This window comes from Pan paniscus, chromosome 6 (genome assembly GCF_029289425.2).
Source record: "Pan paniscus chromosome 6, NHGRI_mPanPan1-v2.0_pri, whole genome shotgun sequence".
NCBI lineage: Eukaryota > Metazoa > Chordata > Mammalia > Primates > Hominidae > Pan > Pan paniscus.
In genome coordinates, this window is record NC_073255.2 from 60,618,194 (window position 1) to 60,762,372 (window position 144,179).

The 144,179-nt window shown below is 43.0% G+C and overlaps 2 protein-coding genes, 1 non-coding gene and 1 pseudogene across 5 annotated transcripts in view; 2 read left to right on the plus strand and 2 right to left on the minus strand.

Annotated features, from left to right (window-relative positions):
• The first annotated feature begins 12,741 nt into the window (after positions 1–12,741).
• On the plus strand, positions 12,742–12,848 carry LOC112440523 (U6 spliceosomal RNA). Its single transcript, XR_003028564.1, has one exon. It is a non-coding gene; the product is annotated as a U6 spliceosomal RNA (small nuclear RNA).
• Positions 12,849–16,921: 4,073 nt separating this feature from the next.
• SEPTIN14 (septin 14) lies at positions 16,922–89,655 on the minus strand. 3 transcript variants are annotated; one of them, XM_055115970.1, is made up of 11 exons: positions 88,711–88,885; positions 87,967–88,035; positions 72,886–73,006; positions 70,893–71,088; positions 69,312–69,498; positions 60,783–60,944; positions 48,608–48,676; positions 42,346–42,442; positions 30,466–30,634; positions 28,638–28,770; positions 16,922–19,480 (listed from the first exon to the last, which is right to left on the minus strand). In XM_055115970.1, exons 2-11 carry the CDS (start codon positions 88,018–88,020, stop codon positions 19,301–19,303), a joined length of 1,368 nt encoding a protein of 455 aa, XP_054971945.1. In that variant the 5' UTR covers positions 88,021–88,035; positions 88,711–88,885; the 3' UTR covers positions 16,922–19,300. The 3 variants fall into 3 exon arrangements, with proteins under 3 accessions (XP_054971945.1, XP_034820037.2, XP_054971946.1); XM_034964146.2 differs by lacking the exon at positions 48,608–48,676 and having other exon boundaries at positions 88,711–89,655; XM_055115971.1 differs by lacking the exon at positions 48,608–48,676 and having other exon boundaries at positions 16,926–19,480; positions 88,616–88,790.
• On the minus strand, positions 32,524–38,345 carry LOC129398423 (borealin-like; annotated as a pseudogene).
• A 22,895-nt stretch (positions 89,656–112,550) lies between the features above and the next one.
• The window catches only part of LOC129398425 (uncharacterized), a 33,218-nt gene continuing 1,589 nt past the window's right edge, over positions 112,551–144,179 (plus strand). Inside the window, exons 1-5 of the mRNA XM_063606239.1 lie at positions 112,551–113,004; positions 133,156–133,282; positions 140,906–140,960; positions 141,378–141,648; positions 142,770–144,179. The exon at positions 142,770–144,179 is cut by the window's right edge and continues 1,589 nt beyond it. Coding sequence (XP_063462309.1) covers positions 112,551–113,004; positions 133,156–133,282; positions 140,906–140,960; positions 141,378–141,648; positions 142,770–143,317 — 1,455 coding nt within the window. The 3' untranslated portion in view covers positions 143,318–144,179. The remainder of the gene's footprint in view (positions 113,005–133,155; positions 133,283–140,905; positions 140,961–141,377; positions 141,649–142,769) is intronic.

Here is a 144,179-nt window from a genome sequence, read left to right on the forward strand (position 1 = left end):
GTAGCTAGGATTACAGGCGCACGCCACCACGCCCGGCTATTTCTTTTTCTTTTTTTTTTTTTTTTTGTATTTTTAGTAGAGATGGGGTTTCACCATGTTAGGCTGGTCTCAAACTCCTGACCTTGTGATCCTCCCGCCTCAGCCTCCCAAAGTGCTGGGATTACAGGTGCCCGCTGCCACGCCTGGCTAATTTTTGTATTTTTTGTAGAGACTGGGTTTCACTATGTTGCCCAGGCTGGTCTCGAACTCCTGACCTCAGGTGATCCTCCTGCCTCGTCCTCCCAAAGTGCTGAGATTACAGGTGTGAGCCACAGTGCGTGGCCAGCTCACTCACTCTTGACACTGTTTCCAGTTCTATTCCCCGACCCCCCAGTTCCTCAGTGTGGTGGATCCAGAAGTCTGCTTTACACAACTGCTCCCTGTGGCCACCTTCCCATGGGACAGTTCTATGCAGCCTGTTCAGCTGGCCCTACTGACCCTCGCACCCCACACAGACTACGCAGATATGCTGCAGTGCATTCAGTCACTGCAAGACCTCCTGCAACTCGTGACTGCTTGCTTTATATTTTGTTTGTTTTTTTGAGACAGGGTCTCACTCTGTTGCCCAGGCTGGGGTGCAGTGGTGCGATCTCAGCATACTACAACCTCGATCTCCCAGGCTCAAGCGATTCTCCTGCCTCAGCCTCCTAAGTAGCTGGGACTACAGGTGCCCACCACCACGCCCAGCTAATTTTTGTATTTTTAGTGGAGACGGGTTTCACCATGCTGGCCAGGCTGGTTTCAAGCTCCTGACCTCAGGTGATCCACCCACCTCAGCCTCCCAAAGTGCTGGAATTTCGGGCATGAGCCACAACGGGCATGTGTCACAACAGGCTGGCTAATTTTTGTATTTTTAGTAGACACAAGGTTTTGCCATATTATCAAGCTGGTCTCGAACTCCCGACCTCAGTTGATCCACCCACGTTGGCCTCCTAAAGTGCTGGGATTTCAGGTGTTAGCCACCTGTAAAAAGTTGATTTTTTTTTTTTTTTTTTTTTTTTTGAGAGGGAGTCTCACTCTGTCACCCAGGCTGGAGTGCAGTGCAGTGGCGCAATCTTGGCTCACTGCAACCTCCACTCCCGGGATTCAAGCGATTCTCCTGCCTCAGCCTCCCAAGTAGCTGGGATTACAGGCACCTGCCACCGCACCCGGCCAGTTTAACTTTTTAATAAATAAAACTGAAAAAATGTTTGATCTATTTAGGGGGTACAGGTACAGGATTTCTATGTGCACATGTTGTGGAGTGCTGAGGTCTTGGCTTTGAGTGTAGCCATGATTCAAATAGTGAACATTGTACTCAATAGGAAAATTTTCACCCCTCACCCTCTTCCCATCCTCCCATCTTTTGGAGTCTCCAATATCTGTTGTTCCCCATGTCTACCTATTGTTTAACTCCTATGCATGAGAACATTCAGTATTTGACTTTGTTTCTGAATTATTTCACTGAGGATAATGGCCTCCAGTTCTATCCACAGTGCTGCAAAAGATATGATTTCATTCTATTTGTGGCTGAGTCATGTTCCATGGTGTACATGTACCACATTTTCTTTATCCAGTCATCTGCTGATGGACACTTAGGTTGATTCCATATCTTTGCTACCATGAATAGTGCTGTGATACACATATGAGTACAGGTACTTTTTTTTTTTTTTAACTTTTTGAGATGGAGTTTCGCTCTTGTTGCCCAGGCCAGAGATCTGTTGTACAACATAGTGACCATGTTAATAACAATATTTTATATATTTTTTTTTTGAAAAGGAGTCTCGCTCTGTTGCCCAGCTGGAGTGCAATGGCGCAATCTCAGCTCACTGCAACCTCCACCTCCCAGGTTCAAGTGGTTCTCCTGTCTCAGCCTCCCAAGTAGCTGGGACTACAGGTGCACGCCTCCACACCCGGCTAATTTTTGTAATTTCTGTAGAGATGGGGTTTCATCATATTGGTCAGGCGAGTTTCATCATATTGGTCAGGCTGGTCTTGAACTCCTGACCTCAGGTGATCTGCCTGCCTCAGCCCCACAAAGTGCTGGGATTACAGGTAAGTACAGGTACTTTTTGATATATAGATTTCTTTCCCTTTGGGTAGGTACCTAGTAGTGAGATTGCTGGTTGAACAGCAGTTCTATTTTTAGTTCTTTGATAAATCTCCATACTGTTTTCTGTAAGGGTTGTAATAATTTACATTCCCACCAACAGTGTATAAGCATTCCCTTTTCTCTGCATCATCACCAATATCTGTTGTTTTCTGACTTTTAATTTTATACTTATTTTTATAGAGATGGGGTCTCATGTTGTCCAGGCTGGTCTCAAACTCCTGACCTCAAGTGATCTGCCCACCTCGGTCTCCCAAAGTGTGGGATTACAGGCACAAACCACCACACCTGACTGTTTTCTGACTTTTTACTAAATAGCATGTGCTGGGTGCAGTGGCTCATGCCTGTAATCCCAGCACTTTGGGAGGCCAAGGCGGGAGGATAACTTGAGATCAGGAGTTTGAGACCAGCCTGGCCAACATGGTGAAACCCCACCTCCACTAAAAGTACAAAAATTAGCTGGGCGTGGTGGCAGGTGCCTGTAATCCCAGCTACTCGGGAGGCTGAGGCAGGAGAATCTCTTGAATCTGGGAGGTGGAAGTTGCAGTGAGTCGAGATTGAATTACTGCTCTCCAGCCTGGGTGACAGAGCAAGACTCCCTCATAATAACAATAGTAGTAGTAATAATAATAATAATGGCATGTGTCCTTCTTCAGCATGACCTTAACATTGCTCCCATGGTGAGGTCGGGTCTGTGCTCCTCCCCCTTGAATTCAAGAAGGTCTGTGACTGGCAGAAGTGATTCAAGCTAGGTCATAAAAGGTGACACCATTTCTCCGTGGTCTTCCCAGGATGCTTGCTCTTTGAACTCAGCCACCATGCTGTGAGGAAGCCCAGATCACAAGGAGAGGCCACATTTTGATGTTCCAGTCAACAGTCCCAGCACAGGTTTCAGATGACAGCCAACATCAGTTGCCGGACATGAGACTGAAGAAGGCTTTGTGAAGACTCCAGCCCCAGCCACTGCAACAGCATGAGAGACCCCAAGTGAAAATCACCTGCCTGAACCCATCAACTCCCAGAACCATGAAAATAAAAAAATTTTTTTTTCCAGATGGAGTTTCACTCTTGTTGCCCAGGCTGGAGTGCAATGGCATAATCTCAGCTCACTGCAACCTCCACCTCCCAGGTTCAAGCGATTCTCCCGCCTCAGCCCCCCGAATAGCTGCGATTACAGGTGTGTGCCACCACACCCGGCTAATTTTGTATTTTTAATAGAGACGGGGTTTCTCCATGTTGGTCAGGCTGGTCTCGAACTCCTAACCTCAGGTGATCTGCCCGCCGTGGCCTCCCAAATTGCTGGGATTACAGGTGTGAGCCACTGTGCCCCACAAGATTGTTATTTTAAGCACCTAAAGTTTTGGGGTTATATATTACACAGTAAGAGTAAGTTAAATATCCTCCTTTCCTTCTAGCTTTTCAAATCTCTTACTCACCCAAACCTAGTCTCTCTCTGAACACCTGCTCTGCTTTAATCAATGTTTTCCCCATAGACCCAGCAAGAGGTAGGTTGTGTTATCTTCCTACTCTTCATGGCTGCTGAGAGACCATTTCTTCTTCTTCTTTTCTTCTTTCTTCTTCTTCTTTCCTTCTTTCTGCCTCCTCCTCCTTCTTCTCCTTCTTTTTCTACCTCTTCTTCTTCCTCCTCCTTCTTCTTCCTCTTCCTCCTCCTCCTCTTCCTCCTCAACAGGGTCTCACCTCCTGAGGCTCAAGTGATTCTCCCATCTCAGCCTCCTGAGTAGCTGAGACCACAGGCACATGTCACCGTACCCGATTGGTTTCTTTTCATTTTTTGTAGAGATGGGGTCTCACTATGTCACTCAGGCCAGCCTCAACCTCCTGGGCTCAAGTGATCCTCCTGCCTTGGCCTCCCAAAGTGTTGGGATTACAGGTATGAAGAACTGTGCCCAGCCTCATTTTTCATCTTCTTTAGCTAACCTAACTGTCTCTGTGTTCTCCAGCATTCTATTCCCTTGAATACTCAATCTCCTGTGTGGCTGCTGCAAGTCCTGGGATCTTTTTAGGATTCCCTCTCTAAGGGCCATTTATTTATTTATTTATTTATTTATTTATCTATTTATTTATTTATTTATTTGAGACAGAGTCTCGCTCTGTCGCCCAGGCTAGAGTGCAGTGGCGTGATCTCGGCTCATTGCAAGCTCTGCCTCCCGGGTTCATGCCATTCTGCCTCAGCCTCCCGAGTAGCTGGGAATACAGGCGCCCACCACCACGCCCGGCTAATTTTTTGTATTTTTAGTAGAGACAGGGTTTCACTGTGTTAGCCAGGATGGTCTCAATCTCCTGACCTCTCCCACCCGCCTCGGCCCCCCAAAGTGCTGGGATTACAAGCAGAAGCCACCGCGCCCGGCCGGGCCATTCATAAAGTGGTGCGTTAATTTGCCCACAGTCCGCAGTCCACATTGCAGCCTTGCCTGGATCTCCCTACATACCACATTCATCCTTATCTCGCATATATTTCCTTCACTATGCTAGGACAAGAACACTTTTGACCTAATCAATGCACATGTTCTCAGTTCAAAGTAAAACACATAATAAATAACCCCCTCCATGATGCTCACCTCCTGGTGAGTCTCTGTGTTAAAAGCAATTGTCTTCAAATCTAACTCCTGTGAATGTTTATACTTCTGTTTATTCTCAAACTCCTTAATTAGAGACTTCCCAGTATCTTGCAATTCCTCAACAAGTCGTAGGGAGCCCAGGAATAAATTATTCAAAAATAATTAGCAATAGGCTTTACCTTGTTTTATCATTTAGTTGGTGATCTTTTCCAATTTAATTAGTCTTGCTGATATAGAAAACATTTTTAGAAGAGGCCTGTTTGGGTTAAGAACAAGGCTCTTTCTAGCTGTTCTACAGAAGGAGGAGGAGGAGGAGGAGGAAGGAGAAGGAGAAGAAAGAAAAAGAAAAAGAAACAAGGCCCATTTTAGGAAACTTTTAGCCATGAGTAGAACACAGCCAAGGAAAACTCTGTTTTACATAAGAAATATATTTTGACTAGGCGCGGTGGCTCCTGCCTGTAATCCTAGCACTTTGGGAGGACAAGGCAGGCAGATCACCTGAGGTCAGGAGTTTGAGACCAGCCTGGCCAACATGGTAAAACCCTGTCTCTACTAAAAATACAAAAAAAATTAGTTGGGCGTGGTGGCGGACGCCTGCCGTCCCAGCTACTTGGGAGGCTGAGGCAGGAGGCAGGAGAGTGGCGTGAACCCGGGAGGCGGAGCTTGCAGTGAGCTGAGATCGCGCCACTGCACTACAGCCTGGGCGACAGAGCGAGACTCCGTCTCAAAAAAAAAAAAAAAAGAAAAAAGAAAAAAAGAAAAATGCAATACTGGATCAGATTAAATTCTTCCAGAAGCTGGCCGGGTGTGGTGGCTCACACCTCTAATCCCAGAACTTTGGGAGGCCAAGGGGGGGTGGATCACCTGAGTTCAGGAGTTCAAGACCGGCCTGGCCAGCATGGTGAAACCCTGTCTCTACTATAAATACAAAAATTAACTGGGCATGTTGGCGGGCACCTGTAATCTCAGCTACTCAGGAGGCTGAGGCCAGTAAATTGCTTGAACCAGGGAGGCGCATGTTGCAGTAAGCTGAGATCACGCCACTGCATTCCAGCCTGGGCGACAGAGAGAGACCCTATCTCAAGAAAAGCAAAACATATACAAAAATTTTTTAAATACAGATTTTTGGGCTTTGTTTCATAGGTGATTCCCACCAGCAGAGAGACCTAAGAATGTGTATTTTTATCAAGCCCTCTAGTGACCTTTATGATCAGGCAAACTCAGGTAATAACATTGATTGAAGGGTTGGTGAGTGCTTATTTTCCAGGTTAAAATGATACTGGACATAGAGCAGCAGTTCTCAAATTTTAATGTGCTTAAGAATCACCAGGAAAGTTGTTAAAAATTAGATATCCAGAGATTTAGACATCCAGAGATTTAGATTCAGAGCTCTGGGAGACACTCAAAAATTTGCATTTTTAACCAGTTTCTTCTCTCTAGGGTAAGTCATTCAGAGGCACTTGTCTTCATCCATTCTGTGCTGCTATAACAGGTAATTTATAATGAACAGAAATTTATTTGGTTCAGGGTTCTGGAGGTTGATGAAGTCCAAGTAGAGGGGCTACATCTGCTGAGGGCCTTCTTGCTGTGGCGGACAATGGCAGAAAGTATATCATGAGAGAGAGCAGAAAGGGGACCGAGCTCATCCTTCATAAGGAACCCACTCACATCATAATGAACCCCACTCCCACAATAATGGCATTCATCCATTCCTGAAGGCAGAGTCTTCATGACCCAATCACCTCTTAAAGGTCCTACCTGTCAACATTGTTGCATTGGGGATTAGGTTTCCAACACGTGAACTTTGGGGGATACATTCAAGCAATAGCATTCTGCCCCTGACCACACAAATTCATGTACTGCTCACATGCAAAATACATTCATTCTATCCCAATAGCTCCAAAAGTCTTAACTTGTTTCAGGAGGACCACCTCAAAAGTTTAAAGTTCAGAGTCTCATCTAAATCAGATATGGGTGAGAACCAGGGCACAGTTCATCCTGAGGCAAATTTTCCTCCAGCTGTGAGCATGTGAAATTAAAAAAAAAAAAAAAGTGATGTGCTTCCAAAATACAATGGTAGGACAGATATAAGGTAGACGTTTTCTTTTCTTTTCTTTTCTTTGTTTTTTTGAGATGGAGTTTGCTCTTGTTGCCCAGGCTGGAGTGCAATGGCGCGATCTTGGCTCACTGCAACCTCCACCTCCCAGGTTCAAGTGATTCTCCTGCCTCAACCTCCTGAGTAGCTGGGATTACAGGCATGAGCCACCGTGCCCAGCAGACATTTTCATTTCAAAAAGGAGAAATAGGCCCAAAGAAGTAACAGGCCCAAAGTAAGTCCAAACCCAACACGGCAGACAAATTAAATCTTAAGACTCCAGAATAATCTTTTATTTCCTGCACTGCTACCTGGATACATCGGGAGGGTTGAGTCCCCAAAGCCTAGAGCAGCCCTGCCCCTCTAGAGCTAGCACTATAGGGCTACTATACTGCTGTGGCCACTGGGCTCAGTTCACGCAGCAGCTCTCATGGGTTGAAGTATCATGCCTTCAGCTCTCCCAGGCTGGAGTTGCACATTATTCACTCTGTAGGTCAGCCAGGTGCAGTGGCTCACACCTGTAATCCCAGCACTTTGGGAGGCCGAGGCAGACAGATCACCTGAGGTCAGGAGTTTGAGACCAGCCTGGCCAACATGGTGAAACCCCATCTCTACTAAAAATACAAAAATTAGCTGGGCATGGTGGCGCACACCTGTAATCCCAGCTACTCGGGAGGCTGAGGCAGGAGAATTGCTTGAACCCAGGAGGTGGAGGTTGCAGTGAGCCAAGATTGTGCCACTTCATTCCAGCCTGGATGACAGAGCAAGACTCTATCTCAAAAAACAAGCAAACAAACAAAAAACTCTACAGTTCTTGGATCTCAGAGGTGGCCCCACTCTCACAGCTCCATTAGGCGTTGCCCTGGTCGGGGCTCTCTGCAGTAGCTCCACCTCTGTGACAAACTTCTGCCTGGGGCTCCCGACTGCTCAATACATGTTTTGAAATCTAGGTGGAGGCCACCATAGCCCCACAGCTTATACTCTGCACATATGCTGAGTTAGCACCATGTGGATGCCACCATGGTTTATAATCCTTTATCTTCTGGAGTGGTGGCTGGACCCACTTAGGCCATTGAAGTTCGTTGTATTCGTCCATTCTCACACTGCTAATAAAGACATACCTGAGACTAGGTAATCTATAAAGGAAAGAGGTTTAATAGACACTTTGTTCAGCATGGCTGGGGAGGCCTCACAGTCGTGACGGAAGGCAAAGGAAGGCTGAAGGCACATCTTACATGGCAGCAGGCAAGAAAGCGTGTACAGAGGAACTGACCTTTTATAAAACCATCAGATGTCATGAGACTTATTCACTACAGCATGGGAAACACCTGCTCCCATGATTCAATTACCTCCTACTGGGTCCCTGCCACAACACCTGGGGATTATGGGAGCTAAAATTCAAAATGAGATTTGGGTGGGGACACAGCCAAACCGTATCACTGATCTTTCCCCAGGTTCCCCCATATAAGTCAGTGGATGCAGATGGATACTTGTGACAAAGGGCACCATTGAAGTCCAGACACTAAATATGCTGAAGTCCCAGCTCCTGCCCTGCCAGGATACCCTGTCCCACCTGCCAGGACCTCCCCTCAACCACCTCCCTGTTCAGGTCAGGAGATGCCCATATATTCAAGAGAGAGTTTTCATAATTTTCTTTTCTTTTCTTTTCTTTTTTTAGACAGAGTCTTGCTCTGTTGCCCAGCCTGGAGTGTAGTTGCATGATCTCAGCTCACTGCAACCTCCATCTCACGGGTTCAAGCGATTCTCATGCCTGAGCCTCCTCAGTAGCTGGGATTACAGGCACACACCACCATGCCCAGTTCATTTTTTGTATTTTTAGTAAAGGCAGGGTTTTGCCATGTTCTCCAGGCTGGTCTCGAACTCCTGACCTCGAGTGATCTGCCCCCCTTGGCCTCCCAAAGTGCTGGGATTACAGGCATGAGCAGCCCAGCCAGTTTTCATAATTTTCTTTACTTCCACTGTGGTGGGAGAACTGGCTTCAGAGAAAGCCATCCTGGACAGGTGAGGTGGCCCCACCAGGAACAGGTTTCAATCAGGTGTTTTGGAGGCAGTGATGCCTGTGCACCCTGGTGAGAAGGAGCGTGGCATGAACATCAGGAACCAGACTTCACCCTGGAGAAGGAGAGGCCACAGGTGGGGCTGAAGGAGCAGTTCTCACAAGCAATCCTGTGGGCACTGGGGCCACACCACGCACCTTTGTGCACAAGTGTCAATGTGGCTCAGAGTGGGGTGGAGGACTCAGGGTATTAAAAGCATCAAGGAATCCAGGGGAGAGCCACCGCACCCAACTTTACTTTCACCCGCAGGCTGATGCAGCCTGAGGAAATGTTACTCCACAACGACCTCAATTCTACACACAGAACCTGTTCGCCAGGCCCTTGCCACAGGCTGTCATCTCAAAATGGGGGCCGTCAAGGCTTGTTAGAATACCTGGGACTGAGAGGAAAATTATATATATATATATTTTGTTTGTTTGTTTGTTTTAGATGGAGTCTTGCTCTGTAGCCCAGGCTGGAGTGCAGTGGCGTGATCTCGGCTCACTGCAAGCTCTGCCTTCCGGGTTCACGCCATTCTCCTGTCTCAGCCTCCCGAGTAGCTACAGGTGCCCGCCACTATGCTCGGCTAATTTTTTTATATTTTTAGTAGAGACGGGGTTTCACCGTGTTAGCCAGGATGGTCTTGCTCTCCTGACCTTGTGATCTGCCCGTCTCGGCCTCCCAAAGTGCTGGGATTACAGGTATGTGCCACCAGGCCTGGCTAATTTTTGTATTTTTAGTAGAGACAGGGTTTCACCATGTTGGCTAGGCTGGTCTCGAACTCCTGATCTCAGGTAATCCTCCCGCCTCGGCCTCCCAAAGTGCTAAGATTACAGGCGTGAGCCACTGCGCCCAGCCTAATTTGAACATTTTAAAATCTTGTTTTAATTTTGAAATAAAATCTCAAGTTGGTTTTTAAAAAGCTCTGTCTGAGTTGTGATGACTCACATTTGTAATTTCAGTACTTTGGGAGGCTGATGTGGGAGGAACCCCCAGGAGTTCAAGACCAGCCTGGGCAACATAGGGATACCCAGTATCTCTATAATAATAATAATAATAATAATAATAATAATAATACAAAAATTAACCAGGTCTGGTGGTGGGCATCTGTGATCCCAGCTACTTGGGAGGCTGAGGCAGAAGGATCACTTGAGCCTGGGAGGTCAGGGTTGCAGTGAGCTGAGACTGCACAACTGCACTCCAGCCTGGGCAACAGAGTGAGACCCTGACTCAAAAAAAAAAAAAAATAGTGCTTAGTGCCACATGCCAGGAACCACGATGACAACAAGTCAGAAGGGTGTTAAGTCAGGGCCCACCAAGAGCTGGCGGGGAGTCTGACTGCGGGGACCCTGCCCTTTTCCAGAAGGTGAAGGTGCAGAGAAGCTCGAAAGGATCACGACTTCTCACCCTGGCCCTGGACCCACTCACATCAGCAGCTCTCAGCATAGCCAACTGGACAGCTCGCACCAATAAATTAAACCTTATTTCTTGCCGTCACAGTGGCTCATGCCTGCAATCCCAGCACTTTGGGAGGACGAAGTGAGAAGATCACTTGAGTCCAGAAGTTCAAGACCAGCCTAGGCAACATAGTGAGACCCTGCCTCTAAAGAAAATTAAGTGGGAGCTGTGGCATGTGCCTGTGATCCCAGTTACTCGGGAGGCTGAGGCAGGAGGATCTCTTGAGCTCAGGCGGTTGAGGCTGCAGTGAACTACCGCACAGCGGCACTCCAGCCTGGAGAACAAAGCAAGACCTTGTCTCATAACAAAATAAAGAAGCAAGCCAGCAGGTCTAATCCAGACTTAAGAGGAGGGTATCAGCCAGGCAGATATCCTCCCAAGCTACTTGGGAGACTGACACATGAGAATCACTTGAACCTGGGAGGTGGAGGTGGCAGTGAGCTGAGATCACGTCACTGCACTCCAGCCTGGGCGACAGAGCAAGACTCCGCCTCAAAAAAAAAAGAAAGAAAGAAAGAAAAGAAAAGGCCCTTCAAACTGAGTCATCTGCACGATGCCTGAATTCCTGCTATAGCCCCGGCTGATTGGCTTTTCGTTCTACGTCTGCATAGTAACATGGTTAGAAAAGATATCCTAGTTATGTTGCAATGAAAAATGTCTACCTGTAACACTCACTATTTCTTGCAGGCACCTATAACCTGTGGAAAGGGTGAAAAGCTCAGAGGATTCTATTGTCTATTTTATTTTATTTATTTTTGAGGCAGGGTCTTGCTCTGTCATCCCAGTTGGAGTGCAGTGGCACGATCATAGCTCACTGCAGCCTCAAACTCTTGGGCTCAAACAGTTCTGCCTTAGCCTCCCAAGTAGCTAGGACTACAGATTTGCACCACCACACCCGGCTATTTGTTTGTTTGTTTGGTAGATATGGGGGTCTCACTATGTTAGCCAGTCTGGTCTCAAACTCTTGGACTAGAGTGATCCTCCCACCTTGGCCTCCCAAACAGATGATGGGATTACAGGCCTGAGCCACCATGCCTGGCCATCTACTCTAAATGTTAGTTAACTGCTTTGATGGGCTGGGCGCGGTGGTTCATGCCTGTAATCCCAGCACTTTGGGAGGCTTGAGTCGAGCGGATCACGAGGTCAGGAGTTTGAGACCAGCCTGGTTACCATAGTGACACCCCATCTCCACTAAAAATACAAAAAACTAGCTGGGTATGGTGGTGGGTGCCTGTAATTCCAGCTACTTGGGAGGCTGAGGCAGGAGAATCGCTCAAACCCGGAGGTTGCAGTAAGCCGGGATCGCACCACTGCACTCCAACCCGGGCAACAGTGAGAGACTCCGTCTCAAAAAAAAAAAAAAAAAAAAAAAACCCCAAAAACTGCTCTGATGAAAGCTAAAGAGTAAACTGTAAATAAAAATTAGGCCTAATTTTTTGTTTGTTTTTTGTTTTTGTTTTTGAGACCAAGTCTCACTCTGTCGCCCAGGCCGGAGTGCAGTGGCGTGATCTCGGCTCATTGCAGCCTCTGCCTTTCAGGTTTAAGTGATTCTCATACCTCAGCCTCCCAAGTAGCTGGGATTACAGATGCCTGCCACCATGCCCGGCTAATTTTTGTATTTTTAGTAGAGACAGGCTTTCACCATGTTGGCCAGGCTGGTCTCGAGCTCCCGACCTCAAACAATCCACCCACCTCGGCCTCCTAAAGTGCTGGGATTATAGGTGTGAGCCACCATGCCCAGCCAAGATTAGGTCTAATTTTTAAAGTCACCTGGAGCATAGAAAATGTTTCTGCAATTATTAATCTACTTTTTTTTTTTTTTTTGAGACAGGGTCTCACTCTGTCACCCAAGCTGGAGTGCAGTGGTATGATCATGGGTCACTAAAGCCTCACCCTCTTGGGCTCAAGCAAGATCTTCCTGCCTCAGCCTTCCAAGAGCTGGGATTACATGTATGCACCACCACGCCCAGCTAATTTTTAGTTCTTGTAGAGACAGGGGTCTCACTATGTTGCCCAGACTGGTTCTGAACTCTTGGGCTTGAGAGATCCTCCCACCTTGGCTTCCCCAAATGCTGGGATTACAGGCATGAGCCACCACACCTGGCCTCACATATTTTGACGTCTAAAACAGCAAAGATATTTTTAAGGAGCTGAACAAACCAGTAATTTTTAAAGAAAAAAGTAGTGGGAGCGTCTAGTACAACCAAAACCAGGCATCAAAGTCAGCAGTTAAACATTCCAGGCTGGGCACAGTGGCTCATGCCTGTAATCTCAACACTTTGGGAGGCCCAGGTGGGAGGATTGCTTGAGCCCTGGAAAGCGGAGGTTGCAGTAAGCCATGATCAAGCCTCTGTATTCCAGCCTGGAAGACACAGTGAAGCCCTGTCTCAAAAATAAATGAACCAATAAATAAATCCAGAACCAGTGCTCACTTCGGCAGCACATATACTAAAATTGGCATGACATAGAGAAGATGAGCATGGTACCTGGGAAAGTATGACACACAAATTCATTAAGCATTTCATATTTTTAAAAAACATTTCGGAACCAAGAAAATAAATGAATCAAAAGAAAGGGAAGACCCTGGTGATCCCTTTGATATTAGAAAAAATCAGCCAGGCGTGGTGGCTCATGCCTGTAATCCCAGCAATTTGGGAGGCCGAAGCGGACGGATCACTTTAGGTCAGGAGTTCAAGACCAGCCTGGCCAACATGGTGAAACTCCGTATCTACTAAAAGTACAAAAATTAGGCTGGGTGTGGTGGCTCACACCTGTAATCCCAGCACTTTGGGAGGCCAAGGAGGGTGGATCACCTGAGGTGAGGAGTCCAAGACCAGCCTGGCCAACATGGCACCACTGCACTCCAGCCTGGGCAACAGAGTGAGACTCTGCCTTGAAAATAATAATAATAATAAAAATAATCAATTGCAGATAGACCATAGACCTAAATGTGAGAAGGTAAAAACAATAATCTTTTAGAATTGCTCTGTTCATGTATGGCTATTGAGCACTTGAGATGTGCTATTAAGTGTAAAATTTGCACTGGATTTTAAGCACTTAGTAGGAAAAAAAACTAAAAATATCTCAATTTTAACATTAAAATTTTGAAATAATAATTTGGATATACTGAATTAAACACTACTAAAATTAGTTTTATCTGATTATTTTTGTTCTTTTAATGTGGATACTAGATCATTTTAAATTGCATATGTGGCTTACTTCCTATTTCTATTGGACAGCACTAACGTAGAAGGTAATAAGAGATATATACCTTCAGGACGTCAAATTAGGAAAAGGTGTGTTAAATTGTATTTCAAAAGCATGAATCAGGCCAGGCGTGGTGGCTCACACCTATAATCCCAGCACTTTGAGAGGCTGAGGCAGGCAGATCACCTGAGGTTGGGAGTTCGAGATCACCCTGACCAACATAGTGAAACCCTGTCTATACTAAAAATACAAAATTATTTGGGCATGGTGGCGCATGCCTGTAATCCCAGCTATTCAGAAGGCCGAGGCAGGAGAATCGCTTGAACCCAGGAGACAGAGGTTGCGGTGAGCTGAGATCCCAGCCTGGGCAACAAGAGTGAAACTCCATCTCAAAAAAAAAAAAAAAAATCCATGAATCATAAAGGAAAAGACTAATATATTAATATTTGACCACACTGAAATTTTGCTGTCAAAAAGACGTAATTGAAAGACTAAAAAGCCACAGACAGGAAAATACATTTGTAGCGCCTACAAGTCTCAAAGCACTTATGCCAATAATATATAAACTCCAGCCAACTGATAAAGAAAAGACAACCCAATAGAAACATAGGAAAACATCCGGAAAAGATGCTTCACAAAAGAGAATCATTAAATGACCAGTAAACATAAAAAAGTGTTCAGCCTCATTAATAAATCAGAAAATGCACATTAAAACCATAATGAGATACCACTACAAACCCACCAGAATTACTATAATTAAAAGAGCCGACAAGCCTGTGGAGCAACAAAGATATATATTTATTCTTGTTTTTAGATGTCTCTCTCTATATATAAATGTGCACCCAGAGACATCTAAAAACAATGGTCATGACAGTATTATTTGTAACAGCCCAGGTTGAAACAACCCAGTGTCCATTAGCAGTTGAAGGACTAAATAAATGGTGGTATATCACAGAAGGGCACAGTACATAGTAATGAAAAAAAAGAAACCACAGCTATATATAATAGCATAAATGAATTTCACGAGCATAATGTTGAGCAAAAGAAGCCAAACACAAAAGCATGCAAACTGCATAATTCCATTTATATAAGGTAAAAACAAAAACAAACCCAGCTAAGGTGATCTACAGTTTTAGAAGTCAGGATGGGGGTTCCCTTGAGGAGGAAAGAGAAGACAATGTTGGCCGGGCACAGTGGCTCACACCTGTAATCCCAGCACTTTGGGAGGCCGAGGCGGGTGGATTACAAGGTCAGGAGATCGAGACCAGCCTGGCTAACACAGTGAAACCCTGTCTCTACTAAAAATGCAAAAAATTAGCTGGGAGTGGTGGCGGGCACCTGTAGTCCCAGCTACTCAGGAGGCTGAGGCAGGAGAATGGCATGAACCCAGGAGGCACAGCTTGCAGTGAGCCGAGATCGCCACTGCTCTCCAGCCTGGGTGACAGAGCAAGAATCCATCTCAAAAAAAAAAAAAAAAAAAAAGAGAAGACAATGTTTGGGAAGGGGTATGGGGGGATTCTGGGGTGCTGTTAATGTTGTATTTCATGACTTGTGTGTTAAAAATGTGTATTTTGGGCTGGGCGCGGTGGCTCACACCTGTAACCCCAGCACTTTGGGAGGCCAAGGCAGGTAGATCACCTGAGGTTAGGAGTTCAAAACCAGCCTGGCCAACATGGTGAAACCCTGTCTCTACTAAAAATACAAAAAATTAGCTGGGCATGGTGGCAGTGCCTGTAATCCCAGCTACTTGGGAGGCTGAGGCAGGAAAATCGCTTGAACCCAAGGGTGGGAGGTTGCAGTGAACCGAGATCACACCACTGCACTCTAACCTGGGCAACAAGAGCGAAACTCTGTCTCAAAAAAAGTGTATTTTGTGATGAATTTGTATGATCTATATATTTTTGAGGAAAGCGCCTTCCTGTGATGCACAATAAAAAGGTTTTGTTTTTATTTTGTATTATTTCAAAATATTTTTAAAATTTAATATCTAAATATACTATTTTAGATATTCAAAATTTCTGATGATGGCTTCACTTTTGCATCATAACATCTTTGCAATTAAATCAATTAATGTGATTAAATCAATCCATTTTTGTAGTTGGGTCGGTTCTGTGATAGCGTCATTGTGTGCCCCGACAGTCTTTAAGAGTGCCAATAAGTATATATATGTGTAATTTTTAAAAACAATTTTATAATTTCAACTTTTATTTTAGATTCAGAGAGTACATGTGCAGGTTTGTTACGTGAGTATTTCGCATGATGCTGAGGTTGGGGGTATGAACGATCCCATCACCCAGATAGTGAGCATGGTACCCAATAGGTGGCTTTTCTGCCCTTGCCTTCCCCCTCTCTTCCCTCTACCCCCTCTAGTAGCACCCTGTGTCTGCTGCCCCATCTTTATGTCCATATGTACCCAAAGTATGTCCATATGTCCCACTTGTAAGTAAGAACATGCAGCATTTGGTTTTCTGTTTCTATGTTAATTCTCTTAGGATCAGGGCCTCTGGTTGCATCCATGTTGCTGCAAAAGACATGATCTCATTCTTTTTTATGGCTGTGTAGTATTTTACAGTGTATATGTACCACATTTTCTTTATCCAGTCCACCACTGATGGGCATATAAGTTGACTTCATGTCTTTACCATTGTGAATAGTGCTGCGATAAACATACAAGTGCATGTGCCTTTTTGGTAGAATGATTTATTTTCTTTTGGGTCTATACCAAGTAATGAGATTGCTGGGTAAATGGTAGTCCTGGGCAGACTGTTTGAGGCCAGGAGTTTGTGACCAGCCTGGGCAACATGGCAAAACCCCATCTCTACGAAAAATACAAAGAAATTAGCTGGGCATAGTGGCACATGCCTGTAGCCCCAGCTACTTGGGAGGCTGAGATGGGAGAATCACTTGAACCCAAGAGACGGAGGTTTCAGTGAGCTGAGATCACACCACTGCACTCCAGCCTGGGTGACAGAGCAGGACTCTGTCTCAAAAAACAAAAAAAAGACAATGTGAGAATCTTAAAAGCTCAGAGAGAAGAGTAACTCTCACAGACAAGGGATCCGGTTAACATTAGCAGCTGATTTCTCAGCAGAAAACTTGGAAGGCCAGTAGATAGTGGATTATATATTTAAAATAATGAAGAAACATGTCAATTGAGAAGTCTATAGCTGGAAAACCTGTCCTTCAAAAATGAGGGAGAAATTAAGACATTTCCAGCTTTTTTTTAAAAGCTGAGAAATCCATTTATCTCTAAATTTGCCATACAAGAAGTGTTAAAGTCCTTCAGGTTGAAATAAATGAACTCTAGGCAGTAATTATATAAGTAAATAAGCAAGTTATATGAATATATAAAGCCCTCTGGTAAAGGTAAATACATAAACAAACATAAAAACAGTATTATTGTAATTTTGGTTTGTAACTCTGCTTTTTATTTTCTACAGGATTTAAAAGACAAATGCATAAAATGTAATTATAAATCTGTTAGGTGGTGTACAATGAATAAAGATACAATTTGTTACATCAATAACCTAAAAAGAGTAGACCTATATAGCAGTAGAATTTTGGTATGTGATTGAAGTTAAGTTGAAATAAATTCAAATCAGAATGTTATAACTCCAGGATGTATATGTAATTTTCATAGTAACCAAAAACGAAATCTACATAGAATATACACAAAAGGAAATGAGAATAGAAACAAAACTTGTCACTACAAAAAAAAATCAACTAAAATAAAAGAAGTAAATAATTGAGAAAATGACTGGCAAAAATCAGTAACTCTGATGTATTAAAACTTTCCATGCTACATAAATCTGGAAACTCTATTTCACATGAAACTGGAGCTGAAAGAGACAAATATTTACTTATAAAGTTAAAAGTTATATGGAAAACCAACACTAATTTTTTTTAGAAAAAATTATGGAAAATAAAAATATGCCTTATAGTATCATATAATATCATGTTTTATAAGCTCTTGGAAAATAGAAAATAAAATGCTCTGTTAGCATGAATCCTTCTGTGCCCTCAAAAACCCTATGGATTATACCATTATTACCTAAAAAGTCTATTCTCAAATGCAGCACAATGATAATTTTTATAAGGTAGATGTTATTTTTAAATATGGAATAATATTGGTGATTTCAGTTTCAATTTTAATAACATTGGATTAAGATGAAAGAATGAGAAGATAAAGGTCCCTCAGCAATATAACTCACAAACATGTTCAGAAGCAGTAAGAAGTTACATTAATTATCTTTTGAAAGTCAATAATCTACATTTTTAATGTATGCATATGGCATAGCTAATGTTCTATCGCTGGGTCCATTTATTCAATGAATAATTGCTGCTATGCGTCAGACATTTTTCTAGGCCTAGGAATGGATACATAAGTGAACAAAGCAAAGATTCTGGTTCTTGTAGAGTTTCCATTAAAAGATCATTTAGTAAAATTTTCCTTCCCCCAAATTATAAAATCTGTAAGATGATTTAACAATATGTATAAAAGACATTGTGGGCCGGGCACAGTGGCTTATACCAGGTGTGGTGACTCAGCGCTCTGTCACCCAGGCTGGAGTGCAGTGGCGCAATCTCTGCTCACTACAACCTCTGCCTCCTGGGTACAAGCGATTCTCCTGCCTCAGCTTTCCGAGTAGCAGGGACTACAGGTGCACAACACCACACCCGGCTAAATTTTGTATTATTAGTAGAGATGGGGTTTCGTCATGTTGGCCGGGCTGTTCTCAAACTCCTGACCGCAAGTGATCCGCCCACCTCGGCCTCCCAAAGTGCTGGGATTACAGGTGTGAGCCACCACACCTGGCCTTATTTTCTACAACTTTGATAACTTTGGCATATACCCCAAATCTGTAACACATAATATTATCATTCAAATGCAACTCTTTCTCTAGCTTTTGAATTCTTTATTCTAATATCAGTTTTAAGTCTGACACAAAAGCATGGGAGTTCTTATCAAATTCCAACCTTTTATCATAAAAACTGTCAAGAAATTATCAGTAGTAGAATTTAAAAAGGAAAATAGGCCTATTAATTAGATTTGTATAACTTAACATTTTATGCCTATGAGTCCCCAACAAAGCCTCCAGCTTCTATTTGGATATAAAAGTTAAAAGTCACTACTGGATCCAAAAGCAGGACTATGGTAAATAAATTTCTCCACCTAACCAGCTCCTTTTACATGATGCTATGTGTTTCTTTTGTTTTTTCATTTTGGCAAATATTGATTGAAAGTCATCTTTGTGTTAGTGTACGTCCTAAGTGCCAAGATACAGAATCTGAAAAGATGGACACAGGATCTGCCTTCTGGGAGTTCATACCTTTTTTTTTTTTTTTTTGAGGCGGAGTTTTGCTCTTGTCACCCAGGCTGGAGTACAATGGTGAGATCTTGGCTCACTGCAACCTCCACCTCCGGGGTTCAAGTGATTCTCCTGCCTCAGCCTCCCAAGTGGCTGGGATTACAGGTACCGGCCACCAAACCCAGCTAATTTTTGTATTTTTAGTAGAGGCAGGGTTTCATCATTTTGGTCAGGCTGGTTTTGAACTCCTGACCTCAGGTGGTCCACCCGCCTCAGCCTCCCAAAGTGCTGTGATTACAGGCATGAGCCACCACACCCCGCTAGGAGTTCACACTTTAGTTGGGGAAAATATACAATAAGCAAGCCAATTTTTAAAATGAGAACTTCAGAGTTAAATGCTACAAAGACAATCTCACAGGAAGTTGCGATGTAGAATGATAGGGCTCTCAGAATAGTAAGAGAAACTATTATTTCTTACGATGTTTGTCTTTCTTTGTATCGGTGCTCAGCTGAGTCTGCAGTGCTTCGGAGGCAGCTTTCATTTTATAAAAATCTATGATTTCTCCTTCCAGTTGTTTCTTCTCTTCCTCGAGCTTCCTTATCTCCTCTTGTTGAATCATTTTAAGATGCTCGAACTTGTCCTGCAGCTGTGAAACCAATGTGCAGTTGTGACACCAAAGCACAGTGTGGCTGAACACCAAAAGAATATGCTTTTTTCTAAATATCAAACAAACCCAAATCATCACAGTAGAGCATGATCTTAATAACAACCTCAAAAACTCAGGAGTAAACACTGAGATATGGAATTTTTCTTTTCTTTCTTTTCTCCTTTTTTGAGATGGAGTCTCACTCTGCTGCCCAGGCTGGAGTGCAGTGGCGCGATCTCAGCTCACTGCAACCTCCATCTCCTGGTTCGAGTGATTCTCCTGCCTTAGCCTCCCAAGAAGCTGGGACTACAGGCATGCACCACCATGCCCAGCTAATTTTTGTATTTTTAGTAGAGACGGGGTTTCACCATGTTGGCCAGGCTGGTCTTGAACTCCTAACCTCAGGTGATCCTCCCGCTTTGGCCTCCCAAAGACTTTTTTTTTTTTAATATAGAAGCAAGGTCTCACTATGTTGCCCAGGCTGGTCTCAAACTCCTGAGCTCAAGTGATCCTCCCACCTCAGCTTCCCAAAGTGCTGGGACTGACTGGATGCAGTGGCTTATGCTTGTAAACTCAGCACTCTGGGAGGCCAAGGCGGAAGGATCGCTTGAGTCCAGGAGTTCAAGACCAGCCTGGGCAATGTAACACAATAGTAAACTTCAACAGGAGAGAGCATCTGTAAAATTGAATACAGATCATCTGAAATTATCCAGTGAGAGGACAAAGAAAAAAAGAATAAAAAAGAGAAAAGAAGGCCGGGCGTGGTGGCTCACACCTGTAATCCCAGCACTTTGGTAGGCCGAGGCAGGCAGATCACAAGGTCAGGAGTTCAAGACCAGCCTGGCCAACATAGTGAAACCCCGTCTCTACTAAAAATACAAAAAGTAGCTGGGTGTGGTGGCACATGCCTGTAGTCCAAGCTATTTGGGAGGCTGAGGCAGGAGAATCACTTGAACCCAGGAGGCGGAGGTTGCAGTGAGCCGAGACCATGCCATTGCACTCTAGCCTGGGCAACAGAGAGACTCCATCTCAAAAAAAGAAAAAAAAAGAGAGAGAGAAAAGAAAGCCAATGAGACACCATTAGGCAAACCACTGTCAGGTTATGGGAGTCTGAGAAGGAAAGTAGAGAAAGGAGAAGAAAGCTTATATAAAGAAAGAATGGCTGAAAACTCTCTAAATCATGGGAAAGATTTAGACATCCAAATCCATGAAGCTTAAAGATTCCTAAAGAGGTTCAAACCAAATAGATACTCGCCAAGTCACAATATAATCAAATAGTCAAAAGTCAAAGATTTTTTAAAATGTTGAAGAGGCAAGAGAAAAGTGGCATGACATAGACAAGAGAATCTTCATTAGACTATCAGCAGATTTCTCAGAAGGAACTTTGCAAGTCAGGAGAGAATCAAATAATACATTCAAAGTGCTGAAAGAAAAAACTGCCAGCAACTAATACTATGTCTGACAAAGCTAACCTTCAGAAAGAAAGGAGAAATAACATGTTTCCTCGACAAAACAAAGCTGAGGGAATTCAGGACCACTAGGTGTACCTTAAAAGAAATGCTTAAGGGAGTTTTTCAAGTAAAAATGAAAGAATGCAGCTGGGCATGGTGGCTCATGCCTGTAATCCCAGCATTTTGGGAGGCCGAGGTGGGTGGATCACCTGAGGTCAGGAGGTCAAGACCAGCCTGGCCAACATGGCGAAACCCTATCTCTACTAAAAATACAAAAAATTAGCCAGGTGTGGTGGCAGCTGCTGAGATTGCACCACTGCACTCCAGCCTGGGTGACAAGAGCCAAACTGCATCTCAAACAACAACAACAAAAAAAAACTTGAGGCCTGGCCTCCTACTCCCCTCCCAACCCCTTCTCCAGGCCCAAGCCACCTTGGCTGAGGAGGGGGCTGAAGAAGTGTGAGCCCCTGCCAGGAACCCCTGCCCAGACCATGTACTCGGCCCACAGGCCCCTGATGCTTGCATCCAGCAAGGCCTCCCGTGGCCTCGGCATGTTCAGGTAGAGGAACGTGGAACCTCGCTCTTTGGCTGTGTTCCCCTGGTACTCTGTCTCCTTCCTGACCCCTCCCTGCAGCCACGCAAGGCCCAGCAACCTGCCAGACACTCAGTGGCCTCCAACTAGACAAAAGAACCTGCTGAGTTGGCAGCTGTTGCTCATGAGCGTCCACCAGGTGGGACAGGGAGTGCTGACCCTGGGCGGCCCCCTGAAGCCACCTGCCCTGAAAGCCCAGGGCCCAGAACCCCACACACTTTGGGGGTGGTGGAACCTGGTAAGGGCCCACCTTCCACCATGGAGGAGGAGCCCTGGGCCCCTCAGGGGAGCCCCTGCTGGACAGTGAGACAGAGAATGACCACGATGATGCTTTCCTCTCCGTCATGTCTCCTGACACCCAGTTGCGTCTACCACCCAAATGATGTCAGGCCCAGTCTCTCAGTGCCCTGCCCAAGGAACAGAACTCATCTTCTGAGAAGGATGGACGCAGCCCCAACAAATGGGACAAGGACCACATCCGGCGGCCCGTGAGTGGCAGTCATGATCTTCAGCAAGCGGCACCAGGCTCTGGCAGGGCCCACCAGTGTCACCCCAACCAGGACAACTGGACCATCAGCCAGATCCTGGGCGAGTGGTGGTACACTCTGGGGCCCAATGAGAGGCAGAAGTACCATGACCTGACCTCCCAGGTGAAGGTGGCCCACTTGCAACAAGGACCGAAAGAAGTCCAGGCCCGGAGACTCACACCTGTAATCCCAGCACTTTGGGAGACTGGGGCGGGCGGATCACCTGAGGTCAGAAGTTGGCCTGGCCACATGGTGAAATCCCGTCTCTACTAAAAATACAAAAATTAGCCGGGAGTGGTGTTGGGCGACAAATCACAAAGGAAGACAGAAAGAGAGGAACAAAGAAACTACAAAACAGTCAGAAAACAATTAATAAAATGATAATAGTAAGTCCTTACCTATAAAAATTACTTTAAAAGTAAATAGATTAAGCCCACTAATCACAAGACACAAAGTAGCAGAATGAATAAAGAAACAATTCTCAATAATATGTGGCTTACAAGAGACTCACTTTTGCTTTAAGGACACACTTAGACTAAAAGTGAAGGAATAGAAAAACATGGCTGGGCGCGGTGGCTCATGCCTGTAATCCCAGCACTTTGGGAGGCCAAGGCAAACGGATCACTTGAGGTCAGGAGTTCAAGACCAGTCTGGCCAACATGGTGAAACCCCATCTCTACTAAAAATAGAAAAAAAAAAAAATTAGCCACGCCTGGTAGTGGGCACCTGTAGTCCCAGCTACTCAGGAGGCTGAGGCAGGAGAATCTCTTGAGTCCAGGAGGTAGAGGTTGCAGTGAGCCGAGATCGTGCCACTGTACTCCAGCCTAGGTGACAGAGCAAGACTCTTGTCTCAAAAAAAAAAAAAAAAAAAGGAAAAAGAAAAAGATATTCCACGCAAATTATAGGCAAAAGAGGACAGGGCTGGTATACTTATTGCAGACAATTAGACTTTTGGTCAACTGTTGTCATAAGAGACAAGATCACTATATAATAATAAAGAAATCAATTTATAAAGAGGTTATAACAATCATCAAATATATGACAACATTGGAGCACCTAATATATAAAGCAAATATTAACACAAATGAAGGAAGAAACTTACAGCAATATGAGAACAGTAGGGGACTACTGTATCCCACTTTCAGCACCAGATAGTCCATCCAAACAGAAAGTAAGTAGGGAAAGAGTAGATGTGAATAACTATAGACCCAATAGACCAAATAGGCATAGATAGATTATTTCACTGAACAGTAGAAGAATACATTCTTCTCAAGGGCACAGGAACATTCTCCAACATAGATCATATATTGGGCCACAAAATGACTCTTAACAAATTTTAAAAGTTTGAAATCATATTATGTATCTTTTTATCATAATAGTATAATATTAGAAATCAATAACAGAAAGATTTTATTATTGAAGCACTATTCATAATAGCCAAAATTTGGAAGCAACCTAACTGTCCACAACAGATGAGTGGATGAAAAAAAATGTCACATATACACAGTGGACTACTATTCAGCCATAAAAAAGAATGAGATCCTGTCACTTGCAACAACATGGATGGAACTGGAGGACCTCACGTTAAGTGAAATAAGCCAGGCACAGAATGATAAACTTCACACGTTCTCACTTACTTGTGGGAGCTAAAAATTAAAATAATTGAACTCAGTCGGGCGCAGTAGCTCACACCTGTAATCCCAGCACTTCAGGAGGCTGAGGCAGGTGGATCACCTGAGGTCAGGAGTTTGAGACCAGCCTGGCCAACATGGTAAAACTCCATCTCTACTAAAAATACAAAAATTAGCTGGGTGTGGTGGCGCATGCCTGTAATCCCAACCACTTGGGAGGCTGAGGCAGGAGAATCGCTTGAACCCAGGAGGCAGAGGTTGCAGTGAGCTGAGATCCCACAGCCGCACACCAGCCTGGGTGACAGAGCGAGACTTTGTCTCAAAAAAAAAAAAAAATTAAACTCATGGAGATAGAGAATGAAATGATGATTACCAGAGGCTGGGAAGGGTGGTAGGGGTGGGGGGAAGTGAGGACATTTATTGGTACAAAAATATAGTTAGAAAGAATAAATAAGACGCAGTATTTGATAGCACAACAGGGTCACTATACACAATAATAATTTAATTGTACCTTTTAAAATAACTGAGTATCACTGGATTTCTTGTAACACAAAGGACAAATGCTTGAAGGGATAGATATCCCATTTACCTTGATGTGATTATTACACATTGTGTGCCTATATCAAAATATCTATCGTACCCCATAAATATGTATACCTACTAGGTACCCATAGAAATTAAAAATTAAAAAATATACATCTCTTGACACAAATGAAGATAAAAAACAACATATCAATAGTTATGGGATACAGCAAAAGCAGTTTAAGAGTGAAGTTTATTGCAATAAATGCCCATATTAAGAAAAAATAGATCAAATAATGTAATTTCACACCTCAAAAGAAAAAGAAAAACAAACCAAGCGCAAAGTCAGTAAAAGCAAGAAAATAGTAAAAATCACAGCAGAAATAAATAAGATATAGACTAGAGAAACAATAGAAGAAAATCAATGAACTAAGTCTGTTTTTTAAAAAGATAAATAAATGAACAACCCTTAGAAAAACTAAAAAAAAGAGAGAAAACTCAAACAAATAAAATCAGAAATGAAAGGTGACACATAACCACTGACACCAAAGAAATACAAATGATCATGAGACTACTATGAAAAATTATAAGCCAACAAAATTTGATAACCTAAAAAAGAAATTGGATATCCTTGGTTAATAAATTCTTATAACCACACGATCTACGAAGATTGGATCATGAAGAAACTGAAAATCTGAAAAGACTACTAATACGTAAGGAGATTTAATCAGTAACAAAAAATGCTACCAAAGAAAAGGCCATACTAGGTGACTTTACTGGGGAAGGCTACAAAACATTTAAAATGGAAATAATAGGCCAGGTGCAGTGGCTCATGCCTGCAATCCCAGCAGTTTAGGAGGCTGAGGTGGGCAGATCACTTGAACTCAGGAGTTCGAGACCAGCCTGGGCAGCATAGTGAGACCCCATCTCTACTAAAAGTACAAAAAAATAGCCAGGCATGGTGGTACATGCCTGCGGTCCCAGCTACTCGAGAAGCTGAGGTGGGAGGATCACTTGAGCCTGGGAGGTGGAAGTTGCAATGAGCTGAGATTGCGCCACTTCACTCCAGCCTGGGTGACACAGCGAGATCTTGTCTTAAATAGATAAATAAAATGGAAAAATACAAAAATACTTCCCAAAGTCTTCCAAAGAATGGAAGAGGAGAGTATGCTTTCTTTTTTTTTTTTTTTCTATGAGACGGAGTCTCACTCTGTCTCCAAGGCTGGAGTGCAGTGCAGTGGTGCGATCTCAGCTCACTGCAACCTTCACCTCCTGGGTTCAAGCGATTCTCCTGACTCAGCCTCCTGAGTAGCCAGGATTACAGCTGCACACCACCACGCCCAGCTAATTTTTGTATTTTTAGTAGAGATGGGGTTTCGCCAAGTTGGCCAGGCTGGTCTTGAACTCCTGACCTGAGGTGATCTGCCTGCCTCGGCCTCCCAAAGTGCTGGGATTACAGGCATGAGCCACCTCGCCTGGCCAGGAGAATACACTTCTAAATGCATTCGAAGAAGACATTATTACTCTGATACTACAGTCAGAAGAGGACACTATGAGAAAAAAAATTATAGGCCAACATTTGTGATGAGCCGACTAGGAAATCCTCAACAAAATACTAGCAAACTGAATTAGATCGCACATTAAATATCAGATGGCCAAGTGGAATTTATTCTTGGAATGCAAGGATGATTCAAATACACAAATCAATAAATGTGACCACATGCAGAAAAACAAAATTAGATCTTTATCTCAAAACATATGTAAATCTCAACTCAAAATGGATGAAAGACTTAACCGCTATAAGATCTAAAGCTGTACAACTACTTTAAAAAATTAGGGATAAGTTCCTTAACTTGGGTCTGAACAATGATTTTTTGGATACAAACTCCAAAGCATAGACAACATAGGCAAAAATGGACAAATAAAATTATATCAAACTAAAAAGCTCCTGCACAGCCAAAAAAAAAATCAACAGACTAAATAAACAAACTATGAAATGTGAGAAAATATTTGCAAACTGTATATCTGATAAGGGGTTAATGCCCCAAATATACAAGAACTCAAATAATTCAATAGTATGAAAACAACCTCATTCCGAAAATGGGCAATGAAACTGAACTTTTTTTTTTTTTTTGAGATGGAGTCTCACTCTGCTGCCCAGGCTAGAGTGCAGTGGTGCAATCTGGGCTCACTGTAACCTCTACCTCCCGGGTCCAAGTGATTCTCCTACCTCAGCCTCCCGATTAGCTGGGACTACAGGCGTGTGTCACCACATCTGGCTAATTTTTGAATTTTTAATAGAGACGAGGTTTCACCATGTTGGTCAGGCTGGTCTTTTAACTCCTCACCTCAAATGATCCGCCCACCTCCACCTCCCAAAATGCTGGGATTATAGGCGAGAGCCACTGCACCCGGCTGAACCTGAACATTTTTTAAAAGAAGACATAAAAGGCAAATAGGGATATGAAAAAAATATTCAACCTCATTAATCATCAGAGAAATGCCAATTTAAACCACAATTAGATGGCACCTCATATCTGTTAGAAAAACAGAAAGATAAGTGTTTACAAGAATGATTTTATAGAAAGATAAGTATTTACAAAAAAAAGATAAGTGTTTATAAGAATAATTTTATAAGACAATGATAAAAAAGTAAATCAGTACAGCTATTATGAAAAATATGGGTATTCATTAAGCAACTGAAAACAGAATAACCATATGGTTCAGCAACCCCACTAATAGTTACATGTTCAAAGGAAATAAAATCAGTATGTCAAAGAGATATCTACACTTTCATGTTTATTGCAGCATTAATTGACAATAATCAAGACATGTAATCAACCCTAAGAGAACACATAGTTGAGATATGGAAAAGAAACTAATCTCCAGAGAGAAAGAAAAAAGAAGCAGACGTACAGGAATAAGGTTCATAACTAAGGGAAGTGAGGTGGGAGAGAAAGAGAAAATTTAAATGGTTGCTTCGGTTTCTGGTCACTTCCTAGTTTTGGTTTAAGTCTTCATGAGGCCAGGCGCAGTGGCTCACGTCTGTAATCCCAGCACTTTGGGAGGCCTAGGCAGGCGGATCACGAGGTCAGGAGATCGAGATCATCCTGGCTAACACGGTGAAACCCCATCTCTACTAAAAATACAAAAAAAAAAAAAAATTAGCTGGGCACGGTGGTGAGCGCCTGTAGACTCAGCTACTCGGGAGGCTGGGGCAGGAGAATGGCGTGAATCCGGGAGGCAGAGCTTGCGGTGAGCCCAGATCCCGCCACTGCACTCCAGCCTGGGTAACAGAGCGAGACTCTGTCTTAAAAAAAAAAAAAAAAAAAAAGTCTTCATGAGATCCAGCTATGTCTCTTGTCCTTAGATGTCATGACGTACTCTTGTATACATCCAAACTTTTTCCTTTATACCTAAGCTAATGGTTTTGTTTTTTTTTTTTTTTTGAGACGGAGTCTCACTCTCGCCCAGGCTGGAGTGCAGTGGCACCATCTCGGCTCACTGCAACCTCCGCCTACTGGGTTCAAGCGATTCTCCTACCTCAGCCTCCCGAGTAGCTGGAATTATAGGCATGCAGCACCATGCCCAGCTAATTTTTATATTTTTAGTTGAGACAGGGTTTCACCACGTTGGCCAGGCTGGTCTTGAACTCCTGACCTTAGGGGATCCGCCCGCCTCCATCTCCCAAAGTGCTGGGATTATAGGTGTGAGCCACCGCACCTGGCCAGAATTTTTATTACTTATAATTCAACTGTCTTTGAATGAGACATCTGGCCTATAGCACCTAATTACTATTTTGTTCTTATGAAAAAGGAAGTTTATGTTCCAATTTACCTAATTAAACTAAATGTTCTTAAACTAAAGCCACCTACACTTGAGAGAAAGAAATTATGGTTTCAAAAATATGTCTTCACCAAAAACGTATTTGTGGCAAATAATTAAAACGATATTAATAGCTTTTTTTCCATTTTATTAGAAATGGCATGGAATAACATAATTTACATAATTTACCAACTTAAAATTTTCTCATTAATCAAGGCCAGCATTAGTCAACATTTGCTTATTTATAAAAGTGAAGACAATTTTCTAGTGCATTAATAGCATTAGACTACAAGACTCTTCTCAGAGTAAATAGCTTGGGTTTGTCACAAATTAAACTTTATGCATGAAAATTTAAATTATAAATAAAACAAATAATTTTTATAAAATTATCTTAAGGGTTATTTAAATAGGAAAATTAAGTTCTCTAGAAAAAACACTACAGACTATAATTTTGTAAAGGCTACATTCAAGTCTACATGGTAAAAAGCTACTTTTTGAAAAATAGCAAGTATCCTCCAAAAACATCAAGTAAACTCTTGAGATTAAAACCCCCAAATTAATATGGCACCTAAAAATTAATACAAATTATATCAAACTGTCAGTACTAACCTCTTTTTCAGCTTCTTTAAATGTTGCTTCTTTCTCCTTGACTCGCTGCATAAATCTCTGTTTCAACTCTTCTTCTTCCCTCTGACATTGATCATAGAACTCTTGTCTTTTGGCTTCAAAGATTTCTTGAAAACTAAAGAGAAATGTTTTCTTAGTCTTATATTAAAATGAGGTAGGAGAATCGCTTGAACCCAGGAGGCGGAGGTTGCAGAGAATCAAAATTGTGCCACTGCACGTCAGCCTGGGAGACAGAGTAAGACTCCATCATAAAAAAATAAAATAAAATGAAAAATTTAAAAATGCTAGTATAAACATGTAAAAAATATATATTGTATGTTACATCCTATATAAGGAAATTTACCAACATTCTCTCATGTTTAGCAGCACAAAATGGAAATTTCCATATCATAAGATGTAAAAACCAAGGCACAATACTTAAGATCAGAGTATATAGACAGTATATGTAAAGAATACTAGAATTTTCCAACACTTATATGAGTGAATTCTTATCCCCACCACTTTCCAGGATATCATACATTTTCATATTTTTTGACAATAACATTCAGGGAAACCTCTAATGTATGAAACGATTTTCAAAAATCATCTAAAATAAAGCAAAAAGTCTTTCAAAATATCATCATTCATTTAAGATAGTTAAATTTTGGGTGTCTACAAAGAACAATGAATGATATAACTAGATTATATACACGACAGTGCCGTGTTTTTGCAACACAAGTCCTATTCTTCTTTTTTTTTTGAGACAGAGTCTCTCTTCGTCGCCCAGACTGGAGTGCAGTGGCACGATCTCAGCTCACTGCAACCTCTGCTGCCCAGGTTCAAGCGATTCTCCTGCCTCAGCCTCCCGAGTAACTGGGATTACGGGCACCCGCCACCACGCCCGGCTAATTTTTTTTGTATTTTTAGTAGGGATGGAGCTTTACCATGTTGGCCAGGCTGATCTTAAACTCCTGACCTCAGGTAATCTGCCTGTCTCGGTTTCCCAAAGTGCTGGGATTACAGGCAGGAGCCACTGCACCCACTCTATTCTTCTTCAAGTTGGAGCAAACACCTGCTCTCAAACTTTTCTCATTTAACTTCCAGGATGCTGCACTACTGCTTTACAGCTGGTTCCTCCATCAAACTCTTCTTAATGTCTTTTGTCAAACTTTGCTAATATTTTTCCATCTTTTTCTTTATCCTTTCTTTTTTTTTTTTTTTTAAGATGGAGTCTTGCTCAGTCCGCCACGCTGGAAGTGCAGTGAGGTGATCTCGGCTCACTGCAACCTCCGCCTCCAGGGTTCAAGCGATTCTCCTGCCTCAGCCTCCCAAGGTGCTGGGATACAGGCATGTGCCACCATGCCCGGCTACTTTTTGTATTTTTAGTAGACACAGGGTTTTACCACGTTGGCCAGGCTGCTCTCAAATACCTGACCTCAGATGATCCGCCTGCCTCAGCCTCCCAAAGTGCTGGGATTACAGGCATGAGCCACAGCGCCCGGCCTATCCTTTCTTTCATATAATACAGATACATTTCATATAAATACAAGAAATGGAACAAAATACTGGGTTTTTTCTTCAATATACATTTCAGCATATATACATATTGAATACACATATTTCAGCATAAAAATGAGATCTCGCATTATATTGTTCCTACTATCTCTACCTTCATCAAAAGATCATAAAAACACCTAACATTCAGGTGTTTTCTTTATGATGGCTCAAGATGGGAGAAGTATAATTATTCTCATATCCAAATTATCATACCTTGTGTTTGTAGGGACTCCTAAATTATCCATTTGGTTGTGCTAGCAATATTTTTACTCACCTAACTGGCTGGTTGTTTGGGCCCACATCTGTAAAGCCCATTTTCTGCAGTTTTTGGTACCTATAACATTCATAGTGCTGAGTGTGGGTTTTTTCTTTTAGATTTTCCATATTGGTACAAAGAAGCATATCTCGGAGCTTAACGAAGTCACAGTGATTTTCATTTTCCACTAGTAAAAAAATAATAATGAATCAACAACATTCAATATCAATCCCTGACAATCAGTAAGTGTTCATGAATGAATACATGAATAAAAAACACATTTAAAATAACACACAACTGAACAATTTGATTAATAGCTATAATTCTTTTAAGCATGTAAGTGTGGTTGTACTATACATACCAACCATAGGCAGAGATTATTTATAGGTTAGCAAATTTATACCTGAAGAATAAGCAGGAAATAGTGAAATAATATTTTATGTGCATATATGCCATAGGTTTTTATTAACAATTGTGTAGTATGTTATAAACTACCTCTGGGTATTTTGGAGTGCTAACAGAATATGTAATATAACATCACTAGTGTAAATAATTTTATCAGAGTAAATTCTGCTAGCAAAAAGGCCTTACAATTGAAAATACTTTAGTTACATAATTCCATTTATATATCATATTTAGGAGACACCGTTAGTCAATATTCAAAATCAATCAACAAATTCACATAGCTGTTTTAATGATACATACAGACTGACAGTGAAGACACGGAAAGATATTTCATGCAATTAGAAACTAAAAGAGAAGGCACGGAAAGCTATACTCCTATCACAGAAGATAGACTTTAAGTCAAAAACTGTAAAATGATATAAAGAAGGTCATCATATCATGATGAAGAGGTCAGTTCATTAAAAAAATAACAATTGTAAATATATATGCACCCAATATCACAACTTCTAAATATATAAGGCAAATATTAGTAGACCTGAGGGGGAGATAGACTGTATTACAATAATAGTAAGGGACTTAGATACCCTACTTTCAGCAATGGATAGATTATCCAGACAGAATATCAGTAAGAAAATATCAGATTTAAACTATACTTTAGACCAAATAGACCTAATGGACATATGTGGAATATTTCATCCAACAGCAAAGTAATACACATTTTTCTCAAACAAACACAAGACATTCTTCAGGACAGATCATATGTTAGGCCACAAAATAAGTCTTAACATATTTTAAAAGACTGAAATAAAAATGTGAGTGCACATGTCTTTTGACAGATCAATTTCATCCCACTAGGGTACATACCCAGTAGTGGTACTGCTGGATCATACAGTAATACTATTTTTAGTTTTTGAGGAACCTTCATATTATTTCCCAAAATGGCTGTACCAACTTAAATTCCCACCAATGATGTTTAAGAATTCCCTTTTTTCTTGGGAATATATATACACTGCTGGTGGGAATATAAATTAGTTCAGCCATTGTGAAAAGTAGTTTGATAATTTCTTTTTTTCTTTTTTTGAGACAGTTTCGCTTTTGTCACCCAGGCTGGAGTGCAGCAGTGCGATCTCAGCTCACTGCAACCTCCGCCTCCTGGGTTCAAGTGATTCTCCAACCTCAGCCTCTCAAGTAGCTGGGATTACAGAAGTCCACCACCAGGCCCAGCTAATTTTTGTATTTTTAGTAAAGATGGAGTTTCACCATGTTGACCAAGATGGTTTCGAACTCCTGACCTCAGGTGATCCACTCTCCTCAGCCTCCCAAAGTGCTGGGATTACAGGCATGAGCCACCACGCTCGGCCTGACAATTTCTTAAAGAAGTTAAAACAGAACTACCATTTGACCCAGTAATCCCATTACCAGGTTTATATCCAAAGGAATATATATTGTTCTATCATAAAGACACAGGCACGTGTATGTTCATTGCAGCACTATTCACAATAACAAAGACATAGAATCAATCTAAATGCCCATCAATGGTAGACTGGATAGAGAAAATGAACATATACACTATGGAATACTACACAGCCATAAAAAAAAGAACAAGATCGTGTCCTCTGCAGCAACATGAATGGAGCTGAAGCCATTATCCTAAGTGATGTAATGCAGGAACAGAAAACCAAATACCACATACTCTCATTTATAAGTAGGAGATAAATATTGAGAACACATGGACACAAAGGGGAGAACAACAGACACTGGGGCCTCCTTGAGGGTGGAGGGTGGGAGGAGAGTGAGGACAGAAAAGCTACTATGCTTACTTTTTTTTTTTGGTTAGTATATGTGCTGCTAAAGTGAGCAATTTTTTTTTTGAGATGGAATCTCGCTCTGTTGCTGAGGCTGGAATGCAATGGCACGATCTCGGCTCACTGCAACCTGCGCCTCCTGGGTTCAAGTGATTCTCCTGCTTCAGCCTCTTAAGTAGCTGGGATTACAGGAGCGCGCCACCACACCTGGCTAATTTTTGTACTTTTTAGTAGAGACGGGGTTTCGCCATGTTGGTCAGGCTAGTCTTGAACTCCTGAACTCAGGTGATCCACGCGCCTCAGCCTGCCAAAGTGCTGGGATTACAGACTCAAGCCACTGCTCCAGCCAGTACTATGCTTATTATCTCTGTGATGAAATAATCTTTTACACCAAACCCCCATGACATGCAATTTATCTATATAACAAATTTGCACATGTACCCTTGAACCTAAAATAAAAATTAAAAAAAAAAAAAAAAGAATTCTCTCTTCTCCATATGCTTGCCAGCACTTGTAATGGTTTGTCTTTTTTTTTTTTTTTTTTGAGACAGAGTCTCACTCTGTTGCCCAGGCTGGAGTGCAGTGGCGCAATCTCGGCTCACTGCAAGCTCTGCCTCCTGGGTTCACGCCATTCTCCTGCCCCAGCCTCCCAAGTAGCTGGGACTACAGGCGCCCGTCACTACGCCAGGCTAATTTTGTGTATTTTTAGTAGAGACAGGGTTTCACCGCGTTAGCCAGGATGGTCTCCATCTCCTGACCTCGTGATCCACCTGCCTCAGCCTCCCAAAGTGCTGGGATTACAGGTGTGAGCCACCGCGCCCGGCCTGTCTTTTTGATAATAGTCATTCTAAAAGACATGAAGTGATACTTCATCATGTGTTTAATTCGCATTTTCCTGATGTTTAGAGATGCTATTTTTTTCATATTTCTTTGGCCATTTGTATTTCTTCTTTTGAGAAATGCCTGTTCAGATCATTTGCCCATTTTTCCTTGTGTTATTTGTTTTCTTGCTATTGAGTTGTCAGAGTAATATCAAAAATATTATATATTTTGGACATTTGCCCCTTATCAGATGTATAAGTTGCAAATATTTTTTCCAATCTCTAGGTTGTATCTTTATGCTATTAAATTGTTTCTTTTGGTTTTGTTGCTGGTGTTTTTGAAGTTCTTTTTTTTTTTTTTTTTTTTTTGAGGCAGAGTCTCGCTCTGTCACCCAGGCTGGAGTTCAATGGCACGATCTTGGCTCACTGCAACCTCTGCCTCCCGGGTTTAAGCAATTCTCCTGCCTCAGCCTCCCTCCCGAGTAGCTGGGATTACTGGCACCCACCAACATGCCCAGCTAATTTTTGTATTTTTAGTAGAGACAGGGTTTCACCATGTTGGTCAGGCTGGTCTGAAACTCCTGACCTCAGGTGATCCACCCGCCTCAGCCTCCCAAAGTGCTGGGATTACAGGTGTGAGTCACTGCACCCTGCCAGCTTTTGTTATAAATCCGCTCTCCTGTGGCAGGAGTGCACAGGCCAGGGATCATGAAGACCCTCGAGTCAAACCTGGGTGTCAGGCCTGGAGTTGGCTTCACTATGGACACATCCAATAAGCCCAAAACTAGGGTAACAGTGATAGCACAGCTTGACCTTTCCCTTCTGCCTTTTCCTTGTACAGACTGAGTTCTGTTCTTGGATGCAGGACATCTTTTGACTGTTGCAATTTGAAGATTCTTATGTTTATTTTCTTATTCCTCTTCCACTATCATTTCATCTGCTTGTATCACCTTTCGTGTTTCAGCAGATGTCAGGGGTGTTTGAATAGCTCCCGCGGTGATATCCAGGTCAGCTGTTGCTGCCTCTTCCAAGCCCTGTTTGTTTCCTCCAAGGGAGAAGTAGTTGAGCCATTCATCTTTGCGCAGTGCCTTGGGGAGCCGCAGGATCTGGATGTTGTAGAGTTTATCCACCTCCTTGAAGAGGTTCTGCCTGTCAGACTCAATTGGCTTGATTCGTATTTCCACTTTGCAGTCGAAGTCTTTAAGAAAGGAGGCGAGCTTCCACCTCCCTAAGGAGTTGGTCTTGGCCACCCAACTACTGCCCTTTCTAGGAGCCATGGTGTTGAGTGGAGGCTGTAGGGAGCGATGGAGATGGGGAAGGAAGGCAAACTCTTCTCCAATTTTAAATCAAGTTTTACAGTTCTTTTTTTTTGAGATGGAGTCTTGCTCTGTTGCCCAGGCTGGAGTGTAGTGGTGTGATTTCAGCTCACTGCAACCTCCGCCTCCCAGGTTCAAGTGATTCTCCTGCCTCAGCCTCCCAGGTAGCTGAGACTATAGGCATGCACCACCACGCCTGGCTTTTCTGTTTTTTTAGTAGAGAAGGGGTTTCACCATGTTGGCCAGGCTGGTCTTGAACTCCTGACTTCAGGTGATCTGCCCGCCTCAGCCTCCTAAAGCGCTGGGATTACAGGTGTGAGCCACCGCACCCAGCATTTTTTTTTTTTTTTTTTTGAGACAGAGTCTCGCTCTGTCACTCAGGCTGGAGTGCAGTGGTGCAATCTCGGCTCACTGCCACCTCCGCCTCCCAGGTTCGATTCTCCTGCCTCAGCCTCCTGAGAAGCTGGGATTACAGGCGCCCGCCACCACACATGGCTAAGTTTTTGCATTTTTAGTAGAAATGGGGTTTTGCCATGTGGGCCACGCTGGTCTCAAGCTCCTGGCCTCAAGTGATCCACCCGCCTCAGCCTCCCAAAGTGCTGGGATTACAGGCATGAGCCACCATGTCTGGCCAAGTTTTACAGTTCTTAGTGTGCAGGTATTTTACTTCCTTGTTTAGATTTATTCCTAAGCATTTTATTTTTCAGCATTATTCACAATAGCTAAGATATGGAAGCAATCTAATCTAAATGCCCATGAACAAGATACACAATAAAATACTATAGAGCTTTTAAAAAGAATGAAATCCTGTCATGTGTAAAACCTGAATGAAACTGTAGGACATTATGCTAAGAGAAATAAACCAGGCACAGAAGGACAAATACTGCATAATCTCACTTATATGTGGTAACTAAAAATGTCAATCTCACAGAAATAGAGAGTAGACAGGTGGTGACTGGAGGAAAGTGGGGAGACTGAGGGATGAGGAAATGGAAAATATTGATCAAATGGTACAAAGTTTTAGTTAGACTGGAGGAATAAGCTTCAGTGATCTATGGCACTGTATGGTGACTACAGTTAATAATAAGCTACTGTATATTTCAAAATTGCTAAAATGGGGAGTGGGGTGGAGCAAGGTAGCTGAATAGAACCCCTCATCAGTCATCTCCCTATATAAACACCAAATTGAACAACTATCCATGCAAGAAAACACCTTCATAAGGATTAAAAATCAGGTGAGCAATCATAGTACCTGATTTTAATATTATATCAAGAAAAGAGGCACTGACGATTATAGTAAAGAGAGTCTTGCATAGCCTATGCCATCTGACATTCATCCCCCAGCAGCACCATACTAAACAGAGAGAGAATCTGTGTGTTTTGGGGAGGGAGAGTGAAGTGATTGTGGGACTTTGCATTGGAACTCAGTGACTGCCCTGTCACAGTGCTACACAACATAGGGCAGAATTCTGCTAGTGCCCAAGACGGGAGCCTTTTTTTTTTTTTTTTTAGATGGAGTCTCGCTCTTTCACGCAGGCTGGAGTGCAGTGGCACAATCTCGGCTCACTGCAACCTCCACTTCGCAGGCTCAAGTGATTCTCCGGCCTCAGCCTCCCAAGTAGCTGGGACTACAGCTGCACACCACTATGCCCAGCTAATTTTTGTATTTTTAGTAGAGACAGGGTTTCACCATATTGGTCAGGCTGGTCTTGAACTCCTGACCTCAGGTGATCCACCCGCCTTGGCCTCCTAAAGTGCTGGGACTACAGGTGTGAGCCACCACTCCTGGCCAAAGGGAGCATTTAACCTAGCTCCCACTAAAGAGGAATACCCCATGCCAGAGATAGATAGGAACTTAAGTTCCAGCTACCTCCACCACTAGTTAATTAAAGTGCCCTGGGGTCCTGAATAAATTTGAAAGGCAATCAGGCCACAAGGTCTGCAGTCCTTGGGCAAGTCCAGTTACTGAGCTTGCTCAGAGCCAGTGGAATAGGAATGCGTGTGACCCAGCAAGACACCAGTTTTGGTGGCCAAGGAGTGCTTGTATCACACCTCCCCCAACTCCAGGCAGTGCAGCCCGAAAAGAGACTCCTTCCACTTGTGGGAAAGAAAAGGAAGATTAGAAGAGAACTTTAACTTACAACTTGAGTAGCAGCTCAGCCACAGTAAAACACACCACTAAGCTCATTCCTGAAGCCCCCAATTCCAGGCCCTACTTCCTGGACATTTCTAGACCCACTCTGGGACAGAAGGGAACTTGCTGCACTGAAGAGATGGACCCAGCCCAGCAGGACTCACCACCTGCTGACTAAAGAGCCCTTGGGCCTTAAACATCAGTAGTAGCAAGGCAGTAGTTGCCATGGGCCTTGGGCAGGACCCAGTAATTTGCTGGTTTCATATGTGACCCAGCACAGTACCAGCTGTGATGGCCACAGGAGTGACGATGTCACCCTTCCCTCAACTCCAAGCAACCTAGCACAGACAGAGAGACTCCTCCTGTTTGAGAAAGTGAGAAAAGAGTTTGAGAGATTCTGCCTCATAATCCAGGGAATTCTCCCAGATATTATCCAAGACCACTGAGGCAGTACGAGTCTGCTGGCGTCACAGTGTTACTGGGCTTGGGGTACCACCTAATACATTCCCTTTGAATACTTAGAAAACCTTCTCAAGAAGAATAGGCACAATTGAGCCCAGACTACAAAGATTACAATAAATATCTAACTCTTCAATGCCCAGACATAGATGAACATTGACAAGCATCAAGACCATCCCAGAAAACATGACCTCACCAAATGAACCAAATGAGGCACTAATGACAAATCCCAATCACATATCTCAGGACAGATATATGTAACCTTTCAGAGATCTCAAAATAGCTGTTTTAAAAGAGCTCAATGAAATTCAAGATAACACAGAGAAGAAATTCAGAATTCTATTAGCATTATTATATGCCAACAGTGAACAATCTGAAAAAGAAAAACTAATCCAATTTATGACAGCTATAAAATAAAATACCTAGAAATAAACATAACCAAAGAAATGAAAAATCTCTACAATGAAAACTATAAAATACTGATGAAAGAAATTGAAAAGAATGCAAAACAATGGAAACACAGTTCATGTTCATGGATTGGAAGAATCAATAATATTGTTAAAATGTTCATACTACTCAAAGCAATCTAAAGATTCAATGCGATCCCTATCAAAATACCAATGACATTCTTCATAGAAAAAGAAAAAGCAAATCTAAGATGTATATGGAACCATAAAAATACTTAAAGCAATTCTGGGCAAAAATAACACTGGAGGAATTGCATTACCTGACTTCGAATTATACTACAAAGCTATAGTAAGTGAAACAGCATGGTACCGGCATAAAAACAGACACAAAGACCAATGGAACAGAATAGCGAACCCAGAAATAAATCCACACAGCCACAGAGAACTCATTTTCAACAAAGGTGCCAAGCACATACATTGGGGAAAGGATAAGCGCTTCAATAAACGGTGTTGGGAAAACTGGATATCCATTTGCAGAAGAAAGAAACTAGACTTTTATCTCTCAACACATATAAAAATCAAATCAAAATGGATTAAAGACTTAAATCTAAGACCTCAAATTATGAAACGACTACAAAAAACATTGGGGAAGCTCTTTAGGACATTTAGTGAGTAATACCCCACAAGCACAGGCAACCAAAGCAAAAATAGACAAATGGGATCACCTCAAGTTAAAAAGCTTCTGCAAAACAAATGAAACAACAAAGTGAAGAAACAATATACACAATGAGAAAATATTTGCAAACTATTTATCTGACAAAAGATTAATAGCCAGAATATATTTAAGAAGCTCAAACAACTCAATAGGAAAAAATCTAATAATTTAATTTAAAGTGGGCGAAAGATCCGAATAGACATTTCTCCAAAGAAGACATACAAATGTCTTCTTTTGTCTTATTGATAATAACTGTTTTAACATGTGTGAAGTAACTGCTCATTGTGGGTTTTTTTAAATGCCAAACAAGCAAATGAAAAGGTGCTCAATATCACTGATTACCAGAGAAAGGCAAATAAAAACTACAATGAGATATAATCTCACCCCAGTTAAAAAAGCTTTTATCCAAAAGACAGGCAATAACAAATGCTGGTGAGGATGTGGAGAAAAAGGAATCCTTGTACACTGTTGATAGGAATGTCAATCAGTACAGTATCTATGGAAAACAGTATGGAGTTTCCTCAAAAAACTAAAAATAGAACTACCATATGATCCAGCAATCCCACTAGTAGGTGTATACCCAGAAGAAAGGAAAGTAGTATATCAAAGAGATAGCTCCACTCCCATGTTTGTTACAGCACTATTCACAATAGTCAAGATTTGGAAGCAACCTAAGTATCCATCATCAGAGGAATGAATAAAGTAAATGTGGTACATATACATGATGGAGTACTATTCAGCCATAAAAAATAATGAGATCCTGTCATTTGCAACAACATGGATGGAACTGAGGACATTCTGTTAAGTGAAATAAGCAAGACACAGGAAGACAAACTTCATATATTCTCACTCATTTGTGGAGCTAAAAATTAAAACAATTGAACCCATGGGGATAAAGAGTGGAATGTTGATTACCAGAAGCTAGGAAAGGATTGGGGAGGGAGAGAAGTGGGGATGGTTGATGGGTACGAATATATAGTTACATAGAATGAATAAGATCTAGTATTTGATAGCACAAAAGGGTGACTACAGTCAACAATAATTTATTGTACATTTTAGAATAACTAAAAGAGTATAGTTGGATTGTTTGTGACACAAAGAAAGGATAAATGCTTGAGTTGATGGGTACTCTATCCTGATGTGATTACTACACACTGAATGCCAGTATCAAATATCTCATGTGCCCTATAAATATACACACCTAGGTATCCACAAAAATTAAAAATTAAAAAACACAGGCCCAGTGTGGTGGCTCATGCCTGTAATCCTAGCATTTTGGGAGGATGAGGCAGGCAGATCACCTGAGGTCAGGAGTTTGAGACTAGCCTGACCAACAAGCCAAAACCCTGTCTCTACTAAAAATACAAAAAAAAAAAAATTACCCAGGCATGGTGGCGCGTGCCTGTAATCCCAGCTACTGAGGAAGGAGAATTGCTTGAACCCAGGAGGCAAAGGTTGCAGTGAGCCAAGATCACACCATTGCACTCCAGCCTGGGCAACAAGAGCTAAACTCCATCTCAAAAAAAAAATTAAAAACACAATAAGCTGTAACTTCACCCATGCTAAAATGGCTATTATCAATAAGACAAACAAGTGCTGGTAAGGATGTGGAAAAAAGGGAACCCTTGTACACTGTTGGTGGCAATGTAAATTAGGATAACCATTATGAAAAACGGTATGGAGTTTCTTCAAAAAATTAAAAATAAAACAACTACCATATGATCCAGCCATCTCACTACTGGATACATTACCTCCCAAAAATGAAGTCAGTATGTCAGAGAGATACTTACACTACCATTATTCACAAGAACCAAGATATGGAAGCAACCTAAGTGTCCATGAATAGATGCATGAAGAAAAAAAGTGTGGCATATATACGCAATGGAATTCAGCCTTAAAAATCAGGAAATTCTATCATTTGCAGCAACATGGATGGAACTGGATGACTTTACACTAAGTGAATACGCCAAACACAGAAAGACAAATGGTAAATGATCTCACTAATAGATCAAATTTTTAAAAGTTAAACTTGTAGAAACAGAGAGTAGAATGGTGGTTACGTGAGTTAGGTAGAGGGTATGTAAGAGAGATGTTGGTCAAAGGATACAAAATTTTAGTTAGATAAGAACAAGTTAAAGAGATCTATTGTACAACATAGTGACCATGTTAATAACAATATTTTATATTCTTTTTTTTTTTTAAAGGAGTCTCGCTCTGTTGCCCAGCTGGAGTGCAGTGGCGTGATCTCAGCTCACTGCAAGCTCCACCTCCCGGGTTCACATCATTCTCCTGCCTCAGCCTCCCAAGTAGCTGGGACTACAGGTGCCCACCACCATGCCTGGCTAATTCTTTTGTATTTTTAGTAGAGATTGGGTTTCACTGTGTTAGCCAGGCTGGTCTCAATCTCCTGACCTCATGATCCGCCCGGTTCAGCCTCCCAAAGTGCTGGGATTACAGGCGTGAGCCACTGCGCCCGGCCAATATTTTATATTCTTGAAAATTGCTAAGATAGATGTTAAGTTTTCATCACAAAAATAATTGAGATAACACATATGTTAATTATATCAATTTAGCCATCCCACAATGTATATGTATTTCAAAACATCATGTTGTACATAAGTATATACAATTTTATTTGTCAATTAAGATTAATTAATGAAAAATAATTTGTATGGCTTTCTCCTGTGTTTATCATGTCCAGAAGATTGACCACAATATATGGTTTATTGTGATTAATACTGTGACCAAATTTTATATATCAACATGTAGTATAGATATATATTTTATAACATATACTAATATGTAATACAACATAATAAATATTAAAACATTAAGTTTTAAGTATGCTTAACAAATTTTAAAATTTCTAATATGTCAATTTTTTAACAACATCATTTGAGGCTGGGCACGGTGGCTCATGCCTGTAATCCCAGCACTTTGGGAGGCCGAGGCAGGTGGATCACCTGAGGTCAGGAGTTCAAGATCAGCCTCACTAATATGGTGAAACCCCATCTCTACTAAAAATACAAAAATTAGCCGGGTGTGGTGGCGAGCGCATGTAATCCCAGCTACTCGGAAGGCTTAGGCAGGAGAATAGCTGGAACCTGGGAGGCAGAGGTTGCAGTGAGCCAAGATCATGCCACTGCACTCCAGCCTGGGCAACACGAGTGAAACTCTGTCTCAAAAAAAAAAAAAAAAATCAAAAATCATTTGGAAACCAGTACAAGTAGAAATCTTCCATTCCCCAATAATTATATGAACCACAAGTACATAAACCAGACAATAAATTACTGCTTACTACACTATTCTAACTCGTTATGATGCTAAATAATAATATAAATGTCAAAGGTATAATCTCTAGCCAAAGGTAAATTGTACTTTCTTGTTTTAAAAAGTTTATAACTCTTTTTTCTAGTGACCAGTTTAAAATGGTTTCTACATTAGGTAGTAATGAGTTTATGTAACATGTCTACACACCAGTATTTTTGCTTCCATTTTGTTGAAAGTGCTTTCCAGCACTCTCAGTGTCATGATTTATACAGAGATAATATGTACATGGCACATTGGGAGCGTTGGGATAGACAAAGAGGTTCTTCCCAGCCTCTGTAGATTTTGGCTTAAAGCAGCGTTCAGCAAACTTCTATGAGAATGAATCATAGTCAAAGTAAGCATTAGTTTAAATAAAACAGAGTTTGTGTTCCCCATTAGTAACTGTTAACTTACAGATTAGCAAGAGTTACCAATATTAGTTCAAGTTAAAATGTTATTTTGAGACTATGAGTGATACACATATATTTAACTTAATCATTCCAAAGCCTGCCCTCTGTCATTTTTACCTTGCAAAACTCCCCAAGGGTAGTGACGGCCTCTGACCATCCTTTTTCCAACTTTCACTTCATCTGTACTCCCTACCACAGCAAAGGGTAACAGCCCCTAGAAAACAAGAATGACATGAATTGAAATCTCTAGCACCATTAGAGCTTACTCTATTACTCTCATTCCTGTTATAAAAATGACAGGCCAGCGCGGTGGCTCACGCCTGTAATCCCAGCACTTTGGGAGGCCGAGGTGGGCGGATCATGAGGTCAGGAGATCGAGACCATCCTGGCTATCATGGCGGAACCCCATCTCTACTAAATATACAAAAAATTAGCCGGGCATGGTGGCAGGCGCCTGTAGTCCCAGCTACTCGGGAGGCTGAGGCAGGAGAATGGCGTGAACCCGGGAGGTGGAGCTTGCAGTGAGCCGAGATCATACCACTGCACCCCAGCCTGGGCAACAGAGCAAGACTCTGCCACACACACACAAAAATAACAGAGATGATGATACTGTAATAAATTTAATTAGACAGGGATCTACCCCGCATCTCATTTTAAGACTTGACAGTATGCACTAATTGGTTTCTGTCAGCATAAGTCTCAGGCTGTGCACACAATTGGAAACTGTCTACTGAGCAGAGCCTAAAGCAAGGTATTCTGCTGTGGGAAACACATAGAAAAAAGATTTTCAGTAGGCATCATTTTTCTCACACTATGTTTACCCTGAACCATCTTTACCCTGAATGTTGAAGAAATAACATGCAAATAACTTTTAACTCTGGTATAAAAGTTAAAAGACGGCCGGGCGCGGTGGCTCACGCCTGTAATCCCAGCACTTTGGGAGGCCGAGGCGGGCGGATCACGAGGTCAGGAGATCGAGACCATCCTGGCTAACACGGTGAGACCCCGTCTCTACTAACAATACAAAAAATTAGCCGGGCGTGGTAGCGGGCGCCTGTAGTCCCAGCTACTCGGGAGGCTGAGGCAGGAGAATGGCGTGAACCCGGGAGGCGGAGCTTGCAGTGAGCCGAGATCGCGCCACTGCACTCCAGCCTGGGCGACAGAGCGAGACTCCGTCTCAAAAAAAAAAAAAAAAAAAAAAGTTAAAAGACAAAAATATTAAAAACTACTACAACTATTATAATAATTAATGGATACACAATATAAAATACATTAATAAGCAATACTGTATATGTCTCAATAAATTATGTTTGTTTTTTTGAGACAGAGCCTGGCTCTGTCACCCAGGCTGTAGTGCAGTGGCATGATTTTGGCTCACTGCAACCTCCACCTTCCAGGTTCAAGCAATTCTCCTGCCTCAGCTCCCGAGTAGCTGGGATTACAGGCGCCTGCCACCATGCCTGGCTAATTTTTGTATTGTTTAGTAGAGACGGAGTTTCACCATGTTGGCCAGGCTGGTCTTGAACTCCTGACCTCAGGTGTTCCGTCCACCTCAGCCTCCCAAAGTGCTGCGATTACAGGCGTGAGCCACCACGCCCATCCCAAATAATTTTTTACATTTTACATTACTTAGCATTTCAATTCAGAAATCTATTAGTGTTTGAGGTATCTTAAAATAAAGGAGGTGTAAATTATAAGAAAAGAGAAATGGAAGACGTGGAATTAACAGTTATCAGTTACAGTTACCTGTTACATTCTAGACTCTGTGTTTCAGATCCTTCACAAAGATTTTGGTACTTACACCTCAGAAAAAAAGCCTTAATAGAAGTGTCATTGATCTCATAGCATAGATAACAGTCTCAGGGAAGATGAGTGAATTGTGCAGGATCTTTTGGCTTTTAAGTAGAGAAGCTAGGATGGAAATCTAAATCTATATACTTTCAAAATGTATCATCTTTCGGCTGGGCATGGTGGCTCATGCCTATAATCCCAGCACTTTGGGAGGCCGAGGTGGGCGGATCACCTGAGGTCAGGAGTTCGAGACCAGCCTTGCCAACATGGTAAAACCCCGTCTCTACTAAAAATACAGAAATTAGCAGGGCATGGTGGCAGGCACATGTAATCCCAGCTACTTGGGAGGCTGAGGCAGGAGAATTGCTTGAATCCAGGAGGTGGAGGTTGCAGTGAGCTGAGATCGCGCCATTACATCTCAGTCTGAGAAACAAGAGTGAGACTCCGTCTCAAAAGAAAAAAAGAAAAGAAAATTATCATCTTTCAAATTTAAGCTAATATTTTAGGTATTTACTAGCCTAAAATATTTACACAGATAAAGAGTTTCATCATCTTTATTACTGCCCTGATTCCAGAACCAGAGACAACACAGCATTTACATCCAACCCCCATCTACCTGTTTTTGAGGCTAAGTCCTTGGCAAGTCTATTTGAGAGTTGGAGGCTCCCTTTTACCACTCAAGACCTACTTGTGAAATAGGGGCCCTGCCTTGGATGCAGCAAACAGAGAAGATGGGGGCCCTGACCATCCTTGCCTGGTTCATGAGGCAGTGGCTCATTGTGTGGGGAAGTAATCCAAAGAACCTCAGACTGCTGCTCCTCCTCACTGAGCTCTCAGTTACCAGTGGGTGCCTGAAGCTTCAGGGCAGGGTGGGTAACCTGCCATTGTTTCCACCCACAATTCCAGAACCCTGCCTCAGAGATTTTGCCTTGGAGGAGAAACAGGCCATGAAATGGAGAAAACCCATTCAAAAAATTATATGTAATCCCAAGGGACCTGAATAGCCAAAAAAATATTGAAAAGAAAGACCAAAGTTAGAGGTCTCACACTTCTAGAATTCAAAACATATTACAAAGCTACAGTAATCAAAACAGTTTGGAAGTAGCATAAAGACAGACATGTAGACCAATGGAATCAAATACAGAGTCCAGAGTTAATCCCTCCTTACCTATTCTTCTGTTGATGGATATTTGGGTTGCTTCCATCTCTCAGCTACTGTGGATAATAATGCAATTTATATGGCTTTACAAATATCTAAGTAAGACCCTGCTTTCAATTCTTTCAGAGAAAGAGGATTGTTAGATCATATGGTAATTTTATTTTCAACTTTGGAGAAACCACCTGTATTAGTCTGTTTTAACGCTACTGATAAAAGATATACCCAAGACTGGGAAGAAAAAGAGGCTTAATTGGACTTAAAGTTCCACATGGCAGGGGAGGCCTTAGAAGCATGGTGGGAAGTGAAAGCCACTTCCTACATGGCAGCGGCAAGAGAAAATTAGGAAGAAGCAAAAGCAGAAACCCCTGATAAACCTATCAGATCTCGTGAGACTTATTCACTATCACAAGAATAGCACAGGAAAGACCAGCCCCCATAATTCAATTACCTTCCCCTGGGTCCCTCCCGAAACATGTGGGAATTCTGGGAGATATGATTCAAGTTGAGATTTGGGTGGAGACACAGCCAAACCATATAACCACCATACTGTTTTTCATAGTGGTTCTAGATGAGAAAAAGATAAAACTCTATTGAAAAAATCAGGAACTATCTAAATAAATGGAGAGACATTCTATGTACATGGATAGAAAGACTCAATATTGTCAAGATGTCAATGTTCCATAACTTAACCTATGTATTCACCACAACCCCAATCAAAATTTCACCAAATTATTTTGTGAATAATAACAAATTAACTCCAAAATTTATATGAAAAGGCAAAAGAACTAGAATAGCCAATGCAATATTGAAGAAGAACAAAGTTGGAAGACATACTATTCAACCTCAGGATTCACTGCAAAGCCATAGTAATCAAAACAGCATGGCATGGGCAAAATAATAGACAAACATCAATAGAGCAGAGCAGAGAGCCCAGAAATATGCCTACACAAATAAAGTTAACTAATATTTGACAAAGAAGCAATGGGAATTCAATGGAGACAAGATATTCTTTTCAATAAACGGTGCTGGAACTGAATACTCACATGTAAAAATAAGAATCTACAAACAGACCTTACATATTTCACAAAATTAACTCAAATTGGATCATAGGCCTAAACGTAAAGCATAAAACAATAAAATTCCTAGAAGATAATGTAGAGTCCTAATTAGAGAAAGGGAGTCAGGCTGGTGGGAGCAGGGGAAAGCAAAAAAAAAAAAAAAGGCAGATAAGCTACAAGTCTGCCTTTCTTCACCATCCAGAACACACGGCCCTCCTGCACAAATAACTCACAATCTTCCTGTGCCTAGCTATCAGCAGACCCTCAGCTGATACAAAAAATTGCAAGTTAGCTCACTGCCACTGATAGTGGCAGGAGGCGGACAAATGCCTAGGCAGATAGGGGCAAGTCCCCAGGGAAACCCCACTTCCAACCCAAGGATAGTTTAAAGCCTGAAAGCCAAGCTACAAGTCAAATCCATGGACTGGATTGAGAACCTGTCTTCCTGCTTGGTGCACTTTCCTCTGGATGCTCTCCACCCTTCACCTGTTTTACATATACCTACACTTCCTAATTGTTTTTTTCACATTGTTGTGCCCACCTTTGGGTGGTGCCTTTGTTTTAACCTTTTTGCGTACTCACAAACCAATCAGCATGCACTCGCCTATTCTGAGCCCATAAAAGCCCTGGGCTTAGCCACACAAGGAGAGAAACAGCCCCCAGGTCCCCTCTCCACTGAGAGCTATTCCATCACTCAATAAAATTCTTCTCTGTCTTCCTCATCCTTCAATTGTCAGGGTATCCTCATTCTTCTTGGTTGTGGGACAAGAGCTCATGAACTGCTGATCTCAGGTAGAAGCTTTAACACGGGCAGGCTGGGGCATGCTGGCCCAGCTGCAGGCTGAGCCACTGTGCAAGCCAGAATGGGCCAAATGGATGGGGAGCCTCCTGTGTGGCAGGTAGCGTGCCCAAGCAAGGCCCAGATGGGGGTGTCACTGGCTGGAGGTCCCTGGCTGGCAAAATGACTGAGAGGAATCCTGCATCACAACCTTGGCATTATCAGCACTACACAAAGCCCTCTTCAGCATACAGCCTAAGAACTAGCCTATAAAATCTGCAGCAATCCTTTGTTTGTTTGCAGTCAGCTTCTTTCTTGCAAGCTGCCCGTTGCTTCCCTAGCAATGTATTTTCCTACTTTCTGTAATAAATCTACCTTCCTTACCTACAGCAAGGCAAATTGTTTTTTTTTGTTTTTTTTTTTTTTTGAGAGAGAGAGAGTCTCACTCTGTCACCCAGGCTGGAGTGCAGTGGTGCAATCCTGGCTCACTGCAACCTCTGCCTCAACAAGGTAAATTCTTTTATGCCTGCACCACCAGGCCAGATAGTCATCACTCCCTTGCAACAGATAACATAAAAGGAAATGCAGGTGACTTTGGATTTAGCAATGACTTCATCGATATAACACTGAAAACATCATCGATGAATGGAAAGAATCAATGAGTTGAACTTCATTAAAACTAAAACTTCTGCTAGCAAAAGACACTGTTAAAGATAACAAGATAAGCCACGGACTGAGAGAAAATCTTTGCAAAACACACACTTGATAAAGGACTGATGTCCAAAATATACAAAGAACTCTTAAAACCCAACAAGAAAATGAACAATTCAATTAAAAATGGGCACAAGATCCAAATAGCCACCTCAACAAAAAGATATTCAGATAACAAATTAGCATGTAAAAAAGATGATCAACATCATACATCCTCAAGGAATTGCAAATTAAAAGAAAAATACATGGTACTACACATTTATTAAATTTCCACCCACTGAATCTAAAATAAAACTCAGTAATTTTTTTTAGGCCAAGCACAGTGGCTCACATCTGTAATCCCAGCACTTCGGAAGGCTGAGGTGGGCGGATCACCTGAGGTCAGGAGTTCAAGACCAGCCTGGCCAACATGGTGAAACCCCATCTCTACTAAAAATACAAAAAAAAAAAAAAATAGCCAGGCGTGGTGGTGCATGCCTGTAATCCCAGATACTTGGGAGGCTGAGGCAGGAGAATTGCTTGAACCCAGGAGGTGGAGGTTGCAGTGAGCCAAGATCATGCCACTGCACTCCAGCCTGGGTGACAAGAATGAGACTCCATCTCAAAAAAACAAACAAACAATTTTTTTTTTAATTTCCAAAATCCCAAACACTGACAACACCAAATCCTGGCAAAGATACAGAGCAGCAGGAACTATCACTCATTGCCAGTGGGAATGCAAAATGGCAGTAACCACATTGTAAGACTGGTAGTTTCTTTCGAAACTAAACGTACTTTTACCATATGATCAAGAAGTGCACTCATCAGTATTTATCCAAATAAGTTGAAAACTTGCGTCCATACAAAAGCCTGCACACAAATGTTTATAGCAACTTTACTCACAATTGCTAAAACTTGAAAGCATCCAAGATGTCCTTTAATCAGTGAGTGGATAAACAAACTGTGGCGTACCTAAACATGAAATATTATTCAATAATGAGAAATCAGCTATCAAGCCACAAAAAAAGACACAGAGAAACCTTAAATACATATTTCTAAGTGGATGAAGCCAATCCAAAAGTTCTACATGAACTATAATTCCAACTATGTGATATTCCCAAAATAAAAAATTACAGAGAGTAAAAAGATCAATAGTTGCCAAGGGTAAAGGAAAAGAGGGAGACAGAAATGAACAGGTCAAGTACAGGTGATATTTAGGGCAGTGAAACTATGGTGAATGTTACTGCAGTATGGGATAGAGGTCATTAGACATTTGTTGAAACCCATACAATGTTCAACACAAACAATGAAGACTGTTGTCAGATACGAACTTTAGTTTATAACTTACCAATATTGCCTCATCAAGTGTAACAAATGCACCACACTTAATGCAGGATGTTAATAATAGAAGAAAATCAAGGGAGGGCATTAAGATCTCTCTGTTCTTTCCGCTCAATTTTTCTACAACCATAAAACTACTAAAAAAACATAAAAGTATTTTACATTTAAAAAGAAGGACGGGGCTGGGCGTGGTGACTCACACCTGTAATCCCAGCACTTTGGGAGGCCAAGGCGGTTGGATCATTTGAGGTCAGGGGTTTGAGACCAGCTTGGCCACCGTAGTGAGACCCCCACCTCTACTAAAAATACAAAAATTGGCCGGGCATGGTGGCTCACTCCTGTAATCCCAGCACTTTGGGAGGCCGAGGCGGGTGGATCACGAGATCAGGAGATCGAGACCATCCTGGCTAACACAGTGAAGCCCCATCTCTACTCAAAATACAAAAAGTTAGCTGGGCGTGGTGGCGGGCGCCTGTAGTCCCAGCTACTCAGGAGGCTGAGGCAGGAGAATGGCGTGAACCTGGGAGGCGGAGCTTGCAGTGAGCCGAGATCGAGCCACTGCACTCCAGCCTGGGCGACAGAGCAAGACTCCGTCTCAAAAAAGAAAAAAAAATTAGCCAGGTGTGGTGGTGGGGGCCTGTAATCCCAGCTACTCAGGAAGCTGAGGCAGGAGAATCGCTGGAACCCTGGAGGCAGAGGTTGCAGTGAGCCGAGATCATGCCACTGCACTCCAGCCTGGGCAACAGAGTGAGACTCCATCTCTAAAAAAAAAAAAAAAAGAAGAAGGATGGAGGTTGGGGTGAAATAAAATTATAAGGAGATTCCAATAAAGGCTAAATTGTAGTCCAACTAGTTTGCAAGAGAGAAACAAATAATAAGAAAGCTGGGAGGAGGCATCCTGGGGTTGCAACAAATGTCAAACACTGTCCTCAGAAATCATTCCCTAAAAGGAGACATATTTGATAGAATTCATTTATAGAACAATATATTTAACAGGGCAGTGCTGCAAACAATTGAGCAATCAGCTAGCAATTAGTGGAGCTTATCAGCTGGGTATGATCATGTGAAAAGAGAGAGTGCAACCAAAACCACTGTCATTCAGTGCAGCTATGGGCCTGCCTAAAACTTCACCTTAATGAAGAGCAACATCAGAGGCTTAACATTGTAGGAGGAGAAATAGACTTTACTCAAACAATTCTGCCAGTTACTGAACAAATAAATAACAATAACAAGCTCTAGGGGAGGAGATAGAACTCCTATCCCAAGTTGTTACAATGTATTATCTAAAATACCCCATTTGTAACAAAATATTACATGGAATGTATAAAATAAAATATACCCCTAAAAAAGAAATAAAGTGGTCGACAGAAACTGGCTGTGAGACTGTTCAGATGTTGGATTTATCAAAAAAAAAAAAAATGTATTTCCAATAGCCATTATAATTATGTCCATAGATCTAAGAGAAACCAAGATTAAATAATTAAAGGAGAGTGACATCAGCAAGATAAGAGAATAGGAGATCCCAGTTCTTATCCCCTGAGAAAATGCTAATTTGGCAAGCATCTATGGACAAAAGTGCCATTGTGGGAGCTTTGGGGTCCAGATAGGAGATTATGATATTCTAGTACATCTGAAGACCAAGGAAAGCCACTTTAAGAAGGCAGGCTCACACCTTAATAGCAAATAGACTAAACGCAGACTCAGCTGCAGACCTATAAGCACCCATATTTCTCTGTGGACTTGGCTCCAACCCCACAAGACCGAAGCACTGAAGCTCCCTGCCCAAAGTCCTTCCATGAGCTTCACCCACATACAGACTGACTGCAGAACCCACAGAAGACCAGGACCCGATCCATCCCACATGACCATGGTCCCTAAAGTAGTTACGCCAGTTGGGAGCCTAACATGAGAATGTCTTTACCTAATAAAACGAGTCTGTAAAGACGAGAAGACAAGACTGCTCCTTTAAATAAGCAAAGACCAGTGCAAGACTATGAAGATTATGAAGAATCAGTCAAACATAACCCCACAAAAAAAAAAAGAAAAAAGAAATCCCTAATATAGAGCCATTAAGTGGCCCTAAAATAATGAAGATCCATGTGCTACTTGAAAAAAATTCAAAATAATTGTGTTTGTTTGTCTGTTTTGACAGTCTCGCTCTCTCGCCCAGGCTGGAATACAGTGGTGTGATCTCAGTTCACTGCAACCTCCACTTCCCAGGTTCAAGTGATTCTCCTGCCTCAGCCTTCAAAGTAGCTGGGATTACAGGCATGCACCACCACACCCAGCTAGTTTTTGTATTTTTAGTAGAGACAGGGCTTCACCATGTTGGCCAGGCTAGCCTCAAACTCCTGACCTCAGGTGATCCACCCACTTCAGCCTCCCAAAGTGCTGGGATTACAGGCGTGAGCCACTGCACCCAGCAAAAATTCAAAATAATTGTCTAAAAAAAAAGCTAAATAAGCTTCAAGGAAACACAGATAAACGACAAAATGAAATTGGGAAAACAATACATGAACAAAATTAGAAGTTCAATAAAGAAATAAAAAACACAAAAATTCTGGCTCTAAAAAGTAAAATAATTGCACTGAGAATTTTCGTGTACAGCTTCAATGCAAGACTCAGTCAAGCAGAAGAAAGAATGAGTGAACTCTAAGACAAATTATTTGAAATTATCATTAGATGAACAAAATCAAAAAGGATGGAAAAAGTGAAGAGAGCCTGTGGAACTTATGGAAAATCGTCAAGCAAACCAATGTATGCATTATAGAAATCTCAGAAGAAGAAAAGAGAGAAAGAGATAGAAATAGTATTTAGAGAAACAATGGCTGAAAACTTTTCACATCTAGGTAGAGAAATTAACATCCACATTCATGAAGCCCAAATATTCAAAACCCAAATAGGTAAACACCAAGACAAATTATAATTAAATTGTCAAATGTCAAAGACAGAATTTGGGGATTCAGAGGTTTTTTTTAATGATTGTCTCTCCTTTAAGTATTCATATCCCTCTGTGAATGAGTAATAAATATGCATTTGAGAAATAAAATTGTATATATTTCAGGTGTACAGCTTGATGTTTTGATATGTATACACATTGTGAAAAATTGCCACAATTAAGTTATTTATCATATTTATTAAAATGTCACAATTGGCGGGGTGCAGTGGCTCACACCTGTAATCCCAGCACTTTGGGAGGCCAAGGCAGGCAGATCACAAGGTCAGGAGATCGAGACCATCCTGGCTAACATGGTGAAACCCCGTCTGTACTAAAAATACAAAAAATTAGCTGGGCATGGTGGCGGGCACCTGTAGTGCCAGCTACTCGGGAGACTGAGGCAGGAGAATGGCGTGAACCCAGGAGGCGGAGGTTGCAGTGAGCTGAGATCGTGCCACTGCACTCCAGCCTGGCGACAGAGTGAGACTCCGTCTCAAAAACAAAAAATGTCACAATTATTTATGATATTTATTACCTCAAATAATTATTATTTTCTTTGCTTTTTGGGGGGTGAGAACATGTAGATCTACTCTTTTACCAAATTTCAAGTATACAATGTTGTATATTGTTAACTATATTCACATTGCCATACATTAGATTTTCAGAACTTACTGATTTTGCAAACTGAATCTTTGCATACCCTGACCTATATCACAAAGAGAATTTTGAAAGCAGCAAGAGAAAAAGATCTTGTCCCATATATGGGAGGCTGCGTAAGACTATCAATGGATTTCTCAACAGAATCTTGCAGATCAAGAAACAGAGGGATGATTCAATGTACTGGAAGAAAGAGAAAGACCAAAAGGAATACTTTACCCCAGAAAAGCTGTCCTTTAAGAATAAAGGATGGGCTGGGCCAGGTGGCTCACACCTGTAATCCCAGCACTTTGGGAGGCTGAGGCAGGCAGATCACCTGAGGTCAGGAGTTCAAGACCAGCCTGGCCAACATGGCAAAACCCCGTCTCTACTAAAAATACAAAAATTAGCCAATGTGATATAGGGTGCCTGTAATCCCAGCTACTCAGCAGGCTGAGGCAGGAGAATTGCTTGAACCCAGGAGGTAGAGGTTGCAGTGAGCCGAGGCCATGCCATTGTACTCCAGCCTGGGCAACAAGAGCAAAACACTGTCCTGGAAAAAAAAAAAAAAAGAATAAAGAACAATGCTGCCCTCTGATCTTTTCAGCTGTGGCCTGGCACCCTTCTGAGAGCCCGGCTCCCAGATACTTGCAATCTGCCCTGGCACTGCTGTCATTTTAGCATTCTGCAGTTGCCTGAGCACTCTTCCTGCCCCTGCCTAAGTTTTCTGCCAGCTGTGTGGGGGCCAGCCTGCCCCTCTCTATCACAGCCAGCACCTGAACCCTGGGTACCTGAGGACACATATGGCAGCCTGTTTCTGATCCAGTCCCTCCAGTACTTATGCATGCCATCCAGAGCACCATATAGGGATCTGAGAATCAAGAAAATGGCTAGCCCAGTACACCATTGGCACCTGGTCGCTCTCTCTGGAGACTAAGGCTGTGCTGACCCAGCTAGCCAACACTGCAACAGCTGAAATCCACCCTCATGTGCTGAAAGGTGAAGCTGCTTCCCCTTTGTACACAAAGGAGCAGCATTCCTGCATGAGAGAACAGGCAAGCCACAGGGCTGTCTGTATTGGGCTGAGGGAAGAGGTCCTACCCTGAGGTTGCTCCTATGAAGAGCCACAAGACAGGCATTTTCAATGGCTCTTGGCTATGTTATGACCTAGAGATAGATGACTGGGTCTGTATGAACTGAGAGTCATGAACTCTGGGACAGGGGTAGGATAGGGAAACAGATCATGTTCCTACCTACACAGGAGGTAGAGCTGGTACAGCTCTTCCCTCCCTACAGAGACCTGTGAGCATTTCACCAGGAGCTGCACCAGCCACCCTCTAAAGGCTACTGTTCACATTCATCATTGAGATGTTGGTGTGTAAGCTTTGTGGTCCAGCTCTGCCCAGCTGTGTCTTCCCCTCTGGGCTGAACAGGCAACTCAGAGTCTAGGCATTACATAGACCAGTCTATCACCTGAAACAACAGACAGGAAATCACAGTAAACAAAGATCAAACACACACCATCTGCTTCTGCCATAGCTGGCTCTTACTCATAAGTGCCACTTACTGGCATGGAGGTTAAACTACACAAATCAATAAAAAGTCTACTGACAGAAGGGCACAGGGCTAAAGAAACAAAGCCAAAGCCCCCTACCCAATATATGCTGTAGTTACACCCACAAGGAGGAAAAACCCCATCTAAATTAAAGTAAATTCAAAAATAAGAAGTGACAACTTTCCCAGATGAGAAGAAACCATCATAAGAAGTTTGGCATCATGAAGAAAAAAAAAAAGCAGAATGTTTTGACACTACCAAAGGACACACTAGCTCTCTCGCAATGGATCCTAACCAAAATGAAAATTCTGAAATGAAAGATAATGAATTCAAAATATGGATTATAAGGAAGTTCAATGAGCTCCAAGACAAAGCTGAAAATCAACACAAAGATACCAGAACAATGCAGAATGTGAATGAAGTACAGATATCTTAAAATAAAAACAATGGAATTTCTGGAAATGAAAAACACACTGAAGGGTTGGGTTACAGATGAAAGCTTTTTTTTTTTTTTTTTTTTTTTCTTTTTGAGACAGAGTCTCGCTCTGTCGCCCAGGCTGCAGTGCAGTGGCGCGATCTCGGCTCACTGCAAGCTCCGCCTCCCGGGTTCACGCCATTCTCCTGCCTCAGCCTCCTGAGTAGCTGGGACTACAGGCACCCACTACTACACCCGGCTAATTTTTTGTATTTTTAGTAGAGGTGGGGTTTCACCGTGTTAGCCAGGATGGTCTCGATCTCCTGACCTCGTGATCTGCCCATCTCGGCCTCCCAAAGTGCTGGGATTACAGGCATGAGCCACCGCACCCGGCCAGATGAAAGCTTTAACAATAGGCTAGACTAAGCAGAAGACAGACAGAAAATAGGATCCCAGTGCCTTTTGGCTTGTAAACTTTCTTCTGAGAAGTCGGCTGTTAGTCTAATGTGATTTCCTTTATAGGTGATTTGAAAATTGTCTCTTGCTTCTTTCAGAGTATTTTCCTTCAAGTTGCCTTTGGATAGTCTGGTGAAGTTCATCTTGCAAAGTATTTTCAGGTATTTTCCAAGCTTCTCGTATCTGGATGTGCACCTCTCTAGCAAGGCCAAGACAATTTTTCTGATTATTCCCTCAAATATGTTTCCAATCTTTTTACCTTTTCCTCTTCTCTCTCAGAAATGCCTACAACTCATAAGTTTGGTTGCTTTACATAATTTCCGATTTATTGAACTCTTATTTATTTAAATTTACTTTTTTTTTTTGTCTGTGTTAGTTCAAAAAACCTGTTTTGTTTTTTGAAAAGATAGGAAAATTGATATGGTGCTAGGCCGGACACGGTGGCTCACGCCTATAATCCTAGCACTTTGGGAGGCCAAGACAGGTGGATCGCCTGAGCTCAGGAGTTCCAGATCAGCCTGGGCAAGATGGTGAAACCCCGTATCTACTAAAATACAAAAAATTAGCTGTGCATGGTGGCAGGTGCTTGTAATCTCAGTTACTCAGGAGGCTGAGGCATGAGAATTGCTTGAACCTGGGAGGCAGAGGTTGCAGTGAGCCAAGATCGTGCCACTGAACCCCAGCCTGAACAACAAAGCAAAACTCTGTCTCAAAAAAAAAAAAAGAAAGAAAGAAAATTGATATGGTGATAGCTAGATTAACCAAGAAAAAAGAGAAAAGATTCAAGTAAGCACAAGCACAATCAGAAGTGATAAAAGTGACATTACAACTGATACCACAGAAAACAAAAGATCATCAGAGACTAATATGAATATCTCTATGCATACAAACTAGAAAACCTAGATAAAATGGTTAAATTCATCCCTCCCTGCTCGGATGTGGCTGGAGCTGGAGGCGCAGAGGGCCAGAGATGCTGCAGACCTTCGACCCAGAGCAGCTTGGAGGCAGTGAATAACAGCTCTTCAAGTCTGCAACAAAAAATGGCCTCTTCCAGAGAATTGTTTGAACCTGGGAGGCAGAGGTTGCAGTGAGCCGAGATAGCGCCACTGCGCTCCAGCCTGGGCGACAGAACGAGACTCCATCTCAAAAAAAAAAAAAAAAAAAAAAAAGCCTCTTCATAGCTTAAATTACAAAAGTAAACTAAAAGACTTACATGCTTTTGGCCAGGCGCGGTGGCTCACGCCTGTAATCCCAGCACTTTGGGAGGCCGAGGCGGGCGAATCACGAGGTCAGGAGATCGAGACTATCCTGGCTAACACGGTGAAACCCCGTCTCTACTGAAAATACAAAAAATTAGCCGGGCGTGGTGGCGGGCGCCTGTAGTCCCAGCTACTCAGGAGGCTGAGGCAGGAGAATGGCGTGAACCCGGGAGGCGGAGCTTGCAGTGAGCAGAGATCGCGCCACTGCACTCCAGCCTGGGCGACAGAGCGAGACTCTGTCTCAAAAAAAAAAAAAAAAAAAAGGACTTACATGTTTTTTTCTTTACTCCAACTCATTCCTTACATGTAGGCTCAATCTTTTCAGTATTTGCTTTACCGGTTCAGCAAAAGCCAGGAAATACAACTTTGTGGTAATCAGAATGTTATCCAACTGTATATTGTTTGTTTTTTGTTTTTTTTTTTGAGACGGAGTCTCGCTCTGTGGACCAGGCTGGAGTGCAGTGGCGCGATCTCGGCTCACTGCAAGCTCCGCCTCCTGGGTTCACGCTATTCTCCTGCCTCAACCTCCCGAGTTGCTGGGACTGGAGGCGCCTGCCACCACACCTGGCTAATTTTTTGTATTTTTAGTACAGAAGGGGTTTCATGGTGTTGGCCAGGATAGTCTCGATTTCCTGACCTCATGATCTGCCTGCCTTGGCCTCCCAAAGTGTTGAGATTACAGGGGTGAGCCACTACGCCCAGCCCCAACTGTATATTGTTTACCTTATTGTAAATATTGGTGAACAGTGGTCAATAATAGTTTTATATTCCTTTAAAAAAAAAAAAAGAAAATGGGTAAATACCTGGAAACATACAACCTCCTAAGACTAAACCAGGAAAAAATAGATATCCTAAATAGACCAATAACAAGTAATGAAATTGACTCACTAATAAAATAATTTCAAACAAATAAAAACAAGAACAGATAGGTTTACAGCCAAATTTTGCCAGAAGTATAATGAAGAGCTGGTACCAATCTTACTGAAACTATTCCAAAAATTTATGGAATTTTTGGATTGGAAGAATCAACATCATTACAAAGACCACACTAACTAAAGCAATGTACAAATTAAACGCAATTCCTATCAAATTACCAATATCATTTTTTCACAGAATTAGAAAAAACGATCCTAAATACCATATGGAACCAAAAAAGCATTCAAATAGCCAAAGTACTTCTAAGCAAAAAGAACTAAGTCAGAGGCATCATGTGTCTGACTTCAAATTATACTATAATGCTATACTAAAAAAAACAGTATGGCATTGGTACAAAAACAGACAGATTAATGGAATGGAATAGAGAGTCCATTGCTAGGAAGGATACAGCTTAAAAAGGGAGAAAAAAATTGTGAAAGAAAAGAGAATAAAGAACCAATAATAAAATCACATGCCTACAACCAAGTGATGTTTGACAAAGTTGGCAAAAATAAACAGTGGGGAAAGGGCATTCTATTCAATAAATGGTGCTGGGAAAATTGGCTACCCATAGGCAAAAGAATGAAACTGAATTCCCATTTCTCATCATATACAAACTTTAACTCAAGATGTATTAATGACTTAAATGAAAGACCAGAAGCTATAAAAATCCTAGCAGAAAATTTAGGAAAAACTCTTCTAGATATTGGCCTAGGAAAATAATTCATAACTTAGACCTGAAAAGCAAATGCAACAAAACCAAATATACACAAATGGGACTTAAACTAAAGAGCACAGCAAAAGAAATAATCAACAGAGTAAACAGACAACCTACACAATAAGAACAAAATACTTGCAAACTTTGCATCTGACAAAGAACTAATATCCAGAATCTAAAAAGAACACAAACAACTCAACAACAACAAAGAATAAACAACCTCATTAAAAAAGACCGCAAAGGATATGAACAGACATTTCTCAAAAGAAGACATACAAGTGGCCACCAAACATATGAAAAATTGCTCAACATCACCAATCATCAGAGAAATGCAAATTAAAACCACAATAAAGGCAGGGCGCAGTGGCTCACACCTGTAATCCCAGCACTTTGGGAGGCCAAGGCAGGTGGATCACCTGAGGTCAGGAGTTCAAGACCAGCCTGACCAATATGGTTAAACCCCATCTCTACCAAAAATACAAAAATTAGCTGGGCATGGTGGCAGGCACCTGTAATCCCAGCTACTCGGAGGCTGAGGCAGGGGAATCTCTTGAACCCAGGAGGCAGAGGTTGCAGTGAGATGAGATCATACCACTGAACTCCAGCCTGAGTGACAGGGCGAGACTCTGTCTCAAACACACACACACACACACATACACACACACACAAAGATATAAACACAACAGATGTTGGTGTGGATGCAGAGAATAATGAATGCTTATTCGCTGTTGGTGGGTCCATAACAACCTCTATGAAAAACAGCATAGAGATTTCTCGAAACACTAAAAATAGAGCTACCATTCGACCCAGTGATTATACTACTAGGCATCTGAAAGAAAAGAAATAATTATATAAAAAAGTCACTTTCACTCACGTGTATTACATTCCTACTCATAATAGTAAAGTCATGGAATTAACCTAAATGTCCATTAATAGTGGACTGGATTTATTTTAATATGGTATATATACACCATGGAATACTATGCAGCCATAAAAATGAAATCATGCTCTGTGCAGTAACATGGATGGAGCTGGGGGCCATTATCCTAAGTGAAATAACTCAGAAACAGAAAATCAAATACCACATGTTCTCATAAGCAGGAGCTAAACAATGAGTACACAAGGACATAAAGATGGAAACAATAGATAGTGAGACTCCAAAAGGGAGAGATTGGGAGGAGGCCAATGGTCAAAAAATTATCTATTGGTAGTGAGATGTGATCACGCCACCGCACACCAGCCAGGGCAACAGAGCGAGATCATGTCTCAAAAAAAAATGATCTGTTGGGTACAATATTTACTATTTCAGGATAGTTACACTAGAAGCCAAACCTCACCATTATGCAATATATCTATTTGACAAATATGCACTTATACCCTCTGAATCTAAAATAAAAAAAGAAGGAAGTTTATAGTAGTAAACACCTACATCTTTTTTTAAAAAAAGATCTCGCCTGTGTGGTGGCTCACAACTGTAATCCCAGCACTTTGTGAGGCCGAGGCAGGCAGATTGCCCAAGGTCAGGAGTTCGAGAAAGCCTGGCTAACATGGTGAAACCCCATCCCACTAAAAATACAAAAAAATTAGCCGGATGTGGTGGCGCGCGCCTGTAGTCCCAGCTACTTGGGAGGCTGACGGAGAAGAATCACTTGAACCTGGGAGGCAGAGGTTGCAGTGAGCTGAGATTGCGCCACTGCACTCCAGCCTGGGCAACAGATGGAGACTCCGTCTCAAAAAAAAAAGATCTCAAATAAACAACCTAACTTTACACACACACAAACACACACACACACAAATAGCAGAAGGAAAGAAATAACAAAGATTAGAGCATAAATAAATGAAATAGAGAATAAAAAAAGTTTTAATCGGCCAGGCACAGTGGCTCACACCTGTAATCCCAGCAGATCTCTTGAGGCCAGGAGTTTGAGACCAGCCTGGCCAACATGGTGAAACCCTGTCTGTACGAAAAACACAAAAATTAGCCAAGTGTGGTGGCATGCTCCTCTAATCCCAGCTACTTGGGAGGCTGAGGCAGGAGAATCGCTTGAAGCCGGGAGATAGAGCTTACAGTGAGCCGAGATTGTGCCACTGCACTCCAGCTTGGGCAACAGAGTGAGACTCTGTCTCAAAAAAGAAAACAAAACAAAAAATTAATCAATGAAGGTAAGAGTTGATTTGGGGAAAAAAAACTCAAAATCAAAGCCCTTACTTAGACTAAGAACAAAAAGAGAGAATATGTTAATAAAATAAGAAATGAAAGAGAAGACATTACAACTTATTACAGAAGTTTATTTCTTACAGAAATAAACAGAATTATAAGGGACTATTATGAACAATTATACACCAACCAATTTGACAACTTAGAAGAAATGGTAAAATTACTAGAAACATATAAACTACCAAGATGGAATGAAGAATAAATAGAGAGCTTAAAGAGACCAATAACAAATAGAGAAACTAAAGAAGTAATTTTTCAAAACTCCAAAATATAGCCTAGGACCAGATTACTTCATGGGTAAATTCTACCAAACTTTCAAAGAAAATTTAATATAAAACATCCTCAAATTCTTTGAAAAAATAGAAAAAAGAGGTAACACCTTCAGAGTCATTTTATGAGGCAGCATCCCCTTGATATCAAAGCAAGAAAACACACTTTCAAGAAGAAAATTATAGGCCAATATCCTTGAGGAACATGGTGTATGAATTAAATCTAAATAAATCTGTTTACAAAGAATCGATTCTCAGCAGAAGCTTTTCAAAACTAAAAAAATTAAAAATTCTCACACTGGATTCTGGATAAACACTCATTTCTAGCCTCTTTGTCAGATATGTTACTGAAACTTACACTAACTGAGGAGTTCGCTTGAGCAGCAGTTTCTTCATCTGTTGGGAGCTGATATATCTGGATGCCATTGCTAATCAATTCACTCATTATCTTACTCTTAAACGTCTGTAAATCATTTTTAGAAATTGTGTCTGCTTTGGCAATCAGTGGTATAATATTCACCTATTAAGAAAGAAGACAAACAAAATCTCATCATTGTTCACCCACAGTTTTTTTGTTTTTTGTTTTTTGTTTTGAGACGGAGTCTCGCTTTGTCGCTCAGGCTGGAGTGCAGTGGCGCGATCTCGGCTCACTGCAAGCTCCGCCTCCCGGCTTCACGCCACTCTCCTGCCTCAGCCTCCCGAGTAGCTGGGACCACAGGCACCCGCCACCACGCCCGGCTAATTTCTTTTTGTGTTTTTAGTAAAGACGGGGTTTCACCGTGTTAGCCAGGATGGTCTCAATCTCCTGACCTCGTGATCCGCCTGCCCCGGCCTCCCAAAGTGCTGGGATTACAGGCGTGAGCCACTGCGCCCGGCCATCCTGTAGTTTTTATAGTAAAGCCTTCACAATCTCTGACAACAAATTGCATAACTAGGTAATCACTGGCTGTCATGCTTTTCTTAAAAATTATTTTCCAAAATTATCAATACTTTTGAAGATTCATCTTTTATCCAAATTCAGGTTTAGAAGTCTCAACCTTGTTTCTCTTCTAAAAATCCCTTATACCTCTACACATATGGAGTTAGTAAAATGTAAATAGTAGGACAATGTAAATTATTTTATTTATTTATTTATTTATTTTTGAGACGGAGTCTCGCTCTGTTGCCCAGGCTCTGGAGTGCAGTAGCACGATCTCGGCTCACTGCAAGCTCCGCCTCCCAGGTTCACGCCATTCTCCTGCCTCAGCCTCCCGAGTAGCTGGGACTACAGGCGCCCGCCACCACGCCCGGCTACTTTCTGGTATTTTTAGTAGAGACGGGGTTTCACCATGTTAGCCAGGATATTCTCGATCTCCTGACCTCGTGATCCGCTCGCCTCAGCCTCCCAAAGTGCTGGGATTACAGGCCTGAGCCACCGTGCCTGGTCTATTTAATTTATTTTCAATTTTATTTCTTATTAAGCTGAGTGATAAAAGACAAATTGAAAGAACTTTCCTCAAAATTGTGGAAGGGATTTTGTCTTTCTACTTTTTACATCACTTCTTCCATCAATCAATCTTAATTAATGTCCCATTTTCACTCTCTTGCCCCACCTAGATGTGTTTGCAGATAGATTTGCTATTGTTTTTCAAAGACCACCTAAAAAGAATATAGATATTTTTGATTACCATATTCTTTCTTTTTTTGAGGCGGAATCTTGCTCTGTCGCCCAGGCTGGAGTGCAATGGCACAATCTAGGCTCACGGCAACGTCTGCCTCCCGGGTTCAAGCAAGTCTCCTGCTTCAGCCTCCTGAGTAGCTGGGATTACAGGCGCCCGCCACCATACCCGGCTGATTTATGCATTTTTAGTAGAGACAGGGTTTCACCATGTTGGCCAGGCTAGTCTCGAACTCCTGACCTCAGGATACAACCACCTCAGCTTCCCAAAGTGTTGGGATTACAGGCATGAGCCCCCACACCTGGCCCGGTTACCATATTCTAAAGGCCGTGTGTGTATGTATGTGTGTGCGTGTGTGTGTGTGTGTGTGTATAAGAACACCTTGCAAACAAATATGTTCATTTTTCTTTTGTAAAAAGACATAATTTCCACATTGAAAGTTAAACATTTGCATATTTGAGGTTGAATTTTTACCCACAAAGTTTTTTCCTAGTGCTTCAATATGAGCACTCCTGCCTTTTGCATTTGCACTTAAATAACTAAACTTTTTAGGAAATAACAATATACAAAATTATATAATATTTTATTACTGTTAAAATATCTTATTAAATTATAACTCCACAAAATCAATATCTGTAATATAGTAGAAATACATAAATATAAATTTTAGGCAGACTGCTTTTGTTTTAGATTGCTCAAAACACATTTTTAAAAAAATCCATGGACAGGCCGGGCGCAGTGGCTCACGCCTGTAATCCCAGCACTTTGGGAGGCCAAGACTGGCAGATCACCTGGGGCCAGGAGTTCAAGACCAGCCTGCCCAACATGGACAAACCCCGTCTCTACTAAAAATGCAAAATTAGCCAGGCGTGGTGGCTCATGCCTGTAATCCCAGCTACTTAGGAGGCTGAGGCAGGAGAATCGCTTGAACCCAGGAGGCAGAGGTTGCAGTGAGCCGAGATTGCGCCATTGCACTCCAGCCTGGGCAACAAGAGCGAAACTCCGTCTCAACAACAACAACAACAACAAAAAGAGTGTATATTCCTGACTATTGAATGTACTACTAATTAAGAACTTGAAGCAGCTCTTAATTTAACTAGAAATCTAATTTATTTCAACTACTTAATGACATCTGAGATTAAGTACAAAGTCTCTTTTCAGTTTGAACAATATATAGTAAAAGTTGAGACTCCTTGGATAAAAGGAACCCAACTTAGAACTTTTTCTCTCTTCAACTAAATAAAGATGTCTTCAACTAATTTAAGTTGAAGACAGGATGTTTTGTTAGGGCTGAGTGCAGAAAAGAATCTGATAATATGACAATTTCCTTTATATGTATATTGCCCTTCTATATTTAAAAAAGAAAATATACTTTTAACCTTTTTTTTTTTTGAGAGAGAGAGAGAGAGGGTCTTGATCTGTGGCCCTGTCTGCAGTGCGGTGGCATGATCACAGCTCACTGCAGCCTCAACCTCCCGGGCTGAAGCAATCCTCCCACCTCAGCCTCCTGAGTAGCTGGAACTACAGGCACATGCTGCCATGCCTGGCTATTTTTTTGTATTTTTTGTAGAGACAGGGTCTCACTATGTTGTTCTAGCTGGTCTCAAACTTCCAGGCTCAGGCAATCCTCCCTCCTCAGCCTCCCAAAGTGCTGGGATTACAGGCGTGAGCCACCATATCTGGCCCTTCTAAATTTTTTATGAAAAATAATTTTAGACTTATGGAAGAGTTGCATGAATATTACAGAGAAAGAAATTGAGGCATCATAATTTTCCCAAAGCCACACAGTGAGCAAGTAACAGGGTCAGGTTTGTGAAAGCAGGCAGCTTGAACCCACTACCCATGCTTTTTTATTTATTTATTTATTTGGAGACAGAGTTTCACTCTTGTTGCCCAGGCTGGAGTGCAATGGCGTGATCTCGGCTCACCGCAACCTCTGCCTGCGGGTTCAAGCAATTATCCTGCCTCAGCCTCCCGAGTAGCTGGGATTACAGGCATGTGCCACCATGCCCAGCTAATTTTGTATTTTTTAGTAGAGACAGGGTTTCACCATGTTGGTCAGGCTGTTCTCAAACTCCTGACCTCAGGTGATCCACCTGTCTCGGCCTCCCAAAGTGCTGGGATTACAGGGTGAGCCCTGGCTCCCAGCCCTCCCCATGCTTTTAATCACAGAAAGCGCTAGACATTTTTCCCAAGGTCACAGACACCTAGCAAGTGATAAAGCAAATATTCAAAAGCTGCTTCCACTGACATGTCCTGTGACCTTTACGTATTCAAAAATTAAAATTCCTTCTGTATGGATAAATCTACAACATTGCATGTTCTGAGCTTCATAAACATTCAACGGACTGATTTTCTGTACAATAAAACCGAACTACAAAAAACTGCTGAATAATTAGAAAAATTAATCAAATGAACAGAGTCTCATATCGATTTTGAGATTTTACTGAAGCCATGGGGCTTAAGCAGCCTATTGAAAGGAAGTCCTCATGTGTCCCAGGTTTTTGCTGGAAAGAATTATGCTTTTCTTAGCTGTTTCTATATAACAAGCAGTAGCTGCCTGCAGGCTCTTGTATTCTGAATCCTGTCTGATATGATCTGTAACCAGGATCACAAAAGCTTTCTGTTTCACACCATCAGTGGTACTAGTCAAACATCAGTGGGATTATTTCACAGTATCATATAGTAAATTTTATTTTAAAAATACAGGCATCCCCCATTTTCCACAGTTTCTCTTTGTTCCTTTTCTTTCCTTCTTTTTTACTTCCTTCCCTCCTTCTTTCTTTTCTTCCTTCCCTCCCTCCCTCCCTCCCCCCTCCCTTCCTCCCTCCCTTCCTTCCTTTCTTTCTCTCTTTCTCTCTTTCGCTCTCTTTTCTTTCAACGGGGACTTGCTCTGTTGCCCAGGCTGGAATTGCAGTGACATGATCTTGGCTCACAGCAGCCTGGAACTCCTGGGCTCAAGCAATCCCACAGGTGCACACCACCATGCCTGGCTAATTTTTCTATTTTTTTGTAGAGATGGGGTCTCACTACATTGCCCAGGCTGGTCTTGAGCTCCTGAGCTCAAGCGATGCTCCTGCGTTAGCCTCCCAAAGTGCTGAGATTACAGGCATGAGCCACAGAGCCCAGCCCAGTTTCACTTTCCACAATTTCCCATAATCAACAGCAGTCCAAGTATATTAAATGAAAAATTCTAGAAATACGCAATATACAAGTTTTAAATTGCATGCAATTCTAAATACTGTGATGAAATGTCATGTTGACCCACTCCTTCTCACCCTGGATATGAATTATCTCACTATTCACCTCATTTTATCTCAACACATAGGCATTGTATTATCTCGCATCATCATAAGAAGAGTGAGTACAGTATAATAAGATATTATGAGGCCAGGCGTGGTGGCTCACACTTGTAATCCCAGCACTTTGGGAGGCTGAGGCAGGCAGATCATCTGAGGTTAGGAGTTTGAGAACAGCCTGGCCAACATGGGGAAACCCCATCTGTACTAAAAGTACAAAAAATTAGCCGGGCGTGGTAGCGGGCACCTGTGATCCCAGCTACTCGGGAGGCTGAGGCAGGAGAATCACTTGAATCCGAGAGGCAGAGGTTGCAGTGAGCCGAGATTGTGCCACTGCACTCCAGCCTGGGCAACAAGAGCAAAACTCTGTCTCAGACAAAAAAAAAAAAAAAGATATTTTGAGAGACACAGGTAACTTTCACATAACTTTTAGTACAGTGTATTGTTATAATTGTTCTATTTTATTATTAGTTACTATTGTTAGCTTCAGTCTGCATCTAAGAAACTAACAATAATAACTAATAATAAAAGAGAACTGCATCTCATTTATAAATAAAACTTTATGATAGGTATGTATGCATAGAAAAAAACAGTATATATCAGGCTCTGTACCATGCATGCTTTCAGGCATCCACTGGGGATCTTGTAACTTACTCCCAAGGGTGCTACTCTATAGGCAAATGGCCATGATCTGGGAGGTAAGTCAAGGTTGAAATCTATCAAATGTGAATTGTCTCCCCCAGCAACCAAAAAATTTGTATGTTGAAGCCTCAACCCCCCAGTACCTCAGAATGTGACCTCAACTGAGATAAAGCCTTCAAAGAAGTGATTAAAAAGTGAGACTGGGTCAGGTGCGATGGCTCACGCCTGAAATCCCAGCACTTTGGGAGGCCAAGGTGGGCAGATCACCTGAGATTAGGAGTTTGAGACCAGCCTGGCCAACATGGTGAAACCTCGTCTCTACTAAAAATACAAAAATTAGCTGGGTGTAGTGGTGCATGCCTGTAATCCCAGCTACCCAGGAGGCTGAGGCAGGAGAATCCCTTGAACCTGGGAGACGGAGGTTGCAGTGAGCCAAGATCACACCACGGCACTCCAGCCTGGGCATTAAAAAAAAAAAAGTGAGACTGTTACAGTGGGGCCCAACCTAAACTGACTGGCACCCTTATAAGAAGATAAAATGTGAGGTCGGGCACAGTGACTCACGCCTGTAATCCCAACACTTTGGGAGGCCGAGGTGGGTGGATCACCTGAGGTCAGGAGTTCAAGACCAGCCTGGCCAACATGGTGAAACTCATCTCTACTAAAAATACAAAAAATTAGCCGGGTGTGGTGGTGGGCGCCTGTAATCCCAGCTACTCAGGAGGCTAAGATAGGAGAACTGCTTGAACCCAGGAGGCAGAGGCTACAGTGAGCTGAGATTGCACCACTGTACTCCAGCCTGGGCAACAAAAGCGAAACTCCGTCTTGGAAAAAAAAGACAAAATGTGGACACCCAGGAGACACCAGGAAAAACACCATGTGAGAACACAGAGATAAGGTGGTCATCTGCCAGACAAGGACAGAGATTTCAGAAGAAAGCACATCTTCTGACACCTTGATCTTGGACTTCTGTCCTCTAAGACTGTAGGAAAATACATTTTCATTGTTTAAACCACCCAGTCTATGGCATTTTGCTATCCCAGCCCTAACACACTGATGCAAATGCCTTAAATATTAACAGAAAAAGATAATTAGGATATATACATATATTACAAAATGACAGGTACAGTCGTTCACCACATAATGGCATTTCAGTAAATGATGGGCCACACATATGATGTTGTTCCCATAATATTATAATACTGTACCTTTGCTTTTTGTGGTTGTTATTATTTATTTATTATTTATTTATTTATTTACTGACTCTTGCTCTGTCGCCCAGGCTGGAGTGCAGTGGCGCAATCTCGGCTCACTGCAACCTCCGCCTCCCTGGTTCAAGCGATTCTCCTGCCTCAGTCTCATGAGTAGCTGGGATTACAGGCACCTGCTACAACGCCCAGCTAATTTTCTGTATTTTTAGTAGAGACAGGGTTTCATGATGTTGGCCAGGCTGGTCTCGAACTCCTGACCTCAGGTGATCCGCCCACCTCAGCCTCCCAAAGTGCTGGGATTACAGGCGTGAGCCTCCGCGCCTGGCTAGAGATCTATTTATTTAATTTCTGGATTCAGGGGATATATGTGCAGGTTTGTTACTTACATATATTGAATATTAGTGAGGTTTTGGTCTCTCGTGTGCCCATCACCCAAATAGTGAGCATTGTACCCAATAGGTAATTTTTCAAATCTCAACCTCCTCCCACCCTTCCCCTTTATAAAGGGCCCAGCGTCTATTATTTGTCTAATACTGAAACTTTTTTTATGTTTAGATACACAGACAAGGCTGGGCGCAGTGGTTCGCGCTTTGGGAGGCTGAGGCGGGCAGATCACTTGAGGTCAGGAGTTCAAGACCAGCCTGGCCAACATGGCAAGACTCCATCTCTATTAAAAATACAAAAATTAGGCCGAGCACAGTGGCTCACGCCTGTAATCTCAGCATTTTGAGAGGCTGAGGTGGGTGGATCACCCGAGGTTGGGAGTTCGAGACCAGCTTGACCAACATGGGGAAACCCCGTCTCTACTAAAAATACAAAATTAGCCAGGCATGGTGGCACATGCCTGTAATCTCATCTACTCAGAAGGCTGAGGCAGGAGAATCGCTTGAACCCAGGAGGTGGAGGTTGCAGTGAGCCCAGATCACGCCATTGTACTCTGGCCTGGGCAACAAGAATGAAACTCAGCCAAAAAAAAAAAAATTAGCCGGGCATGGTGGCACAGGCCTGTCAGGCCTATAGTCCCAGCTACTTGGGAGGCTGAGGCCAGAGAATCACTTGAACCTGGGAGGCGGAGGTTGCAGTGAGCCGAGATTGTGCCACTGCACTCCAGCCTGGGAGACAGTAAGACTCCATCTCAAAATAAAATAAAATAAAATAAAATAAAATAAAATAAAATAAAATAAAATAGATACACAGATACTTACCATTGTGTTATAATTCTACAGTATTCCGTACAGTACCATGCTGTCCAGGTTTGTAGCCTAGGAGCAATAGGCCATACCATAAAAGGCTATAGCCTAGATGTGTAGTAGGCTATATCACGTAGGTATGTGTAGATACACTCTAAGATGTTTGCATAATGATGAAATCACCTAAAGATATGTAACTACACTTGCATGCAAGTGCCTTCAAGATGTATTATTATCTCAAAATTAATATTACATCATGAAAGGTTGAGACCAGGAACAATGGCTCACGCCTGTAATCCCAACAACTCTGGGAGGGCAAGGTGGGTGGATCACTTGAGCCAGAAGTTCAAGTTCAGCCTGGGCAACATAGTGACACCCTGTCTCTACAAAAAATACAAAAATTAGGCAATCTTGGTAGCACACTCCTGTCCCAGTTGCTCGGATGGCTAAGGTGGGAAGATTGCTTGAGCCCAGGAGGTTGAGGCTGCAGTGAGCTATGATGACGCCACTGCACTCTAGCCTGGGTGACAGAGCAAGACCCTGCCTCAAATACAAAAAAAAAAAAAAGAAAAAGAAGGCTGGGCACGGTGGCTCACACCTGTAATCCCAGCACTCTGGGAGGCCAAGGCGGGAGGATCACGAGGTCAGGAGATCGAGACCATCCTGGCTAACATGGTGAAACCCCATCTCTACTAAAAATACAAAAAAATTAGCCGGGCGTGGTGGCAGGTGCCTGTAGTCCCAGCTACTCCGGAGGCTGAAGCTGGAGAATGGCGTGAACTTGGGAGGCGGAGCTTGCGGTGAGATCGCACCACTGCACTCCAGCCTGGGTGACAGAAGGAGACTCCGTCTCAAAAAAAAAAAGATGGTAGATTTACCAAACATACCTTACTGTCAAGATTCTTCATTGTTAATAGATCAAGAGACTTCAGGGAATGTCCTGTAGGTGAAATGAAGTAAAGACACACGTGGACGCGAGAATCATGGTACTCAAACAAGGAACGTTTAATCTTCAGTTCTTCTTGAAGATAGGCCTCAAATTGGGCATCTATGTAGTCAACTATTGGTTGGTAGCTAAAAAAAAATTTATACATTTAGCATAACAGATTAATAAAATCTAAAGCCTGCTTTTTGACCACTTAATGAGTAGTTAACATGTATGTAAGCAGTTTGCTATAGTGATGAAGAAAAAGTTCATAACATGTCCATACAAAGATATTAATTCTAAACCAATAATAAGGCTCATGCTTTACTCTATGGTTATGTAAAATGTAAACATAGAGGAAAGCTGGGTGCATCTGACAGGGGACTAGTATCCAGAATATACAAAGAATGCAAGCAACTAAACAACAACAAGAAGAAGAACAAATAATCCCATTAAAAAGTGGGCAAAGGACATGAATAGACATTTTTCAGAACACCAAAACACAAAGCAAAACCACAATGAGATATCATCTTATCTCAGTCGGAATGGCTATTGTTAAAAAGATAAAAAATGGCCGGGCGCGGTGGCTCACGCCTGTAATCACAGCACTTTGGGAGGCCAAGGTGGGTGGATCACGAGGTCAGGAGTTCAAGACCATCCTGGCTAACACGGTGAAACCCTGTCTCTGCTAAAAATACAAAAATTATCTGGGTGTGGTGGCAGGCGCCTGTAGTCCCAGGTACTCAGGAGGCTGAGGTAGGAGAATAGCATGAACCCAGGAGACAAAGCTTACAGTGAGCCGAGATCGTGCCACTGCGCTCTAGCCTGGGCAACAGAGCAAGACTCCGTCTCAAAAAAAAGACAAAAAATAACAGGCCAAGTAGAGTGGCTCATGTCTATAATCCCAGCACTTTGGAAGGCCAAGGTAGAAGGATCACTTGAGGCCAGGAGTTTGACACCAGCCTGGGCAACATAGCAAGACCCCATCTATACAAACAATTTTTAAAATTAGCCAGGCATGGTGGCATGTCCTGTAGTCCCAGTTACTCAAGAGGCTGAGGTGGAAGGATTCACTTGAGCCTGGGAGGTCGAAGCTGCAGTGAGCCAAGCTTGTGCCACTGCACTCCAGCCTGGGTGATGGAATGAAAAACTGTCTCAAAAAATAATAATAAAAATAATTAAATAACATAATTTGGCAAGGGTACACAGAAATGGGAACCCTTAGACACTGTTGGTGGGAATGTAAATTAGTACAACATCTACGGAAAATTTGTACAAATAAAGTTAAATAAAGAAATAAGGAAATAAGCTAAAACTAATAGAAGCTATATTTAAAATTTTTTGCTATAACTGGTTAAATAAAAATCTTGTAAGAAAGTCAATTATATACAAAAGTATTAATCTTATAAGAAAAGAACATTACTTAGGAAAATATTAAAATCTGGAAGAAAAGGTATTACTTACACAAATTAGTCTATGGCAAAGGAAGTCAAATTCCTTGAAATAAGAAAACCTTTTTTAATTTAAATAAGAAAACACTCACCTGGCTTCTTTGTCTATTTGATCACCATACCCTACTGTCTCCACAACAGTCAATTTCAACTGAACATTGCTTTCCTGAAGTTCATATGTCTGAATTTGAAGTCCAACATTTGAGTAAAAATGTGAGGATTTGTTATCTTTCAAGTTAGTATTAAACAATGTGTCTATCAGTGTCGATTTTCCAATTCCAGTTTCCCCTGTAATAGACATAGAGTCAATGTCATAGGGGCATAAAGGGGCTAAGAAAAAGCAACACTTTGAATTCCTACAGTGGTTTTTAAAATCTTAGAAAGTTGAACTCATAGAAGTAGAGAGTAGAATTCTGGCTACCAGAGGCTATGGGGGAGCAGGAGAAAGGAAAGGTGGAGTAGTTGGTCAAAGGGTACAAAGTTTCTTTTTTTTTTTTTTTACTTTTATTTTAGGTTCGGAGTACACGTGCAGGTTTGTTATATCAGTAAACTCATGACATGAGGGATTGTTGTACAGATTATTTCATCACCCAGGTACTAAGCATGGTAACCAATAGTTATTTTATCTGATCCTCTCCCTCCTCCAAACCTCCACCCTCAAGTAGACACCAGTGTCTGTTATCCCCCTTTTTGTGTCCATGTGTTCTCATCATTTAGCTCCCACTTACAAGTGAGAACATGGCACATGTTCTCAGCCATAAAAAAGAAGGAGATCATGTCCTTTGCAGGAACATGGATGGAGCTGGAGGCCATCATCCTTAGCAAACCATCAGAGCTCATTGTAGCACTATTCACAGTAGCAAAGACATGGAATCAACCTAAATGTTCATCAATGGTATACTGGATAAAGAAAATATGGTACATATACACCATGGAATACTACACAGCCATGAAAAAGAATGAGATCATGTCCTTTGCAGGAACATGGATGGAGCTAGAGGCCATCATCCTTAGCAAACAGTTTCAAACAGGAGTAGAAATAAGTTTTGAGATCTATTGCACAGCAGAGTGACTATAGTCAATGTATTGTATATTTCAAAATAATCAAGAGAGTTAATTTCAAATGTCTTATCATAAAAAAATGATAAGTAAACCGGGCAATAGATACATTAATTCACTTGATTGAATCATTCCAAATTGTAAACATATAGCAAAACCTCACATTGTATCCATACATGTAAATAACTATGATTTTTCAATTAAAAATAATATTAATTTTAAAAATAAATAAAGGGTCTCAAATACTTCAAAGCCTGGGATGGCCTTGAAAGTATACATGCTAGGCCGGGCGCAGTGGCTCACGCCTGTAATCCCAGCACTCTGGGAGGCTGAGGCGGGCGGATCACGAGGTCAGGAGATCGAGACCATCCTGGCTAACATGGTGAAACCCCGTCTGTACTAAAAATACAAAAAATTAGCCGGGCGTATTGGCGGGCGCCTGTAGTCCCAGTTACTTGGGAGGCTGAGGCAGGAGAATGGCATGAACCTGGGAGGCGGAGCTTGCAGTGAACCGAGATTGCGCCACTGCACTCCAGCCTGGGCAACAGAGCGAGACTCCGTCTCAAAAAAAAAAAAAAAAAAAAAAAATATATATATATATATATATACATGCTAGCCCTGATTCTCTCAGTCATTAACATAATGGAGAAAGAAAGTATATACTAAGCTACATCAGACTTTTAAGAGCACAGGAATGTGTCAATTTTTAACAATCACTACAGGTCGAGTGTGGTGTCTCATGCCTGTAATCCCAGCACTTTGGGAAGCTGAGGTGGGCAGATTGCTTGAGCCCAGGTGGCTGAGGCTACAGTGAGCCACAATCACACCATTGCACTCCAGCCTGGGCAACAAAGTGAGAACCTGTCTCAAAAATAAAAGGATTACATAATATGGCTAAGATGAGAATCACTGTAAACATGAAGATATATTTGAATTAATAGCATCAATGTTACACTGCTTAAGATAAGTTGAAATGAACATTGGGAAAAATGAAGGAATAATTCAAATGAGGTATTTGACACTTACCCACACAGAGAATATTAAAAGTGAATCCTTGTCGGATAGATCTGCTCACCAACTGATTGGGCAAACATTCAAAACCAAAATGTCCGATCGTAGTTAAACAACGAATATTATTTTCTTTTTGCTTAAATAAAACAAAAATTTAGAGTTTTGTGTTAGAATAAAAAATGAAGTCATTTGAAAGGAAAATGATTATAGTACATCAAATAAATTAGAATTGATTATCATTTGCTTATCATACTTCAGACAAGATGCAAATATATTAAGTAAATTTGTGAAAATAGAAGTCTGTGTTCAAACACATAGATTTGGCTATTATTTTTATAAATAAAGTGAATCTATCTCTCAGCACACTCAAAGAGGCTCTGTTTCTAAATTTTAAAAGAGACGGGACAGGCACGGTGGCTCATGCCTGTAATCCCAGCACTTTGGGAGGCTGAGGCGGGCGGATCATGAGGTCAGGAGTTCGAGACCAGCCTGGCCAACATTGTGAAACTCCATCTCTACTAAAAATACAAAATTAGCCGGGCATGCTTGTACTAAAAATACAAAATTGGTGGTGCAAGCTTGTAATCCCAGCTACTCAGGAGGCTGAGGCAGGAGAATCACTTGAACCCGGGAGGGGGAGGTTGCACACCACTGCACTCCAGCCTGGGTGACAGAGTGAAACTCTGTCTCAAAAAATTAATTAATTAATTAATTAAATAGGGAATTAAGGAAATACTACAAGAAACTCTAATGTATTACTGTAACATAATAAATTATTTCTTCCATAAGAAAAAAGAAAAAAACTTTAACATCCTTTCATTCTGCTGCAGCGTATTAATATATTGAGAAAATCCCACACATGTTAATCCAGATGCTTCTCAACTTATGATGAGGCTATGTCCCAAGAAACCCCTCCTAAATTGAACATATTGTAAGTCAAAACTGCATTTAACACACATAACAAAACTGAACATTATAGCTCAGCTTTGCCTGCCTTAAACATGCTCAGAACACTTACATTAGCCTACAGTTGGGCAAAATCAACTAACACAAAGCTTATGTTATAATAAAGTATTAAATATCTCATGCAATTTATCAAATAAAGTGAAAAACAGCACTATTATAGAGTCAACAATTTAAGTTGAATGATTGTAAGCTGGAGATCCTCTACATATGTGAGGAAACCAAAATCAATTTGAAATTTTTTAAAAATCAAATGATGTATACTTCAAATTTGTTATATACCCTCTGAGGACTTGTGTTATATCAAAGAAATCTACTACTAATAACACATTCTAGAAAATTAGAAATCCATCAGTATTACACACAAAGTTACCAACTGATCATTTTTAAAAGGTTAAAAGATCATTCATTTTTTATTTCTAAGCACTTCTATTTTAAAAATGGGAATTATACAACCCCCTGCACAACTATAAACACATTAAATACCACTTTGCAATGACAGCTCAGCATACTTCACAGTTCTTAACACTATTTTATGAGGAATACAAAATACCTTTTTATCTAAATTAACCCGCTTTAAAAATGTTTTAGTATATGTGAGAATAAAGGAATTATAAATCAGTAGGAAAGATTTTAAGGTAGAAGCATCAACAATCAGCTCAGTAGATGTTGTCTACATTTATTTTGTACCTTTATAAAACAAGAACATGCTAATCGGCCTGGGAGGCAGAGGTTGCAGTAAGCTGAGATCTCGACTCACTGCAACCTCCATCACCCGGGCTCCAGCAATTTTCCAGCCTCAGCCTCTAGAAAAGCTGGGACTACATGCATGCGCCACCATGTCCAGCCAATTTTTGTATTTTTTGTAGAGAAGGGGTTTCACCATGTTGGCCAGGCTGGTCTCGAACTCCTGACCTCAGGTGATGCGCCTGCCTCGGCCTTCCAAAGTGCTGGGATTACAGGTGTGATCCACTGCACCTGGCTAATTTTTGTATTTTTGATAGAGACGGGGTCGCACCATGTTGCTCGGGCTGGTCTTGAATTCCTGAGCTCAAACAATCCTCCTGCCTTAGCCTCCAAAGGGCTGGGATTACAAGTGTGAGTCACTGAGCCCGATCTACTAACAGAGATTTTTTTTTTTTTTTTTTTGAGACGGAGTCTCGCTCTGTCGCCCAGGCTGCAGTGCAGTGGCACGATGGCTCACTGCAAGCTCCGCCTCCCGGGTTCATGCCATTCTCCTGCCTCAGCCTCCCGCGTAGCTGGGACTACAGGCACCCACCACTACGCCCGGCTAATTTTTTGTATTTTTAGTAGAGATGGGGTTTCACCGTGTTAGCCAGGATGGTCTCGATCTCCTGACCTCGTGATCCGCCCGCCTCAGCCTCCCAAAGTGCTGGGATTACAGGCGTGAGCCACCGCGCCCGGCCTACTAATAGAGATATTAAAACAGCTATTATAAATGTGCAGAGACATAAAGGAAAGTGTGCATACACAATGAGTAAAAAGACAAAAATCCCAGGAGAAAAACAAAAATTATAAAATTAAGATGAAAGCAGAAAGCATGGCCAGGCATGTTGGCTCACGCCTGAAATCCCAGCAGTTTGAGAGGCTGAGGCAGAAGGATCACTTGAGGTTAGGAGTTCGAGACCAGCCTGGCCAACATAGTGAAACCCTGTCTCTACTAAATATACAAAAATGAGCCCGGCATGGTGGCAGGAGCCTGTAATCCCAGCTACTCAGGAGGCTGAGGCAGGCGAATCCCTTGAGCCAGGGAGGCAGAGGTTGCAGTGAACTGTAATCGGACCACTGCATTCCAGCCTGGGCAACAGAGGGAGACTACATCTCAAAAATAAATAAATAAAAGCAGAAAGCAAAGAAATAGGAAATAGGTCTTAGAAAAAATTAAATAAGCAAAAATTTGCTGCTTTGAAAAGATTGATAAGATTGATAAACACCTAGCTGGACTAATAAAAACACCCAAAACAGCCAGGCATGGTGGCTCACGCCTGTAATCCCAGCACTTTGGGAGGCTGAGGCAGGGAGATCACCTGAGGTCAGGAGTTCGAGACCAGCCTGACCAACATGGAAAAATGCCGTCTCTACTAAAAATACAAAAATTAGCCGGGCATGGTGGCACACGCCTGTAATACCAGCTACTCAGGAGGCTGAGGTAGGAGAATCACTTGAACCTGGGAGGCAGAGGTTGCGGTGAGCCAAGATCGCACCACTGCACTCCAGCCTGGGCAACAGAGCAAGACTCCATCTCAAAAAAACAAAAAACAAACAAACAAAAAACACCCAAAACACAAATTGCTCATAGCAGAAGTGGGAGAACATTACTACAGACCACACAGATAACAAAATTAGACTACTGTGAACACATTGATGAACACATTTTGCCAATGATTTTGACATAACTCTTTTGCCAACAAACTTGAAAATAAATAAATTTCATTGGAAAAAAAACAAATTATAAAAATGACACAATGGGAAATAGGAAATCTAAATAGTCATATATCTATTGAAGAAATTATAGCCAAAAACCTTTCCACAAAGAAATCTTCAGGCCCTGCTGGTTTCACTATTGAATTCTATCAACAAGCAGTTAAAAGAAAAATTCACACAAACTCTCTACAAAACAGAAGAGGGGGCAATTTTTTCCAATGTATTTTATGAAACCAGATATAATGGCAATATAAACACCTGACAGGCCAGGGGCGGTGGCTCATGCCTGTATCCTAGCACTCTGTGAGGTCGAGGCGGGTTGGATCACCTGAGGTCAGGAGTTCGAGACCAGCCTGACCAACATGGTGAAACTCCATCTCTACTAAACACAAAAAATTAGCCGGGCATGGTGGCACGTGCCTGTAATCCCAGCTACCTGGGAGGCTAAGGCAGGAGAATCCCTTGAACCCAGGAGGCAGAGGTTGCAGTGAGCTGAGATTACACCATGCACTCCAGCCTGGGTGACAGAGTGAGACTCCATCTCAAAAAAACAAACAAATGAACAAAAAACACCTGGCAAAGACATCACAAAAAGAGAAAATTATACATTAATTTCTGTCATGTGCATAGCTGCAAAAATTCTTTTTTACTACTATAATTTTAATTGTACAACTAGTAAGTGTGCAAATAAATTTTTCTTAACAACTGAAATATTGAAATGAAAGATAATATTCCATTTGACTGTTCCCCACATCCTATCTCCTTCCTCTTTTCCCTATTTTTATGATTTTTATGATTCTAGACATTAAAAAATACTTTTATACACACAAATATAGAGGTATTAAATTTTAAAAACACATACATGGCCAGGTACAGTGGCTCACGCCTGTAATCCCAGCACTTTGGGAGGCTGAGGTGGGCAGATCACCAGAGGTCAGGAGTTCAAGACCAGCCTGGCCAGCGTGGTGAAACCCAGTCTCTACTAAAAATACAAAAAAAAAAAATTAGCCAGTCATGGTGGCGGAGGCCTGTAACCCCAGCTACTCAGGAGGCTAAGACAGGAGAATTGATTGAACCTGGGAGGCAGAGGTTGCAGTAAGCCGAGATCGCGCCATTGCACGCCAGCCTGGGCCACCAGAGTGAAACTCTTGTCTCACAAAAAAAAAGCAAACATTCTGCAACTTGCTTTTTTCTACTAAAATTCTATACATGTTAATCAGCTAGCTTTATTGAGGAATAATATATATGTAATAAAATTCACCAACTTTATGTGCACAATTTGATAAATTTTAACAAATGTGTATAGTAATGTAATCACCATCATGATCACCATATAGAACATTTCTGACATCCCTAAAACTTTCCCTATTAGCCCCTATTCAGTCAATTTGTAACCCTCATCCCTTAGCCCTGGCAACCTCTCATCTGTTTTCAGTTGCTATAGTTTTACTTTTTCTAGAATTTCATTTAGAAGAAATCATACCGCATGGAGTTTTTTTTTTTTTATCTTAACAAAACATTACCAAATCAATTCACTTGTATATAAAAAAGATTATAGATTAAAACAATTGGCATTTATTGTAGAAATGCAAGGTTAGTTCAGCACTCAAAAATCAATAAATGATAAACTATAAAATACTGATGCAAGAAATTGAAAAGGACACAAAAAAATGAAAAGATATTCCATGTTTATGGACGGAAAGAATCAATATCGTTAAAATGTTCATACCACTGAAAGCAATCTACATATTTAACTCAATCCCTATCAAAATACCAATGACATTCTCCACAGAAATAGAAAAAATACACCGGGCGCGGTGGCTCACGCCTGTAATCCCAGCACTTTGGGAGGCCGAGGTGGGTGGATCATGAGGTCAGGAGATCGAGACCAACCTGGCTAACACGGTGAAACCCTGTCTCTACTAAAAATACGAAAAAAAGGCTGGGCGCAGTGGCTCACGCCTGTAATCCCAGCACTTTGGGAGGCCGAGGCGGGCGGATCATGAGGTCAGGAGATCGAGACCATCCTGGCTAACACAGTGAAACCCCGTCTCTACTAAAAATACAAAAAATTAGCCGGGTGTGGTGGTGGGTGCCTGTAGTCCCAGCTACTCGGGAGGCTGAGGCAGGAGAATGACGTGAAGCTGAGAGGCAGAGGTTGCAGTGAGCCGAGATTGCGCCACTGCACTCCAGCCTGAGCAACAGAGCGAGACTCTGTCTAAAAAAAAAAAGAAGAAGAAGAAAAGAAAAAAGAAATAGAAAAAATAATCCTAAAATTTACACGTACCCACAAAAGACACAGAATACTCAAAGCAATGCTGAGTATTCTGGGTACACTGAAGGAATCACATTACTTGACTTCAAATTATAATCAGAACTACAATAACCAAAACAGCATGGTACTGGCATGAAAACAGACATATAGACCAATGGAACAGAATACAGAACTGAGAAATAAATTCAGACATGTACAGTGAACTCATTTTTGACGAAGGTGCTAATAGCATACAGTGGGGAAAGAAGAGTCTCTTTCTTCTTTCTGTGCTGGGAAAATTGGATATCCATATGTAAAAGAATGAAAACAGACTCCTATCTCTTATCATATATAAAAATCAAATAAAAATGAATTAAAGACATAAATCTAAGCTGTGAAACTATGAACCTACTAAAAGAAAAGATTGGGGAAACTTTCCAGGTCATTGACCTGGGCAAATATTTCTTGGATAATGCCCCACAAGCACAGGAAACCAAAGCAAAAATGGACAAATGGGATCATATGAAATTAAAAAGCTTCTACACAGCAAAGAAAGTGATCAACAAAGTGAGGAGACAACCCACTGAATGGGAGAAAATGTTTGCAAACTATCCCCCTGATAAGGATTAATAACCAGAATATGTAAGAAGCTCAAATAACTCAATAGGAAAAAATCTAATAATCCAATTTAAAAACTGGCAAGTGACTGGAATACACTTGTCTCAAAAGAAGACATACAAATGGCAAACAGGTATATAAAAAGGTGCTCAACATCATTGACCATCAGAGAAATTCCAATCAAACCTACAATGATATATTATCTCACCTGAGTTAAAGTGGTTTTTACCCAAAAGACTGGCAATAACAAATGCTGGCGAAAATGTGGAAAAAAAGAGAACCCTCTTACACTGTTGGTGGGAATGTGAATTAGTATGGAGAACGTATGGAGGTACCTCAAAAAACTAAAAATAGAACTACCTATGATCCAGCAATCCCACTGCTAGGTATATACCCAAAAGAAAGAAATTAGTACATTGAAGAGATATCTACACTCCCATGCTTATTGCAGCACTATTCACACTAGGCAAGATTTGGAAGCAACCTAAGTGTCCATCAACAGATGAATGGACCGAGAAAATGTGGTACATATACACAATGGAATACTATTCAATCATCAAAAAGAATGAGATCTTGTTATTTCCAACAACATGGATGGAACCTAACGTTATGTTAAGTGAAATAAGCAAGTCATGGAAAGACAAACTTCACATGTTCTCACTTACTTGTGGGAGCTAAAAATTAAAACAATTGAACTCACAGAGATAGAGAGTGGAAGGATGGTTACCAGAGGCTAAGAAGGGTAGTGGGGGTGGTGAGGGGGTGGTTAATGGGTACAAGGATATAGTTAGATAGAATGAATAGGGCCCAGTATTTGGTAGCACAACAGGGCGACTATAGTCAACAATAAATTGTACATTTTAGAAGAATGAAGGGTACAATTGAAATGTTTCTAACACAAAGAAATGAAAAATACTTAAGGTAGTGGATACTCCATTTATCCTGATATGATTATTACACATTGTGTGCCTATAACAAAATATCTCATGTGCCCCATAAATATATAGACCTGCTATGTACCCATAAAAATTAAAAAGTAAGGGCTGAGCATGGTGGCTCAAGCCTGTAATCCCAGAATTTTGGGAGGCTGAGGCTAGAAGATCTCGTGAGCTCAGGAGTTCGAGACCAATCTGGGCAACATAGTGAAACCCTGTCTCTACTGAAAATAAAAACTAAAAAAATAGCTGGGTGTGGTGGTACATGCTCGTCGTCCCAGCTACTCTGGAGGCTGAGGCGGGAGAATCACTTAAGCCCAGGAGTTAGAGTTTGCAGTGAGCTATGATTGTGCCACTGCGCTGCAGCCTGGGCAACCGAGTAAAACCCTGTCTCAAAAAAAAAAAAACAAATTTAAAAATCAATAAACATATTTCACCATATTAATAGTATAAAGTAAAATCACCATATGACTGACTCAATAAGTGAAAAATATTATATTTGATGAATTGAATTGAAGACCCATTTGTGATTTTTAAAGTCTATTAGTAAAATAAGAATTAAAGAGAACTTCATCAATCTGATAAAAACTGTATTAGAAAAAAATTTAAATCTAACATCATACTTAATAGTAAACATCTGAGTGCTTTCTTCACAAGATTGAAAATAAAGCAGAGATGTCAGCTGTTGCCATTTTTATACATTGTACTGGAGGTTCTTTTTTTTTTTTTGAGACGGAGTCTCGCTCTGTCGCCCACGTTGGAGTGCAGTAGCGCGATCTCGGCTCACTGCAAGCTCCGCCTCCCGGGTTCACGCTATTCTCCTGCCTCAGCCTCCTGAACAGCTGGGACCATAGGCACCCGCCACCACGCCCGGCTAATTTTTTGTATTTTTATTAGAGATGGGTTTCACCATGTTAGCCAGGATGGTCTCAATCTCCTGACCTTGTGATCCGCCCGCCTCGGCCTCCCAAAGTGCTGGGATTACAGGCGCGAGCCACCACACCCGGCCTGTACTGGAGGTTCTTACCAGTCAATAAGGCAAACAAAAAGCATAAATATTTAAAAGAGTTTGTCATTTTATATTGAAAAAAGGTAGAAAATATACAAGAATCTACAGAGCATCTACCAGAACTACTAAGAGAACATATAAAAATTACAAGATACAAAGTCAATATACAAAAATCAGTTATATTGATTTCTAGCTTCTGCTCAGAGATGTGGAGAGCAGAAAAAAGACATCACTACTAATACTACAGGAATAAAATAATGAACTAAGGCAAGATCACAACTTTTTTTTTTTTTTTTTTTTTTTTTGAGACGGAGTCTCGCTCTTTCGCCCAGGCCGGAGTGCAGTGGCACTATCTCGGCTCACTGCAAGCTCTGCCTCCCAGGTTCACGCCATTCTCCTGCCTCAGCCTCCCAAGTAGCTGGGACTACAGGCGCCCGCCACCGTGCCCAGCTAATTTTTTGTATTTTTAGTAGAGATGGGGTTTCACCGTGTTAGCCAGGATGGTCTCGAGCTCCTGACCTCATGATCCACCCGCTTCGGCCTCCCAAAGTGCTGGGATTACAGGCGTGAGCCACCGCGCCCAGCCAGATCACAACTTTTTAAAAACTCATCCTAGTACTGATGTTTCAGGTCAACCAATTGTTCCAGAATCGAAGGAGAGACAGAAACCCACAGGAAAAGACAAGATGGGAGCATCAACTTTTCTAGGCAAGAAAGATGCAGACATCAGTGAGAAGAGTTCTAAAGCAAGGAGCAAATTGCTAGAACATGCCTTGCCTGACAAGTAAAAAGTATGAGCCATAAACAGGAATCATCTGTAGGTGCTTTTTTCTTTTCTTTTCTTTTCTTTTTGAGACAGAGTCTCGCTCTATTGACCAGGCTGGAGTGCAGCGGTGCTATCTCAGCTCACTGCAACTTCCGCCTCCCTGGTTCAAGCAATTCTCCTGACTCAACGTCCTGAGTAGCTGGGGTTATAGCCGTGCCACCATGCCCAGCTAATTTTTGTATTTTTAGTAGAGACGGAGTTTCACTCTGTTGGCCAGGTTGGTCTTGAACGCCTCACCTCGTGATCCACCCGCCTCACCCTCCCAAAGTGCTGGGATTACAGGCGTGAACTGCCACACCCAGGCCTGTAGCTGCTTTTTTTTATTTGCTTTCTGGTTTGGTTTTTATTTGTCCTTATTTGGAAATCTGTCATTCTAAGTAGAGAATACAAGGTATATTAATTATATTTTTTAATTTATTAAGGTTTGATTTAATGTATGTATTTAATTTTTATTTGTAATTTCAACTTTTAGATTCAGAGAGTACATGTGCAGGTTTGTTATGAGGAAATACTGAATGTGCTGAGTTGGGGGTGTGAATGATCCCATCACCCAGGTACTGAGCATAGTACTCAATAGGTAGATTTTCTGCCCTCACCCCCTTCCTCCCTCACCCTCTAGTAGTCCTCAGTGTCCATTGTTGCCATCTATGGCATGAGTCTCATACTCATATGTCTATGAGTACCCAATGTTTACCCCCACTTATGAATGAGAACATATGGTATTTGGTTTTCTGTTCATGTATTAATTCACTTAGGATAATGGCCTCCAGCAGCACCCATGTTGCTGCAAAGGACACATTTCAATTTTTATAGCTGCATAGTATTCCATGGTGTATATGTACCACTTTTTTGGTTTTTTTGAGATGGAATCTTGCTCTGTCGCCCAGGCTGGAGTGCAGTGGTGTGATCTCAGCTCACTGCAATCTCCGCCTCCCAGGTTCAAGCGATTCTCCTGCCTCAGCCTCCCGAATAGCTGGGATCACAGGTGCCCACCACCACACCTGGCTAATTTTTTGTATTTTTAGTAGAGACAAGCTTTCACCATGTTGGCCAGCCTGGTCTCAAACTCCTGACCTCAGGTGATCCGCCTGTCTCGGCCTCCAGAAGTGCTGGGGTTACAGGCATGAGCCACCGCGCTTAGCCATGTACCACATTTTTAAATCCAATCTGCCATTGATGGACACCTAGGTTGATTCCATGTCTCAGCTATTGTGAATAGCGCTGAGATGAAAACAAGTGCAGGCCAGGTGCGGTGGCTCACACCCATAATCCCAACACTTCAGGAGGCTGAGGCAGGCAGATCACTTGAGGTCAGGAGTTTGAGAGCAGCTTGGCCAACATGGTGAAACCCCATCCCTACTAAAAATACAAACATTAGCTGGGCGTGGTGCATGCCTGTAATCTCAGCTACTCAGGAGGCTGAGGCACGAGAATCGGTTGAACCCGGGAAGTGGAGGTTGCAGTAAGCCAAGATTGTGCCACTGCACTCCCGCCTGGGTGACAGAGCGAGACTCTATCTCAAATTTTAAAAAAATAAAACAGGATGGGCGTGGTGGCTTACACCTGTAATCCCAGCACTTTGAGAGGCTGAGGCAGGCGGATCACCTGAGGTCGGGAGTTTGAGACCAGCCTGACCAACATGGTGAAACCCCGTCTCTAATAAAAATACAAAATTAGCCAGGTGTGGTGGCGCATGCCTGTAATCCCAGCTACTCAGGAGGCTGAGGCAGGAGAATCACTTGAACCCAGGAGGCAGTGGCTGCAGTGAGCCAAGATTGAGCCATTGCACTCCAGCCTGGGCAACAAGAGCAAAACTCTGTCTCGAAAAGAAAAGAAAAGGAAAAAAGAGAAGAGAAGAGAAAGAAGAGAAGAGAAGAGAGAAAAGGAAAGGAAGGGAAGGGGAGGGGAGAGGAAGGGAGGGGAGGGGAGGGAAGGGAAGGGAAAGGAAAGGAAAGGAAAGGAAGAGAGGAGGGGAGGGGAGCATGTGTCTTTTTTGTAGAACAAAAAATAACCTGTAGCTCCTTGAAAACTTTTTCTCCTTGAACTCAACTAGACATTCAGTGAAAGACTGATAGGACTCTGAAAAAAAAATATCTCTCTCAAGTTACAGAACTGGGACATGCAACAGCAGCAATGCTGGCAAGAAGCTCCACTCAGAACTTTCTCCTCTACAGAAAAAAAAGCCTTCATCTATGGGTGAAGAGCCAGGAAGCACTCTCTTAGGGCGCTGGTGAAAGCACATTGCTGCTGAAAGTAGGGAACACAAAGAAAACTTGAAGCCCTAGAAGATGTGCAGAAATTCACAATGGATTCAGAACCATGTCAGAAGAAAAGAAAGAGAAGGTCAAATCTCTGGGGCCCAGAGGCAGAGTGTTTGCCTAAGACTGGCAATCAAATAAAAACGTATTCTCACGTACCTTCATCACCAGGCTAACTGCTGTCAAGATACATATTCTTTGCAAGAGATATTGCAAGAGACATACTCTTTCTGAGGCATAGCACAAAAGGAAGACTTAAGGTTGAGGGTGAAATCATCATCAGAAAAACATCCTCTGGCAAACCAACCCCACCCTCAACACAAGGTATCACCAGAGGCATTCAAAGCCCATAGGGTAGGCCAGGCGCAGTGGCTCATGCCTGTAATCCCAGCACTTTGGGAGGCAGAGGCGAGCAGATCACCTGAGGTTGAGAGTTTGAGACCAGTCTGACCAACATGGAGAAACTCCCTCTCCACTAAAATTACAAAATTAGCCGGGCGTGGTGGCGCATGCCTATAATCCCAGCTACTCAGGAGGCTGAGGCAGGAGAATCGCTTGAACTCAGGAGGCAGAGGTTGCAATGAGCAGAGATTGTGCCACTGCACTCCAGCCTGGGCAACAAGAGTGAAACTCTATCCCCCCCGCAAAAAAGCCCATAGGGTAGTAAGAATCACACTATAGCAACATCAAATCTCAAGCCCAGCTTTACTCAGAGAAACACAAACCTCTGTACTAAAGGCCTGGTAAAAGAAAAGGCATGTCAGTTTCAGACATAAAATCTACTTATCTCAGTTTCTATGGTTCTACATAAGATGTCCAGTTTTCAGCCTCCAAAATTAGCCGGGCATGGTGGTGGGCTCCTATAATCCCAGCTACTTGGGAGGCTGAGGCAGGAGAATTGCTTGAACCTGGGAGGTGGAGGTTGCAGTGAGCAGAGATAGCGCCATTGCCCTCCAGCCTGGGCAACAAGAGCGAAACTCCGTCTCAAATTAAAAAAAAGTATTGTCAAGACCAATGTCAAGGACATTTTCCCCTATGTTATCTTCTCAGAGTTTTATGATTTCAGGTCTTACTTTTAGGTCTTTTATCTATTTTGAGTTGGTTTTTTGGTATAGTATAAGATAATGGTCCAATATCATTCTTTTGCATATAGAAATTCAGTTTTCCTGGAACCATTTAGTGAAGAGATGATTTTTTTCCTCATTATGTCCTCTTGGTGCCCTTTTCAAAAATTAGCTAACCATGAATGTTTGGATTTATTTCTGGGAGCTCTATTGTGTTTCACTGGTCTATGTTTCTGTTTCTATGATGGTACCATACTATACTGATTACTATAGCTTTGTAATATAATTTTAAATCAGGATGTGTGATGCTCTGTGTTCATTGCAGTATTTTTTTAACAGCTAAGATATGGAAACTTAAGTTCTATTATGATCCTAGTCACTCTTTTTTCAATCCCTCCCTTCACTTCTTTTATCCCTCTCTCCCTTCCTCCCTCTCTTTCTCTCATTCTTTGTTTCCACTATAAATGGAACTACTGTATGATCTAGCAATCCCACTACTGGGTATATACCCAAAGGAAAAAAAATCAGTATATAGAAGAGATCTCTGCATCCCTGTGTTTATTGAACCAGTATTCACCAGAGCAAAAATATGGAATCAACCTAAGTGTCCATCAACAGACATATGGATTAAAAAGTTGTATATATACACATTTAAATACTATTTGGGGCCAGACATGATGGCTCACGCCTGTAATCCCAGCACTTTGGGAGGCTGAGGCGGGTGGATCACCAGAGGTCAGGAGTTTGAAACCAACCTGGCCAATATGTTGAAACCCCATCTCTACTAAAAATACAAAATTATCCAGGCATGGTGGCACATGCCTGTAATCCCAGCTACTTGGGAGGCTGCGGCCGGCAGGAGAATCAATTGAACCTGGGAGGCAGAGGTTGCAGTGAGCTGAGATCATGCCATTGCACTCCAGCCTGGGCAACAAGAGTGAAACTCCATCTCAAAAAAAAAAAAAAAAAATACAATTTGGCCACACACAAAAATGAAAACCTGTCATTTGCATTAACATGGATGGAACTAGAGGTCATTATGTTAAGTGAAGTAAGTCAGACACAGAAAGACAAATATGTCACTCATATGCATCAGCCTAAAAAGTTGACCTCATAGAGGTAGAGTAGAATGATAGCTACCAGAGGCTGGGAAGGGTGTGTGAGTAGTGGGGGGATGAACAGAGGTTGGCTGGTGGGTTCAAACATTCAGTTAGGCAGAAGAAATAAGTTCTAATGTTCTATAGCAGAGTAGGGAGACTATAGTTTATAACAATGTATTGTATATTTCAAAACAGCTAAAAGAGGGGATTTGAAATGTTCCCAAAACATAGAAATAATAAATATTCGAGGTAATAGATACATGAAGCACCCTGACTTGATTATTATGTATTCTATGCATATAACAAAATATCACATGTACCCCATCAATATGTATTAATATTACATATCATTTAAATTTTTTAAAAAACAGAGGGGTCCTTGGAGAGGTAATTAGGTCATATGGCTCCACCCACATGAATAGGACTAGTGCTTTTATAACAGAAGCTTGAGGGACACTGTTTGCTTCTCCTGCCATGTGAGGACACAGCTAGAAGCCATTTTTGAAGCAGAGAGTAAGCCCCCACCTGACACCAAACCTGCTGGTGCTTTGATCTTGGACTTCCCATCCTCTAGAACTGTGAACAATGCATTTCTATTGTTTATAAATTACCAAGTCTGAGGTATTTTGTTATAGCTGCCCAAACAGACTAAGGCACTTGCTAAAGATTTGTTGCTAGCATTTGCATATCAGCATTTGCATAATATTTGGCTAATTGGCTTTTGGGATCCCTTCTAATCCTAAAATTTTATGTTTTAGAGTCATGTGAACAAAGGAGTATTAACCATGATTTGTTAAACAAGACAGCCCAAAGATAAAATGGAATGAGCATAGGCCAATGTTTCAGTCCCTGAGAAATTCCTCTGATGGTTATTCATGAAAAGCAATGACAGGCCAGGCACAGTGGCTCATGCCTATAATCCCAATACTTTGGGAGACTGAGGCGGGTAGATCACCTGAGGTCAGGAGTTCGAGACCAGCCTGGCCCACATGGTGAAACCCTGTTTCTACTAAAAAAAAATCCAAAAGTTAGCCGGGCATGAAGGCAGGTGTCTGTAATCCCAGCTACTTGGGAGGCTGAGGCGGGAGAATCACTTGAACCCAGGAGGCAGAGGTTGCAGTGAGCTGAGATCACGCCACTGCACTCCAGCCTGAGCAACAGAGCCAGACTCAGTCTCAAAAAAAAAAAAAAAAAAAAAACTTGCTCTAACCTCATACTCAGTAAAGCAATCAGCAAGCAGCCATCCAACCATTTGCTAAAATAACTTCATTAAAAAATTATTTATTGTCAGTGCATACATTCTGCAAATATATCCATCAAAACAGCACTGTTCTTCTCATTTATTGGGCGATTCAGAAGTTTTACTTTGAATTTCTTTGGTGTTAAATAGAAATAGTCTGTTGCACTGCTAACAAGGTCATTGGACTCAAAAAACATGTAACAATTATCTAAATCACCATTGATACTTAAAACTCCAATTAGTATAAAAGCTAATTCATGCCCAAACATAACAAACAAGACTTTATCATCTATGCCTACATCAGTTTTCCAAGTCAATATTTTTAAGCTATATAATCTTATTGAAGTACAAAATGCAGAGTTATATTTGAAAGATATACTTAACTGTATCTCCATCAGCAGGTATTTGTGTGGGCATAGGCATTGTTCTTTCTGCCATGCTACACTAAAAGAGCTGGAAATTAAAAAAATAAACATTTTTTAAAATTTCTTACAAAGGCTATATTCTTACTATATAATTTAGATCAATTAGGGGGCATAATATGGGTATTTTCGCAAGCTTTAGTTTTTAGTTCACACTATTCATCTGTTTTAAACTGTGGCTGTCTTGCTAGATGGGCTTCTACATGATGAATAATAGGTAATATTCAACTTATAATGTAGAGTAATACATTTAACCATAAGCACACAAAAAGCATCTTAAAGTTAAACTCCCTTTGGAAATCAAGAGGATAAGAGCATTCTTCTTCTTTAAATGACTCCATGGTCGTAAGAAAGGAAAGTAGAAAATTTTGCTTTAAAAAATGGTTAAAAAAAAACGAAACAAGACACTCACAAGTACTTAACTTTCCAGAGTAGCATACCAGAGGAGGCTTGGGCATTTGAATTTACCCATTGAAAAAGAATTGTGAAAGCAGACCTTAGAAAACCTAAACAAGTCCTTTAGACACTGAACTAAAATAATGATAATTCTCATTTATGAAGCATCTATTATACACCTAGCATTGTGCTAAGGGTTTATGTGCTTTATTTACCTTTGTTAGTCCTCATAGTAGATCTGAGATGTATGTATTTTCATTGCCATATGCCAGGTGAAAAAATTCAGACTCAGAAAGATTAAATAACTTACTTTCCCAGGGATTCAGCTGTGCAGCAGACACAGGTCCGAACTGATTCCAAGCTGGTGTCCTTTCTACTGTCCCCAGTTGTGGACCAAATAAATATTCACTGTGTTTGTAACAGTTGGGAACAGGGAGGAGAGGTACAAGAGAGCGTGCTGTGCTCATCTCCAAGCAGAACTGCCTGAGAAGGCCATGCTACCCTACTTTTGAACACAGCACAGAGATAGTAAGAATATGAGACATGTTTCAAAAGGAAATATTATATATTTGTAAAGCAAGTATTTGAAATATTTGAGAAGCAAACAGAATCAAAGAATGGTTCTGTGCCATAATCTCTTCACTTGCTCTATCCTGAGGATTATTGCACTTTAGTATACAAATGTATATCATTTTCCCTAAAATTAAGCAATGTTTTCTGATATAGATAGAGTTCTGTTTTGTGGTGTGGTTTAATCTAGACCAGTATGTATGAAGGTTTTTAAAATTTATTTATTTATCAGAAACTTAGTGGTGGACATTGCAGTAATTTCGAGGCTTTTTTTTTTTTTGCTCCACCTCCCGGGTTCACACCATTCTCCTGCCTCAGCCTCCCTAGTAGCTGGGACTACAGGCGCCCGCCACCACGCCCAGCTAATTTTTTGTATTTTTAGTAAAGATGAGGTTTCACCGTGTTAGCCAGGATGGTCTCAATCTCCTGACCTTGTGATCCACCTGCCTCAGCCTCCCAAAGTGCTGGGATTACAGGTGTGAGCCACCACACCTGGCCAGTAATTTCTAGCCTTTAATGGAAATCAGCAACAAACATTGTTGATTTAAGTCAACAATGTTTGGCCAGGCACAGTGGCTAACACCTATAATCCCAGCACTTTGGGAGGCCGAGGCAGGCAGATCACTTGAGGCCAAGAGTTTCAGACCAGACTGGCCAACACGGCAAAATCCGGTCTCTACTAAAAATACAAAACTTAGCTGGGCATAGCAGTGCAGGCCTGTAATCCCAGCAACTCAGGAGGCTGAGGCACGAGAATTGCTTGAACCCAGAAGGTGGAGGTTGCAGTGAGCCAAGATCCCGCCACTGCATTCCAGCCTGGGAGACAGAACAAGACTGACTCAAAAAATAAATAACAATGTTTATTTAAATCAACAATAAATATTGTTTTTGAAATACTGTAGTAATTTGAAGTAAACTACTACAAATTCAAGAGTCTCTATCTCTGTATAATGACTGAATTTTTGGCAAATCTGCCAAAAATTATTTGAGAACTAGAGATGCAACTTATCTTGTATTTAAAAGCCTAATTAAGGGTCTTAAACAAAGAGGGGTTTATTTCTTTCACATAAGTCTAGAGCAGAAGTTTTTCAAAGTATGATCACTGGACCCTGAGGATTCCTGAGACTCTTTTGCGGGGGGCCTATGGGTTCAATTTTTTTCTAATAATACTAGGGTTTTTTGTTTTTGTTTTGAGATAGGGTCTCACTCTGTCACCAAGGCTGGAGCGCAATGGCGCAGTCGCAACTCACTGTAGCCTCAACCTCCCAAACTCAAGCGATCCTCCACACCTCAGCCTCCCAAATAGCTGGGATTACAGGCACCTGCCATCATGCCCTGCTAATTTTTGTACTTTTTTGTAGAGACAGGGTTTTGCCATGTTGCCCAGGCTGATCTTGAACTCCTGAACTCAAGCAATTCTTCTGCCTGGCCTCCCAAAGTCCTGGGATTACAGGTGTGAGTAGTATGGCCACTGCACTTAGCCAATAGTAGGGTTTAATTTGCCTTTCTACTGTGTTGATGTTTACACTGATGGTTCAAAAGCAATGGTGGTTAAAACTACTGCTACCTTCGGCCGGGCACGGTGGCTCACACCTGTAATCCTAACACTTTGGGAGGCCAAGGTGGGTGTATCACCTGAGGTCAGGAGTTCGAGACCAGCCTGGCCAACATGGCAAAACGCTGTCTCTACTAAAAATACAAAAAATGGCTTGGCGTAGTCGCTGGCGCCTGTAATCCCATCTACTCGGGAGGTTGAGGCAGGAGAATTGCTTGAGCCCAGGAGGCAGAGGTTGCAGTGAGCAGAGATCATGCCACTGCGCTCCAGCCTGAGCAACAAGAGCAAGACGCCATCTCAAAACAAAACAAAACAAAACACAAAAAACTGCTACCTTCACCAAAAAAAGCCTCCAAATTGTATTATTAGTTATTGAACTATTCACCTCACATATTCACAACAACAAAAACCAATGAATACACGTAAAGCATTTATACTGTATAGAAGTATGATGGTTGCCTTGAGGAAAACAAGTTCTGTGATTGATTGAGTTTTGAGAAATAGGAACTCCTTTTTTTACGGAACGTTATTAATTTCAAGTGCAAGTGACAAACACTGATGATTTAAGCTTGGGGATTTCTTTTTTTTTGAGACTGAGTCTCACTCTGTCACCCAGGTTGGAGTGCAGTGGAGCGATCTCGGCTCACTGCAAGCTCCGCCTCCTGGGTTCACGGCATTCTCCTGCCTCAGCCTCCGGAGTAGCTGGGACTACAGGCGCCCACCACCACGTCCAGCTAATTTTTTTTGTATTTTTAGTAGAGACGGGGTTTCACCGTGTTAGCCAGGATGGTCTCCATCTCCTGACCTCGTGATCCACCCGCCTCGGCCTCCCAAAGTGCTGGGATTACAGGCGTGAGCCACCGCGCCGGGCCAAGCTTGGGGATTTCTAAGACAGATTCTTGAAAATGAATGAAGCATGGTTTGTAACATCAAGAAAAATAACTAAGCCAGGCGAGGTGGCTCGTGCAATGCCAGCACTTGGGAATCTGAAGCAGGAGAACTGCTTGAGCCCAGAAGTCTGAAACTAGCCTGGTCAGCATAGTGAGACCCAGTCTCTACAAAAGAAAAATTTAAAAATTAGTCAGGCATGGTGGTGCGTGCCTGTAGTCCCAGCTACTCCGGAGACTGAGACAGAAAGATTGCTGGAGCGCCAGAGTTTGAGGCTGCAGTGAGCTATGATCATGCCATTGCACTCCAGCCAGGGCAACAGAGTGAGATCCTGTCTAAAGAAACAAACAAACAAAAAATAATGAATGAAAAGATTAGAAAACTAACTGAAAATGTACTTTTTAAACGATAAAATTTACACTTTTGTAAATTTTGTAATATGAGCTTTACAGCTAAAATTAGAGTTTTTGGAGAAATTCTATCAACCATCATGATCTTGATAGCTTCCCAACATTTAAAAACTTTTCTAAAAACATTGGTAGAGATATTAACAATACAAATGTTTGATTTTTTTTTTTTTTTTTTTGAGACAGAGTCTCACTCTGTCGCCCAGACTGGAGTGCAGTGGCACAATCTCGGCTCACTGCAACCTCTGCCTCCTGGGTCCAAGTGATTCTCCTGCCTCAGCCTCCCAAGTAGCTGGGACTACAGGCGCGTGCCACTGTACTTGGCTAATTTTTTGTATTTTTAGTAGAGATGGGGTTTCACCATGTTAGCCAGGATGGTCTTGATCTCCTGACCTTGTGATTGGCCCGCCTCGGCCTCCCGAAGTGCTAGGATTACAGGCATGAGCCACTGCGCCTGACCAACAGATGTTTTTCAAATGACCAATGCCTGACATTACAAAGATACACATGAGTTTACGATCCATTTGAAGAGTCAGACAGACCAGATTTTTTTAAATTTTATTATACATTGACAAATTATCATTGTATATAGTTATGGGTACAAAGTGATGTCATAAATTTTTAGTACAATATGAAATAACTAATCAAATTGACATACTCATAACCTGAAATATTTAGTTTTTTTGTGGTGAGAACATTTGAAATTTACCGTCTTAGTAATTTTGAAATGGACAGTGCACAAGTATTTCATTTTTTATTTTTTTATTTTTTTGAGACAGAGTTTCACTCTTGTTGCCCAGGCTGGAGTGCAATGGTGCTATCTCGGCTCACTGCAACCTCTGCCTCCCGGGTTCAAGCGATTCTCCTTCCTCAGCCTCCTGAGTAGCGGAGATTACAGGCATGCACCACCATGTCCTGCTAATTTTTTGTATTTTTAGTAGAAATGGGGTTTCACCATGTTAAGCAGGCTGGTCTCGAACTCCTGACCTCAGGTGATCCGCCCACCTCAGCCTCCCAAAGTGCTGGGATTACAGGCGTAAGCCACCACACCCGGCCAACAGTGCACAATTATTAAGTATATTCACCAACCTGTGCAATAGCTCTCAAAAAATCCAAATCTTCCCAAACTAAAACTTTATATCCATAAAACAATAACTATCCTTTCTCCCCTATTTCTGGGACTCACAATTGTACTTTCTGTGTCTATGAATTTGACTACTTTAGGTACCTCATACAAATGGGATTCTGTAACATTTGTCCCTTTGTGACTGAATTATTTCACTTAGCATAATGTCTTCAAGGTTCATCTCTGTTTTAACATGTGTCAGAATTTCCTTCCTTTTTAGGGCTAAATGATATTCCATTGTACATACATACCATATATTGCTTATCCATTCATTTATCAGTGGACATTTCGGTTGCTTCCACCTGTTGGCTATTGTGAATAATGCTGCTGTGAATATAAATGTGCAAATATCTTTTCTGGACCCTGCTTTCTATTCTTTTGGGCATACACCCTGAGGTGGACTTGTTGAATCGTATGGTAATTCTATGCTTAATGCTGTTGTTGTTGTTGCTGTTGTTTGAGACTAAGCCTCACTCTGTCACCCAGGCTGGAGTATAATGGCGTGATCTCGGCTCATTGCAACCTCTGCCTCCCGGGTTCAAGCGATTCTCCTGCCTCAGCCTCCCGAGTAGCTGGGCTTACAGGCGCACGCCACTGTGCCTGGCTACTTTTTGTCTTTTTAGTAGAGACAGGGTTTTGCCATGTTGGCCAGGCTGTTCTCAAACTCCTGATCTCAGGTGATCCACCTGCCTCAGCCTCCCAAAGTGCTCAGATTACAGGCGTGAGCCACTGTGCCCAGCATCTATGTTTAATTTTTAAAGAAAACCCAAACACAGCAGCCACACCATTTTACATTCCCAGCAACATGCACAGGGTGCGAACTTCTCCATGCCTTCACCAGCACTTGTTACTGTGGTTTTGGATAGCAGCTCTCCTAATGGGTGTGTGTACCTAAAAGTATCTGAGACAGGTCTCAATCAATTTAGAAAGTTTAGGCCGGGTGCGGTGGCTCACGCCTGTAATTCCAGCACTTTGGGAGGCCAAGGTGGGTGGATTGCCTGAGGTCAGGATTTGAGACCAGCCTGGCTAACATGGTGAAACCCCGTCTACTAAAAATACAAAAATTAGCCGGGCATGGTGGCAGGCACCTATAGGCTGAGGCAGGAGAATTGCTGGAACCCAGGAGGTGGAGGTTGCAGCGAGCCAAGATCATGCCCACTGCACTCCAGCCTGGGTGACAGAGCGAGACTCCATCTCCAAAAAAAGAGAAAAAGAAAGTTTATTTTGCCAAGGTTAAGGACACTCCTGTGACACAGCATCAGGAGGTCCCAATGACATGTGCCCAAAGTGGTCAGGGGTACAGTTTGCTTTTACACATCAGGGAGACATAATATACATCAATCAATATGTGTAAAATTTACATTGGTTTGATCTGGAAGGGTGAGACAACTTGAAGTAGTGGGGGGAGGGGAGGTTCAAGGTCATAAGTAGATTTTTAAATGTTGTGATTGGCATTTGGTTGAAAGAATTGTTATCAATAGAAAGGAATGTCTGGGTAACAATAAAGGGTTCTGGAAACCAATGTTTTATTATGCAGATGAAGCCTCCAAGTAGCAGGATTCAGGGAGAACAGATTGTAAATGTTTCTTATCAGACTTAAAGTCTGTTGATGTTAATGCTGGTCAGTTTTGTAAATACACCAATCAGCACTCTGTATCTAGCTCAAGGTTTGTAAACACACCAATCAGCACCCTGTGTCTAGCTCAGGGTTTGTGAATGCACCAATTGACACTCTGTATCTAGCTACTCTGGTGGGGCCTTGGAGAACATTTATGTCTAGCTCAGGGATTGTAAATACACCAATCGGCACTCTGTATCTAGCTCAAGGTTTGTAAACACACCAATCAGCACCCTGTGTCTAGCTCAAGGTTTGTGAATGCACCAATGGACACTCTGTATCTAGCTACTCTGGTGGGGACGTGGAGAACCTTTGTGTCTAGCTCAGGGATTGTAAACGTACCAATCAGCGCCCTGTCAAAACAGACCACTCAGCTCTACCAATCAGCAGGACGTGGGTGGGCCCAGATAAGAGAATAAAAGCAGTCTGCCTGAGCCAGCAGTGGCAACCCAGCTCAGGTCCCCTTCCACACTGTGGAAGTATTTGTTCTTTTGCTCTTTGCAATAAATCTTGCTACTGCTCACTCTTTGGGTCCACACTTATGAGCTGTAACACTCACCACAAAGGTCTGCAGCTTCACTCCTGAAGCCAGCGAGACCACGAGCCCACCAGGAGGAACGAACAACTCCAGAAGCGCTGCCTTAAGAGCTGTAACACTCACCGCGAAGGTCTGCAGCTTCACTCCTGAGCCAGGGAGATCACGAACCCACCAGAAGGAAGAAACTCCGAACATATCCGAACATCAGAAGGAACAAACTCCAGACACGCCACCTTAAGAGCTGTAACACTCACCGCGAGGGTCCACGGCTTCATTCTTGAAGTCAGTGAGACCAAGAACCCACCAATTCCAGACACAATTTTATTTATTTATTTATTTTTTTTTTTAGATGGAGTCTCACTCTGTCACCTAGGCTGGAGTGTAGTGGTGCAATCTTGGCTCACTGCAACCTCCGCCTCTCAGGTTCAAATGATTCTCCTGCTTCAGCCTCCCAAGTAGCTGGGACTACAGGCACGTACCACCACACCCAACTAATTGTTGTGTTTTCTTAGTAGAGATGGAGTTTCACCATGTTGGCCAGGGTGGTCTTGAACTCCTGACCTCAGGTGATCCACCCACCTTGGCCTCCTAAAGTGCTGGGATTACAGGCGTGAGCCACCATGCCCAGCCAATTTTTGTATTTTTAGTAAAGATGGGGTTTCACCATGTTGGCCAGGCTGGTCTCAAACTCCTGGCCTCAAGTGATCGCCCTGAGTGCTAGGATTCCAGGTGTGAGCCACTGCACTTGGCCCCTATAAAAGTTTGGAAAAAAGGAGAAAAATTTCAGGACCTGGCGCTGGTGAAAAATTCTTAGACTTGACAACAAAGACAATACATAAAAGAAAAAACTGGTAAATTAAATATCATCAAAATTTAAAAATAAAAAATATTTGCACTGTGAAAATTCTGTGTAAAGGATAAAAAGACAGGCTACAGACTAGGGGAAAATATTTTCATACCACACATTTAACACTGAACTTGAATCTAGAATACATAAATAACTTTTTTAAAACTCAAAAGCAGCCTGGGATTTGAGGTTGCAGTGAGCTAGGATTGAGCCATTGCACTCCAGTCTTGGCAACAGAGCAAGACCCTGTCTCTAAAAAATTACAGAGCTGCTGGGAGAACTGGCTAACCATATACAGAAAATTGAAATTGGACGTCTTCCTTACATCATACACAAAAATCAATGCAAGATAGACTACAGACTTAAATGTGCAACTCAAAGCTAAAAAAACCCTAGAAGAAAACCTAGGCAACACCATTCAGGACATGGGCACAGGCAAAGATTTCACAACAAAGAGGACAGAACAATTGCAACAAAAGCAAAAATTGACAAATGGGATCTAATTAAAGAGCTTCTGCACAGCAAAAGAAACAATCAACAGAGTAAACAGACAACCTACAGAATGGAAGAAAATTTTTGCAATCCATCCATCTGATAAATGTCTGATATCCACCGTCTATAAGGAACTTAAACGATTGTACAAGAAAAAAACAACGCCATTAAAAAGTGGTCAAAGGACATGAACAGACACTTGTCAAAAGAAGACATACATGCACCCAACAAACATACGAAAAAAAAGCTCAAGATCACTGATCGTTAGAGAAATGCAAATCAAAACCACAATGAGATACCGTCTCACACCAGTCAGAATAGTGATTATTAAAAAGTCAAAAAACAACAGATGCTAGTGAGGTTGTGGAGAAAAAGGAACACTTTTACACTGTTGGTGGGAGAGTAAATTAGTTCAGCCATTGTGGAAGACAGTGTAGCGATTCCTCAAAGACCCAGAGGCAGAAATACCATTTGACTCAGCAATCCCATTACTGGGTGTATACCCAGAGGAATATAAATGATTCTATTATAAAGATTCATGTACTTGTATGATCACTGCAGCACTATTCACAATAACAAAGACATGGAATTAGCCTCAATGCCCATCAATAATAGATTGGATAAAGAAAATCTGGTATAGATATACCATGGAATACTATGCAGCCATAAAAAGGAACAAGAAAGATCATGTCCTTTGCAGGGACATGGATGGAGCTGGAAGCCATTATCTTCATCAAACTAATGCAGTAACAGAAAACCAAATACCTCATGGACACATGGTGGGGAACAACACACACCGGGGCCTGTCGGAGGGTAGGAGGTAGGAGGAGGGAAAGCATCAGGAAGAAAAACTAAATGGATGCTGGGCTGAATACCTAGGTAATGGGATGATCTGCGCAGCAAACCACTGTAGCACACATTTACCTATGTAACAAACCTGCACATCCTGCACATGTACTTAAAATAAAAGTTGGAAGTAGAAAAAAAATTACAGAGCTAATCATGAATGCAAATGGCTTTGGGAGGGCTTACGTGTCCACTTAAAAACCTGCGGCAACACCACAAAGCCAAAAATGGATAATTACCACACAGAAAGAATTGCTGGAGAGATGGACATATCTGAGATGTCTGGGGATGGCGAGGAACAAAGAAGGGCAGAAGCTATCAGTATCAGCCACAGAGTGGGTGTCATCATGGTCCCCAGTGGCCTGTTCTGCAGAGGACACCAGCATTGCCACTTAAGTAACTAAAAGCCATTGCCACCGCATACCTCCTGGAGAGAAAGCTGCTACTGTGCCCGCTAGAAAGCCACTGTTGTACCACCCCGGCTGGAGCCACCAATCCCCACAACCCTAAGCATCCCCATACTAGAGTCAAAGCCGCCCCACGTGTGTCCACACTCCAGTCCCAAGCTCTGTGGCTGCACCGTGCATACCTACATTCCAGGCACCAAAACCACCACCACAGCTGATTAACCCCACCCCAGGTCATGAAAGTGTGGTCATTCTGCACATCTGTGCTCCAGATTTCAGTTCCACCACTGCTCCATGAGTGCCCACGTCTCAGACATCAGAACCACCTCCACAGTGAGCTAGCCTGCACTGAGGACCCTGGACTCATTGTCATTCCATGCAGGCCTGTTTTATTTTTTGGTTTTATTTATTTATTTTTTTTTCTGAGACGGAGTCTCGCTCTGTCGCCCAGCTGGAGTGCAGTGGTGTGATCTCAGCTCACTGCAAGCTCCGCCTCGCCGGTTCACGCCATTCTCCTGCCTCAGCCTCCGGAGTAGCTGGGACTACAGGCGCCCGCCACCACGCCTGGCTAATTTTTTGTATTTTCAGTAGAGACAGGGTTTCACCGTGTTAGCCAGGATGGTCTCGATCTCCTGACCTCGTGATCCGCCCACCTCGGCCTCCCAAAGTGCTGGGATTACAGGCGTAAGCCACCGCGCCCGGTCTATTTTTTTGTTTTTGTTTGTTTGTTTTTTGAGACAGAGTCTCACTCTGTCACCCAGGCTAGAGTGCAGTGGTGCAATCTTGGCTCACCACAACCTCCACCTCCCGGGTTCAAGAGATTCTTGTGCCTCAGGCCAGGCATCTTGGGCACTGATGCCACTGCCATTATTACATATAGGTATAAGTTAACCGCAGCCATTTTTAGTCTCTTGTAGTCTACCAGTAGCTTTTTGTCTTACCCTAATGATTCCCTGAAAGCACTTGCCATCACCTACAGGCTATGGCATTTCATCTTAAAAAAAGAAGCACTACAGGCTGGGCGCCATGGCCCATGCCTGTAACCTTAGCAGTTTGGGAGGCCGAAGTGGGATGCATCACCTGAGGCCAGGAGTTTGAGACCAACCTGGCCAACATGGTGAAACCCTGTCTCTACTAAAAATACAAAAATTAGCCAGGCGGGGTGGCATAGCCTGTAATTCCAGCTACTTGGGAGGCTGAGACAGGAGAATTGCTTGAGCCCAGGAGGCAGAGGTTGAAGTGAGCCGAGATTGTGCCATTGCACTTCAGCCTGGGTGACAGAGCAAGACTCCATCTCAAAAAAAAAAAAAAAAAAAAAAAGCAGCAGCGCTATCTCAGATCTCAACTGAAAAGGATTGCACCAGGTACTTTGGGGTACCAGCTTCTGATGGCATCACTTAAATTTGAGACTCTACCAGTAAACGGAGTCACAAATTCCAGAATTCTAGTTAAGAAGCGGATGAGTCCTGGAGACTACTAAATTCAAGATAGAGCATAACAAGAATTAATTACACAGAAATGAGTGAGCTGATGAGTAATGACTTTGTTATTTGGACTCTTGCTGATGTTCCAATGTTCTACTTTTTGCATATATAAGAAACCTCTTTTTTCTCTTAAGATATCTATAACATAAAAATTTAATAGTCTATGCTTTTGTAAACGGAAGTGAAACGTTTATATATATGTCTTATTTTCCCTGCCTGGCTCCTCCAGAATTTGAAAACCCTTATGTTGGGGTGATCAGACCCAACACCAGGTCATGGGGCCGATGAAGTCCAGCAGAGTCAAAGGAATGAGAAAAAGACAGTTTGAGAGAGTAAGTGGGACCAGGGGGCCCTCAGGAGTGTGAAGGATGAGAAGGCCCTGAGCCCTGGAAGCCCACGCTATTTGTTGGTGCTCAAACAAACAGGTAGTGAGGATGTGGGGGTTGAAAGGAAACAGTGTATCAAGTGAATGATACATATGGCTGCTTGAGATAATGGGAGTGCTAGAAGCAAGGAGCCAGCAAGTCTAGCAGACTTGCAAGCCCTGCCTCAGCTTTTCTCCCAACACCCTTATTTTCTTATTTTCATGGCCTTATAATTATTTGCATAGGTTCAATAAGAATCTATACTCATTGTTACCAGAGTGTAATTGGAACTTCAGTTATTCCTAAATTTGACTTTATGGAGCCAATGCTTACTAGCCCGGTTTCTGGGTTATAGAATTCAGAGCTGGGCAGACAGAATAATGCCCATCACCCCCAAAGATGATCACATCTAAATCCCTAGAACCTGTAAGTATCTTATCTTACGGGTCAAAAGACAGTTTGCAGATATGATTAAGGTTAAAGATCTTGAGCTGGGGAGATTATGATTAAGGTTAAAGATCTTGACTTGGGTAGCCTACACGGATGCCATTGTTAGCAGATCCAGGCAAGCCAATTCTTGGCCCACAGGTGGCTTGCTTCAGCACAGGCAGTGGCAGTGGTGGGCCAAGCAGATGGGCAGGTTATCGGGCCCCTGAGCAGCATGCATGATGTTGGCAGTGGCAATAGAGGGGGCAAGCCAACCCTTGAGCTCCCTGGCAGCAATCTCTGGTGTTAGCTGCAGTGACGATGGGGTGGACGGGCCACTCCCTAGGCCCCCAGGTGGCATGTGAGGGTGAGTGCCCGCAATGGGAGTGGTGGCAGGGTAGGCAGGTCTGTCTTCAGTCCCCTGATAGGAATGCACAGATGCCAGAGGGGGTAGGCATGGCAAGGCAATCCCCAGACCCTTGGAAAGTGCATTTGGCACTGGGGCGATGGCATCAGCTGTGGCATGCCCTTCCTCAGCGCCCCCCCCATGGTGCCCATGGGTGCAGGCTGTGTTGCATGGGGCGGTGTGATCCCCGGGCCCTGGGATTGCATGCTCCTGCACCATCAGCAGGCCAGCTGGGTCTTTTGTCAGACCTACTGATGGTGTGCACGTGTGCCCAGGGCAACAGATGGGTGAGCAAACCCTACGTGATCCCCAAGGTGGTCTCCAGGTGGTGTGCTTGGGTGGCAACAGCTGCAGTAACGGTGGGCAAATAAAGCCTATCTTCTGAGCCTGGGATGGCATCTGTACCTGCTGGTCCCCAGGCTGTATGCTGTATGCTCTATGCAGTATGCAGCAGTTCTGTTGCAGGGGATCGGGGAGCAGGGTTGCTGTCAGTGGCGGCAGTCCTAGGCAGGTAACTCGGAGCACGTGCTTTAGCTGCCTGTGTCCCAAAGGCAGCCTCCCCCATTCCCTGAAGTATATAAGACACTGTGTGGGCTACAGTGCTGGGGACCTGGCCGCAGGGTTGGGTCCAGCTGGTGTTACATCACTGCAGCCGTCCAGGAGGACATGAGGGGGATGTCAGTGGAGCTCCAGGAATGTGGAGACGCAGGAGTTTTTGGGCCCCAGGGCAGGATGCAGTCCGGCAGGTGCTTGCTCTCAAAATGGTGTCCTTGGAGGATAGACGCAGTGGCCCACGCCTATAATCCCAGCACTTTGGGAGGCCAAGGCGGGTGGATCACTTGAGGTCAGGAGTTCGAGACCAGCCTGTCCAACATGGTGAAACTCTGTCTCTACTAAAAAAAAATACAAAATTATCCAGGCATGGTGGCAGGAGCCTGTAATCCCAGCTACTCAAGAGGCTAAGGCAGGAGAATCGCTTAAACCGAGTAGGTGGAGATTAGAGTGAGCCAAGATTGCACCACTGCACTTCAAGCCTAGGTGACAGAGTGAGACTCTGTCTCAAAAAAACAAAAAAATACTGCTCAGTAGTTTTGGGTTTTTTTGGGGGAGCGTTGGGGGGTTTGAGACAAGTCTTACTGAGATTATAGGCACAGGCCACCATGCCCAGCTAATTTTTGTATTTTTAGTAGCAACAGGGTCTCATCATGTTGGCCAGGGCTGGTTTCAAACTCCTGGGCTAAGGCAATCCTCCCACCTTGGCCTCCCATAGTGCTGAAATTACAGGCATGAGCCACCACATCTGGCCTCTGTTTAGTACTTTTAATTAACATGCAATTACTGTATAACCCAGAAATTACATTCCTAGCTATTTAATGTAAATAAAAACATATGTCTACAAAAAGACTTATATAAGAATGTTAATAGCACCTTTATCAAAATAGCCTAAAACTATAAACAACATGTCCAAGAAGAGGGTGATAAACAATCTGTAGTGTATTTATTCAAAGAATACTAGTCAGCAATGGAGAAGGAGTTACTTATATATGAAACAAAGTGGATGAATCTCAAAGTCAAGATACTGAGTAGAAAAAGCCAGACACAAAATTGTCTGTACTATTTGATTTCATTCATGTGAAACTTCAGAAAAGGCAAAGCTATTCCACAGCAAGAGGAATTTGAACACCATTTGCCATTAAGATGAGAAGGCTGACTTGAAAGGGGCCTGAAGAAACTTTCTGGATTTAAATGCTGGTAAAAGCTCATTAAATGTTGATTTTAAAAATAATGTCACACAAAGATAAAGCAAAAGTTGCCTAACAAATTACTTCTCAGAAACCCAACAGTGCTTTTTGTAATCGGTTTCTTTTTTTTTTTTTTCTTTTTTTTTTGAGATGGAGTTTCACTCTTTTTGCCCAGGCTGGAGTGCAGTGGCACAATCTTGGCTCACTGCAACCTCCACCTCCTGGGTTCAAGCAATTCTCCTGCCTTAACCTCTCAGGTTTTTCTTTCACATTTTCAAATGAAGATGGAGAGACCACTGAAAAACAGACTAGAAATACATCTGTCTGTGGATAACTCAGTAGTAGTAATCTGTCATAATCCTCCTGCCCTGCAGTATCAAAAAGCCCAAGAGTACATGGTTCTCCACCAATCATAACTGTGACTGCATAATTGTCAAAAACAGTTGGTACATATTCCGATGGAAATTTGTTTGTTGTGTAGGATATCTGGAGACATGTTTTACCAACAGCACCATCGCCCACAACAACACACTAATTGTCTGCATTGCTGAAATAGTTTTGTATCCACTTTAAATATTTCAAATCTGATGTTGACCTCAGCTTCTCCACGAGGGCATTGGCAGCACTCCCTAATTTTAAAGCTTTCTACAAAGCTACAGTAATCAAAACTATGTGGCAGTGGCATATCAAAGGACAATATCAAGAAGGTGAAAAGGCAACTTACAGAATGGGTGAAAATATTTTCAAATCGTATATGCAATAAAGGTATGATATCCAAAATGTATAAATAACTCCTACAACTCAACAGCAAAAAGGAAAAATAACTAAAATGGATGAAGGACTTGAACAGACATTTTTCCAAAGAAAATATACAAACGGGAAATAAGATGCAAAGATATTCAATATTATTAGGAAACTCAAGTCAAAACCACAACTTTGTACTTACTAGGATGGCTACTGAAAAACCAAAAACAGAATGTAAGTTGTGGCAAGGTGGTGAAACTGGAACACATACATTGCTGGTGGGGGTTGCGGCTGCTCTGAAAAACAGTGTGGCCATTCCTCAAAAGGCAAACAGGCCGGTTGCAGTGGTTCAAACCTGTCATCCCAGCATTTTGGGAAGCTGAGGTGAAAAAGTTAATTTTATTAAAGATTGTCCCCATTTTAAATAACACACAAAGTTTCAAAGTAAGAAACTAAACTCGTTATGGTTCATCTAGATATTAGTTTTTATAAAAATCATTTTAATTTTTCTATTACAGTCCTGGAGCAGAACAATTCTTCCCTGAATACGAGAACCCAGAAAGGTACATTTTTATTTTCAACGTTCTGATATTAGTACAATTTGGACCCAAAAGTAATATGGTTATTCTGAACTTTTCACAGCATAAATAACAAAATCATTGTACAGAACGTGTGTTTATTTTTTATGTGTGTAATCTTGCTTGCTGGGACCCAAACTGATCTCAAGAGATGATCCCTCTACTATTGAGAAACTTTCCAAGAACAAACAGAAGCCTATCACTCCAGAGACTGCTGAAAAGCTGGCCCATGACCTGAAGGTTGTCAGGTATGTGGAGTGTTCTGCACTCACACAGAAAGGCCTAAAGAATGTATTTGACGAAGCAACATTGGCTGCGCTGGAGCCTCCAGAATCGAAGAAGAGCCACAGGTGTGTGCTGCTATGAACATCTCTCCAGAGCCCTTTCTGCACAGCTGGTGTCAGCATCATACTAAAAGCAATGTTTAAATCAAACTAAAGATTAAAAATTAAAATTCATTTTTGCAATAATGACAAATGCCCTGCACCTACCCGCATGCACTCATGTGAGACAGGCCCATAGGTACGGCCCCCCTTCCCGCTCCCAGGACTAGTTAATTTTGAGTAATAGTGTATTGTCAGAAAAGTGATTAGTACTAGTTTTTGTTTTGTTTCAAAATTTTTTGTTGTTGTTGTTTAAAAGCAAGGCATGGGCCGGGCGCAGTGGCTCACACCTGTAATCCCAGCAGTTTGGGAGGCTGAGGCGGGCAGATCATGAAGTCAGGAGATTGAGACCATTCTGGCTAACATGGTGAAACCCCGTCTCTGCTAAAAATACAAAAAATTAGCTGGGCTTGGTGGCAGGCGCCTATAGTCCCAGCTACTCGGGAGACTGAGGCAGGAGAATCACTTGAACCCTGGAGGTGGAGGTTGCAGTGAGCCGAGATTTCACCATTGCATTCCAGCCTAGGTGACAGAGCAAGACTGTTTCAAATTTAAAAAAACAGCAAGGCATGCTTGTGGATGACTCTGTAACAAACTAATTGCAATTGTTGAAGCTGCTCCCTGGTTCCACTCTGGAGAGTAATCTGGCACATCTTAGTGTTGTTGGTTTTTTTCTCCTCTTTTGGGGGGAGTGTGTGTGGGGTTTGTTTCTCAGTCTTGTTTTTTTAATTCATTAACCAGTGGATAGCCCTTAAAGGAAGGAGAACAGAATGATTCCACATTCCACTTCCTAGATCTAGTTGAGAAAACATGTTCCCCATCTGGCGCTCCTAGGAAGGAGTATAGTAAATGCCTCATTTAATAACATACTCCTTTTTGAAAGTTGCCTTTTCTTTCCACCCTGGAGTAGATCCAGTATTTGATGAAACTCATGAAAGTGGGTGGAGCCTGTCTTGCCCCTCCTCTTTTCTAGGACGCACTGTATGTGACTGACTTTCAAGGACATTTGTTTGCCACTTGCTGATTTTTTGGGGAAGTTAATTTCTAACTTTTTTCACTAATAAATGAAGAAAAGTATTGCACCCTTGAAATACACCGAATGAATTGAGTTTGTAATTAAAAATTTTTTTCCTGTCAGTCATTGTCTTATATGCTTAGCATAGATTTGCAACTCAGTAGTATATGGTGTTCCTAGAACGCAGCTGAAGAACTGGTATGTAGAGGAAATATGAGGGGTGGGTGGTGCTAGAAGACAGACATCTGTGGAATGATTCACATCCTCTCAGGTTAGGAGGATGGAGGCCTGCTTCATTAAGAAGCTGGGCGTAGGGTGGGGGTGGGGAGAACACTTAACAACATGGGGGCCAGTCAGGGGAATCCTCTTATTTCTGTTTTGCATATGAGGAACCCTAGAGCAGCCAGATGAGGCTCTCTAGTTTAATAAAAATCATGGAAAGCCTCTTTTTTTTTTTTTGACACGGAGTCTTGCACTGTCGCCCAGGCTGGAGTGCAGTGGCACAATCTCAGCTCACTGCAACCTCTGCCAGCTGGGTTCACGCTATTCTCTTGCCTCAACCTCCCGAGTAGCTGGGACTACAGGTGCCCACCACCACGCCCGGCTAATTTTTTGTATTTTTAGTAGAGATGGGGTTTCACCGTGTTAACCAGGATGGTCTCGATCTCCTGACCTCGTGATCCGCCTGCGTCGGCCTCCCAAAGTGCTGGGATTACAGGTGTGAGCCACCGCGCCTGGCTTTTTTTTTTTTTTTTTTTTTTGAGACAGAGTTTCGCTCTTGTTGCCCAGGCTGGAGTGCAGTGGTGTGATGTCACCTCACCGCAACCTCTGCCTCCTGGGTTCAAGCAATCCTCCTGCCTCAGCCTCCCGAGTAGCTGGGATTACAGGCATGCACCACCACGCCCGACTAATTTTGTATTTTTACTAGAGACGGGGTTTCTCCACGTTGGTCAGGATGGTCTCAAACTCCTGACCTCAGGTGATCCACCCACCTCGGCCTCCCAGAAGTGCTGGGATTACAGGCATGAGCCACCGCGCCCAGCCGGAAAGAGTCTTATGAAGACTCTCCATAAGTGTTAATAGGGATTTTAGCAGCTTATTTTGGTTGCAGTTTCTAATTTTTAAAAATGTTGAAGTAATCTTTTCCACCTTCCCAATCCTAATTCTTGTAGATTCATTATTGTTGAACCAATGCTTTCTCATGTCTCAATTCTTTGTGTATGCATTCTTTTCAGATGTATTAAACAAACAAAAACCCTTCAAAAAAAAAAAGCAAGCTTTGAAATGGGAAGTGTGATTCCTCTGACTTTGTAATTCTTTACAAGCTTTTGGCTATTTGGAGCCCTTTATAATTATTCCATATGGATGTAGGCATTGTCTTATTTATTCCTGCCTAAAAGGCTATTGGGATATTGATTGGAATTATGTTGAATCTATAGATCACTTTGAGTAATCTTGACATGTTAACAATACTGAGTCTTCCGACCCATGACATGATGTCTTTGTTTATTTAGTCCTTCTTTAATTTATTTTAGCCACGTTGTGTTCTTTTTAGTGTATAAGCCATTCACCTCAGATTTATCCTATGTATTTTATTTTATTTGTTTATTTTTATTTATTTATTTATTTATTTTTGAGACGGAGTCTCACTCTGTCACCTAGGCTGGAGTGCAGTGGCGCGATCCTGGCTCACTGCAACCTCTGCCTCCGAGGTTCAAGCGATTCTCCTGCCTCACTCTCTGAAGTAGCTGGGACTACAAGCACGCACCACCACGCCCGGCTAATTTTTGTATTTTTAGTGGACACGGGGTTTCACCATGTTGACCAGGCTGGTCTTGAACTCCTGACATCAGGTGATCTGCCCGCTTCAGCCTCCTGAAGTCCTGGGATTACAGGGGTGAGCCACCGCTCCCAGCCTGTATTTTACTTTTTAGATGCTATGGTAAATGGAATTACTTTCTTAACTTTTTTGTTTATTTATTTCAATTGTATGGAAACATAATAGATTTTTGTGCATATATTAATCTTGCATCCTGCAACTTTGCTGAATTCATTTATTAGCTCTAGTAGCCTTTTTCATGGATTCTTTTGGACTTGCTATATATTTGGGATATGTGTTCTCATCTGCAAATAAATATAGTTTGACTACTTCCTCTCCAATGTTGATACTTTTCATTTTTTTAAATTGTCTAATTGTTCTTGTTGGAAGTTCTAGTAGAATATTGAATAGCAGTAGTAAAACAGGGCATTAAAAACCTTCCAACAAAGTCAAGTCCATGAAAAAATGGCTTCACTGGTGAATTCTACCAAACGTTTCAAAAAGAATTAACAGCAATCCTTCTCCCACTCTCCAAAAGGGAAAGAGGAAAAAACAACTCCTAACTCATTCTGTGAGGCCAGTATTATCCAAATATTAAAGCCAAATAAAAACATCATAAGAGGCAAGGCATGGTGGCTCACACCTGTAATCCCAGCACTTTGAGAGGCTGAGGTGGAAGGATTGCTTGAGCCCGGGAGTTTGACCAGTCTGGGCAACACAGTGAGACTGCATCTCTACAAAAAATAAAAAATTAGCTCGGTGTGGTGATATATGCCTGTAGACCCAGCTACTCAGGAGGCTGAGGTGGGAGAATAGCTTGAGCCCAGGAGGTTGAGGCTTCAGTGAGCCGTGATCGTGCCATTGCGCTGCAGCCTGGGTGACAGAGCAAGACCCTGTCCTCTGCTACCAAAAAAATAGTGTTTTGTTTTTAATTGTTTTAATGTTTTAATTGTATATATTTGCAAATTTTTCAGTTTTCTTATGCTTATTGATATCTGGCATCACTCCATTGTGATCACAAAAGATGCTTTGTATAATTCAGTATTTTTTAAATGTATTAAGGTGTGTTTTATGACCCAACATACGGTCTATTCTGAAGAATGTCACCCTTTCCCCCAAATGTTTTTTTGTTTGTTTAGTTGTTGTTGTTGTTGTTTTGAGAGACTGAGTCTCACTCTGTCGCCCAGGCTGAAGTACAGTGGTGCAGTCTCAGCTCACTGCAACCTCCGCCTCCTGGGTTTAAATGATTCTCCTGCCTCAGCCTCCCGAGTAGCTCGGATTACAGGCGCATGCCGCCACGCTAATTTTTGTAATGTTTTAGTAGAAACAGGGTTTCTCCATGTTGGCCAGGCTGGTCTTGAACTCCTGACCTCGTGATCCACCCGCCTCGGCCTCCCAAAGTGCTGGGATTACAGGCGTGAGCCACTGCGTCCAACCTTTTATTTTTTTGAGACAAGAGTCTCATCTCACTCTGTTGCCTAGGCTGGAGTGTAGTGGCTCGATCTTGGCTCACTGCAACCTCCTCCTCCCAGGTTCAAGCGATTCTTTTGGCTCAGCCTTCTGAGTAGCTGGGATAACAGGCACGCGTCACCACGCCCAGCTACTTTTTGTATTTTTGTGGAGATAGGGTTTCACTATATGTTGGCCAGGCTGGTCTTGAACTCATGACTTCAGGTGATCCGCTCACCTCAGCCTCCCAAAGTGTTGGGATTACAGGTGTGAGCCACTGAACCCAGCTTCAATACCTATTTGGCAGTGGCCAGGCCAGAACCTGTCACTCCCAAGCCCAAGAATGCTCACTGACTCTTCCCTGTGAAGCAGCAAACCCTGGCTCTTGGATGTGGTGCTCTGGGTCTGACACCTCAGCTCTCTTGTGATGCCCCTGTCACTCACCCTCCCAGGATCACCTGCTGTGATCTTTGGTCACTTGCAAGGTCCTATATGGTAAGTTTACCTCTCCCTCTATCCCCCAAACAGAACACTCACCTTTGCTTGCTGAAATCCCAGTCAAATAGAGCACAGGCATAGATTGGAAGTCCTTCTTTCCAGGAAACCTTTCCTAACTCTTGTTAATTCATACTTAGTCTTCTTTCTTTTTTTTTTTTTTTTTTCTTTTTTTGGAGACAGGGTCTCACTCTGACACCCAGGCTGGAGTGCAATGATGCGATCTCAGCTCACTGCACCCTCTGCCTTCCAGGTTCAAGCGATTCTCCCACCTCAGCCTCCCAAGTAGCTGGGATTACAGGCATGTGCCGCCACGCCCTACTTTTTTATTTTTAGTAGAATTGGGGTTTCGCCACGTTGGCCAGGCTGGTCTCAACTCCTGACCTCAGGTGATCCACCCGCCTCGGCCTCCAAAAGTGCTGGGATTACAGGTGTGAGCCACCATGCCCAGCCCGGTCTTCCTTCTTCCTGCTGTAATGAAACTTGATTTATGCTGATGCACCACCCTCAAGGCCCACAGAGCTGCACCTCGGTGTGTGTATGCTGCACGATGTGGAAAAGGCAGGGGCCCACGAGAGAATGGTCACCCTTTACACACCACACACACACATTGACTGATACATAAATACAAACAGCACACCACTGATGATGCACATTCCCCCAATGCACCACACAACCATACACCCCCCCACACACTCACACGCTTAGTACACATGCTCCTCTCCACACAGACCATACACACCATCAGTCACACATTCCACCCCGCCACACACACAAACACATGCATGTGCACATGCACACACTTACCACAGAGGACACATACCATACAGCGACTCACACCACCCGACGTGCACACGAAAACAGACAAATCACACATCACTGTGGGCATGGGTTGCCTCAATACACTACACAGTCACACTAACCATCCCTCAAATACAGACAGATACACACACGGAGAGCAGATGTTTGTCACACACAGACCACTAGTGACACACACAAACACACCCACCCTGCTGAGGGCAGATGCCCCAACACACTCACACACACGCATACAGAGTGGGCTCTGGGCACTTCCTCAGCCTTGGCCTCTCCAAACCCACAAAGGTTGTCTTTGCATCCTATGTCCTCCAACCCAGGTTCTGGCCCAGGCAGGGCTCTTCAGGCCACTTTAGCCTGTCTCACCTCCAAAACCCAAATTCTGGCCTGAGCCATGTCCCACTAAGCTCAGGCAACTGGATTGGGCTGCACTCACAAAGTCAGTCTAGGAACTAAATTTCCAGATGGTAGTCTGTTTTGCTGAGTAAGATATTCATGGTTGCCAGAACTAAAACTTTTCCTCACAATAGATAGTGATGCCCTCCTTCTCCACCCTCCTCCCTAGCAATGAGCAGCAGCTCATCGAAAGAGAAGCTAAGCGGCCGGGCATGGTGGCTTACGCCTATAATCCCAGCACTTTAAGAGCCCAAGGCAGGAGGATCATTTGAGGCTAGGAGTTTGAGACCAGCCTGGGCAACATAGCAAGGCTCCATCTCTACAAAAAATTTTAAAATTAACCAGGTGTGGTGCATGCCTCCAGCTACTCAGGAAAATGAGGAGGGAGGATTGTTTGAGCCAAGGAAGTCAAGGCGGCAGTGAGCTATGATGACACCACTGCACTTCAGCCTGGGCGACAGAGGTAGATCCTGTCTCAAAAAAAAACTGTCATTTTTTTCTGGGAGACTGAACAGTTTCTGGTCACACACCACATGAGTCCTAAGATGAGGTACAAGGGGAGCCAAGAACCACCTTCCAACATATCCCACAATGAGTCTCCCCCTCCATGTCACTTATCCTGGTGGATCTTTGGCAAGGAATAAGAACAATGAACTTCAAGTTACTTGAGTGAGCAAAACCCCATGGAAGTTAAAATATAATTCACTTTGTCTTTCATTAAAAAGTATGTCAATTTGGGTATGTGTGTGTGTGCGTGTGTGTGTGTGACTTTTTTGAAGATGGAGTTTTCTCTTGTTGCCCAGGCTAGAGTGCAGTAGCGCAATCTCGGCTCACTGCGACATCTGCCTCCTGGGTTCAAGCAACTCTTGTGCCTCAGCAGCCTCCTGAGTAGCTGGGATTACAGGCACCCACCACCATGCCAAGGTAATTTTTGTATTTTTAGTAGAGATGAGGTTTCACCATGTTGGCCAGGCTGGTCTTGAACTCCTGAGCTCAAGCAATTTGCCCGCCTTAGCCTCCCAAAGTGCTAGGATTACAGGTGTGGGTCACCACACCTGGTCAGGCAAGAATATTTTTAAAGAAGTTAAGAAAACCCTAATTTAGTATTAGGTTGGTACAAAAGTAATTGTGGTTTTTGCCATTACTTTTAATGCCAAAAACTACAGTTGCTTTTACATCAACCTTATATAACCTTATCTTAGTTGGTTTGCAGAAATTTGCAGTGGCTATATTTTTCGATCTATAGCTCTGGTAGTTCTGGTAGCATTTTTGGACCTCTATGCAAATGCAAAGCACATTTCTATATTTCAATATCCCTGTAACTGTGCAGTTGAGGAGTTCCCACCTAACCTTCAATTGGAAGTGATTAATCTGCCATATAATGACATGCTAAAATGCAAATTTCAAGAGAATATAACGGAACTCTATTCTTCCAAGCAATGAATATGCTCAAGTTAAATCATATGTTCATGGATGGTATCAGTGTTTGGCAGTACGTATCTATCTTAAAAACATTTTCAAAGATGAAATATGTAAAATCTCATTATAACTGGTATAAACAGATGAACACAATTTTGATGCTGAAGAACACTAACTCTGGGGCCTAGCACAGTGCTGATGCCTGTAATCCCAGCACCTTGGGGGGCCTGAGGAGTAAGAATCCCTTGAGCCCAGGAGTTCAAGACCAGCCTGGACAACATAGTGAGATCCCCATCTCTACAAAAAAGTTTTAAAAATTAGCAGGGCGCAGTGGCTCAGGGCTGCTGTAATCCTCGCTACTGGGGAGGCTGAGGCGGGAGGATGCTTGAGCCCAGGAGTTTGAAGCTGCACTGAGCCATGATGGCACCATTGCCCTCCAGCCTGGGTGACAGAACAAGGCCCTGTCTGAAAAACAAAATAAAACAAAAAAACTAACTAACTCCAAACTCCAATTAAGCAAAATGTTACGCCTAAAAAAATTCCATTCTTTGGCCAGGCGCGATGGCTCAAGCCTGTAAACCCAGCACTTTGGGAGGCCGAGGCAGGAGGATCACGAGGTCAGGAGATCAAGACCATCCTGGCTAACACGGTGAAACCCCATCTCAACTAAAAATAAAAATAAAAAAAAAGTTAGCTGGGCGTGGTGGTGGGCGCCTGTAGTCCCAGGTACTTGGGAGGCTGAGGCAGGAGAATGGCATGAACCCGGGAGGCGGAGCTTGCAGTGAGCGGCGATCTCACCACTGCACTCCAGCCTGGGCCACAGAGCAAGACTCCATCTCAAAAATAAATAAATAAATAAATAAAATAAAATTCCATTCTTCGCATCAGTAGCATATACTATATAATGATATAATGATATCATTATTGTATTTTTTTTTGAGATGGAGTCTTACTCTGCTGCCCAGGCTGGAGTGCAATGATGTGATCTCTGCTCACTGCAACCTCCCCGTCCCGAATTTAAGCGATTCTCCTGCCTCAGCCTCCGGAATAGCTGGGATTACAGGCGCCCGTCACCACGCCCAGCTAATATTTGTACGTTTATTAGAGACGGGGGTTTCACCATGTTGGCCAGGCTGGTCTCGAACTCCTGACCTCAGGTGATCCACCAGCCTCAAGCTCCCAAAGTGCTGGGATTACACGCGTGAGCCACCGCGCCCGGCCAATAACACCATCATCATTATATTTTGAGTTTCATCAATATGAAATTGATGGGAAGGAGGGGTGGTTCCAGGACTGAAAGGAAGGCTTGTGTCGTCACCATGGAGACGGACAGTCCAACGCTTCTAATTGGCAGGGACGAAGGGACGGGTCCTCGGCCCGTCCCCCTCGGCCCTCTAGGACCGGAAAATTCTGGGAAGGCTCGAGGCCGCGGTCCCCGGGGTCCGCATAGCCCCGATGAAAAACAGACCCGGGAAAGCTGGTGGGAGTCAGGAGCCCCGGCGATGAGGGTTGCGATGAAGGAAGCAGGCTCGGAGCGCCGCCAGCGCATGCGTATTGGGGATCTGAGGCCAGCGTCTTGCGCCGCCATTGCGGGGAGGCTGTCCTCAGAGCAGGCCTGGGGCGCCGGTGGCTGGACCGGCCCCAGGAGCCCAGTCACCGGGCGTCATTGGCTCAGGCTGCGGGGCCCTCGGCACCTTCTCCCGCCCGGGTCCACCGCGGCGGCGGCGGCGGCGTCAGGGGGCGGAGCCTGCGGAGCGCCCTTTGTCTGCGGAGGTGAGTGCGCGCCGGGAGGAGGCGGAGGCGGGAGGCGGCGGCGGGAGGCGGCAGGCGGCAGGCGGCGGGAGGGGCGGCCGCTGTCCCCGCTGTCCCCATTCCTGTCACCCGCCCCGTGTCCCTTTCAGATTTTTGGTCTTTTATAGGAAGGTCTTACCCGTTCCAATATTATAAACACATTGTCTTCTACTATCTGGGAATGACTCTGAGGCTGAAGAAAAATTTGCAGTTTATTTTTGGGCAAGCGTCCATAGGTGTCATTTTGGGGGAAAGTTTTTCCTCATCTCAGGATTATGCAAACGTTCGGCTTTATTTTCTTATAATACGTTTAAAGAATTTTAAAAATATTTTCTTTTTCTCCTTTTTATCTGTATTTCATTGAGTATGATATTTGTGGTAAAGGGTTAGGTAGAGATTACCTTTTTCTCTCATTGCCTTGCCGTTATCCGTTGAGTCACTTTTCCACAGAATTGCAGTGACACTTTTATTACATTTTGCAGGCGTGTGTATGCTCAGATGTGTTTCTGTTTATTTATGTTTTTGTTTTGAGACAGGATCTCACTTTATCACCCAGGCTGCAGTGCAGTGGCACCATCATGGCACACTGCAGCCTCAAACGCCTGGGCTCAAGAGCTCCTCCTTCCTCAGCCTCCTCAGTAGCTGGGACCACAGGTGTGCACCACCACGCGCGGCTTTTTGTTGTTGTTGTTGTTGTTAGCGACCAGGTCTCACCATGTTTCCCAGGGTGGTCTCTGAGCGCAAGTGATCCTCCCGGCTTGGCCTCTCAAAGTGCTGGGATTACAGGCATGAGCCACGGCGTTCGGCCAGCTGTTTCTAGATTCTGCCACTGCCCTGACAGTTTCTGCACTGAATATATATACGTACATACATGCGTACATACATACATAGATTTTTTCATTTAAAATGTTTAGGCCGGTTGCGGTCCTGTAATCGCAGCACTTTGGGAGGCAGAGGCAGGAGGATCACTTGAGCTCATGAGTTCGAGACCAGCCTGGGAAACATGGCAAGACCCTGTTGCTACAAAAAAAAACTAGAAAAATTAACCGGACTTGGTGGTGTGTGCATGTAGTCCCCAGCTACTCAGGAGGCTGAGGTGGGAAGATGGCTTTGGCCCAGGAGATGAAGGTTGCAGTGAGCCAGTCACTGCACTCCAGCCTGGGCGACAGAATCAGACCTTGTCTCAAAAAATAAAATAAATGTTTTAAGCAAATCCCCCTTAATTATGTCCTTTCATATGATTTTTTTTTTTTTTTGAGTTGGAGTTTCGCTCCTGTTGCCCAGGCTGGAGTGCAATGGTGTGATCTCCGCTCACCGCAACCTCTGCCTCCTGGGTTCAAATGATTCTCCTGTCTCAGCTTCCCAATTAGCTGGGATTACAGGCACATGCCACCACACCTGGCTCATTTTTGTATTTTTAGTAGAGACGGAGTTTCAGCATATTGGTCAGGCTGGTCTCAAACTCCTGACCTCAGGTGATCTGCCCACCTCGGCCTCCCAAGTGCTGGGATTACAGGCGTGAGCCACTGCGCCCGGCCTGATCTATTTCTTTTAACTTAAATTGTGAGGCATTTAAAAGATACAGAAAAGTTAAAAAATAATAATAATTTTTTAAAAGGCAGGTTGGAACACTTAGTAGGTTGTAGCAATTAGTACGTTCTAAATAGATAGTTATTCAGTGATGAATGTTGGTGGAAAGTCACTCTGTTGCTGAAAACTCGCGGCTCCCTGCCGCCATCAGGAAAATGTTCTAGTTCCTTAGTGATGCCCTCAAAGCCCTTTATGATCTTGATATTGCATCTGGCTTTGCCTTACACCCATGCACTTTTTTTTTTACCCCAAAAAAAGCAGTTTAATTTGAGTGCAGATTTGTATGTGAATTTCATTAGAAAAGAGGACTATATAAATCTTATGAGTTATAGTTCTTGTAACATGTTGGTGTCATTTTCAACTGATTGGAAATGTCAGCTGTGAAGACCATGCTTTTAATTTTACCTTAGAGTATGCATCTTTGGTGACTGTCATAGCCTGCTCAGTCTGCTATACAATACTGCAGACTGAGTGCAAACAACAGAAATGTGGTATCTCACAGTTCTAGAGGTGGGAAGTTCAAAATCAAAGTGCCTGCCCTGTTGGTTTCCAGTGAACCTCTCTTCCTGGCTTGCAGAAGGGACTGGCATCTCTCTGTGTCCTCTTCTGCTGGCCTTTGCACTGGGTGCATGCACTCCTGGTGCCTCTTCTTCTTATGAGGACACTACTGCTATTGGATTAAGACCCCACCGTTATGACCTTATTTAACTTTAATTACAGGCCCGGTGCAGTGGCTCATGCCTGTAATCCCAGCACTTTGGAAGGCCGAGGCAGGTGGATCACCTGAGGTCGGGAGTTCAAGACCAACTTGGCCAACATGGTGAAACCCCATCTCTACTAAAAATACAAAAATTAGCTGGGTGTGGTGGTGGGTGCCTGTAATCCCAGCAACTTGGGAAGCTGAGGCAGGAGAATTGCTTGAACCCGGGAGGCAGAGGTTTCCGTGAGCCGAGATCACACCATTGCACTCCAGTCTGGGCAAGAGAGCGAGACTCTGTCTCCAAAAAAAAAAAAAAAAAATGACAACCTTTAAGGCCCTATTTCCAAATAAAGTCACATTGGGGGTTAGGACTTCAACATACTAATTTGTGGGTGTGGAATATAATTTAGTCCGTAACAGTTACAACATCAAAATGAGTTGAAAATTCTAATCTGCTGTAAGATTAAAATTGCCTCAATTAAATCATTATTACAAGAAAAAATGTATCCCTTAAGAGAATTCTAAATAAAGATATAAGAAGAATTATCCTGGTATCACAGATACACAGAAGAATCAAATATTAAGGAGAGGCTGGACGTGGTGGCTTATGCCTGTAATCCCAGCACTTTGGGAGGCCGAGGTGGATGGATCATCTGAGGTCAGGAGTTTGAGACCAGCCTGGGCAACATGGTGAAACCCCATCTCCTAAAAATGCAAATATTAGCTGGGCATTGTGGCATGTGCCTGAGGCAGGAGGATTGTGCTTGAACCCGGGAGGTGGAGGTTGCAGTGAGCCTGGATTGTGCCACGGCACTCTAGCCTGGACGACAGAGTGAAACTCTGTCTCAAAAGAAAAAAAAATTAAGGAGTGTGCCTACTCCCACACATGCTTGGAACAATTCCTAGCATAGATTAAGGTTTTAAACTATTAAGTTTTGAATGAACACTAAATGAAAAAGTTACTATTTGATTAGTTCATCAGCAAATAAATGTGGACAATTAGAAGTTTATATACAGGAACTAAGAAATAATTCAGTTTCAACATTCTAATATAAATATGAACGAAATTAAAGCTCAGTCTAAATACCTTTCCAAAGTCACATGGTTATTTAATAGAAGAATTGTGTCTACATTTACGCCTGCAAAATGTAATTTTTATTTCACCCACACTAGTTCATGATATATAATGGTTTGCAGGAACAAAAGTATAATGTGACTTGCAAGGCAAAGTATGAAAATAGAAATCAGGGGAGAAAAGATTAAGAGAAATGATGTCCACTTATTTAATAGAAAAAAAATTAAATCATAGAAAGAAATTGTGTCTAGACCAGCCTGGGAAACATGGTGAGACCTGGTCGCTAACAACAACAACAACAACAAAAAGCCGCGCGTGGTGATGCGCACCTGTGGTCCCAGCTACTGGGGAGGCTGAGGACGGAGGAGCTCTTGAGCCCAGGCGTTTGAGGCTGCAGTGTGCCATGATGGTGCCACTGCACTGCAGCCTGGGTGATAAAGTGAGATCCTGTCTCAAAACAAAAACATAAATAAACAGAAACACATCTGAGTATATAAACGCCTGCAAAATGTAATTTTTATTTCACCCACACTAGTTCATGATATATAATGGTTTGCAGGAACAAAAGTATAATGTGACTTGCAAGGCAAAGTATGAAAATAGAAATCAGGAGAGAAAAAAGATTAAGAGAAATGATGTCCACTTATTTAATAGAAAAAAAATTAAATCATAGAAAAAAAGTAAATCTCAACTAAGATGGACTGTCATCTATGAATCTAAAGTGGGAAGTAGTAAACCCTTGTTTATAAAAATCACAAGTGGCTGGGTGCAATGGCTCATGCCTGTAATCTCAGCACTTTGGAAGGCTGAGGTGGATGGATCACGAGGTCAAGAGATCGAGACCATCCTGGCCAACACAGTGAAACCCCGTCTCTACTAAAAATACAAAAAATTAGCCGGGCGTTGTGTCGCGTGACTGTAGTCCAGCTACTCGGGAGGCTGGGGCAGGAGAATCGCTTGAATCTGGGAGGTGGAGGTTGCAGTGAGCCGAGATCACGCAACTGAACTCCAGCCTGGGTGACAGAGCGAGGCTCTGTATCAAAAAAAAAAAAAAAAAAAAAAAAAAAATGCATAGAGAGCAATGCACGCCAAGGAATTCTTCCAAGGAGGGAAGTAGAGTGAAAGAGGAGTTGAGGCCAGGTGCAGTCACTCATGCCTGTAATCCCAGCACTTTGGGTGAGACGGACAGATCACCTGAGGTCGGGAGTTCAAGACCAGCCTGACTGACATGGAGAAACCCCGTCTTTACTAAAAATACAAAATCAGTCAGGCGTGGTGGTGCATGCCTGTAATCCCAGCTACTTGGGAAGCTGAGGCAGGAGAATCGCTTGAACCCGAGAGGCGGAGGTTGCGGTGAGCTGAGATTGCGCCCTTGCACTCCAGCCTGGGCAACAGGAGCGAAACTCTGTCTCAAAAAAAAAAAAAAAAAGAGTTGAAGGGCCCTCACATTTTACTCCATATATTCCCATGTTTTTCCCTTGTGAGCTTATGTAAGAATGTGTGGAACTTAAGTTAAAAAAATAATGTGTTTAACTTATATAAGGAATAAAAGAACAAAACCCTCACACACACTTAGGACCTCTACAGAAAGGAAAAAACAAATTTTACCATGCAGACCTTTTACAAATTAGCTCCTTTTAGAAAGCAGCAAAAATAAAAGACAAATGGTGGAATGGAGACTATATGTGTGTGTGTGTTTGACAAGGGAGTTGCTGGTTACTGTCTATGTTCTTGGGTCCCCAAGACTACCCTCTGGTTCAGTGATTTGCTAGAACTCCTAGAATTCAGCAAATACTGTGTTGCATTTATGGTAGAGTGTTAGAGTGAAAGGATGCAAATTAAAAGTCAGCAACATGCCAAGCATGGTGGCTCATGCCTGTAATCCCAGCACGTTGGGAGACCAAAGTGGATGGATCACCTGAGGTCAGGAGATCAAGACCAGCCTGGCCCACATGGTGAAACCCCATCTCTACTAAAAATACAAAAATTAGCTGGCCGTGGTGGCAGGTGCCTGTAATCCCAGCTACTTGGGAGGCTGAGGCACGAGAATTGCTTGAACCCGGGAGTTGCAGTGAGCCGAGATTCCGCTACTGCACTCCAGCCTGGGCGACAGAGTGAGACTCCGTCTCAAAAAAGAAAAATATCAGCAACAGAAAAAAAGCACATAGAGCAAGCTCCAAGGTCCAGGAGAGACCAGGTGCAGGCTTCCCATTGTCCTCTCTCTCTGTGGAATTTTACAGATAACATTTAAATCTCCCAGGAAAAGGTTGGGCGCTCATGCCTGTAATCCCAGCACTTTGGGAGGCCGAGGCGGGTGGATCGCTTGAGGTCAGGAGTTCGAGACCAGCCTGACCAAACATGGAGAAACCCCGTCTCTACTAAAAATACGAAATTAGCCAAGCGTGGTGGCGCATGCCTGTAATCCCAGCTACTTGGGAGGCTGAGGCAGAAGAATCACTTGAACCCAGGAGGCATGGGTTGCGGTGAGCCGAGATCATGCCATTGCACTCCAGCCTGGGCAACAAAAGCGAAACTGTGTCTCAAAAAAATAAAAATAAAAATAAAAAAGGCCGGGCATGGTGGCTCACGCCTGTAATCCCAGCACTTTGAGAGGCCAAGGCAGGCGGATCACGAGGTCAGGAGATCGAGACCATCCTGGCTAACACAGTGAAACCCCGTCTCTATTAAAACTACAAAAAAATTAGCCAGGCCTGGTGGCGGGCGCCTGTAGTCCCAGCTACTCGGGAGGCTGAGGCCAGAGAATGGCGTGAACCCGGGAGGCGGAGCTTGCAGTGAGCCGAGATCGCGCCACTGCACTCCAGCCTGGGCGACAGAGTGAGACTCCAGCTCATAAAAAAAAAAAATAAAAAAAAAAAATCCCAGGAACAACGTGTGAGAGATTTGTGTTCGTGCCATACAGAACCAGGGAAGCTCACTCAAGCTTGGTGTTCAGGGTTTTAATTGGGGACTGGTGTAGGGGTGATCCCTTTTCTCCCTATCATAAGGGTCATGACAGAAAACCCTATAACAAAACACAGGTTAACAAGAGAAAAGCATAACAAGTTTATTTGGTAATAGTTTTATAACTTCCCCTTTGCCCTCTGAAGGTTTGCTGAAAAGCACTGACCAAAAAAAAAAAAAAAACGAAGCAGAATAGGCTGGGCGCGGTGGCTCACGCCTGTAATCCCAGCACTTTAGGAGACCAAGGCGATTGGATCACATGAGGTCGGGAGTTTGAGACCAGCCTGACCAACATAGAGAAACCCCGTCTCTACTGAAGATACAAAATTAGCCGGGCGTGGTGGCGGGAGCCTATAATCCCAGCTACTCGGGAGGCTGAGGCAGGAGAATTACTTGAACCTGGGAGGTGAGGTTGCAGTGAACCAAGATCATGCCATTGCACTCCATTCTGGGCAACAAGAGTGAAATTGTTTGGAAAAAAAAAAAAGCGGAGTAATAGGAGACAAGGCATACAAATTTACCCAGGCTGGAGTGCAGTGGTGTGATCTCTGCTCACTGCAAACTCCGTCTCCCAGGTTCACGCCATTCTCCTGCCTCAGCCTCCCGAGTAGCTGGGACTACAGGCGGCCGCCACCACGCCCGGCTAATTTTTTTGTAGTTTTAGTAGAGACGGGGTTTCACCATGTTAGCCAGGATGGTCTTGATCTCCTGACTTCATGATCTGCCCGCCTCAGCCTTCCAAAGTGCTGGGATTACAGGCGTGAGCTACCGCGCCCGGACTAATTTGATCATAGTTTTATGTGACATGGGAGCCTTCAGACTGAAGACCCAAAGATACAGGGAAACATAAACATACAGTTTATGCTTAGGTATGGACATCCATGTATAAATATGATTGGACAAAAAGGGTATGATCTCATGCTCATAGATTGAATGGGGAAATGCAGCCAGGCCTGGGTGTTCAGATTCTCCTTGTTCTCTTTGGGAAGTATTCCTTCCTACCCAGTGTGGGGTAAGACCACTCTAGAATGAGGATCTTATGACCTACAATGAAACAAGGTAGGTCATATAATGTATTTATGGCCAGTTATTATACAGAAGGCAGGGAATTAGGGTAATATTTTTAGGTTTTATGACTGGCTTTGGAGAAAAAGCATTCCTGTTTTTTGTTGTTTTGTTTTTGTTTGTTTTGAGACTGAGTTTTGCTGGTTGCCAAGGCTGGAGTACAGTGTCACGATCTTGGCTCACTGCAACCTCCGCCTCCCGGGTTCAAGCCATTCTTGTGCCTCAGCCTCCCAAGTAGCTGGGATTACAGGCACCCGCCACCATACCCGGCTAATTTTTATATTTTTAGTAGAGACAGCATTTCACCATGTTGGCCAGGCTGGTCTCAAACTCCTGACCTCAAATGATCTGCCCACCTTGGCTTCCCAAATTGCTGGGATTACAGGCATGAGCCACCACACCTGGCCAAGGGTTGTTGTTTCTATGACCTGCCTCGGGGAAGGGGTATTCTAGTTTCTAAGCCTACTCTAAGGGGAGAATGAGGGGTGAGAGAAAGAAGGGCAGGAGAAGGCCAGAGAGAAACTTGTGCTTTTGAGGCCTTTAATTTGCAGTATCATTTTCTGAGCCCCAACACCAGTCATGTAGGCTTGGCTGACCACCCTTGTGGCTGACCTTCACTCTCCAGCCCTTTCAGAGGAGGAGCTACCACATGGCCTGCAGTTCTCAACATAACAGGGTCCCTTTGTTAGCATTAACATCTGAACATGTCCCATGGCCTCAGGCAAACAAAGACACTCTTAACTGGCAGGATATTCCAGGGGTTTAGAGGTTGTCTCCCAAGGGGGCAGGCCAGGGTACCTTTCCTTGAAATGTTCAGGGTTTGGATCATCCAGTTCTGCTGAGTTAATCCCTTTACTTTATACTACCTTCTGTCTAAAGACCTCTTGCAAATCAAGAAATCACTATTGTCAAGAAAAAGACAATAGTGGAAAAATGGACAGATGACACGAAAGGGTAATTTATTTAAAAAATAAAGCTAAAAATATAAATACTTCTGTCCCATATATCTAAGAAGTGCATGTTAAAGCAGTGATTAAATATGTTTATGTATTTCAAAAGAACAAAGCCTGACATTGGTTAATGGTCTCATGTATTGGTGATTAATATATAAATTGATACAACCTTCCTGGACAGTGTTTTGCCTTTTCTTTGACCCTGCAATTACACTTTTCCTAAGGAACTAATCAGGCAAAATCATTCAAAAACTGTATGTCTAACAGTGTTTGCTGTTGTCTATAAAAGCAAGCAAGCAAGCAAGAAAGAAAACAACCTAAAGGTCTATTAATAATGAAATAAGTTTTGGTTATTGCATGCAAAGGAATATATTATGAATCTATTAAGAAAATGAATGTTTTTGACTTTTGTTTTCTGTCATGAAGTGAGATCTACAATATTGTCAATTAAAATGTAGATTTCTGAAAAGAAAACTATACATTTAATAATATGTGCATGTGTATGCCTGTGTGTGTATACATGGAAAAAGCCTGAAAGGATAAATCCCAAAAATAAGGTAACTAGTTATCTCCAGGTGATATTATAAGTGATTTTCATTTTTTATATATTTACTAAAATTTGTGTTTTAATATTTGCCAAAAAGTAAAATGAGGGTATTTCCATGGTAGAGAGGGGTATAGGAAAGATCACTCTGGCTGCAGTATGAAGAAAAGGTTAGACTAAAGTCAAGGAGATAAGTTAGAAGGGAAGGGCAGTAATCAAAGTGAGAGCTGATGGTGGCTGAACCAATGTACTAGACATGAAGATGAAGACCAGAAACATTCATGAGATACGGAAGGGAATACGTATACCAGAATGTGACATTGATTAGATAGAGAGCCTAAGGGAGAACGAGGGAGCTCAGGATGCCATTCGGGTTTCAGGCTTGGTGTTGCTATTCATTGAGATGGGGAATATGATAGAAGAGTTAGAATTAAGATATATCTATCTACTGCTTATTATATGCTGTTATATTCTGTTATATTCTTTTTTTTTTTTTTTTTTTGAGACAGAGTTTCACTCTTATTGCCCAGGCTGGAGTGCAATGGCATGATCTCGGCTCACTGAAACCTCCATCTCCTGGTTTCAAGCGATTCTCCTGCCTCAGCCTCCCAAGTAGCTGGGATTACAGGCATGCGCCACCATGCCTGGCTAATTTTGTATTTTTAGTAGAGGCGGAGTTTCTCCATGTGGGTCAGGCTGGTCTCGAACTCCCGACCTCAGGCAATCTGCCCACCTTGGCCTCCCAAAGTGCTGGGATTACAGGTGTGAGCCACTGCGCCTGGCTTGTGCTGTTATATTCTAAATATTTACAAATTTTCACTTTTCCTTAATCCTCACAACAAACCCACGGGTAGATACTATTATTATTCCTAGTTTTATAGATGAGGAAGTAGAAGCCTGGAAAGGTTGAGTCATTTACCCAACCAGACTCATACAGCTAAAGTCATGGAGCTGGGGATCAAACCCATATGGTTTGGCTGTGGAGTCACCATTCTGACCTACCTTACTGTATGGAAAATTAATGGCAAGAGACTTGAGAGAGAATGAGTTTTGGATATGTTAGGCTTGAGAAATATGAGGGACACCTACCTGGGGGTGTCCAGGAGGGTGGTTACATTTGTATGTTTTTCTGTAGCTCAGAAAGGATGAGCAGTGAAACCAAGACAATGAAAGAAGCCACCTGAGAATAAATACAATAAAAAATAGAGGAGAGTGAATATAAACACTAATAAATTGGACCTAACTACATTACAAAGGAAGGATGTAACCACATTGAAAGAGGTGAGGAAGAAAATAACTAACCTTAAATAACTTTAGGAAACAGTATCTTAACTGGGTACTGTAAGGCTAAAGATGAAAAGAATTCTACATAAATGCTGTAATCAAGTCAGTAATTGTGTTTCTCGCAAGGGTATGAGTTAGCAACTCTATTATAAAGCTGTGTTATATGTATGTCACAATTGAACAAATAAGTAGATAATAAGAGCCACCAATTTTTTACTGTTGAAGAAGGAAGTTACCAGTAAGGAAAAAGGGAAGACTAAAATGAACCTTGTGGTATTAGATTGGAGTCAGATATCAGTATGAACTCATGATATTTAATATATATGTGTGTGTGTGTGTGTGTGTATATATACACATAAACACACACATAATTGATGTGTGTATATACATGGTTAGTTTGTGTGTATATATATATAAATATTATATATTTCCTAGCTATGTCTGCTAAGAGGGCCTAGAAGCAATGATACCCTAGTAGCAATAAGCATACCTAGCACCCAAATCTTTGTTTCTAAATCCTGTTCTCCAGTAAAAGGAACCAGGGCACTTTGGAGAAACGGTTGATTCCAGGGCTGGGCAGGAAAAATGCTAGAGAGCCTGAAACATCTTATATTGCCAAGAAGTGAGAAAGTGCTTAAGAAAGGAGAAAGCCTGGTTGAAATAACACAGGAGTCTCGTAATGGCCAAAGCTGAAACAATTTGTGCAATAAAATAAATAAGAAAAGTATTTGACTTTTAACTCATAGAATAAAATAAGTATCCATGAGTCTCTATAGATAGAAGCAAATAATCAAATGAATGAATAGGGGATAAGAAGCAGTTTTTCCTTACGGAAAAATTCCAATACTAAATTAGTAAGAGGGAAATAGAAGAACACCATTAGGCAAACACCACGTTAATAATTGTTGCAGATGAGATGAGATACACTGATGATGCTAAAATTAATGGGTTTGAGAAGCAAGATATGTACATAGTCTTTTTTCTTTCTTTTTTTTTTCTTTTTTTGAGACAGGGTCTCACTCTTTCACCTAGGGTGGAGTGCAGTGGCGTGATCATGGCTCGCTGGAGTGCAGTGGCATGATCACAGCTCACTGCAGCCTCGACCTTCCAGGCTCAAGCAACCCTCTCACCTCAGCCTCCCGAATAGCTGGGACTACAGGCACTCGCCACCACACCCAGCTAATTTTTTCTTTTTTTTTCATAGTGAAGGTCTCACTATGTTGCCTAGGTTGGTCTCAAACTCCTGGGCTCAAGCCATCCTCCCACCTCCACCTCCCAAAGTGTTAGGATTACAAGCATGAGCCACTGCGTCCGTCTGTCCTGTAGGTAGCCTTAAAGTATCTTCCCCCAGGATATTTATTAGCAACAAAAGGAAAGATAGTAACTTTTACCATAGAGCAACCTGGTAGACACCACCTTGACCAAGTGATAATGGTAAATATTACCGTCAATGAAACATATTGCCATTAATGAGACGTATTGCCATTAATGAGACATATTGACATCGTGAACATATTGACATCATAAACATAGTAGACATATTGACATTGTATAGAGTAGATCTTCATGTCCAGTTCCTGCCGCAGAGCTCCTAAAACCCTCATCATTTTCTGAGTGATAGGGATGATAGAAGCATCTTTTGCTATTCATAACCAATGAGATGACTGGTGACTCCAAGTTCCTACATAGCTTCAGGATGGAGGCTAGTGGCTAAAGGAACCTACCATGTAATTAGAGGGTTGAACTTTAAACCCCAACCCCAAACCCCACCCCACCTCTGAGGAGAAGAGAGGGGTTGAAGATAGAGTTAATCACCAATGGACAATCAACTCAAAATGGATTAAGGACTTAAACAGAAGACCTGAAGCTATAAAACTCAGAAAGGAAAATGCTCCATGACGTTTGTCTAGACAAAAATTTCTTGGATATGACCACAAATGCAAAAGTAAACAAATAGGGTTGCGTCAATCTAAAAAGCTTTTACACGGCAAAGGAAACAATAAATGAAGAGAAAAACCAAGGATTAGGAGAAAATGTTTGCAAACGATACATCTGATATGGGACTGTATTAGTCTGTTCTCACTGCTAATGAAGAACTACCTGAGACTGAGTAATTTATGAAGAAAAGAGGTTTAATTGACTCACGATTCCACAGGCTGTACGGGAAGCATGACTGGGAGCCCTCAGGAAACTTACAAGCATGGCAGAAGGCCAAGGGGAAGCAAGGACCTTCTTCATATGGCAGGAGGAGAGAGTGCAAAGTGCCACATGCTTTTAAGCCATCAGATCTCGTGAGAATTCACTCATTATTGTGAGAACAGCAAGAGGGAAATCCACCCTGTGATCCAATCACCTTCCAATTCAACATGAGATTTGGGTGGGGACACAAATCCAAACCATATCAGGGACTAATATCCAAAATATATAAGGAACTCAGTAGCGAGAAAACAAGCAACCCAATTTTAAGATGGACAAATGTCCTGAATAGACATTCTCATTCACAAAAAATTAAATTCAAAATTTCCCATTTACCTCTAAAAAAAAAGACAACATACAAATGGCCATCAGAGATAATGAAAAAATGCTTATCACTGATCTTGATGGAAATGCAGATTAAAACCACAATAAGAGAGCACTCACCCCTGTTAGAATGGCTTATTATCAAAAAGACAAAAGATAACAAGTATTGGTGAGAGTGTGGAGAAAAGGGAACGCTTATGCACTGTTTGTGGGAATGTAAATTAATACAGCCATCACAGCAAACTATAGGAGTTCCTCAGAAAACAAAAAATCGGCCGGGCGCGGTGGCTCATGCCTGTAATCCCAGCACTTTGGGAGGCCGAGGCGGGCAGATCACAAGGTCAGGAGATGGAGGCCATCCTGGCTAACACGGTGAAACCCCGTCTCTACTAAAACTACAAAAAATTAGCTGGGCGTGGTGGCGGGCACCTGTAGTCCCAGCTACTTGGGAGGCTGAGGCAGGAGAATGGCGTGAACCCGGGAGGTGGAGCTTGCAGTGAGCCGAGATCGTGCCACTGCACTCCATCCAGCCTAGGTGACAGAGCGAGATTCCATCTCAAAAAAAAAAAAAAAAAATCAGGCCAGGCACGGTGGTTTATGCCTGTAATCCCAGCACTTTGGGAGGCCGAGGGGGGGGTTGATCACAAGGTCAGGAGTTCAAGACCAGCCTGGCCAAGATGGCGAGACCCCATCTCTACTAAAAATACAAAAAAAATTGCCGGGTGTGGTGGCAGGCACCTGTAATCCCAGCTACTCAGGAGGCTGAGATGGAGAAATGCTTGAACCCAGGAGGCAGAGGTTGCAGTGAGCTGAGATGGCGCCACTGCACTCCAGTCTGGGCAACACAGCAAGACTCCATCTCAAAAAAATAAAAAATAAAAAAATCGAACTACCATATGATCCAGCAGTCCCACTTCTGAGTATATATTCTTTTTTTGTTTGTTTGTTTTGAGACAGAGTCTCATTCCATCAGCCAGGCTGGAGTGCAGTGGCACGATCTCAGCTCACTGCAACCTCTGTCTCCCAGGTTCAAGTGATTCTTGTGCCTCAGCCTCTCGAGCAGCTGGAATTGCAGACATGCCCCACACCACACCCGGCCAATTTTTGTATGTATAGTAGAGACAGGGCTTCACCATGTTGGCCAGGCTGGTCTTGAACTCCTGATCTCAGATGATCCACCCACCTCAGCCTCCCAAAGTGCTGGGATTACAGGTGTGAGCCACCACACCAGGACCTGAGTATATATTCAAAGGAGTTGAAATGGGTATGCCAAAGCGATATCTTTACTCCTATGTTTATTGTAACATTATTCACTATAGTCAAGATATGGAAGTGACCTAGATGTCCATTGGATGAATGGATTTAAAAAATGTGGTGGCCGGGCGTGGTGGCTCACCCCTGTAATCGCAGCACTTTTTGGGAGGCCGAGGCAGGAGGATCACGAGGTCAGGAGTTTGAGATCAGCCTGACCAACATGGTGAAACCCTGTCTCTACTAAAAATACAGAAATTAGCCAGGCATGGCGGCACGTGTCTGTAATCCCATTTACTCAGAAGGCTGAGGCAGGAGAAGTGCTTGAACCCAGGAGGTGGAAGTTGCAGTGAGCCGAGATTGCACCACTGCACTCCAGCCTGGGCAACAGAGCGAGACTCCGTTTCAAAAAAAAAAAAAATGTGGTATATATACACAATGGAATACTATTCAGCCTTCAAAAAGAGGGAAATTATATTATTCGTGACAACATAGATGAACCTGGAGGACATTGTATTAAGTGAAATAAGCCAAGCACAGAAAAACAGAAACTCTATGATCTCACTTAAAACGTGGACTCTAAAAATGTTGAACTTGTAGAGAGTAGAATGGTTGTTACTAGAATCTGGGGCTGTGTGGGAGGGGGCTAGAGAGATGTTGACCAAAGGGTACAAAGTTTTAGTGAGACAGGAGGGATAAGCTTTAGTGATCTATTACACAGAATGATGACTAAAATAATAAAATAACAATGCATTGTTTTCTTTCTGTCTCTCTGTCTCTTTCTTTTTTTCTTTTAGAGATGGGGTTTCAACATGTTGCCCAGGCTGGTCTCGAACTCCTGACCTCAAGTGATCCACCCACCTTGGCCTCCCAAAGTGCTGGGATTACAGGCATGAGCCACTGCGTCTTACTGATAATGCATTGTATATTTCAAAATTACTGAAAGAGTAGATTTTAAATGTTTTCACCACAAATAATTTAAAAGTATGTGAGGTGACAGATATGATAATTGGCTATTCCACAATGTGTATTAGTCTGTTTTCACGCTGCTGATAAAGACATACCCAAGACTGGGCAATTTACAAAAGAAAGAGGTTTAATGGATTTACAGTTCCGAGTGGCTGGGGAGGACTCACAATCATGGTGGAAGGCAAGGAGGAGCAAGTCACATCTTACATGGATGGCAGCAGGTAGTGAGAGAGAGAGAGAGAGAGCTTATGCAGAGAAACTCTAGCTTATAAAGCCATCAGTTCTCATGAGACTTGTTCACTATCATGAGAACAGCATGGAAAAGACCTGCCCCCCATGATTCAGTTACCTCCCACTGGGTCCCTCCCACAACCTGTGAGAATTCAAGATGAGGTATGGGGTGGAGACACAGCCAAACCACATCAACTATGTAAATATATATTAATGCATCACATTGTACTCTATAAATATATACAATTATTTGTCAATTAGAAATTTAAAAAAATTTTTAAGTTACCAATGTCTAATAGTTTAACCAATCTTGACTATATAATGCAACCTCCATAGAAACACTAAAAAAAGGAGTCTGGAGAACTTCCAGATTGGTGAACACATACAGGTGCTGGAGGTTGCCATGCCCAGAGAGGGCATGGAAGCTCTGCACCCACCAACCCTCCACCCGTTGCCCAATTTACCTCTTACATTTGGCTGTTCCTGAGTTAAGTGAACACAAAGGATTTAACCTTCATTAAACAGATCACGTGTTATGATTTCACTGCAGCCATAGTGCCGCTTATTAACTCTACAGAGCAAACCTTTGTATCACTTACTAACATGACATGTAGTTTGCTGTATCAACTTATATGACAGTTACAAATGTCAATATGACTGAGCACAGTGGCTCACGCCTGTAATCCCAACACTTTGGGAGGCCAAGGCAGGCAGATCACCTGAGGTAAGGAGTTCGAGACCAGCCAGTCAACATGGCAAAACCTCGTCTCTACTAAAAATACAAAAATTAGCCAGGCTTGGTGACGTGTGCCTATAATCCCAGCTGCTCAGGAGGCTGAGGCAGGAAAATCACTCAAACCTGGGAGGCAGAGGTTGCAGTGAGCTGAGGTTGCGCCACTGCACTCCAGCCTGGGTGACAGAGTGAGACTCTATCTCCAAAAAATAAAAATAAAGTAAGAATGTCAATATATAAGAAGGAATAGAAAACTGATAGGATTTTGCTCTTTTGCTAAAATACATTATATTGTATCTTTGAGATTGTACTAGTACAAAGTGTAATAAAACTAGATGTTTATTAAACCATTTAAATCATTGGTAAGTATACAAGAGCACTGAAGCATTTAATAGACAAAGTAATGTTAATCTATTGGTTACTTGCTCCTGCATTGTCATGCTGTTATAATTTACTTCATCACCTTGCTATTTGATACATAGTGTGAATTTCTCTTGTCATCTTAACTATTGTAAAGACGAATTTTCATCTTACTACACAATCAAAATGGCGTTGATGGTAATGAACTCCAGAGCCTGGGCCTGAACAGGGAGGTGGTCTCTCAGGCTTGATGCTCAGGCCTATATCTCTCAATGTTTGCCCTATCTCTTAAATATATGTAATGTCATAAAATGCTTTTGAATCTTTTTAAAAAGTGTCAAGCTCATGAAAGACAGCCTAAGAAACTATTACAGATTGGAGGAAACTAAGGAAAAATAAAACTGAATGCAGTGTGTATCCTAGATCAGAGAAAGAACATTAGTGGAGAAAGAACATTAGTGAAATGTGAATAATTTGAGCTAATAATATTGTACCAGTAGCCGGATATGGTGGTGGGTGCCTGTAATCCCAGCTACTTGGAAGGCTGAGGCAGGAGAATCTCTTGAACCGGGGAGATAAAGGTTACAGTGAGCCGAGACCTCACCATTGCACTCCAGCCTGGAAAACAAGAGCAAAACTCCGTCTCAAAAAAAAAAAAAAAAAAAAAAAGAGTGTTAATTTCTTGGTTTTGAGCATTGTACTGTGGTTTTGTAAACTGTTAACATTAGGACAAGTGGAGTGAGTGGTATACAGGAGCTCCACTATTTTGCAACTTTCCTGTAAGTCTAAAATGGGTTTAAAATTAAAAATTTTTTAAAACTTAAAAGCAAACACCAAAATCCTTTCATTTACAAATTTAGCAAATATTTATTAAGTGCCTTCTATGTACCAGGCACTGGACATTGAAAATATTAATAGAATAGTTAACCAGATAGACCAGGTTCCTACCATCATGGAGATTAACATAACACAATGGTGAGGTATGAAGATGGGTTACTAGACAAATAATTACAGTGATTTAAAAATAAAAATGCTGCCCATGGCTGGGTGTGGTGGCTCACACCTGTAATCCTAGCACTTTGGGAGGACAAGGCGGGAAGATCACTTGAGGTCAGGAGTTCAAGACCAGACTGACCAATATGGTGAAACCCCATCTCTGCTAAAAATACAAAAATTAGCCAGGTGTGGCACACTCCTGTAATCCCAGCCACTCGGGAGGCTGAGGCAGGAGAATCGCTTGAACCTAGGAGGCAGAGATTGCAGTCAGCCGAGATCGTGCCCCTGCACTCCAGCCTGGGCAACAGAGCCAGACTGTGTCTTAAAAAAAAAAAAAAACTACCTGGAAAAGGAAGATGTAAATGAGCAACCTCACCTGGTCTGTGATGTCAAAATCTTCCCTGAGACCTGAAAAAGGAGTAGATGTCATGGGGGTGGATGGAGGGCACATGGCACGTTTCAGCACCTAACAGCAGGTCCGTGTGAATGAAGCCTCTGGAGCAAACAGGAGAGTGACTGCAGAGAGCAGAAAGCAGTCAGTCGTAGGATTCTTTATGGCTTTCTACTCCAACCTAAGAGTGGCAGGATGCCCTGAATAATTTTAAGTGTGGGACTGATATGATCAGGTTTTTGTCTTTTTAAGATCCCTGTAAGTCAACTACAGAGGAAAAAGAGTAGATCTTGGGAAAACCTAAGAAGCAGCAACACGTAGAAGGCAGGCAAAGGAAAAAGAGACTAGATCACAGCTCCCTGAGAGAGACGGTGGAAGTAAAGCAAGAGTCACCAGTCACCAGTCACCAGTATCAGATACTGTCTTGGAAGAAGTAATGAGGTCAGGCCAGGCCTGATGGCTCACACCTGTAATCCCAGCACCAGGCCGAGGCGGGTGGATCACTTGAGCTAAGGAGTTTGAAACCAGCCTCGGCAACATGGTGAAACCTCACTTCTACTAAAAATACAAAAATTAGCCAGGCATGGTAGTGTACACCTGTAATTCCCAGCTACTTGGGAGGCTGAAGTGGGAGGACAGCTTGGGTCCAGGAGGCAGAGGTTGCAGTGAGCTAAGATCACACCACTGCACCCTAGCCAGGACAACAGAGCCAGACTGTATCTTAAAAAAAGAAAAAAAAAAAAAAAAGTAATGAGGTCCATTGCATGAACAACAACATGAAGGTTTTTGGTGGTCATAACCAGAGCAGTTTCAGCAGAGTACTGAGGGCAGAACAAAAGCCAGACTATAGAGAACTGAGAAATGGGCGATGAGGAAGTAGAGAAAGTATTGACAATTTTTTGAAGAGTTGTGGCCTTGAAAAAAAGAGAGGATGGTAGTTGCAAAAGGGGTGTGTGGCCAGTGAGAGTTTTTAATGTTGGAGAGACATTAAATTATTATTATTTTGAGACGGTCTCACTCTGTCACCCAGGCTGGAGTGCAGTGGCTTGATCTCTGCTCACTGCAATCTCCACCCCCTCGGCTCAAGCATTTCTTGTGCCTCAGCCTCCCAAGTAGCTGGGATTACAGGCATGCACTACCACACCCGGCTAATTTTTGTACTTTTAGTAGGGACGGGGTTTCACCATGTTGATCAGGCTGGTCTCGAACTCCTGACCTCAATGATCCGCCCACCTCATCCTCCCAAAGTGCTGGATTACAGGTGTGAGCCACCACGCCCAGCCTAATTTCTTTCCTTTTAAGCCACTCTTCTCTTCACTTTCTTCCCTATCCAGTCTAGATCCCACTGTCTAGTGTTTTCTAAGGTAAGAAAGATTTCAGAAGGGGCGTGGCCTCCGAAGTGGGTGACTGAAGTAGAAAGATAGTGAAAAACATTGAGGTTGAAGAAGTCAAGGAAATGAAAGGTTCCAGTAGTTGTTCTGAACTCTGGCTCGAATCAAAATCACTTGTGGGGCATTTAAAAAATATGTAGATGGCAGATTTTCACCTCTCAGATTCTGACCTAGGAGCTCTCTGGTGGAACCTGGATGTCTATGTATTTACATCTGTGTATTTTTAAATCACTACATTAGACTCATTACTACACTAGTGTGTCTAATGCACAGCTCAGACAGAACCACTACACAGGCAGTGAGCTTCACTGGTATTCCTTAGGCATGGATTTTGGTATCCATGGGGGTTCTGGAACCAGTGTAACAGACATAAAATACTAATTTAGCACACTTTGGGAAAACTACAATTAGGTAATCTCTGGAGCCCTCTTCAGTTTGTACTGAAAAGAAAAATGGATCAGTCTGAGCTGTTCTGCACCCTGGGTGCAGAACATCGCCCCACTGCACCCATTGCAGGGCGCACATGTTTAGAGTCATTTTGTTCCAGACTGACCCATTATCTTCACGTTCCTGGAATTTATGATACAAAGAATAATGTATAGCCAATCAATACCTTATGTGATTTTGATGTAGATTTTTGGTAAACAGCTCAGGAACTGCTCCTTATTTTCCTTTAAAAACCCACTTATGGCTGGGCGCGGTGGCTCATGCCTGTAATCCCAGCACTTTGGGAGACCGAGACGGGCGCATCACCACGTCAGGAGTTCGAGACCATCCTGGCCAACATGATGAAACCCCGTCTCTACTAAAAATACAAAAATTAGCTAGGCGTGGTGGTGCACGCCTGTAGTCCCAGCTATTTGGGAGGCTGAGGCAGAAAAATCACTTGAACCTGGGAGGCAGAGGTTTCAGTGAGCTGAGATCTCACCACTGCATTCCAGCCCAGGCGACAGTGTGAGACTCTGTCTCAAAAAAAAAAAAAAAATCCACTTATAACTGCTGTTAATCAGAGTGTATTTTCATGGCAACTTGAATCTATGCTCCCAAGTTGCAGTCCTCAAGCTTGGCCCAAATAAGCTCTCCACTTAGATTAACTTTGCCTCAACTTCTTCCTTTTAGGTCAACATACCTGGCCTAAGGAGGCAGGATTGAGTGACTCTCACTCACCACTGGTGTTTCTCTTTGAAAGTGGCGCTTGGCACCAGCATGAACTCCCCGTCCTCAGCAGTCCCACCAGGTGTTTTGGGTAAGTTCTCCTGAATTCAGACCTCCCATTATTTGGGTGAAGGTGTAGACATTATTTGGGCTGTTTTTCAAACCTTCCCTTTTCCTTAAGAGTGAGGGCTTCAATCGGAGATTCAGGTCAAGGTATCTGCAGAGAACTGCCTTTTTTTTTCTGCCTCTGTCACAGCGGAAAGTTCAGGTCAAGGTTTTTCTGCTTCTGCCTCAGGACGGGAGGTTAGGGTAAGGGATTGGCAGTGTGGCACCTATGGTCTCATTTTATACAACATGCTTTTAAGATTGCAGCTGTGTTTTATTTTTGGGAATTGGGGCTTGGTTTTTCATTTGTGACCATCACCAGCTGGGTTTGTGTATGACACTTACGGGGCGTCCTCTCGTAAATATCTAGGAAAGTGGACCCACCTAACACATGGTGGTCGTAAGCAGCAGTAGCCAAAATGGGATCCTTTGAAATGTAAAGTATTCATTTGCATACACAATTAAGGGGGGAAAGCTGGTTTTAGAACCAGACAACCTGAAGAGGAGACCTACTTGAGGTTTGTCCTGGCTGAAATCTGATAAGAAATTTGGAAAGACTTTTTATGTTACAGCTCTGTGGTCAGAAATCAGCTTAATTAAAAGCCTATATTTAGGTTATAATGTTTTCTGGAGCAAGGAAGGCCTCTCCACTTTTTTCTCTTTTAGATCCTGTTTCTGGGAATTTTTTTAGCCAGCTGAAGTCCCTTTTTAAATGTGTTCCTTCCCTGTTTGCTTCCTATGTTGGCATTTTTGCTGAGAAAAATGTAAAACTTCATTGGCCTTTTTGAAAGCTTTTGTAGAAGGAGCACTGTGGACGCATTGCATAGCCTGGTATTGTGGTGTTTCCTTCTTTTGGGGGACTGGGGAATAAATATAAAAGTGAGATTTTTGATTTTTAAATATCTAGGTGCACTGCCTTCCAGTTGTGCCTGCCTTTCACGTATTTAAATATTAGGCCCTGGAAACTGCAGATACTTTCTTTGTCCTGTATTCATTAAAGGGTTCATCCTGAAGTTAGTTCGTTCATGTTTCTGCAGAAGACATGATTTCATTCTTTTTTGTGGCTGCATGGTATTCCACGTGCAGGTTTGTTACATAGACATGTCGCGTAGCAATGTGTTCTGGGTTTCTGATGTATACATCACTCTAATAGTGAACATTGCACCTAGTAGGTAATCTTTCAACCCTAACCCCTGTCCCACCCTCCCTCCTTTTGGAGTCTCCAGTGTCTGTTGTTCCCCTCTGTATGTCTACATGCACCCATTGTTTAGCTCCCACTTACAAGTGGGAATGTGAAGTCTTTGATTTTCAGTTTCTGAGTTATTTCACTTAGGATAACAGCCTCCAACTCCATCCATGTTACTGCAAAAGGCATGATTTCATTCTTTTTTATGGCTGCCTAGTATTCCATGTTGTATATATGTTACATTTTCTTTATCGAATCATCCGTTGATGGACACTGAGGTTGATTCCATGACTTTGCTGTTGTGAATGGTGCTGTGATAAACATACAAGTGCAGGTGTCTTTTTTTATATAATAATTTATTTATCTCTGGATAGGTACCCAGTAGTGGGATTGCTGGGTCGAAAGGTAATTCTATTTTTAGTTCTTTGAGAAATTTCTATGCTGTTTTTCATTGAGGTTGTACTAATACTAATTTACATTCCCACCAGCAGTGTATACATGTTTCCACTTCTCTCCATCCTCACCAACATCCGTTGTTGTTTTTTTGTTTTTTTTGTTTTTTTTTTGAGATGGAGTCTTGCCATGTCGCCCAGGCTGGAGTGCAGTGGTGTGATCTTGGCTCAGTGCAACCTCCGTCTCCCAGGCTTAAGCGATTCTCCTGCCTCAGCCTTCTGAATAGCTGGGATTACAGGCATGCGCCGCCGTACCCGGCTAATTTTTGTATTTTTAGTAGAGACGGGGTTTCACCATGTTGGTCAGGCTGGTCTCGAACTCCTGACCACATGATCCGCCTGCCTTGGCCTCCCAAAGTGCTAGGATTACAGGCGTGAGCCACTGCGCCTGGCCAACATCCATTGTTTTTTGACTTTTTAATCATAGCCATTCTGATTGGTGTGAGATGGTATCTCCTTGTGGTTTGAATTTGCATTTCACTGTTGATGAATGATGTTAAGCATTGTTTCATATGTTCGTTGGCTGCTCGTATGTCCTACTTTTTGATGGGGTTGTTTTTTTTTTTCTTGTTGAGTTCCTTGTAGATTCTAGATATTAGTCCTTTGTCAGATGCATGGTTTGCAAATATTTTCTCCTGTTGTCTGTTTACTGTGTTGAAAATTTCTTTTGCAGTGCAGAAGCTTCTTAAGTCCCAGTTCTTTATCTTTGCTTTTGTTGCATTTGCTTTTGAGGTCTTAGTCGTAAATTCTTTGCCTGGGCCAATGTCCAGAAGAGTTTTTCCTAGGTTTTCTTCCAGGTTTCTTATAGTTTCAGGTCTTATGCTTAGGTCTTAATGTAATACATCTTGAGTTAATTTTTGTAGACGGTTAAAGATATAGGGGTCCTGGCCGGGCGCGGTGGCTCATGCCTGTAATCCTAGCACTTTGGGAGGATGAGGTGAGGTCAGGAGATCGAGACCATCCTGGCCAACATGGTGAAACCCTGTCTCTACTAAAAAATACAAAAAATTAGCTGGGCGTGGTGGCACGTGCCTGTAATCCCAGCTACTCAGGAGGCTGAGGCAGGAGAAATCGCTTGAAACAGGGAGTCGGAGGTTGCAGTGAGCCGAGATCATGCCACTGCACTCCAGCCTGGTCAACAGAGCAAGACTGAAAAGAGCCGGGCACATTCCTCAGCCCCGGGCTCAAAACAAACAAGCCCAGTACAAACACATCCCATCCTCCCATCCCACCACATATTGCCATATATCTCTCAAACTTCCTGAGCCCAGTACAAACACCACCAGGAAAGTCTTCGATAAGGAGACAGCCGTTCAAAGTTTTACTGAAAGAGCGGGAACCAAAAGAATTCCTTTGTTCCCCTGTAACTTTCAGGCTATAAAAGCAAACACTCGCATTGTTCAGGGCCCTCTTGTATGCTGTGGAATGGAAGGACCAGGTTCGAACTTGTAGTAAAGATCCTTGCCACTTGGCTTTGACTCTGGACTCTGGTGGTCTTCTTTAAGGAACTAACGGTCTAGGCATAACATCTGGGGGCTTGTCCGGGATTCCCCAAGCCCACCAGACCCCTGGTCAACGGATCTGCTAGGATCGATCTACTGATAGGTGAGCTGGCTCGTCTCCGTTTGTCTGTTTGTGTCTGTTCTGAATCTGAATCTGTGACTCGCGAGGTCTGAAACTGGAGCTGGCACAGTCCTGGCGGACGCGCTATAGGACGGCCAGCGGAGACCGGTAGGAGACGTCCCCTGGCTCTCATCTGATCTAAATTGCAATCTGAACTGCCCCGGTTTGGCGGGCAGCAGCTATCTCTGATCTGGGCTGCCCCAGCGCGATCGCGATCCAGGCAGCTAACTCTGACCCGGGCTTCCGGTGCGCGCTTGCAATCTGAACTGCCCCGGTTTGGCGGGCAGCAGCTATCTCTGATCTGGGCTGCCCCAGCGCGCTCGCGATCCAGGCAGCTAACTCTGACCCGGGCTTCCGGTGCGCGCTTGCAATCTGAACTGCCCCAGTTTGGCGGGCAGCAGCTATCTCTGATCTGGGCTGCCCCAGCGCGATTGCGATCCAGGCAGCTAACTCTGACCCGGGCTTCCGGTGCGCGCTTGCAATCTGAACTGCCCCGGTTTGGCGGGCAGCAGCTATCTCTGATCTGGGCTGCCCCAGCGTGCTCGCGATCCAGGCAGCTAACTCTGACCCGGGCTTCCGGTGTGCGCTTGCAATGTGAACTGCCCCAGTTTGGCGGGCAGCAGCTATCTCTGATCTGGGCTGCCCCAGCGCGCTTGCGATCCAGGCAGCTAACTCTGACCCGGGCTTCCGGTGCGTGCTTGCAATCTGAACTGCCCCGGTTTGGCGGGCAGCAGCTATCTCTGATCTAGGCTGCCCCAGCGCGCTCGCGATCCAGGCAGCTAACTCTGACCCGGGCTTCCGGTGCGCGCTTGCAATCTGAACTGCCCCAGTTTGGTGGGCAGCAGCTATCTCTGATCTGGGCTGCCCCAGCGCGATCGCGATCCAGGCAGCTAACTCTGACCCGGGCTTCCGGTGCGCGCTTGCTATCTGAACTGCCCCGGTTTGGCGGGCAGCAGCTATCTCTGATCTGGGCTGCCCCAGCACGCTCGCGATCCAGGTAGCTAACTCTGACCCGGGCTTCCGGTGCGCGCTTGCAATCTGAACTGCCCCAGTTTGGCGGGCAGCAGCTATCTCTGATCTGGGCTGCCCCAGTGCGCTCGCGATCCAGGCAGCTAACTCTGACCAGGGCTGCCAAAGTGCGCCTGCGATTAGATATCATTAATGAGTCAGATCAGATTTCCTTTACGGGGATTCTAACCCACATTCCTTTACAGGAAGAGACTACAAATTATTACAGGATAGGTAATACCCAGAGCACTCCTCTATCTCTCCTTACGAATAATTTCAAAGAAGTTAGAGCAAGGGGCCATGATCTTGGTATAGAAATCAAGAAAGGAAAGCTAATTACTCTGTGTCGCTCCGAATGGCCTGCCTTTGATGTAGGGTGGCCACCCGAAAGGACCTTCCGACTTGCTGTCATCACTAAGGTAAAGTCCAAGATTTTCCTACCTAGGCGTGCAGGCCACTTAGATCAAATCCCATATATCCTCATATGGCAGGACCTTGTTGAGAACCCGCCTCCTTGGCTGTCCCCTTTCCAATTAGCCTCTGAACCCTGTAAGGCACTGGTTGCTCGACCACTAAAATCCAAGCAACCAACTGCCCCCCCCCATCCTGTTCTACCTGACAGCGGGGACCCACTGTTCACAGAACCCCCTCCGTACCCCTCCGGGCCCCAGGCCCCAGCCCCCCTGGCTGAGCTGCGGGAAGGAGAAGGCGGACAGGAGGCGGCCGGCACACACAGGCCCGCTGAAAAGGAAAGTAACATTGAAAGGCCGGCGGGGCAGACGCGAAGGCGCACTTCACGGACTAGCCCCCCTCAGCCGCCTGACTCCACGGTGGCTTTACCCCTTCGGGAAATAAGACCCCCAGATGACACAGGAATCCCCAGGCTCCAGTACTGGCCATTCTCCACCAGTGATCTGTAAAACTGGAAGACTCAGAGTGCTCGGTTTTCAGACAACCCCAAAGATTTACTGGCTTTACTGGATAGTGTCATGTTCACCCACCAGCCCACTTAGGATGATTGTCAGCAGCTCCTCCGAATCTTGTTCACCACGGAAGAGCGAGAGAGAATACAGATAGAAGCTAGAAAGCTGGTCCCGGGGGACGACGGTCAACCGACTGCCAACCCCGACCTCATAAACGCAACCTTTCCTCTGACCAGGCCGGCGTAGGACTACAACACGGCAGAAGGTAGAGGACGGCTACACCTTTATCGCCAGACTCTAATGGCAGGTCTCCGGGCAGCTGCTCGCAAGCCCACTAATTTGGCTAAAGTATATTCTATTCTGCAAGGAAAGACAGAGAGCCCAGCTACCTACTTAGAAAGATTAATGGAAGCTTTTAGACAGTACACCCCCATAGATCCAGAGGCTCCAAGAAGTCAGGCAGCTATTGTAATGTCTTTCGTAATCAGGCAGCCCCAGATATTAAGAGAAAACTCCAGAAATTAGAAGACTTGGAAGGAAAGCGGATTCAGGACCTCCTTCAGATAGCACAGCAGGTTTACAATAACAGAGATACTCCAGAGGAAAAGCAATTTAAGGCCACTAAAAAAAAATGACCAAGGTCCTGGCAGCAGTAGTACAGAAAGAGCATCTACAGCCAGAGGTAACATATCTAAGGTACCTGCTTAAAGGAAGGCAGCGCTGGCTAACAGACGCCCGGAAACAAACTGTTCTGCAGATCCCCAGGCCACAATCCACCCGACAAGTGAGAGAATTCCTGAGGTTGGCAGGATTTTGCAGACTATGGATACCTAGGTTCGCAGAACTGGCTAAACCCTTGTATCAGGCAATACGGGGGCAACAGCCATTTAATTGGACAGACGAAGCCGAGTTGGCCTTCCAACAGATTAAAACCGCCCTACTCTCCGCGCCTGCACTAGGACTACCTAATGTTACCAAGCCCTTCCACTTATACGTGGATGAGAATAAAGGTGTCGCCAAGGCAGTAATAACTCAGAACTTAGGCCCCTGGCGGAGGCCAGTTGCCTGTCAAAGAAGTTAGACCCAGTAGCTGCCAGGTGGCCCCCTTGTCTCCGAATGATTGCGGCCACGGCTCTGATGGTGCAAGATGCTGATAAACTTGTCATAGGGCAAGAATTGCGGGTCGTTACTCCACATGCCATCGAAGGTGTACTCAAACAGCCACCTAATCGATGGATGAGTAACGCCCGGCTCACCCACTACAAAGGACTACTACTAAATCCTCTCAGGATAATTTTCCTGCCCCCAACGACCTTAAACCCTGCCTCGCTGCTGCCCAACCCGGACCTGGACGCCCCACTCCATGACTGCACCAAGATACTAGCTCAGGTGCACGGAGTTCGAGAAGACCTGCAGGACCGCCCACTTCCTGACGCCGACCTCGTCTAGTTCACTGATGAGAGCAGCTTCATGCATCAAGGCCAGAAGTACGCTGGAGCGGCAGTAACTTCAGAGACTGAGGTAATCTGGGCGGAACCCCTGCCCCCGGGGACATCGGCCCAGGAGGCCGAACTGATAGCGCTCACCCAAGCTCTTACCTTAAAGGCGGGGAAAAAGCTGACAGTATATACAGACAGCCGATATGCTTTTGCAACGGCGCATATACGTAAGGCCATTTACAAGGAACGAAGGTTACTGACGGCTGAAGGAAAAAAGATAAAAAACAAGCAAAAGATCCTAGCCCTGCTAACAGCCCTATGGAGGCCAGAAAAATTAGCCTTTGTACATTGCCCAGGGCATCAGAAACTAACTACTCCAACTGCTCAAGGCAACTTTCTGGCAGACCAAACTGCAAGGAATGTGGCGAAGGCTCCCAGCCAACTCCTTGCACTCCAGCTCCCTGACCCGGGCCCCCAGGACTTGCCATATTTCCCTGAATATTCAGAACAAGATCTCCAGTGGATTGACAAACTTCCCCTGAAACAAATCCAGAATGGGTGGTGGACTGATACTAATGACCAAACCATCCTACCAGAAAAATTAGGACAACAGGTGTTAGAACACATCCACTGAACCACCCACCTGGAGGCCCGGTGGATGATAGACCTGATCAGACGCTCCAAGCTCAAAATCAGACATATAGCTGAGACAGCCAGCAATATCGTGACAAGTTGCAAAGTCTGCCAGCTTAACAACGCATACCCCCAATCTCAAGCTGCAACAGGAACAAGGCTCAGAGGAACCAGGCCTGGTATCTACTAGGAAGTAGATTTTACTGAAATAAAGCCAGGAAAGTACAGGTACCGGTACTTACTTGTCTTTGTAGATACTTTTTCAAGGTGGACTGAAGCATTCCCAACCAAAAAAGAAACTGCTCAAGTCGTAGCAAAGAAAATTCTGGAAGATATCCTTCCCAGGTATGGCTTCCCCGTCCAGATAAGGTCAGATAATAGGCCCGCTTTCGTCGCTAAGGTAAGTCAGGATTTGGCTTCCATCCTTAAGGCAAATTAGAAACTACATTGCGCTTACAGGCCCCAGAGTTCAGGACAGGTAGAAAGGATGAATCGGACCTTAAAAGAGACCTTAACTAAATTGACTATAAAGACTGGCGCTAATTAGGTAGTCCTTCTCCCCTATGCTCTGTTCCAGGCCCGTAATACCCCTTACAAACTAGGCCTTACCCCTTACGAAATCATGTATGGCAGACCTCCACCCCTAGTTCCTAGCTTAAAAGATGATCTGCTTAAGTCTGAAACAGAAAATGTCTCTGAATTCTTATTTTCTCTACAAGCCTTACAGAAAATTCACCAAGAAATCTGGCCCAAGCTGAAAGAGCTATATGAGACCAGTCCCCCACCGACACCCCATCCGTACCAGCCAGGAGACTAGGTCCTGGTTAAGCAACACCGACAAAAGACCCTAGAGCCCAGGTGGAAAGGACCACTCCAAGTACTCCTGACCACACCCACCGCCCTGAAGGTAGAAGGCATTGCGTCGTGGATCCACTACACCCACGTCAAGCCAGTGGACCCAACCTCCGACCTTCTAGGGCCAATCACGGCGGCGGCTGAAGCACCGGACACGTGGACTGTGGACAGAGCTAAGAACAACCCCTTAAAACTCACCCTGCGCCGGCAGCATAGCTCACTGCAAACATGCAGTTAGGTAGTCTAACTCTAACATTAGTCGCCCTAGTGGCCGCTGAGGAAAACATAAAGCCAGCTCCTAATCCTTTTGTCTGGAGATTCTGGCTTTATGAAAACCAAACCCACCCTAGGCAACCTCATAAGCCCAAGAAATTAGTGGCCAGTGCAGATTGCCCCTCCTCAAAGTGCAATAGCCCAATTTTACTAAATTTTACCGATTTCCCAGTAGCCAAACCAGTGGCACCAATAATATGCTTCGAGTATGATCAGACTAAATACAATTGTAAGCACTATTAGTGGCACCAAAGTGCCGGCTGCCCTTATAACTATTGTAACATCCATAAATACCAATGGTGAGGTGAAAAAGAACAGATAGATCCCAGATGGCCCTTTCATCGCAGACGAGATAGAGACCTTTCATATACATAGATAGTTAGAGACCCCTGGAACTCCCGCTGGACCACGCCTCAACACAAGGCTATATACTACTCCTCCGCCTCCACATGGCCTAGCAGTCACCTCTATCTGTGGCAGGGTCTAGTGCAGGTACGGCCCCTGGTCCATGGAAATATCCAGCGACAAGAAAACCGCCTGACACAAGATTTACATCCTTTTTCCTGGTTAAAATTATTGCAAGAAAGATTAGAACTTGCTAACCTTACCGGACTTCACAGCCTGTCTGGCTGCTTTCTGTGTGCCACTCTAAGGCATCCACCGCTAACCGCTGTCCCCCTGCCATAAAGATCCTCCACCTCTGCCCAAGCTAACAACCACCGAAACCTCTCATATGCCCCTATCCCTAACGTGCCACTATACCTAAACCCCAGTCAAGAAAAGTTTCCCTACTGTTTCTCAAGAACTAATTCCAGCCTCTGCAGCATCACTGCAACGCCCCCTAATATCACCTTAAAGGCTCCGTCAGGCATATTCTTCTGGTGTAATGGAACATTATCTAAAAACCTATCAAGCCCCTCTGTTACCAACCTACTGTGTCTTCCTGTCACATTAGTTCCCCGGTTAACTCTACTTACTGCCGGCGAGTTCCTAAAGTATACCGGTAACTAGACTAGTGCTGTTATTCACCCAGACCCTAGACCGAGACCTGCACGAGCCATATTTCTCCCCCTCATTGCAGGAATCTCCCTCACCGCATCCTTCATGGCGGCCGGACTGGCTGGGGGAGCCCTAGGTCACACCCTCATAGAAAGTAACAAGCTGTACCAACAATTTGCCGTTGCTATAGAGGAGTCAGCTGAGTCCCTTGCCTCCCTCCAGCGGCAGCTCACGTCCCTAGCACAGGTAACCTTGCAGAACCGGAGGGCCTTAGACCTACTCACTGCTGAAAAAGGAAGTACGTGTATGTTTCTAAAAGAAGACTGTTGTTTCTACATAAATGAATCAGGGCTTGTGGAAGACCAGGTCCAACAGTTACGCAAGTTAAGCACAGAAGTAAGAACACGGCAGTTTGCTTCAGCTGCAGACCAATGGTGGAACTCATCTATGTTTTCTCTGTTAGCCCCCTTCCTTGGACCCCTGCTGAGTCTACTATTTCTGCTTACCGTAGGACCTTGTGTTGTTAACAGAATTTTGCGGTTCGTTAAAGAAAAGTTTGACACTGTACAACTCATAGTCCTCAGAGCCCAATACCAACCTATAAACGCTGAAACAGAATCAGACTTATAAGACCCAAGATTGGCTCTAAAAATACCTGAAAAGAAAGGGGGGGAATGAAAAGAGCCAGGCACATTCCTCAGCCCCGGGCTCAAAACAAACAAGCCCAGTACAAACACATCCCATCCTCCCATCCCACCACATATCGCCATATATCTCTCAAACTTCCTGAGCCCAGTACAAACACCACCAGGAAAGTCTCCGATAAGGAGACAGCCGTTCAAAGTTTTACTGAAAGAGCAAGAACCAAAAGAATTCCTTTGTTCCCCTGTAACTTTCAGGCTATAAAAAGCAAACACTCGCATTGTTCAGGGCCCTCTTGTATGCTGTGGAATGGAAGGACCAGGTTCGAACTTGTAGTAAAGATCCTTGCCGCTTGGCTTTGACTCTGGACTCTAGTAGTCTTCTTTAAGGAACTAACGGTCTAGGCATAACAGACTCCGTCAAAAAAAAAAAAAAAAAGATAGGGGTCCGGTATCATTCTTCTACATGTTGGCTATCCAAGTTTTCCTTCACCATTTATTGAATAGGATGTCCTTTCCCCATGTATATTTTTGTTAACTTCGTCAAAGACCAGTTGATTGTAGGTAAGTGGCTTTACTTATGGATTAGCTATTCTGTTCCATTGATCTATGTGTCTGTTTTTGTACCAGTACCATGCTACTTTGTTTCCTGTAGCCTTTTAGTATAATTTGAAGTCACATAATGTGATGCCTCCAGCTTTGTTCTTTTTGCTTAGGATTGCTTTGATTATTCAGGCTCTTTTTTGGTTCCCTAGGAATTTTAGGATTGTTGTTTCTAATTCTGTGAAAAATGACATTGGTAATTTGATAGGAATTGTGCTGAATCTGTAGATTGCTTTGAACAGTATGGC

What these genes read in the sequence shown, in the direction of transcription:
- SEPTIN14 (XM_055115970.1), bottom strand. Translation starts at nt 88,020, where the DNA reads ATGGCAGAAAGAACAATGCCTATGCCCACACAAATACCTGCTGATGGA. An exon ending in TACCTGCTGATGGAGATACA is followed by an intron (nt 73,007 to 87,966) that starts GTTAAGTATATC and finishes GTTTTATTTAAG; the next exon opens with CAAAAAGAAAATAATATTCG. An exon ending in CCAAACAACCAGCCAGTTAG is followed by an intron (nt 28,771 to 30,465) that starts GTGAGTAAAAAT and finishes ATTTCTCTTTAG; the next exon opens with TTTTCAAGAAATCTTTGAAG.